General features: G+C 40.7%; 2 protein-coding genes, 1 long non-coding RNA gene and 2 pseudogenes across 3 annotated transcripts; 2 read left to right on the forward strand and 3 right to left on the reverse strand.

Annotated features, from left to right (window-relative positions):
• Positions 1-16,157: 16,157 nt before the first annotated feature.
• DIP-lambda (Dpr-interacting protein lambda) lies at positions 16,158-121,606 on the reverse strand. Its single transcript, XM_086837985.1, has 7 exons — positions 121,491-121,606; positions 73,104-73,289; positions 72,699-72,894; positions 68,066-68,197; positions 38,208-38,327; positions 37,977-38,150; positions 16,158-17,247 (listed from the first exon to the last, which is right to left on the reverse strand). Exons 2-7 carry the CDS (start codon positions 73,236-73,238, stop codon positions 16,760-16,762), a joined length of 1,245 nt encoding a protein of 414 aa, XP_086694111.1. The 5' UTR covers positions 73,239-73,289; positions 121,491-121,606; the 3' UTR covers positions 16,158-16,759.
• LOC110180594 (dnaJ-like protein 60 pseudogene) lies at positions 30,414-31,085 on the forward strand (annotated as a pseudogene).
• On the reverse strand, positions 42,885-44,515 carry LOC147642876 (uncharacterized). Its single transcript, XM_086837987.1, has 2 exons — positions 43,744-44,515; positions 42,885-43,665 (listed from the first exon to the last, which is right to left on the reverse strand). Exons 1-2 carry the CDS (start codon positions 43,987-43,989, stop codon positions 42,901-42,903), a joined length of 1,011 nt encoding a protein of 336 aa, XP_086694113.1. The 5' UTR covers positions 43,990-44,515; the 3' UTR covers positions 42,885-42,900.
• On the forward strand, positions 65,269-65,698 carry LOC110180595 (uncharacterized). The gene is made up of 2 exons (XR_015272833.1): positions 65,269-65,510; positions 65,563-65,698. It is a non-coding gene; the product is annotated as an uncharacterized LOC110180595 (long non-coding RNA).
• On the reverse strand, positions 99,881-100,854 carry LOC147642877 (uncharacterized; annotated as a pseudogene).
• Positions 121,607-127,438: the final 5,832 nt, after the last annotated feature.

A 127,438-nucleotide genomic window follows, 5' to 3' on the forward strand; every position in this document is an offset into this window, starting at 1 on the left:
TGTCACGCCCTCCCACTCTCTCGCTTTCGCTGTGACTCTTCACTTCTTATCTTTAATGCTCTGTTTATTTTCTCATATACAAGTACAGTGGTAAGTCTTAATAATGTTCGCTTCGACAACATCATGCTCGCCAGGTGTATCGGTGTTGCAGCTTGGACGATCGGCGATGTGAAAAAAAACATCGGCCTGAGTTACTACTGCGGGGCGATGTGGAAAGGGAGATGATGTCTTTCATGCGGAATACCAAAAACGGTTTTAAGGGCATTTTAACGAGTTTTCGTAAAACTCTTGATATGTTCTTGGCGCTGGACACCCAATTTAATAGCCTTACGCTATTAAATGAGTCTCCCTCGGCACAGCCCTCGACCACAGCATTAATTCCAGGAGTGCTAAGATCGAGCGCTAGGAGAGTGCGGGAGTGCCCATACCGCCGGTGATATCTGTTTTGCCCCCTGGGGGATCCCAAATATTGACCCCTCAAAGTCCCCTTACTAGAGATATATCTGCCCAGGGTGTTCGGCCCGGTATACCGGTCGACAATGGCACTGCAGATAACCAATCTGCCGTGCCAAAAGCCCTTTAGCTGTTCCCCCGACGAGACATACTTTTGTCTCGCGGCTCTCCCCTGATCAAACATCGGAAGATGTTCTCGCCTCGGCAACACCAGAGCCGATAAAATAAAGATTAAGGTGGAAAAGTTTAAATTTTCTTACGCTAGGGATATTTCATCTTTCAAAATAAGTGTTCCTCACGAGCTCTTTAACACTATTTGTTCTCCCAACTTCTGGCCAGAGAACATTTTTGTTAAGGAGCTCGAAGCGAAGAAAAAGAAAAAGAGGCCGATAGGAATAACTCTTCCCAGGCCTGATCATACCACTGCGCCTTCTACGTCTTCCAATCCCGACCCAAAAAACTAACCCACTCTCTAGATATTGCCTTTCAGAATACAAGAGGCTTACGTAGTAAGCTTTCTAACTTGTATTCTGATAGCCTTTCGTTTGCTTCTCAGGTTATTGTGCTCACAGAAACATGGTAAAAGCCGGAGATTCTGAGCTCCGAAGTTTTTCCAGCCGTGTTCACACTATATCTGCTAGATCGCCCTATCAGACGCGGGGGTGGAGTTCTTATAGCGGTGGACTCCTCACTCACGTCAGAACTATTAACCTTCAAGGAATGCAATGATATTGTATTCCTTTGAGTGAAGCTATCTATCAGAGGTAGCTCCATTTTAATTACCTGTTCCTACATACTTCCACTGTCGGAACTTCCTATTTATTGGAATCACCTTTCCGCTATTCAGATGGTTTCCAGTAGACTTTTGGATAGAGACCAGTTGGTAGTCCTAGTTTATTTTAATATCCTTGATGCTATTTGGTGCTCAAATAATTCCACCAATACTCCCCATACACCTACACAACATGACTTTAGCGCTGGCTTGTTCGACATTTCGCTGTCTGCAGTCTTGCTTGCTCTTTTTTTCGTCTCTGATGCTGCGAATGTCAGTTTAGCAAAGGTGGCTCCTCTGACCTATCCCGAAGATCCTACTTTCGATGTTACTCTTGATATTGGGTCTGACTTACAGAATATGTCTGACCGTCAAAAAGTCCTCTGTTTTCTCAAGACGGACTTTGAACGGCTGAATAATTTTATATATGAGTTTACCGTTATACTATCCGCCAATCTCGAACAAACATCCGTGGTTTACTTAAGAGTGGAGCCGACTTAAAAATTAAAAGATCTTGGCTGTATGTCAAAATTAAAATTCACCGGTTATCAACCTGCTCTTTGAGCTTATTTAGCTCGTTGTAGGGCCCAGTTCTCATAGGACCCCAAACAGTTTAATTATTTTGTTAACATTAAACGTAACCCTAAAACACATCCGTCCTCGCTTTCATTTGAAAATACTAACGCAAAAAATGATCTGGCAATAGTCGATCTATTTTCACAGTTTTTTTCAAACAACTTATTCAACAACATAGAAAGCTTTGCCTAGGAGTCGGGCGTGTTTTCCATCGCTCTACCATCGCTTAAAGTTTGCACCATGAATATTTATTCGAAAAAAACCTAATTTTTATCAAATGAGCAGTGTTTTGGCGATCTTTATTTACCCAAAACATCTGGATCATCTCATATAAAAACAGTGATTTTAATTTCCGCAGACATTAATTTAACATAATGTCAACCGCTTGTGCCACGGATTGTCCACATGGCCGCAAAATTACTTCGCAGAAAGCCACAGTTTATTGTTGGCTGTGCAGTATTACCACACACCCTGGCTGTGCCGATCTTGGGCATATTAGCCGGCGAATCGCTGACCGCTTACGTGATCACGCTTGCTTGGACTGGACGTGCCCGAGCTGCCTACATACTAAATCTGAAATGCAGTTTTTTATGAGACAAACCCATTTGGAGTTTCGATCTTTGGCGGCTGGGTTTAAGGATTTAACAAGCAGTTTCCAGAAAATGGAATCTTTCTTCAAATCGATGAAACTGATAAGCGTCACACCAAACAGCAATACGGGAACTATTTTTAATAATCTCTTGCATGTTGCAGACCCTGCAAGCCCCCTTTTGCTGTTCAGCCCACGCAATCCACCCAATGGTGATACCACGGGTGTTGCCGATGACTCAGCTGCCGATGACTCAGCTGCCGATGTCGCTGCGTCTGCTCAAGTATTGAATGCTGCCTCTTGCCGTGGACTAGCCGATATCGTCGCATCTCCGACCTTGCATCCAGTCAACGTGAATCTGGCATCTACGTCTCATGCGGCTGCCTTGCAGGCCTCGAACCAAATGGAGGATGCTCACTCAGCGATCGGCCCGGCGGTCACCATCGCATCTCCTCCGATTTAAAGCCTCAGACCACACCATTCAACTATCTCTGGAGTTGCCCTAAAGAGTCCGGCGCCTCTTGCTGGCTTTGACCCAAAAAGGCTAGTTTTTGTCTCTCGCCTTAATCCTGATGCATCCGTGAATTAATTTTAAGGAGAAACGAGATATTTCTTCATTTAAAATTGCACTTTCAGACGCGTTATATACTAAGGTTCTTGATGCTTCTGTATGGCCTGGACATTATATTGTTTATGAATTTCTTTACAGTAACCCTCGGGCTGGAGTGCCTTTGACTCCCTCAACCAGGCCTTCAAAAAACTCAACTCGTTTTCTTTGCACTATCAGAATTCTCGTATTCTGTTGGGGAAACTTAGCAAGCTGCACGCTAATAATCCTTCGAGGCCAACGTTATTTTTTTTACTGAAACGTGGCTTAACTCCTCTGTTTCTGATTGCGAATTATTCTCTTGCAACTATATTGTCTACAGCCGTGACCGTCAAATGCGTACTGGCGGCGGCCATAACTTACTTTGGAGTTTGTTGCAGTTCGTGTTGAAGTTCGCGATTATTTTCCCTATATATCATGCTCTTGCTTCCCACCCCGGTCTAATGTTACTATTAATCTTCAGCACCTGTCCATAATCCAGGGAATTCAGGTAACTCTAAGTGTTTATAAAAAAAAAGAAAAAACTCTTCGAATTTACACCAGACATACTCTTACTCTTACTTACAACATACCCAAATCCATCTTCATTTTCTGTCCTAGCCTAAACGAAAGCTCTCTCCTTTAAGATCTACTTCTTGTCAAGCCAGTTTATTCGCCAGGTTCCGACGGAATTCCTGATTGTGTGCTCAGGTATTGTGCCGACGCCCCCGCTTCTCAATTTGTTTATCTTATCCCTAGAAACCTGCCACTTTCCTATTATTTGGAAGGAATCGTTTATTATTCCTCTTCACAAAAAGGCAGCAAATTGGATGCCAGCAATTATAGAGGAATCTCTAAGTAGTCGGCTATCCGTAAACTATTCGAAAACATTATAATTTTCAGACAGATGTAATCTATACTGATTTCATTGGAGGAGGTCGATGACACCAAGAAACAGTTGGACGACATGATCATCGACGACAAATCTCCGGACGCCACCCCCACTAACATCGATGTCGAGAATCGTGCAGATTAACCTGAAGCGCAGCTCGAACGCTTTAGCTAATCTCACGATCCTTCTAAGGGAGAGGGATATCGTCATCGGTCTGATACAGGAGCCTTGGACCAGGGACGGGCAAGTCGCTGGACTGAGAATCCAAGGATACACATTACTGTGCACAAACTCGGATGGTAGGTCGAGGGCTTGCATTGTAATCAAGAATCATTTTAATGCTTTTCTCTGTCCCAATCTCAGCACACCTGACCTAGCAGTGGCCAGATTCGTAGCAGCGGATGGGAGCGGAGTCACCCTATCATCAGCGTACATGGCCCATGACAAGCCGGCCCCGCCTGAGCCGGTAGTCAAGCTGCTGCATTGGGCGGAAGCGACGAAGACGACCCTGGTGCTCGGGTGTGATGCGAACGCGAGGCACACGCTCTGGGGTAGTTTGGAGACTAACGAAAGAGGTGAGTCACTCTTTGACAATATTATATGTAGAAATGTAACGATATGCAATAAGGGTAATACCCCGACCTTTATCTTTCCGAGCACGGAAAATTTCACATTACATGTAGAACATAATAATTACAGGGTCGAGAATTGGAGGGTATCGACAGAACACTCCTTCTCAGACCATAGGTACATTTTCTTTGAAATAACGACACCAGTTAAGAAACAGGTGCCAAAAAGAAACCCCCGTAAGACGGATTGGAACAATTTCAGCGAAATTGTCCGATCTAAAGTAAACGGCAGGAGGATCAAGACAATATCCACTGCAAAGGCACTCGACAAGGAGGTTGAGGACCTAACGAATATTCTGAACAACGCCTTCAAAGAGACTTGTAAGCTAACATTCTCGAAGAAGCAATACCCACCGTGGTGGACAAAGGAATTAAGCGAGCTCAGGAAGAGCGCGAGAAAGTCCTTTAACCACAGCTATTCAACCCGCGATTGGGGAACATACAAAGAGGCACTAAAAATTTACAAGAATGCAGTATACAAGGCCAAGAAAGAGTCCTGGCAAAACTACTACGAAACATCAGAAGGCATAAAGGACACGGCGAGAGTAAGCAAAATTCTCGCTAAGGGGCACATAAGCCCTACCCTGATCAACAGAGCACACGGCTCTGCTACGACGACAATTGAGGAGTCACTAGAGCTACTAGTTGACACCCACTTCCCAGGAAGCCTAAGAGTGAGCTCGGAACCCGAGGAGGGAACGAGCTCTCAAATGGATACACCTACGAAAGACATCATTACCACTGAGCGAATTCAGTGGGCAATAGATTCTTTCGATAAGTACAAAAGCCCGGGCCCAGACGGCTTAATACCGGCAATGCTACAATCAGCTAAGGAGAGTATTTGCAAATGGCTAAAAGCCATTTACGAAGCTTGTTTAAGACTGACGCACGTCCCACTGCTATGGAGAGAGGCTAAAGTCATTTTTATACCGAAACCGGGCAGAAGGGGGCACATCCTAGCAAAGGATTATAGACCGATAAGTCTCACCTCCTTCACCCTGAAGACACTAGAGAGACTCCTGGACGTCCACATCCGAGAGTCTCTAGAAGGACATCAACTCTCGGATGCACAGCATGCGTATCGCAGAGGGAAATCTACGGAAACAGCGCTACACGTAGTTGTACATCATGTCGAGAAGACATTACAACACAAACAATACACGATGGCAGCCTTCCTAGACATCGAAGGCGCGTTCAATAACGTGAACCCCGACTCTATCCTGGGCTCCCTCAACTTGTTAGGTATTGAGAGAGGCATCAGAGAGTGGATCGGGGTCATGCTAAAGAGCAGGACGATCACGGCCGAACTAAGTGGCACATCTCAGGGCGGGGTTTTATCGCACCTACTCTGGCTCACAAATATGAACGCCATATTGACAGATCTCAATACGGGTGGAGTCAAAGCAGTTGCATACGCGGACGACGTAGTACTGCTAGTATCAGGACCATACCCTGACGTTATTAGCGAAATAATGACGGGTGCGCTAGGTCGTTTAAACAAATGGGCAGAAACCTGCGGACTAGGTATCAACCCCACTAAAACGGAACTTCACGCGAAGAACTAAGATACCTCCTTTCAACATGCCCAGTATTAGCGGCATGGAGCTAAAACTATCGGAGCGAGCGAAGTATCTAGGAGTTATTCTGGATAAGAAGCTCTCATGGAAAGATAACATTGCAGAAAGAGTAAGGAAAGCAAGCATTGCATTCTACTCCTGCAGGAAAATGTTTGGGAACAAATGGGGACTGCACCCAAAGATAATTCTATGGCTCTACACTGCAGTGGTACGGCCAATTCTAACATACGGAGCCCTAGTATGGTGGCCGGCACTAACTAGGGCTTACAACAGAACGAAGCTGACACGGATGCAACGGGCAGCGAGTGCGGGGGCAGTAGGTGCAATGCGCTCATGCCCCGCGGCTGCCCTCAACGTTATCCTAAATAGAATGCCGATATTACTGTTCGTGAAGGACATTGCAGCACAGAGCGCAGTGAGACTGATTGCAAGCAATTGCTTGAGGGAATACGGCACCAGGCACGGCAAGATTCTTGGTAGCAGCGGCATAAATACAAACGTTAAGACCGACTACATGATCGCGGAGATGAACTTCGGGAACGCATTCTCGACCTCATACTCATGAAGGTAAAACTGGAGCAGGGGCAAAGTAGTAGTAGAGAACGTGGTGTCCCTCTAAACCGATGGCTCAAAAATGAGCTGCGGCATAGGGGCGGAAAAGGCTTTCAATCTCTCTAACTCAGCAACGGTCTTTCAGGCTGAGTTACTTACCATAAGGGAAGCAGTCGAACTTTCTTTAAGGCAGGATCTCAGGGGCAACAGAGTTCGAATCTACTCGGATAGCCAAGCGGCTATAAAATCCCTAGCTGCCATGAAAACGAACTCACGACTAGTGGCAGAATGCAGAATGCCTTGCTGACAAAAATAAGGTACAAGTAACATGGGTAACGGGACAGTTCGCACGTAACGAAGATGCGATTGCCATACAATACAATCTGTAGAAGCTGTAAGCAAGCTACAGAGCAAGAGACACCGGAATATCTCCTCTGCTTTTGCCCAGCACTAAATTACATCAGACTTCGCCAATTTGGTGCCTACCAGATGGAGTCACTGAGAAGTATAGGAAAGCTGATAGTTTCGGCAATCCTAGGTTTCCTTACTGACTCTGGTTGGTACTGATATTGATCAGGATCACCAATAACAAACAGAGGGAGTGAATCAAAAAGGAGCTTAGCCCTAATTGGAGGCCCTTGTATCGGGTCTTACCACTGTAACCTACCATACTGATTTCAGTAAAGCATTTGACTCTGTTCACCATTCTCTCCTCGTAAGTAAATTCGATTTAATGGGTTTTCCAAGTTATCTTTATACCCTTGGAGGGTATTATAATTTCAGTCCGAATTTTGCAACGCAGTGAAGGTGGCACCTCCGACCACTTAAAGAATATATATTCTTGATCAGGGTCGACAGCCGAATCAATCTAGCTATGTGCGTCTATCCGTCTCGTCTATATGTCGGAACGGGCCGGATCGGACGACTATTTCATATAGCTGTCTTAGCAATGATCGAAAAATTTTTACAAAAAAAATTATAACATTTTCAGTTTTCAGCAGAATTAATCAAATTTTATATATAGGAATTTTATATTATTCTAAAATTTTTTGTAAAATTTTATGAAAATCGGTCTACGATATCATATAATTCCCATTGGAACGATCAAGAAATTAATACAATTAAAAACTATAGCTTTTTCAGTGTTCAACCGAATTTGATTAGTTCCCAGTTTGGTTGCATTTTTCGATGACAATCAATAAATCGTAAGACAAGCGTGGGAAATATCATGCTCCCGTGTTCGAAACAGGTCTTCCTTGTTTATTTTTGCTACGGAAAATAAAGAAAAACATATAGTTTATCGTATCGCCCTCAACTTATGAGATTCAAATACATTTTATAGAAATTTGAATTAGCTGCATTTTGTTATCACTCCGGAGTTAAATAAAACATTAGTTAGAGGCAGAACAAAATGGGCCGGGTTCACTACTACATCTACATTTTAATTTCTTTTGAATTATATGATTATCTTATTTTTGCAACGTAAAATGATAAAATGAGCTACTGTGCGACAGCCGTATTTCAAACACCGATCGATTTATACAACCAAGCGCGGGAAGCATTTAGCAAACTAAATCGGACTCTTACCTCCGAAGCGGTTCTGCTTTTATGTCCAGATTATAAACAAAATTTAGATGGCCTCCTGCATCTGTCCTTTTGCTTTTCTTAATGCATAATTTTGAGTGCTGCGACAAAAATTATGGGGTGAAGGTAAATCCTTACAACACTCAGGCGAAAAAAGCTACCAGAAATTCCTTAGCTTTGTTGAGGAGCTTTTGATGCTGTTCATACTTTGCTTATTTGTGATTAAATTTCACTTGAATTATATTTTGCATTAGCTTGTCTTGGCCTAGAAAATAAAATTGTAATTTGGATCATATGCTATTGCATTGCCACCATAGTGGGACAGTGAGGCAAGCGACAAAGTACGCAGATATGATATTTATTCCCTCCTAAATTTGAGGGTCAATCTTAAATTACAGAAATTTGGTCAACATGATTAGACTGTCAGCCTGTGGAGGTAACATTTTTCACATAAAAGAGCTCGCCGTCTGAGTGTGTCGAACTTGTGCTTGCATTGCAACAAAGTGTCACAATGAATTTGAATTTTTTTCAAGCACTTATTGTGCAGCTTGTATATTTTGAAGAATAGATTTGCGCACAATTACTGTTATAATAATTAGAATGGTATTAGTCAGTCCAAGTTCAATACTTGAAGACTCTACCTTGTTAATAATCTACGGTCTTAGTATCAATTAAACTCATTGCGGGTAGAAAAATTGTGTAATTATATGGTGCATACCCATTACTTATATTATATATTTTATCTATTCTATTGTTATTCATGAGATTGCAAGACTTCTCTACCTAGTGGGTCGCATGGCTTTATGGGCTACACTTTAGTTGAGTATAGTACAATAATATTAAATAAATTATTTTTAAAACATTATTTTTTAATTTTTCTTTACATGTCAACCTGCCAAATTTAGTTTGGCTTCATGGGCCTCACTTCTGATTGGGCAGAAAATATTCTGCTCAATTTTACATAAATTGTTTTAGTAAGTTAATTATGTTTAAAACATTATTAATTAAATTATTTATATTAATATTATTACTGGTGCCCCCGTCAGCTCCGCGTCAGCTGGTCGTCACCAGTATGGTTGCACTGAGTCTCCTTTCAATGGCGCAAGGGGCGGTGGTGCTTCTCGCGCTTGTTGATTTCTCAGCTGCTGCCGCTTCACGGTCTGGACAAGGGTGTTCAGATTGAACTCGATCTTCTGACCGCGCTCACCGACAATGTAACCCTTGACCTGGCTGGGCTCTGGGGTATAATCAGGCTTGAAGAGGCAGTTGAACTGGGACAGATGGTATAGTTGGTCCATCAGAGTGTCGCCCTCTTCAAGGCTTATCTACTGGAGCTTCTTCAGGTTGACCTGCTTCAACGATGGCAGCTGCTCGATCTCCCGGGGACTGACCCAGTTGCAGGGCTGGTCCACATTGTTCAGCGAGTTGGAGTGACGACGGTTTATTTGATCGCCGGCATCGCATTCGCTAAAATTTTGGCTCATATAAAAAAACTTACAGTAAATAACAACAATTTTTTGTTTCTTGGCATCTCCTAGTTCAAGCCCGATGTACGGCGCAATTGGCTAGTTCTCGATATCGACATCGATCTATTCGTTTTGATTACATAAGAAGACTAAGGCCCACTGAGGGAAGAGAAAAGAATTCAGCACCAATGTAAGACGAGGATTGATCTTTTGATTTTTGGAGAGCGAACATTAGGGCCCAAGAGCATTTTCACACTAAGATAAATTAATTTGTTTGTTTATCTACATCGATCCATATTTTGGCGGAGAGAGATTTGCCGAGCTATGACGATCGAGCAGCTCCTAGCGTCTGCCCCATCTGGAGTGACGCAAAAAAAAATTTCGCCCAAAACCCTAATTAGACGGCGGCAACCAACCTTAAATTAATTCTGCCCATCCTGATAACGGCTTCTTTTGAGGACAGTGAAATTAAGAAACCCGTTGAACCCTTCTCGGTTTTCTGTCGAACGCTTATCAGGAGAAAATATACATAGCCTCGTTGCCTCTGTCACTCCGAAAAATTAGGTAGCTAAAAGTCGCTTCTAGATGGCGCCAGCCGAGTGAAAGTAAGGCCTCAAACTGCAACTTAAAGGTAACAGAACCGAACTGAGTGACACTCCCCAGACGGATTTTTTAGCCAAATTCTTGCCGACTTTCATGCGAACCTATTTGGTGGGTAGGACCCACCGTTTATGTAAAGTTACCATTCTCTTTTATTCATGCGTGAGCGGGGTAATTCATGATGCCGACGTCGACTCATGGTCAAATTCCCCCTGAGAGCTCAATGTTGCTCATGATCAAATTCATCTTAAGCGGTATGCATAAAATTCAGATAAAAATATCGGTTGCAAAAAATAATATGTATGAAGCTTCCACATTTTTACAAACTGATTTTTTTTATGTGTTACATTAAAATTGTAGTAAATCAGTTTGAACCATACTCACAAACTTTTTCAGAATATTCTACTACCGACTAGGGATTGAACCAACGTCTTAATGTTTAACAGTCCGGCCGCTTACACATCGTGCCACACAGACAACTAAAATTGCATCGGCGATATACACACATGTGCATATCGCATGTGAGAGGAAAAAAACTTGCAATCCCTTCAGGACATTTAGTTTCTTGCTTGCTTGATATTTGTCTTAGTCGTCGTTAGGCGATGGTGGCGCGTGAGTCAGGGGTTAGAGCATCCGCCTTCCAGAAAGGGTAGCGCGTGTTCAAATCCTTAATTTATTTTTTAATTTGTTAATTTAATGAAATTTCTTTTAAAAATTTTTGTTTCATTTAAGGGTTGATTATTAGGTTTTCTCCATACTTTTTAAAAGCCATCCGAACCAATAATTTTAAATTTTGACTCATCACTCTAAGATTGCATATCCCATGATACAATTATAAAAGGTAAATTCGTCGGAAAATATTTGTACCTCTTCAATCATAGCAAAGAGTGCGAGTGAGAGGGGCTCAACCTAGTAAGTGCGAGCGGGACAACAATAGAATGTGTTGATTAACCCGACTGCTTTGACTGCCGAAATGACTACCTTCGCAATTGTATCGTGGCATATCCCAAAAAGATTCCGATCCAGGCTATTTTCTATTTACACTAGAAATTAAAGGTATTCTACGACATGTTCTTGCATTGTACTTTTCTTTGTAAAGCACATTTGAAACAATTTAAGGGTGAACCTTTTCCTTGGTCTCCAGAGGAACTATTTTCTGTATTTAAGGTGCCTCATTCTTAGGATTAGCTTTTATTGATCTTAGACCAATAGAAATATTTTTCTAGATTTAAGAACAATCATTCTAAAACGTATTCGCCCTTAAACTAAAAAAACTTTCTAGACTTAGGAAAAAGTTATTATAAATTTAGGGAGACACCATAAAATCAAGACAAGCCACCATAAACACAATTTTTATACCCTTGCAGGGTATTATAATTTCAGTCAGAAGTTTGCAACGCAATGAAGGAGGCACCTCCGACTATATTAAGTATATATATTCTTGATCAGGATTAACAGCCGAGTCGATCTAGCCATGTCCGTCTGTCCGTCTCTTTGTCTGTCCGTCTGTTCGTTTCTACGCAAACTAGTCTCTCAGTTTTGAAGCTTTCTCAATGAAACTTTGCATTTAGTCTTCTATATACTCTCACTCGTATATATGTCGGAACGGGATCGGACGATAATATCATATAGCTACAAGAAAAAGTATAACATTTTTAGTTTTCAACAGAATTTGATTAAGTTTGAGATATAGCCATTTCATATTATTCTACAATTTTGTGTAAAATTTTATGAAAATCGGACTAATATATCATATAGCTCCCATAGGAACGATCGAGAAATTTGAGAGGAATGAGAATGGCGGTGGCTGTTGTCGGAAGACTGACAATCGCGGTGGCGATAACATTTTTAGTTTTCAAGATAACTTAATCAAATTTAAGATATAGCCATTTCATATTATTCTACAATTTTGTGTAAAATTGTATGAAAATTGAACGACTATATCATATAGGTCCCATAGGAACGGTCGAGAACTTAATTCAATTAAAAAGTATAACATTTTCAGTTTTCAACAGATTTTCATTAAATTTGAGATATAGCCATTTTATATCAATCTTAAATTTTGTGTCAAATTTTATGAAAATCGGACGACTATATCACATACATAGGTGCCATACAAACGATCGTTATATGTGGAGCAAAAATGCAAATCTGTGAATGTAAAACTGAAAATATAATATGTATAGGTGAATAAAATGAAAGCAGGTATTACTTCATTGTTTTTTAATATAAATATATATATTTTATATTCCTCTATTTTAATGATTACTTGCCCTAATGTAAATCCATTGTTTCTTAAAACAAGAAAAATTAACCTTGAATTTAGAAAAATTTTCCTATCATTATTGTTTATGGGGAAGACAACGAATTTGCCACCCTTAAGCAATAATTACAACGCACGAATAGGTTAATTAAATGCTGTGTATATTTTCGTTCACTTCTCTGGTCGGAGCTGCAACTACCGACCGAATTATTGACTTCAACATATATAATCTTAAAATGTAGCTTAGCATAGATAAGGCGACAGAAAAAGAAGAGAGAGAGAAATAGATAAGCAAAGAGAAGTTAAGAGCGCAGCAGGTGCAGCCATACACCCATGCGCGCACAATTAGGCGCTAGCGGTCTGCTCCGAACATACTCCCCCCGTTGGAAGAGGTACTGTTTCAACTTCATCGGCATCGTGGGGCAGAACGGCTAGCTTGGCGATTTTGTGGCCTCCAATTGGCCAACAACTTTTCCAGAAGGCAGCTGGCTTTCCTACGACAGCAAGTGTGTCACCATCAAAATGATTCGTAGGATCCTTGACGACGGCAGCTGAGACAGACTGAGGAGTTGACGCACTCGGCAGCCCTTCAGACACGATCCAACCAAGTTTGGTGTTCTGAAGGGTTGGCAACGCGCTACCCAAATGAATTTGTCCCGTAGCCATTATTTTAAAGAAGAGTCCAGCACCAATTATAAGATCTGTTCGATCTGATTGATTGAAGTGAGCGAGCGATATATTTTCCGGAATTTTCCATGATGTGGCATTTATGTTGAAATGTGGCTGATAATCAGCGATACTGTCAGTCACAACCGCGGAGAATGAGGCACGATAGCTTGCATTCTGGGATTGCGCTACAATGTCGACTGCCGTATCGGAATTCAGAGAGGATTCCCCAATCCCAGCGACTAGGGTATGCGACTTTCGACAATTCAAATTAAGTTGATTCGCTAGACGAGACGTTATGAAATTTATCTGAGACGCCGAGTCCAAGATTGCTCGGCAAGGCATAAATTCTCCAGCCTTATTCCTCACATAGATAATAGCGTTTGGAAGCAACACGTAATCAACAGGCACAATATCTGTGGGGCTTGGTGGAGGGTTCGGTGATCGGTGATTAGGTTGGGATGATGAATGCGATGATGAATGTGATGATGCCAATGCTGATGAAAATGATGTTGATGGCTGAGAGTTGGGAAATGGATCGGATGATAGAGATGAGGCGGTGGATGGTACATATGGGTCCTGATTAAAATGCAACAATGAGTGGTGCTTCATATGACAGTATCTGCAGTGCGTTGACTTGCAGTGCTGCAACCTATGCCCCTTGCGCAAACAGTTGAGGCACAGGTGCAACTTCTTTGCTTCTCTAAATCGAAGATTCGGGCTCAAAATTAGAAATCGAGAGCATTTTGGCAAATAATGATCGCTCGCATCCCAAAACGTACATAGGGGAAGATTTGAGCTACCAACTGAAGCAATGAAGCTATACCCATGCAGAGCTTTTCCCACCTGCCGGCTTGGTATTTGCGTTACCAAGGCTTGATCCGAATTTTCCATAATCCTACACCTCCTTTGCAAGAACGACTCCATAGAATCCCACGTAGCTAGGTTGTTGATGGACAAATCCTCTTCCCATTTTTCCCGCGTCCTCTGATCGAGCTTCCGTACGACAATGTGAATCAGCAATCCGTCCAAGATTTGTTGCGTAGTGGCCAGGGTACGGATTGCTCGCAGATGCGAATTCATGCAATCGCTTAACTCCCGAAGACCCTTGGCTGATCCCTTCTCGACACCTTTTAACCCAAATATTGCCTGTACGTGTGCCTGAAAATGTAGAACTTTATTATCAAATCGATTTTTGAGTAAGTCCAAAGCCTTTGTATAATTGGCATTCGAGGGCTCAAGCGAACGTATGGTCTCTAGAGCCACGCCACCTAAACTTGACCTTAGATATTGTAATTTTTTAATATCACTTAGCTCTTCGTCGTTTCCGATGACCGTGCTGAACGTTGCAATAAAATCCGGCCAATCAGAGTAGGATCCATGGAACCGAGCTATCTCCAAAATTGGCAACCGAGGCTTCCTAGATCGGAAAGAAAGATCCGGATGATTAAAATTGTCTATGGAAGTTGAATTTGCAGCGGTTGCAGCCGGCAATTGAGATTTACGAAGCGCCGCTAAACCTCGACTTATCTTCGCCTTCACATCCATGAACGCCGTGGAGAACTCAATCCGATGGTCGCTTGCTATCTCCGAAAAGTCCAATTTTTCCAGCGAAGTCTGTGCGGAATCAAAGGCCAAATTTAATGAATTTATCCACTCCAGTCGCGCCAGTAAATCAGCTTCATCAAACTGATCTACAGTCTCTGGATTTATGTAATAATTCAAAAGGGATTGGGCCTTGGCTCGGTAGAAGTCCACGTCACTTGGCGGCTCATTTTGATGCTGAACCGAATTTTCCGTATTAGACATCTTTATTTTCTCACGCGAAAAGAATTAATAAAGGGAAAATGTCTGACCGCTTCGGTATATAGGAACCCGTTTAGTTTCCACCGCGCAAATTAGAGGTTAATCAGCGTCACTGAGATGCAACGGAACCTCGACAATGTTGTTATTGTAATTGTCGGCCTCGAAACAGCGGAGTTTTGGCACACGCACGTCTATGCTGTATATGCATAGGTATATATGTATATGTTCAATAGGCGCTATTAACGACGCTTAAGCGCGAGCCACCTTTCTCTACAATATTTGGCACAACACAGCTTTTGTTTATTAGCGCGATTTAAACGAAAATCAGCGGCCGGCTATATGCACTCAGCTTGTTATGTACAAGGTATGTGTGTATGTTAGTTTGCTTGTGTGCTTATGACCGAATGCCAGTAAGCGACAGCGAAGCAAAGCGATTTGTTTAATCGATATGAAACAACGAACACCGGGTTGCAGGCTCCGAACCAAAGAATCACGTAGGGGTCACCAAAATGTTTATGGGGAAGACAACGAATTTGCCACCCTTAAGCAATAATTACAACGCACGAATAGGTTAATTAAATGCTGTGTATATTTTCGTTCACTTCTCTGGTCGGAGCTGCAACTACCGACCGAATTATTGACTTCAACATATATAATCTTAAAATGTAGCTTAGCATAGATAAGGCGACAGAAGAAGAAGAGAGAGAGAAATAGATAAGCAAAGTGAAGTTAAGAGCGCAGCAGGTGCAGCCATACACCCATGCGCGCACAATTAGGCGCTAGCGGTCTGCTCCGAACAATTATGTCAAAAAACCCACGTACATGTTAAGGAAAAATTTAATTCGATTTTAAAAAAGTTTTTTCCCGGAATTACGGCAAATCGTCCCAATTTTAAGAAATTTTTGCGCAAAAATCAGGAAAGAAACTTCCTCAATTCTAAGTCGATTTTTCTTAAATGTAGAAATATTTTTCTTAGTTTAAGGGTTATTTGAAATTAAAATGAGAATTCTTATTTCTAAATTCAAGAGCAGTTTTTCTTGATTTAAGAAAAAATGGAATTACCTAAACGAAAGTAGCCATTACAATACGGCACATTTTGTCATACTTTTAATGGCATTTTACCAAGGCATAATTTTAAAAATCATATTTTAGTTTGAAAAATTATTTAATATATTGTTTTTTTTTTTTAATTTAAGGGAATTTTTCTTAATGAAAATCAGACATTTGCTACTTCTGTAATAGTACATACATACATATGTACTCATCTAAGAGTTGGCCGTCAACCTTGACCTCATGCAGGGATGTTAGAATCAGTTGGGAGTCATATGCGTGAGATTTAAATTTAAAAAAAAAAATTGACCTGCAAAACTAAGGCAAGTTTAGAAAGAAGCTAAACTAATGAAATTAGAAAAAAATTCCTTAAATTTAAAAAAAATTTATACATTAACCCCTAATTGTATTTATGGGAAATCGGTCAACAACAACATGAATAACAACTAAAAGAAATTTGGCTGTGAAAATGGTTGTTGTGTCAATACTTTGGACTACCTTTGTATATAGAAGACTAACTGCAAAGTTTCTTTCAGATAAACTCAAAACTGAGCACCTTGTGTCCGTAGAAACGGCTGTTGATGCTCATCAAAAATTAATATACTTTATATGGTCGGAGATAACGCCTTCACTGGGTTGCAAACTTCTGACTGAAAGTATTCTATCCAGAGAAGGCATAATAAATGTGTCTTCTTTCTTTATTTCAACTTGTGGTGGCATGGGAGCATCAAGGTACTTATGTATGTATGTGTGACACATGTGTGTAATAACGAATAATTATTTTGTGTGCTACCCTCGGTGGTTCGGAATATGCATATGTATATATATGTTTCTAAATGCCGATTATGTCTGACTTCATTTCCGATTGTTTCTGGTCCTGTTGTTGCGTATGTAGTTGTGGAATTTCCAAATCGTAACTTACCTTCCGCTCCGTTTATCATGCCGTTGACGTTTCCACTTTCAAGAATGCCACCAGTATTACCGCTGCTGCCTCTCTGGAGCAGACCAATCCCACCGCTGAATATATCGTTCTCTTGCTGCATTTGATTTGAGAAATGGGTTTCCTTAGCACGCACCACTTCGTTTAGTCCTTTGTTGTAGCCGGGAGTCTGCTTCCGACGGGACTTAGACGTTGTGTGCACGTGAGGTGCTACCGTCGTTGTCGTCTTGGGCGGCAATCGTAATTCTGCAAGGAATTAGTCCAATTATAAAATGCAGAATTCGGCTTCAGGGGAATTATGGGTAAATAAATGTAAACGGAGCAGAAGAGCTTGTGTTCAGTTTACAGGCCTCGTCCTTAGTTTGTATTGTTTGGCCATAGTACTAATAGGAAACGCAAAGGAAAAATGGGACGTCGATAGAAAATCGTAAGAAATAATATTTCTAATTCTATACCTTTGAAAAGGGTAATACAATTTTAGTCAGCAGAATGCAACGCAGTGAAGGGAAACTATCCGACCGTATAGTATTTTTGAATTAAACTACATCAATATGCAATTCGAACTAGTCATGACCGTCTATCCGTTTATACGCCAACTAGTTTCTTAGTTTCAAAACTATCAAAATAAAACTTGTCAGGTGGAACAATTTTGGAAAAAAAGGCTAAATTTTGTATACCCTTACAGTTTGCAATTGGACCATTAAGAATCAATTCAAGTTTCTCAAATGACAGGAGATATATAAATAAATAAAAGTTTAAAAAAACTTAAAAACACGTTTTTGTAAATAACCGAACTAAAAAGAAGAAAATGATTTATAATTACAAACAAAATTATTAAATTCAGAGCAATAGTATATAATTATAAACAAGATCACTAAATTCAGAGTTAAAAGCGTAAGGTGCATCCGGAGACACGGTAGTATCTCGCGCCAAGTACCTGTTTTTTTTTTCTGTAATTAATAATGTATATCAATCATTGTTTTAACATGTATTCAGTTCGACAATTGCTATGAATTTGTAATTTGACTGATATACATAATGCTGTCACTAAGCACAACGTTTAAATACATACGTGACGAGATATTCAACAGCTGCACTGGTTTTGTTAATCAATATACATATATATATATATATATATATATATATAATATCAGACATTTTCTTTTATATTTTATGTTCACAGAAATACATTTATCATTGTTTGTAACAAAAGTTAAAAATGTACTTGGCAAAGCATTGCACAGTGAAACTGTTATTTGTAGGATTTTTATACAATTTCATAATTCTCCCCTTACAGGTAGTTGCCCTTAGAATAATTGTAACATTGATTATAGATGCACCCCACGCTTTTAACTCTAAATTTAGTGATCTTGTTTATAATTATATACTATTACTCTGAATTTAATGATTTTGTTTGTAATTGTCAATTATTTTCTTCTTTTTAGTTTGGTTATATATAAAAACGTGTTTTTTAGTTTTTTTAAACTATTATTTATTTTATATTTTTAAGTGTGGGTACCTATAAACGAGTGTTTTTTTAAGCTATCAGTTATTTTTCGTATTTTAGTTCGATTTATCAATGATTAATTTTTGCGGACATGTAATTATGAAATATCTTACGAACTATTTCGTAATCTCATTATTTCATTAAAGGCTTTTTGTTGCATGGGGTTTTTCCTGTTAACTTTGAACAATCAAGTTCTTCAATGCGAATACCGTCTAAGGTTCTTACACGACTAAGTGCTACATAAGCTTGTCCAGCAGGCATGCAAAGATCTCGTGCTAGCTCAGTCTCTCATACTCCTTTACGGAGGATCTATAGAAAAGTTTATGAATCCTGACGATCTTAATCAGGATAATGAAAAGTTTTTATAAAATTATTGCATTGTCATCGTAATCAATAATCATCGTCATCAATTATCTTAATAATGTATGTTGTTTGATTTTAAAATATTAAGTAGTTATTTTTTAAATTCAATTTTAGTCCCGGTGGCACGCGACATTTAGGAAAGCGATTTTGGTGGTCGCATTTATCCTTTTGCACTTTATATTGACTCTTTGCATTCTCTGTGTGATATAAGAAAGCAAAAGTAAAACCAAAATGTTTTTTTTTAAGAGATTGGCATCAAAACAAAACATGCCATTTTTTATAGCTCTAAGAACGTTCCTTTAAGCTTAAACCTAGTCCCTTCTGGGTTCTCCTAATTGCTATCAGTCCTTGCCATTATAAATTCTATGCACTCTCTTTCAATTGTGAAGTTTATGCCCAAAACAAAAACGCGCCACTTGACTAGAGCACCAATGATAGCTAACACCTCTAGCTCGTAAAAATCGTATTTCTCCTCAAATGGTGAAGTCTTGTTGGATCTTTCTGCAATAATCCGAAACCATACTTCAACGCATCTGTGTGGATCACAGTTAGTAATTTTGGATTGTAAATCTCAAGGACTGGTTCACTGTTGAGAGCAGTCTTCAACCTTTCGAACCCAAATCGTAGTTTCCCTCGAGTTTATACTTAGAATCACCTCTCAGCAAATCTGACAAAGTCCTGGCAATGGAAGCGTATTCGCGTGGTTCGGGAATTTTTTTTTAAAGCTTGTAGTTTTTAGGACCTGGCGTGATGGTCCCACTTTTGATTATGTAGCTTAAAACTGTATTCTGCTATACTTTGCTAGTTGTGAATAATCGGATAATTGTCTCAAATTATATTTCCATTCAGCTTTCAAAAGTCACAACTCTGACGTTTCTTTTCGCTGTTCTTGGCGATGCATATTCAAAAATACTCGGTTTGATAATCTTCTTAGCAAGCCGCACTGTAACTTGGTCATCTGGTCATAGACTGTTAAACGACGTGGATGAAATTGATAACTGAACAAGAGAACGCTCTACAACTCTTAGTGCAATGCCGGAAGCTTTACAACTCGCTCTCGAAGTGAACAGCATTAGTATTTTACCTCAATTACCTCAACTTTGCACTGTGCAGCACGAAGATCATCCTAGTCGCATCGATAGCAATTTAATTGTCGTAACTTGTTAAAATTTTTTTAATACGTATCTTAATGTAATTCTCCTAGCTTTGCGTGCAAATTGTCACATGTCGATAACATTATTTCTTCGAACTGCATTTTGAAAATATTTTTTAAAAATGTTGACATTACCTTAATGATAATTATATGTTATGTTTATATAACATTTTTAAGAATTTGTACATTTCAGTCGCTTACTTTTAAATTTTGGAATGACAATTATCGGCCATTATTCAGATGGCTATCTGATTACGGGTTGCCTTATAGCTAAAGCCGCTTTGAGTACGCGGCAAAGGAAACCAGCCTGTTTCGCATCCCTCTTTAAATTTTCAATTGGGTTTTCTGTTTGCTGTGTTTCGGGATTAAGTGATAAATTTATTCCGACTAATGGGTTAAATGGCTTTCGTTTAGTGGTTAAATATTTTATATAATTATAATTGACAACTGATCTGCCATTAGATCATTTGATGAAGTGTGTTAACTATCTATCCGTTCGATTTGGCCATTTGCTGGTACTGTATAAGCTTCGACACTAAAATAGTCTTGCAGCATCCGTATTATAGGATCTAAATCGAATTATTTCTCACAGCGATTTCTGGAATACCAATGTTTGTTAAAATTTCTTAAAGGTTGTTTTTTGGCTTGCGATTTAACTATTTTTATTTTTTTGTTTAGTTTTGACTTTTAAATCCGTAACTAGTTACTGGTCCTGTATTTATTAAACATTAAGTACATTTTATAATGCTATCCTAAAGTTTTCACAAGAGTGTATCTTTAATTATTTTCATGATTAAATTCTAAATTAAAAATTCTTCCCAAGTAGTATAATTTACTAATTCTTCTGTCATTGGTTCGAATTTTGACCTAGTTTCTAGTTTGGCTCGTAGGTCGTAGTCACCGCCTCCCCTTCTTTACCAGCCCTCGTCATTCAGCCGTCGTCATGGGAGCTACTTACTGTCTTCCGACTTCCCCTGGTGACCCGAGCTGGTGACGTGTCCTGATTTGGTTGAGTGCTTGCCCACCCAACTCCTTGGAACTTCTTCAGTGTGGGTCACTACGGTTAATAGAAAAGTCGTATCAACTCTTAGAGAAGCTGTAAGTTCTAGTTGTCCCTTTCGCATCTTAGTCGTCGCTCTATAGCCTAGAAGTTCAGCGAACACGCGATCATTCTAATTTTCTACTCCAAAGACGACAGACAGAAAAAAACGTCCCCATAAGAGTAAAATAAAAAACCACGCGCAGTCGTAGACATTATTCCGCCAACTTAAGTGTATTAAGAATGTTAAAACTTACACATATACTTGGAGATTGTGGAGGTATACTATACTATCAAGTGCGTTAATAGCCCTGAAATCGCAGCTTTTTGGTTGCGAAACAATAAGGAAGGCAGGTAAAGGAGAACTCGGAAAAGTTTTATTTTGTTTTCAGAAACTGATCACGAGTTTCCTTACAGAATAAGCCAATGTCGGCCGGCACTTTTGCACGTCTAGGTACAGCTAAGCCACGAGGTGTATACACACGCGCAGGTAGAGGCGCAGCCGCAATAAATATGAGAATACATAAATATATTTATGCATGGGCGCTGCAGACAAGGACCGCAAGCGCGGCGCGATGGCCTTGTCTGCGAATAACTATGGAACGGGAGACAAGGAAAATGAAGCTAGAACACGTGAAGTAAGCTGATAGAGACGACGGAAATGAAAAGAAAAATAGCCGTGAGTACGAATATGTCGCTGATATAGGGTGCCTTATACACTTCGACCGAGAAACCAAGAGAGAGAGAGAGAGAGGAATTAATAAAACGAACCAACCCAATTGATGTTGTTGCTGCTTACATCCGGAGCTGTATAAGAAAACAATACAATTTTAATGGATCTATTTTGGCTGGACATTAGTATAAACTTAATTTAAAACTTGCTTTGGAAACTACAATAAAATATATATTTAATTGTGGACGTTGATGCACTACGGTCACAAAATTGTAAAAAAATATGAAAGGGCTAAATCTCAAATTTGATGAAATTCTGTTGAAAACTGAAAAAGTTACAATTTTTAATTGAATTAATTTATCGATCGTCCCTATGGGACCTATATGATATAGTAGTCCGATTTTCATAAAATTTTTTATATATATGATATATAGAAGATTAACTACAAACTTTTACTCAGATAGCTTTAAAACTGAGAGACTAGTTTGGGTAGAAACGGACGGATGGACATGGCTTGATCGACTCGGCTGATCATTAATATATATACTCTTTATGGTCGAAGTTGACTAATTCACTGCGCTGCAAACTTCTGACTTAAATTATATTACCCCTCAAGGGTAAAACAAGGGTAAAATGAGTTCAGAGTATTGTAATATTAATAATATTATATTTCAGAATTTCATAGTCCGTCATGCGAAAACAGAGGACTTTTTTGGCTGGACGGTCAGATATATTTTGTACGTCAGCCCAATGTCAAAAGTCACATCGAAAGTTGGATGAAATGGATCTTCGGGCTGCGTCAGAGGTGCCACCCTGGCTAAATTGACTCTCGCAGGATCAGAGACGAAACAAAGATCGAGCAAGCGCTGTAAAGAAATTCGCACATGGTTGACTTCAGACAGCAAAATGTCGAACAAGCCAGCGATAAAGTCATGTTGTGTAGAAGTTAGGAGAGTATTGGTGGAATAATTTAAGAGCCAAATAACACCAGGGATATTAAAATCACCTAGGACTACCAATTGGTCTCTAACCAAAAGTCTACTGGAAACCATCTGAATAGCGGAAAGGTGATTCCAATAAATAGGATGTTCCGACAGTCGAGGTATGTAGAAAAAGGTAAAATGGAGCTACCTCTGATAGATAGCTTCACACAAAGGAATACAACATCGTTACATTCCTTAAAATCTAATAATTCTGACATGAGTGAATAATCCACCCGATCTAGCCGTTATACTGTGAACACAGCTGGAAAAACTTTGGAGCTCAGAATCTCCGGCTTTAACCAGGTTTCTGTGAGCACAATAACCTGAGAACCAAACGAAATGCTATCCCTAGCGTAAGAAAATTTAAACTTTTCCACCTTAATCCATATTTTACCGGTTCTGGTTTTGCCTTGTATAAAGGCGAGAACATCTTTCGATGTTTGATCAGGATAGAGCCGCAAAACAAAAATATGTCTCGTAAGTGGCTTTTGGCGAGGCAGATTGGGTATCAGCCATGCCATTGTCGGCCGATATTCCGGGCCTAATTAAAGGGACTTTGAGAGGTCAATATTTGCGACCCCCCAGTGGACAAAACAGAAATCACTGACGGTACGGGCACTACCGCACTCTTGGAATTAGTGCCGAGGGAGGCTGCTGCTGAGAGCCAGTTGCGGGTAGTTGCTGCCCACAAAAGCCGTTTTTTTGCGCCTCGGAGACTCATTTAATAGAGTAAGGCTATTAAATTCGGTGTCCAGAGCCAAGAACTTTTTATGAGTTTTACGAAAGCTCGATAAAATGCCCTTAAAACCGACCTTGATTTGCCGCATGAAAGTCAACATTTCCCTTGCCACCTCGCGTCAAGCCTCGCAGCAGTAGCGCAAGCCGAAGTTTTTGCCAACATCGCCCACCGTCCGAGCTGCAACACCAATGAACTTGCCGTGCACGATGTTGTCGCACTTCCAGCAGCCGATGGTAGCCTTGTTGCAGGTTTTGCGAAACAGACAATCTTGTAGGACATAATTATGACTTACTACTTTACTTTAACGCTTGTACATTAAAGAAAGAGCGTTGGATAAGTGGAGAAAGATAAGAGGTCCAGCGAGAGCGAGACAGCGGGAGAGCGTGGGAGATAGATAACTGAAACGTTTAGCTGTCGCGATGGCGCGAACAAGAGCAAAACGAAGAAGGCACAAAAAGGAATGCAAAATATGCAAAAGGTAGCACTAGCAGCACAACTAAATTGGGAAATAAAACCAATTATAAACACAAATCAGAAAAGCTGAATGCACACGCGAAGTGAACGGGAAGTTTTTGACACAAAGTAGAAGATTTAATTTAACCCCGGTGGTTATATGCGAACTTTAACACAAATCGCAAGCGCAAGAAAAAAACACGACCGTTTACTTGTAGTATATTAAAATTAGTTTAAGGGGTTATACCACCCTGCACGCCTAAAAATAGGAGGGTTTTAAAAAAAATTAATTGTGACAAAGTTATTAAAAATACAACTTTTTGTTTACTAGTATATCAAAGAACATTTCAACATATGTACTTATTAACAAAAAAAATATTGGATGAAGAAAAAATATTTGCGAATGGCGGAGATATAGGCAGTCAAAATAAGATACATTTTTTAGACGAAATTTTGGTTTTAAAAATGTATAACTTAAAAAAATATATATATTATCAAAAAAAAAATGCGTCATGTCATAGAGAACGTTATAGAGAAGCTGTGTACAAAATTTTCAGAGAATCGATTGAGCAGTTTTTGAGAAATCATGTACACCGTTTCAAAAAATGTAGTTTTGAGAAAAACTAAAAGAAGATAAAAAAAAGTACTCTAAGGTATACCGGCAGCGCTCACTTTTAATAACTGTTATATCCACAAATAATGAAATATTTTAAAGCCTGATGTCCTAAAATGACCGTAAGCATATCGTCATCAATATTAAGTTAAACAAGAAAGGAAGCTAACTTCGGCACGCCGAAGTTTATATACCCTTGCAGATAGAACTTCGATGACTAGGAATCCATACAATATAAAATATAGATATTAATATTAAACAAGAAAGGAAGCTAACTTCGGCACGCCGAAGTTTATATACCTTTGCAGATAGAACTTCTATGACTTGGAATCCCAACAATATAAATTATATTTATTTGTGTTAAAAAACAATGAAGTAATACCTGCTTTCATTTCATTCCCCTTTACATATTATATTTGCAGTTTTACAGTCACAGATGTGCATTTTTCTCCACATCTAACGATCGTTTGTATGGCACCTATATAATATAGTAGTCCGATTTTCATAAAATTTTACACAAAATTTAAGACTGATATAAAATGTTTATACCTCAAATTTGATGAAAATCTGTTGAAAACTGAAAATGTTATAATTTTTAATTGTCTTAATTTCTCGATTGTTCCTATGGGAGCTATATGATATAGTTGTCCGATATTCATTAAATTTTATACAAAATTGTAGAGTATAGTAAAATGGCTATATCTTAAATTTGATCAAATTCTGTTGAAAACTGAAATTGTTATAATTTTTTTTTGTAAAAATTATCCGATCATTCCTATGGCAGCTATATGATATAGTCGTCCGATCCAGCCCGTTCCGACATATATACGAGTGAGAGTATATAGAAGGCTAACTACAAAGTTTCATTCAGATAGCTTCAAAACTGAGAGACTAGTTTGCGTAGAAACGGACAGACGGACAGACGGACAGAAGGACAGGCGGACAGACGGACAGACGGACATGGCTAGATCGACTCGGCTGTTGATCCTGATCAAGAATATATATACTTTATATGGTCGGAGGTGCCTCCTTCACTGCGTTGCAAACTTCTGACTGAAATTATAATACCCTGCAAGGGTATAAAAACAATGTAGTAATACCTGCATTCATTTCATTCACCTATACATATTATATTTTCAGTTTTGCATTCACAGATTTGCATTTTTGCTCCACATCTAACGATCGTTTGTATGGCACCTAAGTGATATAGTCGTCTGATTTTCATAAAATTTGACACAAAATTTAAGACTGATATAAAATGGCTATATCCCAAATTTAATGAAAATCTGCTGAAAACTGAAGAAGTTAAAATCTTTAATTTTATTAATTTCTTTTATTTCTTATAAAATGGCTATGTATCAAATTTGATCAAATTCTGTTGAAAACTGCAAATGTTATAATTTTTTTTGTAAATTTTTTTTGATTATTCCTATGGCAGCTATATGATATAGTCGTCCCATCCGGCCCGTTCCGACATATATACGAGTGAGAGTATATAGAAGACTAACTGCAAAGTTTCATTCATATATCTTCAAAACTGAGAGACTAGTTTGCGTAGAAACGGACAGACGGACAGAAGGACAGACGGACATGGCTAGATCGACTCGGCTGTTGATCCTGATCAGGAATATATATACTTTATATAGTCGGAGGTGCCTCCTTCACTGCGTTGCAAACTCCTGACTGAAATTATAATACCCTGCAAGGGTATAAAAATAAAACTATTTTTCAAAAATGTCTGGGTGGTCTAACTCCTTAAGACGAATATAATCAGATTTACGAATCGAAATTAAAACAGGTATGTCGGAAAGATATTGAAATTGAAATAAAAATGGATTATAGCAATTGAAAGTATTGCAGAAGAATAATTGATTAAGAACTTAAGGAGAAATATTGAAATTAAGGTTGACTTTAATTGATGATTAACTTATAGTTAGGATTATTTGCAATTGAATATAAATATTATTCTTACTCTACTTTACATACATATACCTATACACGTAAATATGTTACATATCAATACTTGATTAACCTTTAATTTTCAGCCATGTCGCAGTCCAACAAGCTTCTCGGCGACAACAATGTGTTAATAAATATATATATTTAGGTGATGATTTAGAGAAACAGTATGCATTTCTACGAAGAACTTAATGATCGATATCCATTTAGCGCAGAGCAGCATAGTGCACAAAACCGCGATTCCCTCTCCCGCCGAGGCTGTAACCGAACAACAAGCAACAGCCGTACTATATAACCCAAATTTCATTATAATGCCCCAGTTATTCCATTATCCTACAAGAGTAGAATGCAATGCTTGCTTACTTGACTCTTTCGCTTTGCTTGTAGCGATTGTTTTAATTCTATAACTTCTATCTTAGGTTTTAATTAAGTTTACGGAGGTTAGAGCCCAATCCTATCAATCCCAATCACAGTCTTGTCATTAGTTCGCTAATAAATTCAGGGGATGGTCCAGAATTCAGTAGGACTACGTCGTCTATGTATGCTAAATCCATCATCTTTCCAAGTGAACGGACGTGTTTTTTTTTTTGCGCTCTCGTTTTTGTGTTAAAGTTTGCATATAACCACCGGGATTAAATTAAATCTTCTACTTTGTGTCAACAACTTCCCGTTCACTTCGCATGTGCATGCAGCTATTCTTATTTGTGTTATATATGGTTTTAATTTCCAATTTAGTTGTGCTGCCAGTACTAGCTTTTGCATATTTTGCATTTCTTTTGGCGCCTTCTTCGTTTAGCTTTTGTTTGCGCCGTCGCAACAGCTAAATGTTTTTGCTATTTATCTCCCACGCTCTCCCACTCTCTCGCTTTCGCTGTGCCGCTGCACTTCTTATCTTTTCTGATCTCCCGCGCTCTCCCGCTTTCTCGCTCTCGAGTAGACTTTTTATCTTCATAGCTCTGTTGTTTCTTTCTTTTCAAGTACAAGTATAGTGGTAAGTCATTAAAATGTCTGTAAATATTGTCTGTTTCGCCAAAACCAGCAAACAGGCTATTTCTGCATGTCACCTTACAATCGGCTGCTGGCTGTGCGACAACGTGATGCACGCCAAGTGTATTGGTGTTGCAGCTCGGACGGCAGACGATGTAAAAAAACATCGGCCTGCGTTACTGTTGTGAGGCCTGTCTCGATGTACAAAGGGAAATGATGTCTTTCATGCGGCAAACCAAAAACGTTTTTAAGGGCATTTTAACGAGTTTTCGTAAAACTCTTGATATGTTTTTGGCGCTGGACACCCAATTTACGTTATTAAATGAGTCTCCTAGGCGCAAAAAGTCTTGGCTAACTCCAGAGTACTTATGTACGCGGATGACGTCAAGCTTTGCGTGCAATACAATGACGTTGCCTGCCAGTCGGATTTACAAACAGATCTTAATAATTTTCAAACTTAGTGCCGTGTAAACTTATTAAACTTAAATGACTCGAAATGCAAGCTAATGACATTCTCACGTGTCGTTCCTAAGCTTGCTACTTACACGCTGAACTGCTGCTATTTGGAAAGAATTAATTCTGTTGACGATTTGGGCGTCCGCTTGGACCCAAAACTTGACTTTCAAATCGTCAAATTTCGTGTGTGGTGAATAGAGCCAGGGGTGTGCTTTGATTTATTAAACGGTGGTTGAAGGAATTCAATGACCCCTATGTCACTAAATCCTTATATACTTATTTAGTTCGTCTTATCTTAGAATATGGATGCTGCGTTTGGAGCCCTCAGTACGGCGTCCAGAGCAAACGCATCGAGTCGATTGAAAAGAACTTTTTACTTTTCGCTCTACGCGGTTTAAAGTGGCATGCAAATCAAAGATTATCTTCCTACTCAAATAGACTCGTATTAATATACTTACCGTCCTTAGCCAATCGTAGAACGATGCTAGGAATAACCTTTATTTATAACCTTATCCATGGTGATGTGGAAAGTGCTGACTTGTTCAGTCAGCTCAATTTTCACGTATCATGTAGAATTACTAGATGCTATATTCCAATAGTGTTGCGCCACTGTAGAACCTCCTTCGAACTGCATTAACCTTTTAGAGTGTTTTGTGCAAATTATAATGATTTGTATGCACTAATCTCTAACGTAGATACCCTTCCCAAATTAAAATCTTTACTACTAACACACTTAGTTAACATGCAAGCAAACAACCTGGAAGCATGCCGGTAGTCAATTTCCTCGTATACTGTCCTATATTTTCCATCGCGCCCACTAACACCTAACCAAAACAAGCACGTGCCTGGTGTCATACGGGCCACTTGAATGTACTGACCGTAGTGCATCAACGGCCACTGCTTTACATTGGAGTGATTTTAATTTTTTTTCCATGTTTATCAGCCAGAGCAATTTGTTTTCTTTTGATTAATCTCTCGAAACAATTTTTTCTCCAACAAAATAATAATTTAATTTATAAGAATATAAGATGCTCCGACTCGTACTCTCGCCCAGGACTAGTGGCATCTGTGCGCTTTCTTCCACGAAAAGTAAAAAAAAGACGGAATTCCACTATGAGGTGCTGAACATAAGTAACGACTGCAGCAGCAGGGATATCCGCAACGCTTCTGTTAAGCTCTCCAAGCTGTACCATCGCGACGTGCTGAGCAATGCAACAAGTCCCGAACGCACAGACCGAATATTATTGTACTATACTCAACTAAAGTGTGGCCCATAAAGCCATGCGACCCACTAGGTAGAGAAGTCTTGCAATCGCATGAATAACAATAGAATAGATAAAATATATAATATAAGTAATGGGTATGCACTTTATAATTACACAATTTTTCTACCCGCAATGAGTTTAATTGATACTAAGACCGTAGATTCTGCGGCAAACCTTATTAACAAGGTAGAGTCTTCAAGTATTGAACTTGGACTGACTAATACCCTTCTAATTATTATACCAGTATTTTCCCTATATACCTATATTTTCCATCGCGCCCACTAACACCTAACCAAAACAAGCACGTGCCTGGTGTCATACGGGCCACTTGAATGTACTGACCGTAGTGCATCAACGGCCACTGCTTTACATTGGAGTGATTTTAATTTTTTTTCCATGTTTATCAGCCAGAGCAATTTGTTTTCTTTTGATTAATCTCTCGAAACAATTTTTTCTCCAACAAAATAATAATTTAATTTATAAGAATATAAGATGCTCCGACTCGTACTCTCGCCCAGGACTAGTGGCATCTGTGCGCTTTCTTCCACGAAAAGTAAAAAAAAGACGGAATTCCACTATGAGGTGCTGAACATAAGTAACGACTGCAGCAGCAGGGATATCCGCAACGCTTCTGTTAAGCTCTCCAAGCTGTACCTTCGCGACGTGCTGAGCAATGCAACAAGTCCCGAACGCACAGACCGAATATTATTGTACTATACTCAACTAAAGTGTGGCCCATAAAGCCATGCGACCCACTAGGTAGAGAAGTCTTGCAATCGCATGAATAACAATAGAATAGATAAAATATATAATATAAGTAATGGGTATGCACTTTATAATTACACAATTTTTCTACCCGCAATGAGTTTAATTGATACTAAGACCGTAGATTCTGCGGCAAACCTTATTAACAAGGTAGAGTCTTCAAGTATTGAACTTGGACTGACTAATACCCTTCTAATTATTATACCAGTATTTTCCCTATATACCTATATTTTCCATCGCGCCCACTAACACCTAACCAAAACAAGCACGTGCCTGGTGTCATACGGGCCACTTGAATGTACTGACCGTAGTGCATCAACGGCCACTGCTTTACATTGGAGTGATTTTAATTTTTTTTTCCATGTTTATCAGCCAGAGCAATTTGTTTTCTTTTGATTAATCTCTCGAAACAATTTTTTCTCCAACAAAATAATAATTTAATTTATAAGAATATAAGATGCTCCGACTCGTACTCTCGCCCAGGACTAGTGGCATCTGTGCGCTTTCTTCCACGAAAAGTAAAAAAAAGACGGAATTCCACTATGAGGTGCTGAACATAAGTAACGACTGCAGCAGCAGGGATATCCGCAACGCTTCTGTTAAGCTCTCCAAGCTGTACCATCGCGACGTCCTGAGCAATGCAACAAGTCCCGAACGCACAGACCGATTCGTTCAGATATCCGAGGCCTATAGGACCCTTATTACGTCGCAGAGAAGGCGCGACTATGATGCCAGCCTTCTGTGGCAACCACAGCGCTCTGATCGTAGTCCCGTGGGCGAGGATGGCAGCAGTTCCCTATGGGAAGTGAAGCCCAACTACGATCCAAACCCGGGAGCCTACTATGGCATTAAGGAAGTGAACAGGGTTTCCAACTGGCGGGTGGCCTTGGTATTAATGGCTCTCGGATTGTTTGGCGCCCTCTTTGGCTTTGCGTCCGTCAAGCACTCTTTCGAGCTAAATCGCCAGATGCAGGACGAAATCTCGGCAGAGCCGTTTCCCACCATGCCGCCGTTGTGACCGATGCTCAGAAGTATGGCAACGAGGAGCAAGTGCGTCGTATGATGGAAAGCATGTCACGGAACCCCTTCAGCCAGGCCACAAGCACCAAGTAAATAACAATTCTTTTTTGTTTTTATGGACAAAAGACCAAATTAAACGTAAACGTATTTACCTTTCGAGATATTTAACTCAAAGTCCGACAAAAAAAAAAAAAAAAAAATTCCAGCAATTATTTTACGTTTTGCTTTTCAAACTAAGTAGAATTTCTCTAAATGAAAATCGGAAAATATCTAGAGAATAGAATCCTATTAGTATCAACTTAATATTATATTTTCGAGAGTTTGTGTACTTTTTATGTAGTACAATTTTGTTATCCTATTTAACCACAGTTATTGATTAATTTTAATTTTGCTGGCCAAGCTTTAACAGAAACAAATTTTTTTTAAGAAAATTCATTATATTAAAAAATTATAAAATAAAGTAAAAAATCGCAACGCGACGGTAAAGTAAACTATCAAGCGAGCAAAAATCTAAATGTCTCAAAGAGGTTGCAAGTTTTTATACCTCTCACATGCGATATACATATGTGTGTATATCGTAGACGCAAATTTAGTTGTCTGCGCGGCGGGATGTGTAAGCGGCCGGACTGGTAAACATTAAGACGTAGGTTCAATCCCCAGTCGGTCGTAAAATTTTCTAGAAAAGTGTGTGAGTATGGTTCAACCTGATTTACCAGAATTTAAATGTAACAAATAAAAAAAATCAGCTTGTATAAATGTCGAAGCTTCATACAGCGAAGCTTTATATTCTTCCAGGGTATTATAATTTCAGTCAGAAGTTTGCAACGCAGTGAAGGATGCACCTCCGACCATATAAAGTATATATATTCTTGATCAGAATCAACAGCCGAGTCGATCTAGCCATGTCCTTCTGTCCTTCTGTCCGTCTCTCCGTCTGTCCGTTTCTACGCAAACTAGTCTCTCAGTTTTGAAGCTATCTGAATGAAACTTTGCAGTTGGCCTTCGATATACTTTCTCTCGTATATATGTCTGAACGGGCCGAATCGGACGACTTTATCATATAGCTGCCATAAGAATGATCGGAACATTTTTACAAAAAAAAAATTATAACATTTTCAGTTTTCAACAAAATTTCATCAAATTAGAGATATAGCCATTTTATTAAACTCTACAATTTTGTGTAAAATTTTATTTATATTGGACTACTATAGCTCCCATAGGAACGATCGAGAAATTAATACAATTAAAAATTATAATTTAGCCATTTTATTTTATTCTACAATTTTGTGTACAATTTTATGAAATATATATCGAGAAATTAATACAATTAGAAATTATAACTTTTTCAGTTTTCAATAGATTTTCATCAAATTTGAGGTAAAGCCATTTTATATTAGTCTTAAAAGTCTGAATTAGTCTTAATTAGTCTTGTGTGACAAATTTCATGAAAATCGGACGACTATATCATATAGGTGTCATACAAGCGATCGTTTGACGTAGAGGAAAAATGCAAATCTGTGAATGTAAAACTGAAAACATAATATGTATAGGTGAATGAAATGAAAGCAGGTATTACTTCATTGTTTTTTAACACAAATATATATAATTTATATTGTAAGGATTCCTAGTCATAGAAGTTATATTTGCAAGGGCATATAAATTTGGCAGGTTGACATGTAAAGAAAAATTAAAAAATAATGTTTTAAAAATAATTAATTTAATATTATTGTACTATACTCAACTAAAGTGTGGCCCATAAAGCCATGCGACCCACTAGGTAGAGAAGTCTTGCAATCGCATGAATAACAATAGAATAGATAAAATATATAATATAAGTAATGGGTATGCACTTTATAATTACACAATTTTTCTACCCGCAATGAGTTTAATTGATACTAAGACCGTAGATTCTGCGGCAAACCTTATTAACAAGGTAGAGTCTTCAAGTATTGAACTTGGACTGACTAATACCCTTCTAATTATTATACCAGTAATTGTGCGCAAATCTATTCTTCAAAATATACAAGCTGCACAATAAGTGCTTGAAAAAAATTCAAATTCATTGTGACACTTTGTTGCAATGCAAGCACAAGTTCGACACACTCAGACGGCTAGCTCTTTTATGTGAAAAATGTTACCTCCACAGGCTGACAGTCTAATCATGTTGACCAAATTTCTGTAATTTAAGATTGACCCTCAAATTTAGGAGGGAATAAATATCATATCTGCGTACTTTGTCGCTTGCCTCACTGTCCCACTATAGTGGCAATGCAATAGCATATGATCCAAATTACAATTTTATTTTCTAGGCCAAGACAAGCTAATGCATAATATAATTCAAATGAAATTTAATCACAAATAAGCAAAGTATGAACAGCATCAAAAGATCCTCAACAAAGCTAAGGAATTTCTGGTAGCTTTCTTTTCGCCTGAGTGTTGTAAGGATTTACCTTCACCCCATAATTTTTGTCGCAGCACTCAAAATTATGCATTAAAAAAAGCAAAAGGACAGATGCAGGAGGTGTTCGACCGGTGTTTGAAATACGGCCGTCGCACAGTAGCTCATTTTATCATTTTACGTTGCAAAAATCATCTTTTAAACTAAATAAGATAATCATATAATTCAAAAGAAATTAAAATGTAGATGTAGTAGTGAACCCGGCCCATTTTGTTTTGCCTCTAACTAATGTTTTATTTAACTCCGGAGTGATAACAAAATGCAGCTAATTCAAATTTCTATAAAATGTATTTGAATCTCATAAGTTGAGGGCGATACGATAAACTATATTTTTTTCTTTATGTTCCGTAGCAAAAATAAACAAGGAAGACCTGTTTCGAACACGAGCCCATGCTATTTCCAACGCTGGTCTTATGATTTATTGATTGTCATCGCAAAATCCATACGAACTGGGAACTGAATTCGCTTAAATTGAAATGAAAAATCATTTGGAATTATTAGAATTCGTGTGATTAGGACTTCCTTTCCTTTGAATTTTCCCTTGATGATCATTGCTTGAGTTTCATTGTTCATTAGTTTCTTGGCGGAAAACCTCGTAACATTGCACAATTTCGGATTAGACAGATTCCGCAACGTGAATGTGATTTAGCCAACCTTGAGCTGTAAATTATGCGGCGGAGCTCCTGGGACATAAAGCAAGTACACAAACTCCGTTGGATAGTCAGTCTCTTAATCCTCGTTGGTCACTCCGTCAACGGATTTGTATGCATGAAGCTTTCTAACGATCTGACTTTGAATGGAGTTCCAACTATTTATTCTTCGTTGCTCGTTCTCTAATCAAATCGAGATTTTTATAATTTTGGGTAACGTCGGAAAAAAACTTTGTTGGTGACTTCCTCTTTAATGACGTGAATTCTCAAACATTTGTCTGCAACGATGTCATTCCAGTAGAAGCATCTTTAGGAATATTGTCATTGCCAAGCGCCAACAGTTGTAAGTTGACTCAATTTCATAATTAATTTAAATTTCTTGACTTGACAACAAAAGAGGACGATTTCAGGTAAGCATTAATTTTATTCACAGCCTGAGAAAAATATTAAAGTCCCACCAAAAAATCTTGAATCACCTGTAAAATCCTTTAGCAATAATTTTAGATTCTCGCATCAATTTTGCTGTCTCCGAGCTTTTGGTCATGGTGCACGTTGGATTTTCAACCGAAAGAAGATTGAAATGCAGCTTCAATGCGGAATGTGCAGTTCGACAGCTTTGAACAACGTGGCTGCCATGCCAGATGATACAGCCAACGCTGCATAAGCGCGATTCAAGCCTAAATTTACAGGTTGTCTTCTTTTATTAAAATTTCGTCTATTCTGCGGTAATGTGAATCGGGTCCGTCTTGTTGCATTTTGTTCGGCACATTTTTTTTTTATTTTTGTTTTATATTTGAAAAGTGATGGAGCCACTTTAACTTTTTCACTTGCGCAGCACAATCTCGCCGTTTCTCTTTTGAACTTTAACGCATTGCAATATCGGCATATAGTCGTCATTAGTCCAATATCTAAATCACTGTAGTTCTCAGTGCTATCATATTGGAATGCCAAAGAATTTTATGATGCTTATGATCTTCGTGTGCTCACGCGTTGTCTCAATAGGATATTTTCTCTTATTATATTTTGTCTTCTTTCGCTTAAGTTCTGTGAACACACTTGTTGCTGGCTTGCATGTCTTGTGCGGCGGATGATGTTCGCGTCACCCTTTAGGCATTTGGGACTATGAAAAGAGTGATGAATTTGAGCTCATATACACGATCCACATAATTAACACATTTCAACTGAGAAATGCATGCTGTTGAAGTTGAACAAAAAGTTTCACAATACACTATATTTATTTTATTGTTTCCAATTGAAATGTTAGGAAACGACTACTTGATATTTTGGTTTGTAGAGAATGCTATACATATATCAGTGATGGATTTCCCGCTTTTCTGTTGAAATTTTTTCTGAATGATCTTTGTTCCTTGCGTCACGGACTCCGAGACATTTCCAACAAATGCAAAACCAGCGAATCCGGTTCGTGCGTTCTGGAGTTAAATCATCAGGAAGGAAAACCCGCTCTATTTTTATATACTAGATTTACAGTTTTACATTATCTTACGATCGTTTTTATGGCAGCTATATCATTAAGTTCTTCAATTTTCATAAAATTAATATAAAATTCTGGAATAATAAATCTCTTTGATAAAAAACTGAAAGAGTTATTATTTTAAATTCTATTAATTTCTTGATCGTTTCTATGGCAGCTATATGAAATAGTCGTCCGATCTGGATCGGTCCGACACACATACGAGTTATAGTATATATAAGACTTACTGCACAGTTTCATTCAGATAGTGCAGTATGCACATATTGTATACCCACTTTACCAAGAGTACTTAAAGGGTACACACTGTAACACTTTGTTGCATTGTATACATATTTAAAATGTCCCGGACATAAACCCAAGTGGCCGAAATATGAACCGATCGCTGGTGCTATCATCGGCATAATTGTAACACGAACGGACGACATGTGCATATACCTCGCGTTCCTGTTTAAGAAAGCATAGCCTATATACTTAAGCATGTATGTACATAGCCGTCTCTCTGCCGCCGTCTGCGTGCAGCGCAGCAACGAGACTTAACCTTACTTAGAATGAAAAAGAATAATGCAAATCAGGAAAGGTATAAACGTTGGAGAGGCACCATTGCTGCTTCCACAAAATAAAGAAACCTACACCAAAAACTAACTTGAACTTACTTTATGGCGACCCTTTGGACTTACTTTATGGCGACCGTGACAAAGATACCTGTCGATAATTTGAAAAATTCAACCGAAAAGGAGGGAGAAGATTGGAAAAATGGAACAAATAAATCTGAGTGAGTGAGTGAGTGGCAAAAAGGGGGGCGTGAAGAATAAAATAAATAAAAGAATACCGCATATTAAGTGGCTATTATTTACAAATCATCCCCCGCTGCAAGAACTTAATTTCCTTAAATCAAGTCTTGTAATAATAATGCCCAAGGTTCCAGCTCACTCAGTTATTAAGCAAATTAACGAGAAAACAATAATAACACCTCCAATTCCAAAACAGCTGTTAAAAAAAGAAAAGGAATGTTCCAAGGATTGCCATTGGAGAGTCCATTCTACATATCAACCTGTTTGAAACCTGTGCGATGACCGGCACCGGTTCCGCTTGATCTTATAGGCCCAGGAGATCTGCAGCTGAATCAACAAGTGTGAGGGACAGGTCGCCCCTTATGCCAGCGAAGGAGCATCAGCGAGCCAACCAGCTGATGCAACCGGACTATGAAGACATCCCCGATTGGAGCCAAAGGAGAAATATAACTAGATATTATTTAAAATATAAACATTTATAATACATAAGAAAAAATTTTTTTGTAAAATTGAGCGGAACTTTTTCTGCCCAATTAGATGTGTAGCCCGTAAAGCTATACAAAACTATAGATAGAAAACCTGTAAAAGTAAATGCAAAGAAATGCAATAAGAAAATTTTTTGAAGAAACAGATATTAATAATTATAATCCAAAAATGGCAATAGTCAGTGGACTCCTCTGCTAACGTTATTAATAAAGTAGAGTCTAACAATAATAAAACAAACACAAAAATAAAGAGCACAAACAACATAAAGAGAAAAAAAATTTTCTTTTCTGTTATCAACTCTTAAAATTTAAGAAAATTGAATAAAATAAAAATAAATAACTACAAATAAAAAAATAAAAATTAACTAAAGTATGGCTACACTAAAGACGATTAAAAAAAGAGTTCTGCAATTAGTTTAAGCGATTTTAGTAATCATGTCCATAATATAATGGAATGGAATGAATTATATAAGCAAATAAATAACAATAAAAATTTTACTTTGACAAATCATATAAGTCACTTACTTAAAGCAGGCCAATTAAAAAAAAAACACTATTAAAAACATGTAGAAAAACTAGTAAAACTAGAAACGGACAGACGGCCATGGCTAGATCTACTCGGGTGTTGATCCTGATCAAGAATATATATACTTTATATGGTCGGAGGTGACTCCTTCGCTTCGTTGCAAACTGCTGACTGAAATTACAATACCCTGAAATGGTAGAATATGTAAAAATTGATTGAAACTACGAAATTTTAATATTTTGTTTATTTCCCAATCGTTCTTATGACAACAACGTATAATCGTTCGATCGCGCCATTTTTAACTAATACTATACCTGCAGTATAAGTACGGATATGCATTATTTTATTTATCGTCAGAACTATAGTGGAAATATGGGCATTGAGGTCTACTAAACATACTCGGCTATGAATGGTGATCATAACACACTCGGAAGATGCTTTACTTATTTGCACCATTTTCATTTTCAATTTACCAAGTAGTCATTATTTATTATTTTTTTTTTTATTTTAAGAATTTTTGGAATTGTTTCCGTCTAAGAGGAAGATAATTTGAATATTTAGAATTATCAAATTTAATAATGTCACGGCTATTCAGTACCTTGTAAACGAATGCGCGTTTCACTTTTTCCAAGGGCATTAACGCTTGAGCAGCTGTAAGCTCCAAAGTCGGATTTTGTCAGATGCCTTATAGTCAGATTAAGGTGCCATGAGTACTGGCTAATCATTGTTTCTGTTATATTATATTTACTTCCATTATGGAGTTTGATGTTGCCTAAAATGTATTAAATAGTTTATTAGGCAATCATTATTACTACTACTGCTGGGTTACCTTCATTGCGAAACCAGCCATTTAGAGGCTTGGGATATACCTCCACAATGCATTCTAAAGTCACTTCTCTATCCAAAGGCGCACCTACCAATTGATTAAATGCCTTTATTGCTGGGGGAACTGAAAGTAATTAAAATAAAGTAAAGTGAAGTTAAATGAACATGGAAGCAAGGGAGAATTGTTTCTTTTATTCTTTGTTTTTTTATATGTATATATAAACATTAAATATATATATAGATATTTTTTATTCTCGTCAGTGACATTTTACTATCGTAACTTAGTCGAATCTGCTCATTTTCCATCAGAATTCCCTTTAATATCCCACCAACGGTGAAGTCCCTATTTACTACAGTCTTCTTCCAGAAACATACATTCGTATTCCCATGTTACACCGAGACTGGACAGAACATTACTTTGTTGGACTGTATGTGCAGAGTACCAATTAAGGATAATAAAATTAAGTAAAGAACAAAAGGCAACTAAAGGCATTTGCTCGACGTATGCTTTTATATCAAACTAAATTTATATTTGAAAGTTATATATGTATCAGCTCAAAGGGTTGAGACGACAAACACTGGAACCCGTAGCACTGCCGGTCCGGGTTCGAGTCCCGGTAGTAAGTAGCATGGTCACCCCCGGATCTTCCTTCCATTTTCCATTGAACTTCTCCCCTCACTATTGTAAAAAAGTTGCTATACTACAGTAATTGTACAATAATAAAATTCAGCTCACTAAAAAAAAAAAAAAAAAAAAAAAAAAAAAAATCAGCTCATCTTAATTAATAAAATTCCATATCTAACCAACAACTTAATTCGAGTTAGACTTTAGCTTCTAGATACAGTCATACATATATACACATGTATATATATATTTATAATGTTTATAAATATATATTATATATATAAAGATATATGTCCAGGTTTTACATAATTATTAATAAACCGCAAAATGTTTCATCATTTAACTCCAAATGCAAAGGAAATTAGTAGAAGCGGGACACAACTGAAGATCCCAAATTCGAGCGCGTGCCAGGGTATAGCAGAACAATGCAAATCATTTTAATTATAACCATATAAGACAGCTAACATACCAAGAACATTTTGGCCTTACCGATAGCAAACTTTTAATATCTGTCAATATGGTTACATATATTCACAATATTGCATCCGGTCATAGAGTTACATTTACAAAGCTCAGATCGTCTAACTTCATTGTATGATTCTTGTCGAAATCTATGACCAATTGTTCCAACACTGCGGCAGTTTCCAAATCCAAATCCAACGCAATCCTGCAATTAATACCTACCTAAATTATCCGTGTTCCGAAATTGTATGTCTAAAAACCAAAAGCCCAAGTAAAACTTAAAATTCTAAATAGTTTCTAATTGATATTTCGTTAACTGAGTTCCGCTCTTGAGATCACCGATCCGACCAGCGAGCAAAGCTACAGAAGTGTTCGGTTACGGTATGATGCGAGATGCTGCCAGCCCGACAAGCTCTCATCGCAACACTCCGCCGATAAGTGTAAGGTAAAATCTCGGAGATGGGCAGACTCTTGGACGAAGTCCTCAACAAGATAAACGAGAAACAGGTCAGACACATAACTCTGGCGATGTAGACCAAGCTAGAACGCTTGAAGGACCTGCAAGTGGATATTTAATACTGGCTGAACTCTGCTCGGGAAATAGAGGAAGCGGAATGCCAAGAGAGGGTTGCAGTGAGCTCAAAATGCACACGCAATGGTGACAGCCCAGTAGAAAGTATCCGGAGGCAAGACAAGGAGCAGCAGACTCCCAAAGTTTGGAAAAAAGGCTGTGGAACGCAGACTGATTTAACTTTAGCAAAGCGAGAGCAGGGTCAATTATTGACCTAACTCACGTTGACAACTCATTAGCTCGACAAGTCACATGGTGGATCTGTCACTGTCAACGACCATGAGGCCATCCAGGTCACACTCGTAGGGAGGACGTTGGAAAGAACGGTCCCGCCTAGCTCTCAAATTCCATACCGGCAGGCCACTGTCGTAGTTCAAGCCTCCACGAGTTCCCGAGAAGGATTGGAAGTGGGAGATGCGGGCGGAGCCAACGATGCAGGGAATAAGATATCAATATTCGTGGAGTAAACGTGCGACACTAGCAGATACGGATACTCTTTCCGGAGGGACAACCGCGCACCTCCCCTGGGAGCATCGACCCCGGGGAGATTGAAGCAGGAGGTGGCAAGGAGCCTAGTTAACAAAAAGGCACCTGGTCTCGATTCAATCTCGCTGCACCCGAGGGCATTCGCCGACTTGTTGAACAAATGCGTGTTGAAAAGAACCTTCCGCAAAAGGTGGGAGAACCCTCCTTGTACCGACCTATGGTGGAGGAACGGCCCTGGTGATTACACTGGACATCCGAAACGCCTTCAATTCGGCCGACAGGAGAAGGACGCTGGAGGCTTGGCAGCCTTTTTACCATCCCTGGCTACTAGCAGAAATCATCCGCAGAAAGAGGATTCTCATCCTGTACATCACCCACGGTTCAAGAACGCCCGTCGAGTCCCGAAGGCCTCCGGTTTGGGTCCACTGCTTCGGAACATCATGAAAGAAAGAGTGCTTAACCTTCCACTCCCGTCGAACATCACCATCGTCGGCTTTGTGGATGACATACCGCAGAGTCGCCGGAATAGAACTAGCTTCGCAAACGACCAAAGCAGTCCTGATTTCGTGCAGGAATCGCGTCGAGACAGCGGAGATCCGGGTTGTCTGGCTACCCATCACCCAATCAGGCACCTGGGGGTCATCCTGGGGGATCATCCTGGACACTCGTCTCTCGTACAGAGAACATCTGGAGTACCCGCACTACCAGGCCAGCCTAACAGGCCCTTAACAGGGGAAGAGGAAGCTTGTGACGCCTGTTCCAAGAGACGCATAAATAGCGCTTCACAGGAGGGCCCCGATACGGCGTCGGCCCCTTCATCGTTTCATTTTTTCATTATTACTAGTGTTAGTTAGCTTTAAGAGTATACTTACCCATATGTTAGAACATATTTTATAGGTTTAACATTAGGCTAAGCAGAACCTGTGACCTTATCGTTACGTTCGGTTGACGCTAATGTAAGCCGAGTCTGGTACCCGCGATAGGGGTACATAGCTAAATCCGCGATCAAACTGATTCGCAGAGCCAGATCGATCGCGCAAAAGCTACGATATTTTAGAAGATCAAGTTTTCCGGACTCTTTTCGCCGCCAATCTAACACGACACGGTTAAAAAGCAACACAGTGAACATCCTAAAATGCCGTGCCACGACATTCCTGACATCATCAACAGAGACTGTAAGTTATACCCTTTCCAAACTCACTGACATCATAGCGGTTACCTCTCCAAGATCTTGGCGAATCCCACTCGGCGACAGCGCTTTGCAAGCAGTGCGCGTGCCATAGTTACCAGCTTTCGAGAGGCTGGTCGGCAAAACAGATAGTCAAGCCAAATTCACGGCAGGCATTTTAAAATGTTTGCTGAACCTAGAGACGACGATGAGAGCGCGTGCGGAGCAGAAGGCCCATCTGACGCGTCAAGCAATGCTTGGCTGCAGTACCTCGCGACGAAGCAATAATATTCATACACAACAGTCGCGGCAATATGTATTACTAAGTGGATAGAATTAAAGTTTTAAGTTTGGGAAGACTTTCTACGTTAGAGATTAATGTGTACAAATCATTATAATTTGCACATTATACTTTGAAAGGCTCATACAATTAAAAAAAAGCTCTACAGTGGTACAAAACTAAGGCTATATAGGAACTAGTATTTCTACTTGGTGTATGGAAATTTAACTGACTCAAAGAGGCAGCACTTTCCACATCACCATGAATGAGGTTATAGATAAAGGTTATGCCAAGTACAGTTATACGGTTGGTTATAAGGATGGTAAGTTAATTAGGAGTAGTCTATTAGAGTAAGAAGGTAATCTTTGGGTTTAAAAAGTTCTTTCGAACCCATTCGTTGCATTTACTATAGACGCATCATCCTAATTTTAAGACAGGACGAACTAAAGAAACAAATACAGATTTTCTTCGATCACCGTTGCCAAACACACCCCTGGCTCTATTCACCATCGACGAAATATGATCGATAAAGTTATGCTTATGGTCCAAGCGGACGCCCAAATCATCAACTGAACTCATTCTTTCTAAAGAGCAGAAGTTCAGAGTGTAAGTAGCAAGCTTAGGAACGACACGAGAGAATGTCATTAGCTTGTATTTAGAGCCTTTAAGATTAATAAGTTTACGCGGAAACAAGTTTGAAAATGATTAAGATCTGTTTGTAAATCCGACTGGAAGGCAACGTCTTTGTATAGCAGGCAATGTTTAAACTCGCTGGAGTACCTAAGTACTCCCGAGTTAGTTAAGACTTTGGGGAGGTCATTTATAAATAACTAGCTGTGCCCTGCCACGTTTCTCTGTGGCATATTATGGTTAAGAGGGCACTTCTGAATACATCAAGGTTCTGGCAAAATCATCTTCCTGGCATAAGGTGAAGAAGGCAGTCAGAGTTGTCGCTGGCCGATTCAGGACTCTTTCTTGCACATTTTTTTCTGTGAAATAGACACGTTGACCATTCTCCAAATGGACTGCCACGTTTCTCTGTGGCATATTGCGGTTGAACGCATAAGAAATAAGTCAAACAAAAAATAATCATTTTCAAATTAATTTAATTCTGTAATACTTGTTGGTATACAATATTCTTTGTTTCTCCATTCTCCGCGTAAATATAAAGACTTTTTGGTTTTCCGACTCGTGAACACGCAACATATAATTGTCCGTGTGAAAAACAATCTTCATCCAAATCCAGACCACACAACTCCAGAGATTGACCTTGAGCTTTATTTATGGTCATTGCAAACGCCAAACGAATGGGAAACTGCAATCTCTTGAACTGGAACGGTGTATCTGTCGGGATCATAGGAATCCTAGGAATGAGGACATCTTCACCTTTGAAAGGACCAGTTATGATCGTTGCTTCTACTATGTTGTTCATCAATTTCTTGACTGCGAGTCGCGTACCGTTGCAGAGTTTCGGCTGTTTTATATTCCGGAGCATGATAATCGGCACACCTATTTTTAATTTCAATATGTGTGGTGGCATTCCAGGCAGATCAAGTGAGTTTAGAAATTCGGTAGGGTAATTAACTGCTTCATCTGCCTCCACAACGGTATCTATCGACTTATATGTAATTTCGTCAGTTTCTATGCTTTTTTGGATTACATGATTGAGCTGGTAGACATCTTTGTTCTTGGCAGCGAGAATCGCTCGTCCACTGAGCCAATCGTGATTCCTATAATTTATTCGGATATTGGGGAACACTTTTTGGATAAGTTCTTCCTTCGATGTAACTAAATTACAGAAATTCCCGGGCAATACTATTTTTCTCGACGTCTCATTGACTGGCAGCTTTCCGTTCCCAATGTCCAGTAGCTGTCGTGAGAATACGTCGGCTGAGTCATCGTTCTGTTACTGGACACGCATATTCGTCTTCAACTGTAATGTACGTACATGTTTCCACAATATAGAATATTTCAGGCAAGTATTTATCTCGTCAGCTGGTGTCGATCGGGAAATCACAGGCAACGTTTGTCTGAAATCCCCTGCGAGCAATATTAACGCGTTCCCATGCATTGCTCTCAGCCGCTCAGTCTCTCGGAAGGAGGCCCGTTCTTCGTCAGTCATATTCGTAATCTTACGTCTTTTTGCTTCTGTATTGCGAATACAACGACCCAATCTCGACTTTTTTGGTGGCATGACTTCGTTTCTTACTGAACCTGAACAAAAAATAAAATTTGTATCTCCAATTTCTTCTTTCAATAGGTTTTTAATGTTTGACAGGAAATGCTTTGATTTGCCTGTAGAGGGCGCAGTAGTAGGGGCACGGGGAAACGCTAAAAAAATAGATATATTCGCAACCGCAGATAAGCTATCAACATTAAAAGTAGTCAATAACCTAGCTGGAACCTCAACGCATGTTCTCTAAAAATTTGGGCTTAAACGGTTCAGAACTTTTCAAGTTTCTTCTTTTAATATGTTTTGAATGTTTGACAGGAAATGCTTTGATTCAGCTGGCTTCCTGTAGATGGCGCAGCAGTAGGGGCACTTGGAAACGCTAAAAAAATAGATATATTCGCAACCGCAGATAAGCTATCAACATCAAAAGTAGTCAATAACCGAGCTGGAACCTCAACGCATGTTGTGTAAAAATTTGGGCTTAAACGGTTCAGAACTTTTCGAGTCTATGAAGGATGTAGACACGAACAGAGCATTTTTATATATATAGATGTAAAACATAAGGGGCCCAAATGGCTCTCATGCAGGACGCCAAAAGTAACCTCTATAAGATTCGATGAATTATTCTTAAAAAAGATCTTCAGGAAAACCCATTTAATCGAGTTTCCTTACGACGCGAGAATGGTTAACAGATTTAAATGTTTTACTAAAATCTGAATAGATTAAATCTGCTTGAAAATTATTATGAAAGCCCTTTAAAATATAGGAAAAAAGATTTGTTGTTGTTTGTGTAGAGTTACAAATGGAGTACAGTACAGGCTAAGGAAGGCCGGGGAGAGGCAAAGGATTCTAGGGGAGACGTCGACGTCCGTAGCGGATGAAGTTCGGGGCCAGACTCGGCATTGGTTGGATTGGAACTTTGATAGGATAGCACGGAATCATCCGTTGCTGCGATCGAGGTGCGGGAACTGGACTTCCAAGCATAGTGTGTTTGGTGTTTGGTGATACTGATTGCACATCTTGAATCGGTCATCACTACGGCACTTGCCTTGGGAATGTTCGTGGGAGAAACAATTGAAACAGTAGCGGTTCGTGGACACCGCGCTGAGCCTCTGCTCAGCCTGAGGAGCTTTTGTCATTTTCGAAGAGGATGGATTCCACTGCAGACTCTTCAGCTGTATAATATATGCCTGTTCTACGCTTGCTTTTGATGCCGTCGTATGCGACCTAGTAATTGACGAAATCGGGAGAAGTTACAACTCGAGCGGAGAACGACGAAATCCCTTGGATAGGTGCGGATACTGAGCTCGAAGTTTCAGGAGCAATCTGAACACTGGAGGAACAGTTTCTGGGGTCCAGCAAGAGGAAGCACTTGGGCAATCCTGCTGCTGGTGGCCTCGTGTCAAACAATTCAAGCAGAGTCGCTTTCTTCGGACGGTATTTGATATTTATTTTGAGGAAACGGGGGCATAAACACAGGGGGTTGTTTTTCATTGAACACAGGTCACACCTTCTGGGTGCAGGAGTCACCCTGAAATCGGAAGAATGAAGGCGGGGCTCTGGGGCACCCGTAGTCGCCGACCTTGCCTGAAAATGCCCTAAGCCCGAAGGCGTGACGTCGTCGATGTCCTCCAGCGTACGATGGCGTCCGGTCAGAAACGCGTCTAGCTCGTTACAAGTTGGAATGTTGTCCTTATTATTGCTCCCACATGGAAGGCGTGAGCTTTGGAAGCTTGGAGGAAATCATATACACGAGGAGAGAGTCACAAGCCTCAACATCTCTAAGGCGTTCAGACAGCTTTGGATGGTGCCTTGCAGTTCTTTCAAAGCGACTCCGGACTTTAGGGGGATAGCTTGGATGTTGAAAAGGATTATCAACTAGCTGTTGACCAAGAGCCGCCGAGGCTTCGTGAAGCTGAGACGAACTCCTCATTGGTGAGCGGGAGCTCGGAAACAATGGCGTGAGGAGCGCCACTAGTTTTGGATAGTAGGTGGAACATTTTCTCCATCGGGGTGAGATACGAGTTGTAAATATATATCGCAGTGAAAAGGTCTCTGAACGTGGGCCACCAAAGATAGTTACCAGCGAAAACTTCGGTGTCCACCATTGGCAGACGACAACCCGCAGAAGAGGATGGTTGAAAATTGTCGGAAGTCGGAGTGGACTGGAAGGCGCCCTTCTCAGTTACTACTTCAAGTTGGGAAACACATCTCTAATACACGGAGTAACAATCGTTGTAATTGGATTCAAGCACTGTCGCGTACTATCAGCAGACACGGAAAGAAGGTCGGAGCGGCTTTCCTTGCGATTTTCCACGGGACTAAATTTTTAGTAAAAAATTTAAAAATTAGTTTTTTATTTTAAAATATATAAATATGGATTTGCATAGCTCGGACGTGGAGGTTTGCTTATATATATTTCTTTTGTGCAATTTATTTACAAAGGAGCCGAAATAGTGGAATAAACCTATGTCTTCTGTCCGGGAGAAAAAACCTCAGTGGGTTATGAGATCAGCAAACCAGTGCGGATGCCACTGCGGCGGCTAAGTTGAAAAAATTGGGAAAAATAATCGTGGTCGCTTCCGTTCGGTCTTAAATTCAAATTTTGGATCCAGTGGCGAATGTTAAACTATTTGTTATCTTAAAAAGTTAACAGCCGAAGATGTTTAACTATTTCAGCGCCGAAAAGGTGGAATTAAAAAACTTCCGTTTTTGGCCGCGGAGAAAAAGCTCACTGGGTTATGCAAGCGGTGCCTATGTCAGGGACCCAAAGAACGAAACGGCAAAAACAACAACAACACGGCCGCTGCGGAGGCTAGGTTGAAGCGGTGGAGTACAGCGTCAATTTTACTGTACGCGGAGAATTTTTCTGTATTGAAACATGTGCACAATTTAAGAATGCCTGTGTGTATGTGGCTGCACATATATAGGCCTCGACCGTTGTCAAATAGATGAACAATGGAAAACCGAAAGAAACGGCGAGAAGTCACACACAAAACGGACACGGATGGAAATTTTTGACAATCGGAACGCAGAGAAATATACAATTCTCAACTGCCGTTGTGTCAAGAAAACTTTGACTTTGTGTTGACACGAAGAAAAACAATAAGTCTTGAAGCAATGCGACCGAAGTTTAATGTTCGGCTCAGTGTTGAAGACCTTCAGCAAAAACGAGAAAAATAGTGACAAATAGCTCCCGCACGTAGAGTAGCCCGATGAGCAGTGCGCGAAGGGCCAACCTGCGGGAGTGCCAGAGCGGCCAAGCACTTGGAAGCTCGGTGGACAGAGGCGGCGCAGCCGCCACCCCGAAGCAGCTTCTGACGTGAACTATCTTGATCTTAGTTAAATAAAACCATGTTGACAGGGGAAAAAGCTGATCTACATTCGAGCTGCAAATGAGGAGTAATTATGCTTTTGAATAGTTTTGGGATAGCCGACAAATAAGAAATTCCTTTACAATTGCTACCATACGTTGAGAGGAATAATAAACCATTCCTTCCAAATAAGGGGAAAGTAGAATTTGTCTAATGATAAGGTAAACAATTTTATAAGGTAATATCACGGGGCGTCGGCTAATAAACTGGCTTAACTCGATGAAGATCCAAAAGAAGAAAGCTTTCGTTCAAACTAGGACTGAAAAGTTAAAAAAAATGTAAGTTGGGTTTGGCAATGACGTAGAAATAAGTCTGATTTGCATCCGAAGAATTTGAATCCGCTGATCGATCGACTTCCAATCCCGATCCAAAAAACTAACCCACTCCCTAGGTATTTCCTATCAGAATGCAAGAGGCTTACGTAGTAAGCTTCCTAACTTGTATTCTGATAGCCTTTCGTTTGTATCTCAGGTTATTGTGCTCACAGAAACCTGGTTAAAGCCGGAGATTCTGAGCTCCGAAGTTTTTCCAGCTGTGTTCACGGTATATCGGCTAGATCGCCCTATCAGACGCTGGGGTGGAGTTCTTATAGCGGTGGACTCCTCACTCACGTCAGAAATATTAACCTTCGAGGAATGCAACGATGTTGAATTCCTCTGTGTGAAGCTATCTATCAAAGGTAGCTCCATTTTTATTACCTGTTCCTACATACCTCCACTGTCGGAACTTCCTATTTATTGGAATCACCTTTCCGCTATTCAGATGGTTTCCAGTAGACTTTTGGATAGAGACCAGTTGGTAGTTCTAGGAGATTTTAATATCCCTGGTGCTATTTGGTGCTCAAATAATTCCACCAATACTCTCCATACACCTACACAACATGACTTTATCGCTGGCTTGTTTGACATTTCGCTGTCTCAAGTCAACCATGTTCGAAATTCCTTACAACGCTTGCTCGATCTTTGCTTCGTCTCTGATCCTGCGAGAGTCAGTTTAGCAAGGGTGGCGCCTCTGACGCAGCCCGAAGATCCTTATCATCCAACTTTCGATGTGACTCTTGATATTGGGTGTGACGTACAGAATATTTCTGACCGTCCAGCCAATAAAGTCCTATGTTTTCGCAAAACGGACTTTGAACGGCTGAATAATTTTATAAACGAGTTCAATTGGTCTGATCTATACATGTGCACTGACATGGCTGTTGCCGTGGATATTTTTTACAGTGCCATGAATTCATTTTTTACTGAATGTGTTCCGTTATATTATCCGCCAAGCTCGAATAAGCCGCAGTGGTTTACTAAAGAGTTGAGCCGACTTAAAAATAAAAAATCTAGACTGTATGCTAAATTTAAAATCACCGGTTCTCAATCTGCCCTTTCATCTTATTTATCAGCTCGGTCAAACTTTACCGTGCTGAACGCGCAGTGTTTTAAAAATTATTTAACTCGTTGTAGGGCCCAGTTCTCACAGGACCCAAAACAGTTTTATAATTTCGTTAACACTAAACGTAAGCCTAAAACAAATCCTTCCTCGCTTTCATTTGAAAATACTATCTAATGCAAATAATGATCAGGCAATAGCCGATCTATTTTCGCAGTTTTTTCAAACAACCTATTCTAGCTCTTCGTATCTACACCAGACCTATTCCTACGACATACCCAAATCAAACTTAGCCTAAACGAAAGCTCTCTCCTTTTAGATCTTCATCGTGTCAAGCCAGTTTATTCGCCAGGTCCCGACGGAATTCCTGGCTGTGTGCTCAGGTATTGTGCCGATGCCCTGTGCTATCCCCTTCTGAAATTGTTTACCTTGTCCTTGGAAACCTCCCACTTTCCCATTATTTGGAAGGAATCGTTTATTATTCCTCTCCACAAAAAAGGTAGCTAATTGGATGCCAGCAATTATAGAGGAATCTCTAAGTTGTCGGCCATCCCTAAATTATTTGAAAATATTATCACCCCTCATTTACAGCACCTTTGTAGATTGGTTATTTCTCCATGTCAACATGGTTTTATGAAGCGAAGATCAACAACAACAAATCTTTTGGAGCTCTCTTCCTATATTATAAAGGGCTTCCATAATAATTGTCAGACAGATGTAATCTATACTGATTTCAGTAAAGCATTTGACTCTGTTAACCATTCTCTCCTCGTTAGAAAACTCGATGTAATGGGTTTTTCAAGTGATCTTCTTAATTGGCTCTCAAGTTATTTGAATGGCAGGACGCAAAAGGTCCTCTTTAAGAATAATTTATTCAATGTTCTAAGGGTTACATCTGCCGTCACGCAACGAAGCCATTTGGGACCCTTATTGTTTACATTATTTATAAATGACCTGCCCAAAGTCTTGACTAACTCCAGAGTACTTATGTACGCGGATGACGTCAAGCTTTGCGTGCAATACAATGACGTTGCCTGCCAGTCGGATTTACAAACAGATCTTAATAATTTTCAAACTTGGTGCCGTGTAAACTTATTAAACTTAAATGACTCGAAATGCAAGCTAATGACATTCTCACGTGTCGTTCCTAAGCTTGCTACTTACACGCTGAACTGCTGCTATTTGGAAAGAATTAATTTTGTTGACGATTTGGGCGTCCGCTTGGACCCAAAACTTGACTTTATTGATCATATTTCGTCTATGGTGAATAGAGCCAGGGGTGTGCTTGGATTTATTAAACGGTGGTCGAAGGAATTCAATGACCCCTATGTTACTAAATCCTTATATACTTCCGTAGTTCGTCCTATCCTAGAATATGGATGCTGCATTTGGAGCCCTCAGTACGGCGTCCATAGTAAACGCATTGAGTCGGTTCAAAAGAACTTTTTACTTTTCGCTATACGCGGTTTAAATTGGGATGCAAACCAAAGATTACCTTCCTACTCTAGTAGACTCCTATTAATAAAGTTGCCGTCCTTAGCCAATCGTAGAACGATGCTAGGGATAACCTTTATTTTTAACTTTATACATGGTGATGTGGAAAGTGCTGACTTGTTGAGTCAGCTTAATTTCCATGTACCATGTAGAACTACTAGATCCTATATCCAATTAGTGTTGCGCCACTGTAGAACCTCCTTTGAACTGCATGAACCTTTTAGAGTGCTATGTGCAAATTATAATGATTTGTACACACTAATCTCTAACGTAGATACCCTTCCCAAATTAAAATCTTTAATACTAACACACTTAGTAAGCATGCAAGCTAACAATCTGGCAGCACGCCGGTAGTCAATTTTCCTCGTATTCTGTCCTATATTCTTCATCGCGCCTACTAACACCTAACCCAAACAGGCCCGTGCCTGGTGTCATACGGGCCACTTGAATGTACTGACCTTAGTGCATCAACGTCCAAGAAAGAAAAAACTGTGAAAATATATTGGCAACTGACTGATCATTATTTGTTGTAGTATTTTTAAATGAAAACATAGTTTTTACAATACTACGCGTTCAGCTCGTTAAGTTTGACCGAGTTGACAAATAAGAGGAAATGACAGCTTGAGAATCGGTCATTTTAAATTTAGAATACAGCCTTGATTTTTATACTCTTGCAGGGTATAATAATTTTAGTCATAAGTTTGCAACGCAGTGAAGGAGTCACCTCCGATCAGATAAAGTATATATATTCTTCATCAGCATCAACAGACGAGTCGATCTAGCCATGTCTATCTGCCCGTCTGTCCATCTGTTCGTCTGTCCGTTTCTACTAACGCAAACTAGTTTCTCATATGTCGGAACGGCCCGGATCGGATGACTATATCATATAGCTGTCAACGGAACGATCGAGAAATTAATACAATTAAAAATTATAACTTTTTCAGCTTTTTACAGATCAAACTTGTGTGGCAGGTATAACCGAGCGTTTTAATTCATACTTCTTTATTTCACTCCACGCAACCGAATGTTCTACTTCTCTTGTTTCACATGATCTTAACATCTCTTAACATAGGCTTAACATATATTGGCTTGACATACATTGACTTAACATAGATGGGCTTAACATACATTGGCTTAACATAGATGGGCTTAACATAGATTGGGCACTCTGCTAGCCTACTACAATTCGGCCATCCTGACTATCTGGATCCCCTGATTCAGGTTTCTTTTGAGATAAACATTTTTTCTTTAAGTAAGTTTAAAGTAAGTTTATCGAATAATGGTTTCTTTATGACTTCGTTCGTTTTCCAATCCAAGGTTTTATGTTTTGAGCACTCCAAACACCCCTGTATGGATTCCGAGAAACTTGAAAACCTTCAACATCCTTTAACAAAAACCTGTCATTACGAAGCACTTTAGCTATTACATACGGTCCCTTATTCTTTGGGATTAACTTCCTAGCAACTCCCGTAGTACTGTCAAAATTTTTAACCATTACATAATCTCCTATAGCATAATCCTTTGGCTTTTTCCTTGTTTTATCATAATATGTTTCGTTATACGCCTGTGCCCGATTTTGATTATCTACAGCTAGTTTTCTGATTTCCTCTAAACTTTCTACCTGTGTTGTATCGTTGATTTCTTCCAATCTCTCCCTGAGCTCATCAATAATTTGACTTTTTTGCTCTACGCCGAAGAGCATCTCGCTAGGAACTTGTTTAATACTTCGGTGTATAGTGTTATTGAGTGTAAATTCAACTTGCTCTATTACATTATCCCATTGTATTCCATTTTCAGGTTCAGTTAACTTTGCTATCATTGGTCCTATGGTCCTGTTTATGCGTTCCACTTGTCCATTTGCTTGTGGGGAACCTGTGGCTATCTTCAAATGTTTAATATTGTTTCCGTTGCAAATTGTGCGAATTCAATAGATGTGAAACAACTGCCTCTATCAGAGACTATACATTTCGGTTTGCTATACGACCTGAAATAATCGGCTAAAGCTTTTAGAACTTCTTTTGTGTTTGTCGTCTTTGTCGTATATAATCTAACAAATTTCGTGAATCCATCTACTATTAAAAATATGTGTTTATTTGCTCTTCCTGCTGCAACTGGTCCATAATGGTCGATGTGTAACAAATCAAAAGGCTTATCCCCTTTTGGAATGCTATGTAAGAAACCTTCTGATTTTCCAGAGTTTGGAGAAAATGCTACACATTTTAGGCAGTTTTCTATGTGACTTTGGCATTTTTCTTTGATGTTCTTAAACCAATAACCCCTCGTAATCACTTCTATCATTTTATCCCTGCCAATGTGTCCAAGCTCATTGTGGTATTTATGCAAAACGTGACTTTCCATTTCTTCAGGTACGAAGAATAATAAACGGTCGTCATTAGTTTTCCTGTAAACAACGCCATTTCTCATTTCGAACAGTTTGTGCTGACTTCTTTCTAGTTCTTCTTTAATTTTTTGTATTTTTAAATCTTTTGATTGACAGATTAAGAGATTGTCTTCAAAACTAGTGGTTTCTACTACTAAAATGTTACATCCGCTCAAAGCATCTACGTGTTGCATCTTTGTCCCGGATCTATGGATGAGTTCTTAATCATAATTTTGAAGTTCAAGTGCCCATCGTGCGATTCTAGGATTTAGTTCGACTCTGTTCAAAGTAAGCGTTAGAGAATTGCAATCGGTTATTATTTTGAAATGTCTGCCTTGTAAATAGATTCGGAATCTACGCAAGGCGTAGATAATGGCCAGAGTTTCCAGCTCAAAGCTGTGATACTTTGCTTCAGTCTCAGTGCTTCGCTTAGAAAAATAGAACACGGGATGGAGTTTTCCATCTCCCTTTCTTTGCATCAATACCGCACCAAAGCCCATAGAACTTGCATCGCAATGCAATTCAACATCGTCTTTGTGATTATAAATGGCTAAAACCGGTGCCTCTATAAGTTTTTTCTTAAGGTTTAAAAAACAATTTAGCTCTCTTTCTTCAAAAAAAAAATCCTTGTCTTTTTTTTAAATATCGTAAAGTGGCTTAGCTAACGTAGAGAAATCTTTTATAAATCTTCTAAAGTAGGAACATAAACCTAAAAAACTTTGGACGTTGTGTACTTTTTCAGGAATTGGAAAATTTTTAATAGCATCAATACCCCTGTCATCAGCTCTGATTCCGTTTTTATCAATGAAAAATCCCAGGTACTTTATACTGGATTGCATAAACTCACATTTGCCATACAAAGTTCTAACTTGTTCTTAACCAGTCTTATGAACACTTCTTTTAATACGATTAAATGATCTTCCATGTTTGCGCTGGCTATCAATATGCCATCCATATATACGATGACTTTATTTTCGCGTATTAAATCCGAAAAAAATCTTATTTACAAAGCGCTGGAATACTGCTGATGCGTTCTTGATGCCCATGGGCATCCTTAAAAATTCGAATTGTCCAAGGGGAGTGACAAATGATGTATATTTCATAGAATCTGCGCCAACGAATACGTGGAAATATCCATTTTTTAAATCTAGTTTTGAAAATACACTTTTATTCACTAATTTGTCTAAAAGGTCGGTCGTCTATTAAAGTCAACGGATAATTGTCCTTTATTAAAACTTTGTTCAATTTTCGATAGTCGATGCATAAACGTAAATCTCCTGTTTTTTTTCTTTACCAGCACAATAGGAGAAGCGTATTCCGAATCACTGTTTCTTATTATGCCCATGTCTAAATATTCGTCCAGCAGCTTCTGAAGCTGCTCCTTCTCACTAAAAGAAAGCAGTCTGGGTGAGCAACTGAAAGGTTTAGAATTGTCTAAACTAATTTTCATTTCGCATTTGGTAAAAGGGGCATCTGGTCTCTTTGCTTTGACATAAAATTCTTCGAACATTTGGACAAATCTACATTTTGTTTCATAGTTTACATCACACCCACAGTTGTAGTCTAAAAACTGATCATCGACTACGTTTATGTTCAACATTTCGTTTTCAAAGTTGTCTGTTCTTTCAATCTGCGCCATCTCATCAAAGTCTTGAATGTTTCTTACATGTGGTTCACTTTCTATGTTCTTTCCGCTACTAGTTTCCTTTTTCGAAAATTTTCCCATAACAGTTGAGTTTATCAACGCTTTTTCCTTGACAGTTTCATTTTCTAATATCTTCTCTTCATCTCCTAACAGTTGCTCTTTAATAGTTTTAATTTTTGACAGTTGCTCTTTAACAGTTTTAATTCTTGACAGTTGCTCTTTAACAGTTTCAATTCCTAACAGTTGCTCTTTAACAGTTTCATCTCCTAACAGTTGCTCTTTAACAGATTCATCTCCTAACAGTTGCTCTTTAACAGTTTCATCTCCTAACAGTTGCTCTTTAACAGATTCATCTCCTAACAGTTGCTCTTTAACAGTTTCATCTCCTAACAGTTGCTCTTTAACAGTTTCAATTCCTAACAGTTGCTCTTTAACAGTTTCATTTCCCAATAGTTTCTCTCTAACAGTTTCATTTCTCAATAGTTTCTCTCGAACAGTTTCATTTCCATTAATATTTTCGCTGGAATCGCAATTGGGTACTACGGCAGTTGCTATTTGTTGATGATTTTCCTCTGAACGCGAGTTCAAATCATAGGTGCCTTCATTGCTAATATTAAAATCTCCGTCAATACCAAGGGTGCCTAGATTTATGCTCAAACCATAATGATCCATGAAATCCCTTCCTAGGATTGCATCGTGTATCATTGACTCATTAGCGACGACAATAATTTCAAATTTAATTTTTATTTTTCCTTTTAAAACGTAACAGAAAGTTTTTCCAAAAATTTCAAGTCCGCTCTTGTTTAAACCATGATAAATTTCGTTCACGTTTTCCAATGATACTTTAGATGGAATTTTGGATTGCTTAATGAAAGATATCGCGCTTCCTGAGTCTATGAGGCATTTTGCAATAATGGGTTCAGTAAAATCAATAAAAAAAATTCTTAATCTTCTTACGTAGTTGTTAACGTTGCTGCCGTTGTTACTTTTCCGTTGGCGGCATTCTCGTACGAAATGGCCCATCTCACCGCAAGCATAGCAGGATCCTGGTTGCCTTGATGGTTTGCGACAGTCCTTCGCAAAATGGCCCTTGGAGTTGCAGTTTCTACAGCGCAAGTTGTTGGCCTCCGACGTCTCCGGTGTCGACTTCTTCGTAGCATAGTTGCCGGCTTGTGGAAGGCCCACGTTGGCAAATGCCAGCAGCATTTGCTCAGGATCAGCGAATCTCTGGATGCGGGCTTGATCACGCAAGCTCGCCGTTGGGATTCCGTCGATAAGATGCTCGAGTAGCTCCTCTGTGTCAATGTTGATGGTTTGGGACATCATTAATTTCTCTTCAAAATACATGGTGAAACGCTCATCCCTGTTCCATTTGCGTTGCTCAAATTTCCGACGACGCTCTGCTTTAGACGCCGTTTCACCAAAAGCCACGATCAGTTGCTCGCACAACCGTTCAAACGAATCCAGCATTCGTGTAGGGTTGGCATGCAGCCAGCGTTGTGCGTTGCCTCTCAGTTTGTTGACGAGCAACATCCGCAGACTGTCGCCGTCAAGATTGTAAATCTGACCGAGGTTCCTGAGGTGATCCACCCAGTTTCGAGCGCAAATGTCGCCTTCGAAATCGATGGCCGCTTCCTTGGCAAAAGAGAGTGATCTAGCCCCGGCATGGCGTCTGTCTTCCTGGGCGCCGTCAGTACCGCAGCTTGGCTGTTGTTGCTGGCTTTCGGCGCCTTGTTGTCGCGCCTGTATTGCGACGCGCGTCTCTCGTTGTTCCATTTGAATTCGTTGAATGGTGCTGAGTTCTTCGAATTGTTGTTGCTGAGCGGCGCCACGAGCTTCTGCTTGTTGCAACGCATTTTCCTGCGAAACGAGTGTGGCCCGCAGTTGTGCGATGATTCCTAGAAGTTCACGGTGGTCTGGAAAACTTTCGGCATCACTTTCCTGCAACGATTGGGTTGCATTTCCCGTCTCTGTGTTGACCTGTTGGGGTCCGGTGCTGGAGGTGCTGGTCTGATCCTCTAAAATTATCTGGCAGGCTTCCTCCTCTGGCATTTGACCTCGTTGCTCAGGTGGTATTTGCCCTATACGCGCCATCAGTTCAGCTTTAACACCTTGGGTTGGCAGCCCCAACACTGATAGCCACTGTTTAAATTAATTTCGTACATTTCGTAGATTTATCCCACTTCTGAATTTGTGGCAGGTATAACCTAGCGTTTTAATTCATACTTCTTTATTTCACTCCACGCAACCGAATGTTCTACTTCTCCTGTTTCACATGATCTTAACATCTCTTAACATAGGCTTAACATAGATTGGCTTAACATAGATGGGCTTAACATACATTGGCTTAACATAGATGGGCTTAACATAGATTGGGCTCTCTGCTAGCCTACTACACTTGGGATATATGTAGCTATTTTATAATATTCTAAAATGTTGTGTAAAATTTTATAAAAATCGGACTACTATATCATATAGGTGCAATATAAACAATCGATAGATATAGATGAAAACGAAAACTGTGAATGTAAAAATGTAAATATATGTATATACGTGAATGAAATGAGAGCAGGCATTACTATCATTGTAAACATAAATATAGTTAATTTATTTGCTATTAATTCCCAGTCATTCAAGTTCTATCTGCAAGGGTATAAATACTTCAGCGTGAGGAAGTTAGCGTGAAGAACATAGCAATAGTTTTGCCAAAACTCGATATGTCCTTAAAACCGCTCTTGGATTACCGCATGAAGGACATCTCCTTCTCCACCTCGCAATAGGCCTCGCAGCAGTAAAGTAGGCCGATGTTTTTTTTGTAACATCGTCCACCGTCCGAGCTGCAACGCCAATGCACTTGGCATGCAAGATGTTGTCGCACAGCCTGTAGCCGATGTTCACCGGAAGTAATGGGTGTTTTGTAGGTTGTGGCAAAGCAGACAATTTTAAAATTCATAATTGGGGCTTACCACTGTACTTAAACTTTTGGAAAGAAGCGAAAGAGAGCGACAGATAAGATAAGACAAGCAGCACAAAAAGAGCGTGCGAATGTGGGTATAAGCTTTCTGGAACGTTTAGCTATCGCGACGGCGCGGACAACGGCTCACCGGAGAAGGCACAAAAAGGCATGCAATAAAAAATACAAAAGCAAGCACCAGCAGCCCAATAAAAATTGAAAAATAAACTCAATTGAATACAGACGCAATTGCATTCATACGCAAAACACAGGATAGAAGATTTAAATTGAAACCCCGGTGGTTTATGCAAGGCCGCAAAAAAAACACTTCCGTTCTTTTGGAAAAGATGAGATGACATCGTAACCCATATTACTTTGTACACACTATTTTAACGTAAGCATTTATTGTCAAACCATTTTAGCTATAAATAACAGAAGTTTAACCCATACACCAGAGGGTGTCGCTATGTCTTCAAATCCTCAACCCATACAATCAGTTTACCAAGTTCACGTATTAGTTCCGACAACAAAAGGCAATAGTTAAAGCACTATCTGACAGGCTTCAAAGCCTCCTCTCAATACTGCATAAAACGATTATTTATATTTCAAGAGAAAGGTAGAATTACGTTGCTTTACGTCTGGGTGACATTTATTTAAATAATGATAGTTATTTATATAATTATAAATGTAACAAACATTTAAAATCAAATACCCACGCTATATGTTATTGCGCACACGAAAAAACGGTCTCTGGCTGTGGCTCGTCGGCAAGGGGGGTGGTCTTGTTCCTTTTCTTAGGGTCTTGCCATATATAAATGGTGAGAAAAACAAGATATTTTATGCAAAATTAGAAGCGGACGAATGAAGAAAGATGATAGTACCGCTAGGACTTTATTGCATGCCCTTGAACCGATCGCGAGTCCCGTATGCTAATGGATTTCGTTTCGCCCTTTTTAAATATAATTCCTTTGAAGGTTCTCTTTGCCGACACCTATTTGGTTATTTTGGCTTACACTTAGGTTCTGTCAGAAAAAACTTTTTCAACTAAGGACTCACCTCGAGCTGGTTAGCGGAAAAGAGGGTATTCCTTTTCTCCCTCACACGGGGCTCACAGGTATTTGGAAGCACACCTTTCAGATGTTCGCCGTCATGCACTCAATATTATTTCTTTGCGGTCTTTGCACACACTGCAGTGTAATGATGCCGCGCACCTCTGGATCTAGTGAAAGCCGAAATGGGAAAGACCAAAACCGACACAAATTTTCTGGTCCAATGCCCCGCAGCAGTTTGACATTTTCCTTTGTTACTCTCCTTTTCCATTTCTCGCTCACCTAGCTTCGCTCTAGCTGGCGCTGGAGTGCCTGCTTGCCAAGTCCCAACTACAAGCGGTACAACCTGTTCTTATTTGTTTATTTAATTGAATTTATTTCCTTTTCCGTTTTTCATATTTTCGTTTTATGCCTTCCTTGCCGTCGTGGCAGCTTAACATTCCTAAGCATGCTTACTTAATCGCTCTCGCTGTGCCGCTGCACTTCTTATTTTTAGTTGGGTCTCTATCTCTTTCTTTATCTTGCAAAAAGTACAGTGGTAATTCGGACTACCGGCCTATAATTTAACCGCAGATAACCAATTTGCCATGCCAAAAGCCCTCATAGCAGTTCCACCTACGAGACATTATTTGTTTTGCGTCTCTCCCCTGCTCAAAAAACTTAAGATGTTATTGCTTTTAGCCAAGGCAACACCAGAGCCGAAAAATGAAACAAAAGGTGCACAATTTAAGGTTCTCTTCTGCTATATTTCCTCTTGGCGAGATTATTTCATCTCTATCATCCTACTTTCTATGTGACTCTCGACATTGGAACTCACTTACAGAATATAACAGTCCAGCCAAAAAATCTTCTGTTTTCGCAAGACAGGATGTGCACTCACATGGCTCATGCTGTGAATATGTTTTAGAAGTCATGAATCCATTCTCGAATAAGACACCTTGGTTTACTAAAGACTTGAGTCGCCTCAAAAATATAAAGTCTAGGCTGTATGCTCAATTTAAACGAACTGGTTCTTAAACTACCCTTTCCACATATTTAACGGCTCGATCAAACTTCGCCGTGCTGAAGAGACTCGGTATGGGTAGGATAAGGAACCCAATATTTAAGACGTAAACCTAAAACATATCCTTCCTCTCTTTCATTTAAATATACTCCTAATAATGATCAGGCAATTGCCGATAAATTTTTGCAGTTTTTTCAATCAACTTACTAAAAAACTATTCAAGCCGTGCGTCATACCCAAATTGAACTAAATGTTCAGTCTAAGCTTAAGCGAAAGCTCTCTACTTAAAGATCTTCATCGCGTCATAGTATTGTAGTTTATTCGCCAGGTCCCGTCGGAATTTCTGACGCCCTGTGCAACCGCCTTCTAAAATTGTTTACCTTATCCCTAGAAACCTTTTCCCTTATTTGAAAGGAATTATTATTTTTTTTTTTCTAACTCTCCTTAAAAATGGTAGCAATTCGGATCCAAACAAATTTAGAGGAATTCTCTAAAATGGGCATCCCAAAATTTTCAAAAACGTAATTAGTCTTCATTTGCAGAACCTTTGTAGATCAGTTATTTCTCCATGTCAACACGGATTTATTAACCGAAGATCAACCAAAACTAACCTTTTGGAGCACTTTTACGATATATTGAAGGGCATAATAACTTTCAGACAGATGTAATCTATACTTATTTTATTAACCCTTTTTGTTTCTGTCAACCATTCGCTCTTTCTTCGAAAACCCGATTTAATTGGATTTCCAGTTAATCTTTTTATTTGGATCTCAAAGTATCCGAATGGCAGGACGCAAGTGGTCCCCTTTTATCTTATATTTTCAGGGTTACTTTTGGCGTTCCGCAAGGGAGCCATTTGGGTCCCTCATTGTTAACATTATTTATAAACTACCTGTCCAAAGTTTTTTGCTTGCAATATAAAGACGTCGGACTTACAAACAGCGTAAACTTATTAAACTTGACTGGCTCTAAATGCAAGCTAATGACATTCACTCGTGTCGTTCCCGACACATACGTATTTTCACGTACTGAGTAGAAATATTAGATCCTATACAGATCCTTTTAGATCCTTGAACATTTACAAATAGAGTTGGGGGAGATACAGTTAGTAAGAGTTGAGAAACTAACGCGGCACGGCCGCAAAGCAATGCAATTTAGAGATTCCTCTATAATTGTTGGCATTCGAATTGCTACCTTTTTTGTGGAGAGGAATAATAAATGATTCTCTCCAAATAAGGGGAAAGTGGGATGTTTCTAAGGATAAGGTAAACAATTTCAGAAGAGGGATAGCACAGGGCGTCGGCACAATATTTGAGCACATAGCCATTCAATCTTGACCAGGAGAAAAAATTGGCTTAACACGATGAAGATCTAAAAGAAGAGAGCTTTAATTTAATCTGGTATTGAAAATTAAGTTCGATTTGGGCATGATATTAAATAAGTCTGATTTGAGTCAAAAGAGTTCGAAATAAAATTATTCAGCATTTTAAAGTCCGCCATGCGAAAACAGAGGACTTTTTTGTCTGCACGGTCAGATATATTTTATAAGTCAGATAATATCAAGAGTCTCATTGAAAGTAGGATGATAGGGCTCTTCAGTCTGCGTCAGAGGCGCCACCCTGGCCAAAGGTGGTTCCAATAAATAGGACGTTCCGACAATGGAGTTATGTAGGATCACGTAATACAAATTAATTGCATTAATAGAAAGCTGCACAACGAGGAATTTAACACGTTGCATACCTCGAAAGTTCATAATTCTGACGTGAGTGAGGAGTCCACCGCTATGAGAACTCCACCCCCGCGTCTGATAGGGCGATCTAGCCGATATACTGTGAACACAGCTGGAAAAACTTCGGAGCTCAGAATCTCTGGCTTTGACCAAGCTTCTGTGAACATAATGACCAGAGAAGGAAACGAAGGACTATCAGAATACAAATTAAGAAGCGTACTTAGTAAGCCGCTTGCATTCTGATAGGAAATGGTTAGATGATTGGTAAGTTTTTTGAGGCGAAGTTAGAAGTAGAAGGCGCAGTGGTCTGATCGTGCCTGAAAGAGATATTTCTACAGGCCCCTTTTTCTTTTTTTTAGTTTCGAACTTCTCGACAGCAACATACTCTTGCCAGAATTTGGCAGAGCAAACTGTTTCAAAGAGTTCGTTAGGGACATTTATTTTAAAAAGACGATTTATCCCTAGCCTAAGAAAATTATAATGTATCTCCCTTTATTTTTATTTGGTTGGCACTGGTTTTGCCTTGGATAAAGGCGATTCACGGGACTCTGAGAGGTCAAAATTTGAGACCCTCCAGGGAACGAAACGAAAATCACTGGAAACGCGGGCACACCCGCTGCACATTCGGGCACCGAATCTCTTTAAGCCCTCGATCTCAACACTCTCGGATTGAATGCGGAGGTCTAGGACTGTGCTGAGGGAAGCTGCTGCTGAGTGCCCGTTGCGGTTTGTTGGTATCAACCTACATGCAATTTTATTACGTTTCGCAGACTCATTTAATAGCGTAAGGCTATAAAATTGGGTTTCCAGCGTCAAGAACATTTCATGTATTTTACGAGAATTCGATAAAATGCTCTTAAAATCGCCCTTGGTCTACCGTATAAAAGACTTAATCTCCCTTTCCTTATCCCGAAAATACTTGCAGCAGTCCGAACTGCAACACCAATAAACTTGGCGTGTATGATGTCGCACAGCCAGCAGCCAATGGCAAGATCACCTGCAATAATAGCCTATTTGCTGGTTTTGGCGAAACAGACAATATTAGCGGACATTATAATGGCTTACAAGTGTACTTGTACTTGACAGAAAAACAGAGTTATAAAGATAAGAAGTGCAGCGACTCAGCGAGCGTGAGAGACCTGTCGCGACGGCGCGAACAAGATCAAAACAAAAAAGTAAGCACTAGCTGGGAAATAAGACCAATTAAATACACAAATCAGAATAGCTGCATGCACCCGTTCAGTGAAGGGGAAGCTGTTGACACTAAATAGAAGATTTAAGTTAACCCCGGTGGTTATTTCCAAGCTTTAAAACAAATCGCTCTAGAAAAAAAACAGGCCGTTCACTTGGAGACGCCTTTAGTGGCCGTGCCTGGGTCCCATTGGTTCTCGGTATGGTGAGTTATGTTTTTTTTTGGTGGTGTCAGCACTGTGACCTGACGAGCTGTCGGCTTGCCGGCCGCGCATAGCTTAAGTACAGTTAGATAAGCATCAGTTTGTATTTGATTGTAATAAACTGGGCAAAGCGCACAGATCCGACTCCAGCGAAAGCTATCTTTAATTAAATGGTTACCTAGCATTAAGGGCAAGAAGCATCGGAGAGAAGTTCTCCCAACATATAACACTGCTGTACTCGCGAAGAGCATTCCATTAGCAAGCGAAGAAAAAGATCTCCAACCCTCCTCCTCACGGACTGCGGCGAGGGATAATTTGGGCACACAATTAAAACATAATTTACATAAGACAAAATTTTTATGATTGAATATGAACCTTATAATGAAAACGTTAATGTATTTCACATATGTTATGTCAAAGCAGTTCGACCAAAGATACCAGATACAAAGTGAGAAAAAAATAAAACGCTGAAGTTAAACTTTTAAGCTACAGGCCCAGACGCCTCTTCTATGCTAAAAAAAATTGCTCTTGCATAATGGCTAATAGAAGGATATTCAAAACCCAACGATACCTTTTGAATAGTTACATATTGATCCAGGACCAGTTTATACGAAAGCGAAAAAATCGAGACATATTTTAGTAATTGTTGTTATATGGACCATGATACACTAGGATCAGTATACTCAAGCACGTACCTGTATTGGTTAGGAGTTAGTAGGTGCGAAAAAAAATATAAAAAAAGAGTATGAGAAAATTAACTGCCGGCGGGCTTCCAGATTTTATGCTTGCAAGTTCAGTAAGTGGATTAGTATTAAAGTTTTTAGTTGGGTAGGTTTTCTTCGGTGTAGATTATGGAGTAAATATTATTATAATAAGAGACTAAAAGGTTCATTCAATTCAAATGAGGTTCTACACACTAAGGGTATAAAGGATCCAGTATTTCTACTCTGTACATAGAAATTGAGCTGGCCCAACAAGCACTTGCCACGCCGCCATGGATGAGGTGGCGAATGTGGTGAATATGAAGGTAATCTTTGGATTATTTCCCAATTTCAGCAGCATAGAGCGAAAACTAAAAAGTTCTTTTGAACCGATTCGATACATTTACTATGGACGCAGTACTGAGGGCTACAGCATCCATTTACTACGATAGGACGAACTAAAGAAGTATATAAGGATTTAGTAATATAGGGTTCATTAAATTCTTCCGATCACTGTTTAGTAAATCAAAGTACACCCCTGGCTTTATTTACCATAGACGAAAGAGGATATACAAAGTCAAGATTAGGATCCAAGTGGACACCCAAATTATCAAATAAATTAATTCTTTCCAAAAACCATCAGTTAAGCGTATAAGTCGTAAGCTTGAAACGACACGAGAGAATGTCATTAGCTTGCATTTAGAGGCGTTTCTTTGGAAATTATTACGATCTGTTTGTAAATCCGACTGCCAAGCGGCGTCCTTATATTGCACCCATCGACATACATAAGTACTCTGGAGTAAGTCAGAACTTTGATCAGGTTGTTTATAAATAATGTAAGCATTAAATAATAATAAAGGGACCCAAATGGCTTCCTTGCGGGACGCCAGAAGTAATTATTATTTAAGAGGACCATTTGCGTCCTACCATTCAGATAACTTGAGATCCAACTAAGAAGATGAACTGGAAATCCCATTAAATCGAGCTTCTCTACTTGGAGAGAATGGTTAACAGATTCATTTTCTTTACTAAAATTGGTATAGATTACAACTGTCTGAATGTTATTATGAAAGGCCTTCATACTATCGAAAAAGAGCTCAAAAAGGTTAGTTAATGTTGATCTTCGCTTAATAATACTATGTTGACATATTTCGCCAACTGATCTACAAAGGTGCTGCAATTGGAAAGTTAACTTACAGATTCCTCTATAATTGTAGGCATCTGACTTGGAACCCTTTTTGTGAAGAAGACTAAAAACCGATTTCTCCAAAATAAGAAAAAATTTAAGGTTTCGAAGGATAAGGTAAACAATTTCAAAAGGGAATTGCGCAGGGCGTCGGCAAAATACCAGAGCATACAGCCAAGAATACGTTCGAGACCTGACGAATAAACACGATGATACGATGAAGATGTACAAAAATAGAGCTTTCGTTTAAACATGGACTGAAAATTAAGTTCGATTTGGGTATGACGTAGGAATAAGTCTGATTTAAATTCGAAGAGTTTAAATCAAGCAACATATGCTTGATAAGTTTCAGCTCGATAAGTTTGACCGACCTGAGAAATATGAGGAAAGGTCAGATTGAGAACCGAAGTCTTTAAATTTAAAATACAGCCTGAATATTTGATTTTAAAGGCTTGCAGATAGAACTGCGATCACTAGGAATTAATAGAACATAAATTATATATATTTAAATACAGTAGTATACTAGAAGTAATACCTGTTACCATTTCATTCACCTATACAAGTAATATAGATATAGAAGAAAATGTAAAACTGTGAATTTAAAACTGTAAATATAATGTATACAAATAAGATCGTTTGTATGGCAGCTATGTGATATTGTCATCCGATTTTCATAAAATTAAAAAAAAATCTAGAATAATAAAAAAAAGGCTATATCTTAAACTTTACGAAAATCTGTTGAAAACTGAAAAAGTAATAATTTTGAATTGTATTAATTTCAGGATGGTCCCTATGTCAGCTATATGATACAGAAGTCCGATATTAATAAAATTTTCGGATCGTTCCTATGGCAGCTATATGATATAATCGTCCGATCCGGCCCGTTTCGAAATGTATACGAGTGAGAGTATATAGAAGACTAACTACAAAGTTTTATTCAGATAGCTTTAAAACTGAGAGACTTGTTTGCGTAGAAACGGACAGACGGACATGGCTTGATCGACTTGGCTGTTCAATAAGAATCAATAATTCACTACACTGCAAACTTCTGACTTAAATTATATTACCCTGCAATAGTAAAACAAGGGTAAAACGAGTTCAGAGCATTGTGAAAAAAATCCACGCCAACAGCCATGTCAGTGTGCATGTGTAGATCGGGAAAATTAAATTTATATTTAATATTATTATTCAGGAGTTCAAAGTCCGTCTTGACAAAACAGAGGACTTTTTTGGCAGGACGGTCATATGTATTCTGTAAGTCAAACCTAATGACTAGTATCAAAAGTAGGATGATAAGTATTTTCAGGTTGTGTAGAAGGCGCCACCCTGGTTAAACTAACCCTCGCCGGATCTGAAACAAAACCAAGATCAATCACGTGCTCTAATGAATTTCGAAATATCAAACGAGTCAGAAATAAAATCATGTTTTGTAGAAGTTAGGAGAGTATTGGTGGAATTATTTGAGAACCAAATAGCCCCTGGAATGTTAAAATCTTAACATCAAATGGTGCCTATCTGAAAGTCTTTTGAAAACCATATGAATAGCGAACAGGTGGTTTCAATAAATACGAAGTTCCGATAATGGAAGTATGTAGGAAAAAATGAAAATACGCTATCATTGAAAGATAGCTTCACACAGAGGAATTCGGTGGACACTGTATTACCCCGGACCACGGATAATCGAGTGCCACCTCCTCCGTCCTCATTAATGCAGTGTCCAGCGAAGTCTTCGGTACAGTTCTTCTTGCCTAAAGCCGGAGAAAATTAATCATTAGCCATGGTTGGAGGTTCCTGGCGGAAGCCATAAAAAGCAAGTGAGTGGTTCCCCGAAAAATAAACCTGTTTCTATCTAAAAAGATGAAACAAAAAAGTCAATCGTGCTGGGATGTCAGTACTAACGCCGCTGAAAAAAGTGACTGCCAATGTTTGGCAAGGAGAGGAGGAATCGTCTCTGCGTTACGCCAGCGGTCACACCACTAGCATGACGGGAGCAGGTCTTACTAGTTGACTTGGAGCCGGAAAATAGTCTTCTCTCCTCGTCGAAACCTGGCTCCAGTCCCCGCACAGGGATGCGCCGATACGGTCAAACGAGGGAATACGCCCCCCCTCCAAGGTAAAAAACCCAATAGAGCAGGAGGTGAAGTTCAATCAGGCGACTAAACTAAACTTTACACGGATGGAGGATGTTTCCAACCCATATGCCCTCATTTGATGATGCGGGTAGCTGAACGGGGTCAAAATCCTGCATATTGGTAGCCCACTACCTAAAGAGTGGGGTCCAAGCGCAGTCCTCCAGATTAACAAGGAGGCGGAAGATGTTCTTTATCCCAGATACGGGAAGATGGCGTAGAGCATGGGTAGCAAAAAGCGTTACCCCGGGGACAAAGATGAGCACTTCCTGAAGGCAAGCGGGTAGAGGAGGATCAAGGTGTGTACACCATCATAGACGCCGCCCAAAAAAGGTCGGTGACCTGAAAGTCATAGTCAATACCCATGACTCTCAGTGTCTTGCAGCTCAATCTACATAAAAGCAAAGTAGGGTCGGCAGAACTCCTCATAACGCAAGGATCAGTCGACTTAGCTTTGGTCCAGGAGCCATGGATTGCCTTGGGACTACAATGTGTTCAACCTGCCATCGGTAACCAGAAAAAGAAAAGCCGGAAAAGCCTTATGCCTCATTACATCTCGGATGTCCTAACTGCTGTGATGCTGGAGAGCGGGAAGAAGCGCCTTCTCGCATATTCGAGTTACAGCCCCACCGGAGGCACTCAGGAGCCTGGTAGCAGCCAGCCCGAAAGACCAGTAACTGACCGTGGGTGCTGATGCCAACGCACACCACTGCGTGTGGGTTAGAGAGGTGAGTCAATCTTAGAATAAAATTTTCCACTGTCGTCAAATCTGCTAGATTTAACGCTCGTAGCGGGACGGGGTACTATGATTTCAGAATGGAGAGTCCTAGAGAGACCATCCTTATATCCTACAAGTACATTCAGTTTCACTACGACTTCAAATACACTACACTAACACATTGTCTTCAGAAACAACGAGTTTATATACTTGCAAAGGAAGGCGTCGGACTGTCGAGCGACAGAACGGAAAACGTCCCCATGTCCTTAAGAACGCTCCAGAGCGAGCTGAAGAGACGGGCTGACATACTAGCAAAAAGCAGATCCTTGGAACATCTCATCTGCAGGTGTCCGGCTTGAATGCAAGCAAGAAGAAGGTACCAAGGTGTCCCAGTACTGAAATATTTAGAAGATGCCTACAAGAGGACACAAGGATCTTGATCATCAAGGACTTTGAAACCGCGTAATATCTCTACGTCCATACAATTGACATCCAGACAACTAACGGCTTTCGGTTTAACCTTACTTATGTATATAAATTGCAGTATAGGGCCACTGCTTGTAAAACTGATAAGTTCAGAACCGAGTTGAGGCTTTAAATAAAATATGAAGAAAATGCGATAATTAATACAGTTCATTACTTTTGGCCATATTTAAAAAATTATTATTCTATTTTCAAGTTTTTTTTATATTAAGTTTTTTATAAATCAAGATTTTCGCTTTTTTAATCAGTGTAGCAGCCCAAATTTTGTTCTTGCTGTTTTGAGTGAGAGAGCCAAATTTCAAGAAAATTTCCGGGTGGATAAGAGATAAAAGATTGTAGAGAGAAGGGAATCCAAATCTTTGTCTAATTTCCAAGATCGAAATTATTAAATGAGGCTAGGCTTTTTTGTAATTAAAACTACTAAGGGTTACTAACATCATCTTTAGTTAAAGCTAGGTACTCTGACTATCGCTACTTACAATTCACATGCACGTCAAAACGTTTGCTCACAGATGGTGGTACTCCATTAGATGCAATGCAGTTATAGCCACCGATATCGCTTCGATGAACATTAGTCAGTGTAAGGCGTTCTCCTTCTATGTACTTAAAAGCTGCAATGATACACAATGTAAGTCAAATAATCGATAGGTATGTATAATTTACTATGCTAATTTACATTGATTAAAATTGCATTAAATCCCAAATTTCTTTCATTATATTTGATACACAGTATTTTATGTAAATAGAGAGAAACTATAGTCAACAAGAATGCTAACATAGCCATGCCAGTTTATACTTCCTAGGTGATTGGTCTTTAAACATTATTAATTAAGACAATATAAATTATATATTTTTAATTTTTTTTAAACAGCGAAGTAATGCCTAAGGCCATGTTTTAAAAAGGGCTTAGGATAAGCAAACTTTATTGACGATCTGCTGTTGTTCAGGTGACTAAAAAATGACCTGGATTCGTCTCAAAAAATTTATTTGGTTCAAGGATTGTTTCTAAAAGAGATTTCTACGCGGTGCAGATTGAAACGCTAGGGAATTTTTCCGTAAAACCTATCTTATGGTTTATTTATTTAAAAGTTATAATTTAATAATAATGTGACTCTCATACGTCATTTCATTGCCTCCTCGTTCGAGTGGTTGGTGTCTGTGACAGCTGTTTTGGAGACTCTGAAGTCTTCCACAGTGCACTATGGGCCAGGAAGTTCATATTTTGGCCAAAACTCTCTAACTTCTAAAATAAATTTTTTAGAGACGTGAAATTTGGCATGCACATTCTCAAAACATTGAATTTTATGTGTTTAAAAATTAGTAATAGAAAATATTTTTTTTTATGAAGATAATCCCTACCAAAGTTGAAAAATATTTTCTTTTTTTTTGTTTTTCATAAAAAATAAAAAACCAGCAACTCGATTTGGATCTCACTTTACAGAAATGAGTATTTAGATAATATTTATTAGAAAAAAATATATTTGTTGCATTAAATGCAGTAGTTTTTTAGTTTTAAGCCCCTTAAGTTCAAATTTCTAGTCTCAATTTCATGAACGTCTTTGAAGCAATCTACCGCAATTTTTGTTTTTTACTTCCAATATGGTCTCTATTACAAAAAAAAAAAACAAAAAAAAGTTGTTTTTAAACCAATAATTTTTTTAAGTTTTCACAAAAAAAAATTTTATAGATGCTTGTAAAATGTGGCACTAAAAGTATGCCACAAATTTTTTAAATTGTACTTTTGCTTGTCAATGCTTGCAATATATTATTTCTTGCCTGCCTTTAGGCAGTATTATAAAGACTTTTTTTTAATAATATAAGTTTAAAAATTTAATTTTGGTATAAAAAACCTCAGAGTGCGAATTTTGGACAGCTTATACGTAAAAGCGAAATATTCAAAGTTATTTTTAAAATTTTTTTCAATTTGATCGGAGGTGGTACGTCAAGGTACCCTAAGTTTGAAATCACAACTTGTGAAAAATGGGTTAAAAACTGTGTTCTTTTTAAATTTGTTTGTAAAATAATAAGTGTAATATATAAAAAACATTTTTTTTTTTAATTTTGGGTTCTATTAGTTACATTAAAAGCATTTCGATGTGACTATAGCTGCCCGATAAAATGAAAAAATTAAACGCAAATATCCACTTTGATTAGCTGCCATCTCGTACCCATTGAATAGAAAGTAATAAAATTTTGAAGAAGATAGCTTAATCTATCCTCTTTATAATGCAATTGTTTTTTTTCTCATTTTCTTAAAACCATTTTTGACCCTTTTGGCCAAAATCCGGGCCGCCTGGCCCATAGTGCAGTGGTTGAACAGTTTTGAAAGCCCTGAGGTTTTCTAATGAAAGAAGGGACTTAGAGGTCTTAAGATTTTCTAATATGGGAAATAAACCAATAATGTATGTAGTTTTACTACCACCGATCACAGTCTGTAGAAAATACCAAAGTACCAACCAACAAAGTACGTACCAATAACTCGAGGATAACTGCGTTTATACTTTGAATCTATTTATGTTCATTGTATTGAATAGCAAAACGTACTTTAAAATTGTTTCATTTTTAATACAATTTTAAAGAATGGAATGTATAAATTACTCGGTTACATGTTAAAAATACTTTTGTAACTGCCAAAATAGATTCGGGTTGTAACATGTAGGCAATAGTTGCGTTTATCAGAACAATATGATCATTGATAGTTTTTGTCGGATAGGTATGATTTCTTCCCCCATAATTAGCGAAATAGGAGCGTTAAAAATAGTAAGCAATCTTTCGTGATACTAATGCATTTTATTAATGGTTGAAATATCGACAAGAATAAGAAACAAAAAAGGAAGCAAACTTTAGCACTCCGAGTACCCTTCCTATCTGAATAAAACTGTAAAGTTAGTCTTATATATAGTCTCGCTCGTATATATGTATGTAGGAACGGGCCGGATCGGACGACAATTCCATATAGCTGCTAAAGAAACGATCAGAAAATTTTTAAAAAAAAAATTATAAATTTTTCAGTTTTCACCAGATTTTCATCCAATTTAAGAAACAGCCATTTATAACGAATTTTCTTAGTTTTAGGGTTATTTTAATTCCATTTTTATACCCTTGCAGGGTATTATAATTTCAGTCAGAAGTTTGCAACGCAGTGAAGGAGGCACCTCCGACTATATAAAGTATATATATTCTTGATCAGGATCAACAGCCGAGTCGATCTAGCCATGTCCGTCTGTCCGTTTCTACGCAAACTAGTCTCAGTTTTGAAGCTATCTCAATGAAATTTTGTAGTTAGTCTTCTATATACTCTCACTCGTATATATGTCGGAACGGGCCGGATCGGACGACTATATCATATAGCTGCCATAGGAATGGTCGGAAATTTTATACAAAAAAAATTACATTTTCAGTCTTTAAATTTATTTATAGCCATGTTATATTATTCTACAATTTTGTGTAAACTTTTATGAGAATCGGACTACTATATCATAAAGCTCCCATAGGAGCGACCAATACAAATAAAAATAATAACTTTTCAGTTTTCAAAAGATTTTCATAAAATTTAAGATATAGCCTTATTTATAATTCTACAATTTAGGGATGACTTTTAATTTGAATGAAAAAAACAAGAAAGAAAGCTAACTTCGGCACACCGAACTATACACTTGCAGATAGAACTTCGAGGACTAGGAATTAATACAATATAAACTATAATATTTATGTTAAAAAACAATTAAGTAATGCCTGCTTCTATTTCATTCACCTATATATGTATTATATTTACAGTTTTACCTTATTTACCGATCGTTTGTGTTGCAACTATTTGATATAGTCGTCCGATTACCATAAAATAAAAATAAAAATTCTATAATAATAATAATAATAAAAAGGGCTATATCTCAAATTTGATGAAAATCTGTTATCAACTGGAAAATCATAATTTTTAATTGTATTAAATTCTCGATCGATCCTATAGCAGCTAAATCCGATTTTTATACAATTTTCACAAAATTTTAGTATAATATAAAATGGATTTATCTCTAGTTTGATTAAATACTGCTAAAAACTAAAAGAGTGTTTTTTGTAATAATTTTCCGATCGTTCCTATGGCAGCTACATGATATAGTCGTCCTATCTGTGTCTGGTCCGACACATATGTATACGAGTGAGAGTATATAGAAGACTAACCGCAAAGTTTTATTGAGATTGATTCAAGACTAATAGGCTAGTTTGCGTAGATATAGACAGACGTATAGACCGACATGGCTAAATTGAGATCGAGATTAAGAATATATATATTTTATATGGTCGGAGGTGACTCCTTCACTGCGTTGCAAGCTTCTGACTGAAATTATATTATCCTGCAAGGGTATATAAATAAATATTGTAATACAAAGTTTTATTCATTATCACGGGATTTTAAAAATAAAACTTTTAATGATTACGGTCCCTTCTTCTTGTATGAAATTTTTCATCAAAATAAAGAAAATTGTGTTTATGCAAGTTTTCAATCGAATATTTCCTAATTTATTTTAGAAAATGTAAAATTAGTTCAACTTGATCAATCTAACCAGTATTTTGTTTAATTTTTTGGCAGCGATGCACATTTCTGTAGAAATTTGTAACCATTTGTAATCGTAATTTTAATCTCACCACAATTAGGTGTTTTTATTGATATTTGTGAATACAGCCGAAAAAGAAGAATTTGAATTTTTTTGTACATCAATTGCAAGTATAAATCTATGGCTTTATTGGATTATTTGAAATGCGGAAGTAAGTGCAAAAACATTTTTTGAATTGAGATATTAATAAACATGATTTCAATATTTCCAAATTCGAACTTTTTCTTGTGTGTCCTTTAAGTTTGTGAACGGTCTAGCTTAGCTGGAAAATTAATTAATTAATTAATTCTGTCAGAGACTATAGAGCTAACATAGATCTATCAAATTTTGGTGACGGATGAATGGGCGCTATAACCAGTTTAAAAATTATATGCCTTATTAATTTTATTGTTAATATAGCCCTAAATAAAATTTATTAATTTTAATAATGAGTTTTGAATGCTAAGAATGTAAAAAATGAATTTATACAAAAAAAAAAAAAAATGTTCAAGTTATTTACCTTGTTTATCTCTATTTTCCGCTCGAAGTATAATGTCCTTTCCATCTTCCCTTCGCCACTGTACTTTTGGTTCTGGAACACCGGTCGCACTGCATATTAGTGATATGCTGCCGCCTTCTGTGCTTACTCCTTCCTCTTGGTTATTTTCTCGGTGGTTCATAATATCTGGTGGTACAACAACGTCTAAATGTCCAGACTGAAAAAAAATATATATTAGATTCCCATTGCGCAGCTGTTATTGTGTGCGCGAATAAATGGGAAGGTGTTCAGTAGGTTGTACACACTCGTGAAAGCCCATGTCCAGACAAAATCGTTCTCCCTGTCGTTACATACGCACAGGGATAAGGACACCCTTGGACTTAAGCTAAGCCTCTTGGAAAAGAGGTGGGATAGACATGTACTTACAAGGCTTTTCATGGGATCTGTATTAACTTGGCACATGTAGCTGCCGGAGTCGTTTATTTGTACACGAGATATGTGAAGTTTCCAGGTGTTGTGGCCGTTGTGTGTCACAGATAATCTTGGATTTAGTGAGACCATATGTGTGTGTATGCCAAGTATTGCTTTCGAATCAGATTTAATCCATGCCACCTAGAATTGTAACAGCAAAGAAATAAATGTACATTTATAATAAACCGTTGTTCTATGAATAAAAGGTCTGACATTTTGGCCAAATGAAACACTTTTTAAACACTTGTATTATAATTTCAGTCCGATAATATAATGTGTATATATTTTTGATCAAGATCAACAGCCGAGTCGTTCTAGCCATGTCCGTCCGTCCGCAAACTAGTCTCTCAGTTTTAAAGCTATCTACATATATGAAACTTGTCAGTTAGTCTTATAACTTAAATTTGAGGAAAATCTGTTGAAAAATGAAAAGCTAAAATTTTTAATTGTATTATTTTTTTTTATCGTTTCTATGGGAGCCATATGATATAGTCGTCCGGTTCTCATAAGATGTTACATTTTTGTAGAAAAAAAATGATTTGTAGAATAGTGTCAAATGGCTATAACTAAAATTTGATGAAAATCTGTTGAAAACTGGAAAACCTATAATTTTTAATTGTATTAATTGATCGTTCCTATGGGAGCTATACCTCAAATCAATTATTAAATTCTGTTGAAAACTGAAAATGTTATAATGTTGTTTTTTTATAAAAATGTTCCGATCATTCCTATGGCAGATATATGATATAGTCGTCCGATCCGGCCCGTTCCGACATATATACGAGTGAAGGTATATACAAAGAAGACTAACTACAAAGATTCCTTCAGATAGCTTCAAAACAGAGACTTTTTTGCGTAAAAACGGATGTAGACGCACAGATGGACATGGCTAGATCGACTCGGCTGCTGATCCTGATCAAGAATATATATACTTTATATAGTCGCTGGTGCCTCCTTCACTGCGTTGGAAATTTCTGACTGAAATTATAATACCCTGCATAGGTATAAAAACATATTTTCTTGGAATGTGCACACAAAAACAAATCCGGGGTATTGTTGCCAAATTTAGGCCCAAGTAGGCATGATTTCGGGCCAAGTCCGGATTTGCTAGTTTTTAGTATAAAAACAATCCAAAATATTTTTGATTCAATCCCACTAATCTTAAAAATTTAAACTAAAAAATTCTTTGTCCCGACCATTCTTAGATTTTTTAATCCCAAAAATTCTTGATGTAATTATGACTGTTCTTAAATGTTTCAATACCACGAATTCTTTTTTTAATCCCCAAAATTTTTCTAAATTTTTTTTGTAGTTCTTCTACAATATTAATCTCAAATGCGATAAATTTTAGAATTGTTGTGCTGAATTTTCTTAAATAAGTATTTGTTACTTAGTTTTGCGATTTACTATATTTCTGTTTAGTCTATTGTCTACATTAATATTTAACATATGTATGAGTTTTTTGTTGTTGCTTGCAAACGTCGTTGCGAACATACAATGTTGTGTACTTATCTAAGAAATGGCCGGCAACCGTAACCTCATCCCAAGGATGTTAGAATCTATTGGGAATCATATGAACACACGTGCGAGATTTAATTTCACTTAAATCCCGATACTTGCTTATTTTGACCATTTAACCCGAATCGTAATTGAAAATTTTAAGGGACCACATCGATAAAATCAAGCCAAGTATTTTTGATTTAAAAACTTTTTTTTTTTGTGTGTACATTCACGAAAAATCTCCCTAGATTTGAGGAAGTTCCTTTACTGCTTTTAAGGCGGCTTTTTTATTTTGATTTTAGGTTACTTTATGTAGTTTTTATGAGTGTACTAGACAAAAGTGCTATAAGAATTTTACAGCTCCAGAAAGCTGTAATTAATAATTGTCTTGATGGCACGGAGAACGCAGTACTCTGCACAGTGGGTACAAGTAAAGATTTGAAACTGTAATGATACTGATAAATGTCTATTTTCAACACCGTACATCCCATTTCAGCTTATAGCTGAAAGTAACTCTAAAATCATATGAAAAAATCTGCATGAAATCACGAACTTAATTACTACCGAATATTAATAATTAAAAATAAATTAAACATAAATCATAGCCTCCTACTTTGGAAGATGTAAAAAGTATGCAACGCGTTAAGCAACACGTCGTATATGAAATGGTCTATATGCGGTGCTAAACCCACCGAAATTAATGATTTTGAGAACCACTTTTTTGAATTCGTCTTTTAATTTCATTTCTACATACGTTTTTTTTTTCCAGTATTTCTTTCATATTTCATACAAGTTGGAAACAAAAATTTGCCACATTGCAAGATCATCAGAAGTAAACACCTAATGTTCTGCCAAGAAAAGAACAAATCCAAGCGGAATTTTGCGACGTAATGGGAATAATTGCAAGATAAATGCGTATACAGAAAATAATTCAAATATAGCAAAGCTTGGATGCTAACAATAAAATTTTAGAAAGGCATCTCTAGTGGTGTAGCTAAAGTTTTCACTATGTATTCAAAATATTTTTTTTTATTTTAAGGGAAAATTACATAATGATATCCCAATACGAAATATTTATGACCTTGGCTCGGTACAAGTCCCACCACTGTTCATTGGTAAAAAAAATGTGCCTAAAAAACTGTTTGACAAAGTTTGTTTTACCAAATTCTGGCCAGAGAATGTTGATGTCATGGAGTTTAAAGCCAAAAAAAAAGAAAAAAAAATAGAGGAATTCTACTGTGTTGAATTTCTCTGTATGAAGCTATTTGTCAACGGTAGCATCATTTTATTACCTGTTCCTACATTCCTCCCTTTTTGGAACTTCTTATTTATTTCACCATTCCGCTATTGAGTTGGTTTCCAATAGAGGTTTATCCGGATGTTATAAAATGGGCCTGAAGATTTTTACGCGGTATTGAAGATCTTTTATTTTGAAGGCAAGAAGTTCGCCTGGCGTCATTTGGAGGCATCTACTAATGATGCCATTTTCATCGCTCCTATCAATGAGTGCCACGATCAAGTTTTCGATTTCCTTTCCTTGTTTCTGGGTTTCTTCGCCTTCACGGCGGGAGTTTCCTTTATGGCACTCTCGGCAGATGTTGCCGTTTGGTGGCAACCAATTCCTCCACCTTCTTGGCGAAACCGCCCGTTTGGTGAAGGGCAGTCTGGTCTCTTCGATCCTTTTCTCGGCCCAGGAAAGCTTTACCCTTTCCTCTTCGGATAGGGCAGCTTTTGTCTAGAACCGGCTCTGGATGCGAAGGCAGCCCTATACTGCACCTTTGCCTTCTTTCCCTCATTTTAATACTTCGTCGCTAATAAAAAAAATCCCAGATCCGATGTGTGCGACAAAAAACGTACATCTGCACACCTTTTGCAGCAGAAAAAGGCATTCCACTTCGCGTGTTTAGTGGTCCGATTTCGCTCAAATATGGATCTTGCCGAAATCTTTAACTCCTTGGCAGTACCAATCCACTTGGCAGAGAACCAATTGCAAAAACAATGACAGCTGCTAAGGCTGAGTAGGCAATCAGAGACGCACGCTTTTTTTTTAAGAAAAGTGTGATTGAAAAGGCACAATTTGGATTCATCACTATGTGCGTTTATTACACTTAGACTTTAGTAGTAGTTAAACTGCACTCGATCACGCGTTTCAGAAAAAGAGATCTGATATTCGCAAATCTAGTGTGACTATGGATTGCCAAAATCTATTTCGGCAGATTTTTTTTTTGTATTTTACGGAAGGAGGTACTATTTGCAATAAAAATTTTTGGGAACGAAACTTTTGCTTAACTCGTTTATTGCCAAAAGAGTCAGGTTAACAAATGGGCTTGACTCCCACAGGATCTTTTTGTAAATCCTATTGGTCGGCAACGTCCCTATATTCGACAGACGACTTGACGTCGACCGCGTAAATAAGTTCTCTAGAGTTAGCCAGAACTATGGGCAGGAACTTTGCTGAACTCCAAAATTGACCCGGAGAACATTAGACAAGCTATTTTTAAAGATAACTATTTGCGTTTAGCCATTCAGGTAACTTGAGAACCAATTAAGAAGATCAACTTGAAAACCCATTAAATCAAGTTTCCTAACGAGCAGAAAATGGTTAACAGAGTCAAATGCTTTACTGAATTGAACCTGCGCAAATAGTTCGGATACTATCTTATCATTAATAGCGTTTGTATATTCTGGACGTTAGTGTACTACGGTCAGTACATACAAGTGTCCCGTATGAAACCAGGCACGTGCTAGTTGGGTTAGGTCTAAGTAGGCGCGAAAGGAAAAATAGAAAAGAGGAAGAGGTAATTAACTACTGGCGTGCTGCCAAATTGCTTTCCTGCATGACTACTAAGTGGGTTAGAATTAAATACTGAGGGCTCCATACGCTGCATCCATATTCTAAGATACGACGAACTAAAGAAGAATTTAGTGACTTAGGGGTCATTGAATTTCTTCGACCACCGTTTTATAAATCCAAGCACACCTTTGGTTTTATTCACCATAGACGAAATATGATAAATAAAGTCTAGTTTTGGGTCTAAGCGGACGCCCAAACCATCAACAGAATTAATTCCTTCGAAAGAGCAGCAGCGTGTAAGTAGCAAGCTTAGGACCGACACGAGAGAATGTCATTAGCTTGCATTTCGAGCCGTTTAAGTTTAATAAGTTTACTCGGCACAAAGATTAAAAATTATTGAGATCTGTTTGTAAATCCGACTGGCAGGCAACGTCATTGTAATTGCACGCAAAGCTTGACGTCATCCGCGTACATAAGCACTCTGGAGTTAGTCAAGACTTTGGGCAGGTCATTTATAAATAATGTAAAACAACAAGGGTCCCAAATGGCTGCCTTGCGGGACGCCAGATGTAACCCTTAGAACGTTAGATAAATTATTCTTAAAGGGGACCTTTTGCATCCTGCCATTCATATAACTTAAGATCCAAATAAGAAGTGTAACGAATCGCTACACACAAAATGAATGTTACAAGCAAGTTATTAGCTCGAGATCGGAGCGAACGCAAGATATTTTTCCGGCTTCGGCTCATCGGCTACGGGAGTGATGAACTTGCTCGGATCTCGGGTTGCCTTTGCATAATTTTAAACAGAAATGAATGCGTGCTACAACAAGCTTATACCAGGACAGAGAAGCAGACAACACATAAATAAAAGTTGAGGAAAAATTGGCTTACCTGCCCCTTCTTAGCACTCCTGGTGTTCTGGAGGCTCTAGTTTGCCCACCCTTTCTATGGTCGCTTCCATCCTCAGCTCTATGTAGCTTGGGCGACCCCTTCGACAAGTGCTATCCTACATTACAAGGCATGCCATCTGCGGCCAATTCTCCACAATTAAAAACATTAAAAAAAATTTATTTAAAACTAGAAAATTATAAATTCATTTCTAAAAATAGAAAACGTAGAAAGGCACTTACACATTGTTTACGTCAGGAGGCCCTTCGCGGCGCCGCCTCTGTCCACCGAGTTTCCAAAGATTTGCCGCTCTTGCACTCCCTCAAGTCGGCTCTTCGCGCACTCCTCATCGGGCTAGTCTAAGCGCTCCCGCGCCCACTCTTCGATTTTCGCGAACGCACGCTCTCGAGTTCCCGAGCTTCGCTCGCTACTAGGCGAGCTGAGGGACGGTTAGTTCGCGCTCCACTTCTCGGGCCCGCTCTCGCACTGTTAAGCTTAGCTTATCGGTCAGGAGCGCAGCCCTTATGTTTAAGCTAGTTAGTTCTATGTATGATGCGTAATAAAGCGGAAGCACTCATTCGAGCTCCACGACGCCCCGACTTATGATTTTAACCACTACGGGTTATATACTTTCTGACTGCGTTGCGGGAGCTATTTTCCAGTACAGGATCTTAAGCGGCAGGATCGCCCCCCCTACAAACATTTGGTCCTTCGAGCCGGGTGCGGATATCCTTCCGTCCTTTCACCAGCAGTTCCCGGTGATATTTCCGCTACAGATAATTATATGCTTGCTGGCCGTCAGCCGATAGGGTGCACAGGGGGATCAACTAACTGTGTCATCTGCCGTAGTTGTGCACACCATCGGTAGGGCGACTATACTCTCCAAGCGAGGGCGGCTGGAAGCAGGTCCCTAGTCGAGGCTCGACCAGGGATGCTGGCCAATTGTAGTCGGGCGGACTTAGGCAAGTCATTAATCAGCCTCCCCTCAAGTCAGGTGTGTGACGCGACCCGTGCACACTGACTTCCATGTTCGCAGCTGAGGGGTTAATCCAGCTGTGTCTGCACGGAGCCTTCCCAGGGCCAGGCAATCCTGGATAGTAAGTGGCCGCACTTTTGGGGCGAAGCTGCGGTCGACCTGTCTTCAAAGCCCCAAACCCCCACTGGCGCGCTGCGAGTAGCACTCCCCAATCTAAACACACAGGTGGGGCTCAGCTCAGACAAGATAGCCAAGAACGAAGCTGAGGGCAAAACCGACCTTCGGGATGCCGTGGACAAGGCCAAATTCCTTGCGGAGATCACGGAATTCGAGCAATATAAAGCGGCAAACGCAACGGCGTTGCAGCCCTCGAAGGCGAAGCGAATTCGCTCACAGGAAGTGAGCGAAAGCGCGCCTAAGAGAGCGAAGGACCCACAGGGTAAGCCGCGAGCGACTAACTTCGTCAGCAAGGCAAAGAAATTTAGCGAGGTGGCCAGAGAATGTCTAGCTATGGCACTGGTGGACGAGCTACATGATGACGGTTGCCTGCTGTCGGAGAAGTGGGAGGTGATCGAGGCCAAGTTGGCCGACATGGTAACCGTCCGGTTGGTTGGCATGCCGACAGGCCCCATCCCCTCCTTCGACTTCTCAGACGTGGTCAGAGGTCACCGGGTCATCAGGTGCGACGACGGGTTCTCCCGAAGCTTCCTGGCAGAGTGTGTGGCTAAGATTAGCGACTCATGGGCTGGCCTTAAGATTAGGCTAGTCCACTCCAAGGAGACCCAGAGCTCGCATCTGGTTACCAAATGGCCAAACTGACCATGCAAGGGTGATCGCCTGTCTGAAGGCCCAGAACCCAGACATCCATACAGAGGACTGGACCATCCTCAAAGCTCAGCAGGAAATAAAGGCGAACCAGCCTTTCCTCCTGCTGATTAACCAGCGCTGAAGGCAAATGACCACAAGGTCCGGTACGACATCAGGAAGGCCAAGATACAGGTCTTCTTGGCCGAGCCGTACGACATATTGGAGGAGGTCGATGACACCAACAAATTGTTGTACGACATGGTCATCGACGACCAATCTCCTGAAGACACGCCCACCAACATCGATGTCGAGAATCGTACAGATTAAGCTCAGCTCGCACGCTTCAGCTAATCTCACGATCCTTCTAAGGGAGAGGGATATCGTCATCGGTCTGATACAGGAGCCTTGGACCAGGGACGGGCAAGTCGCTGGACTGAGAATCCAAGGATACACACTACTGTGCACAAACTCGGATGGTAGGTCGAGGGCTTGCATTGTAATCAAGAATCATTTTAATGCTTTTCTCTGTCCCAATCTCAGCACACCTGACCTAGCAGTGGCCAGATTCGTAGCAGCGGATGGGAGCGGAGTCACCCTATCATCAGCGTACATGGCCCATGACAAGCCGGCCCCGCCTGAGCCGGTAGTCAAGCTGCTGCATTGGGCGGAAGCGACGAAGACGACCCTGGTGCTCGGGTGTGATGCGAACGCGAGGCACACGCTCTGGGGTAGTTCGGAGACTAACGAAAGAGGTGAGTCACTCTTTGGCAATATTATATGTAGAAATGGAACGATATGCAATAAGGGTAATACCCCGACCTTTATCTTTCCGAGCACGGAAAATTTCACATTACATGTAGAACATAATAATTACAGGGTCGAGAATTAGAGGGTATCGACAGAACACTCCTTCTCAGACCATAGGTACATTTTCTTTGAAATAACGACACCAGTTAAGAAACAGGTGCCAAAAAGAAACCCCCGTAAGACGGATTGGAACAATTTCAGCGAAATTGTCCGATCTAAAGTAAACGGCAGGAGGATCAAGACAATATCCACTGCAAAGGCACTCGACAAGGAGGTTGAGGACCTAACGAATATTCTGAACAACGCCTTCAAAGAGACTTGTAAGCTAACATTCTCGAAGAAGCAATACCCACCGTGGTGGACAAAGGAATTAAGCGAGCTCAGGAAGAGCGCGAGAAAGTCCTTTAACCACAGCTATGCAACCCGCGATTGGGGAACATACAAAGAGGCACAAAAAATTTACAAGAAGGCAGTATACAAGGCCAAGAAAGAATCGTGGCAAAACTACTGCGAGTTACTGGAAGGCATAAAGGACACGGCGAGAGTAAGCAAAATCCTCGCCAAAGGGCACATAAGCCCTACCCTGATCAACAGAGCAGACGGCTCTGCTACGACGACAATTGAGGAGTCACTAGAGCTACTAGTTGACACCCACTTCCCAGGAAGCCTTAGAGTGAGCTCGGAACCCGAGGAGGGAACGAGCTCTCAAATGGATACATTTACGAAAGACATCATTACCACTGAGCGAATTCAGTGGGCAATAGATTCTTTCGATAAGTACAAAAGCCCGGGCCCAGACGGCTTAATACCGGCAATGCTACAATCAGCTAAGGAGAGTATTTGCAAATGGCTAAAAGCCATTTACGAAGCTTGTTTAAGACTGACGCACGTCCCACTGCTATGGAGAGAAGCTAAAGTCATTTTTATACCGAAACCGGGCAGAAGGGGGCACATCCTAGCAAAGGATTATAGACCGATAAGTCTCACCTCCTTCACCCTGAAGACACTAGAGAGACTCCTGGACGTCCACATCCGAGAGTCTCTAGAAGGACATCAACTCTCGGATGCACAGCATGCGTATCGCAGAGGGAAATCTACGGAAACAGCGCTACACGTAGTTGTACATCATGTCGAGAAGACATTACAACACAAACAATACACGATGGCAGCCTTCCTAGACATCGAAGGCGCGTTCAATAACGTGAACCCCGACTCTATCCTGGGCTCCCTCAACTTGCTAGGCATTGAGAGAGGCATCAGAGAGTGGATCGGAGTCATGCTAAAGAGCAGGACGATCACAGCCGATCTGAGTGGCACTCACCTCACGCGGACTGTGAAGAGAGGCACACCTCAGGGCGGGGTACTATCGCCCCTACTCTGGCTCACAAATATGAACGCCATATTGACAGATCTCAATACGGGTGGAGTTAAAGCAGTTGCGTACGGAGACGACGTAGTACTGCTAGTATCAGGACCATACCCTGACGTTATTAGCGAAATAATGACGGGTGCGCTAGGTCGTTTAAACAAATGGGCAGAAACCTGCGGACTAGGTATCAACCCCACTAAAACGGAACTTCACGCGAAGAACTAAGATACCTCCTTTCAACATGCCCAGTATTAGCGGCATGGAGTTAAAACTATCGGAGCGAGCGAAGTAACTAGGAGTAATTCTGGATAAAAAGCTCTCATGGAAAGAAAACATTGCAGAAAGAGTAAGGAAAGTAAGCATTGCCTTTTACTCCTGCAGAAAAATGTTTGGGAACAATTGGGGACTGCACCCAAAGACAATTTTATGGCTCTACTCAGCAGTGGTACGGCCAATACTAAGATACGGAGCCCTAGTATGGTGGCCGGCACTAACTAGGGCTTACACCGGAATGAAGCTGACACGGATACAACGGGCAGGGAGTGCGGGGGCCGTGGGTGCAATGCGCTTATGCCCCGCGGCTCCTCTCAACGCTATCCTGGATATAATGCCGATAGAGCTGATCGGGAAGGACATTGCAGCAAAGAGCGTAGTAAGACTGAAGGCAAGCAATTGCTGGATGGAATACGGCGCCGGGCTTAGCAAGATCCTAGGGAGCAGCGGCATTAACACAGACTGTTTGGTTTGGTCGCTTGTCCCATTGTGCGGGAGAGCGGCGATCAGCTGGTCGCTCGCTCGGTGTTGGATAGTGCATACGAGGGAGAAGGGATGAGAGGATAAGAACAGTCTGCATTTGCGAACGTCGAGGAACGCACGCCGCCGATCTAACGCCGTACTATTACCACACACACGCCTGTATATAGAAGGTTAAATTAAATATTGAATTTATTCGTTGAGTGTTTGATCTTGCCTGGGGAACCCCTCTTACAATGACCTCTTGCTATTGATACAAGGGGACACAACTATTCATGGTGGCCCATGAGGGGACATGCAAGTTAAAACGTTAAATTTGGCAATTTAGTGTGTAAATAGATTCCGTTAGATCGCGGCCGCGTTAAGTTTGCAAGTCGGCTCGGCAAATTGCCTGAAAAGAGGAAAGCGATACATAGGCGCAACAATGATTTTTTGGTTAAGTTTGTTTTACGTTCGGCAGCATGAAATCTGATTCGGAGGCTCCGACTTTGGAGCAGTTAGCAAATTTGCAGGCAAATCGTTACCAATCTCTCAAATCGGTCTTGCATAATTTTAAGAAGGATTCGCTATCGAGGAAACCAAGAATTTATCTAAAGAAGCGTCTGGAACAAGTGGAAGAAATTAGGAACGCGTTTCGGGAGACGGATTCCGTGATCGTGAATCTAGAAGGGTTTGCGGGCTCAAGCTATGCCGGGAAAAGTTTCCTGTCGGAATTCGAGGAGCGCTATATGGACGCCTATTGCGCCATCGCGGAGGACTTGGACAAACTTGGATCCGAGATTCCGGCACCGCCGCCCCCAACAGGTGGGGGCGCCGACCCGGAAGTGCGACTGAACATGCCACAGATGGCAGCTCCCAAGTTCTCCGGTGAGTTTGTGAGCTGGCCAGGATATTATGACGCCTTTATGAGCCTCATACACAACAATAACCATTTGAGTAATGTTCAAAGGTTACACTTTCTCAAAGAGTCGTTGCCACTAGGGCGCGATAATGACATCCGACAAATGCAGCTCATGGAGTCAAACTACGCCGTGGCGTGGGGAATGATGATTAAAAGGTATAATAATCCTCGTCTCGTCTTTTCTCACCACATGAACGCTATCTACGCTTTGCCGAGATTGCAAAGAGATAGTACAGAATTAATAAGATCGATGTTAAGCACGGTCAATGTTTGCCTGGCTGCATTCCGCCGCGTTCAAGCCTTGGACGGGGAATCGCAGCACTGGTTGGCGCATTACGTAGCATCGAAGCTGCCCAAGGAGACCCATAACGCTTGGGAGTATCATCAAGGAAGCGGCGCCGCCGTTCCGACCTACAATGAATTGGAATCATTTTTGAATGATCGGCTGATCATAATGGATGCGATTGAGAACCGAAGCTCGTCGTACGACTCCAATATTGGCCCAGGATCCACCGACGCGAGCAAAGGAGTGCGAGTGCATAATGCACAGGAGCGCTTAGGACGGGCGAATAGCGCCTGTTACCACTGTGGGGGCGACCATATTCTGCGTCGTTGCACAGCCTTTCTGGCCTTGGACTGCTATCAGAGAAAGGATATAGTGAGCAGAGCGAAATTATGTATTAATTGTTTGAGCAAGTCACATGCGCTGCCGCGCTGCACCAGCAACAAGAGCTGCCAAGTATGTGGGCAGCGCCATCACACCCTGTTGCACTTCCCAGTAATGGCTCAGCCGGGCCGGCCCTCAACGCCGCATCTTAGTGCACCCACAGCCACGGAGAACATATCTCAGCAGAGCCGGCGGTCAATTTCGAGTCAAAACCCAAGCGCATCTTACAGATGCCATTCGGCAACGTCACCGAATGTTTCTTCGAGGAGCGTACTTCTCGCCACTGCTCGTATCACCGTGCGAAATCCGGTCAACGGGCTGCAAGCCATCATTAATGCTCTCATTGATCAAGGATCTGAGGCGACTATAGTATCTGAGCACGTCGTACAGTCCCTGCATCTGACGCGGGCCAGTACCCGAGCGTCCATTTTTGGGGTCGGCCCCGGGGTTGGTCGTCGTTGCAAGTATACAGTCAATTTTGAAATCGGCAGTATTATTAACCCAACTTTTTCTTTAGCGGTCGATTCAGCATACGTTCTCCCTTCGGTTACTTCCTGCCTGCCGAGTCTTAGCTTCACGCCACAGCGTTGGGATCATATTCGAGGGCTCTCGTTGGCAGATCCGCACTACTCCCGGTCGAAGCGAGTCGACCTTATTCTAGGAGTGGACATGTTGGCGCAAATAATGTTGCCAGACACCAGGATCGGACTGCCCGGCGAGCCCTTAGCTCAGAATACGCACTTCGGATGGATTCTCTCTGGACGTGCAGAAGGCGTGAGGGAATCAACCCAGTTGCGCTGTCATCGAGTACTTTTGGACACCGAGGCATGGCTGAAGCGCTTCTGTGAGGTAGAGCCAGTCCCAGAACGCCCTTCGTTATCGGAGGGGGACCTCTGGTGCGAGGCCTTCTTTCAGAAGACTTACGTACGTCGAGGGGATGGCCGCTATATAATGCGGTTGCCCTTTAAAACCTATCGGGACCCAGCCATGGTCCTAGAAAGATCTCAGCAAATGGCGCTTAATCGGTTCCTACAATTGGAAAGACGCCTGTCCAGCAGTCCAGACCGGTGGAGCAAATATGTGGATGAGATCGAGGAATACTTCGCGCTCGAGCAAATAGCGCCGGCTGTGGGCAGTGAAAGTAGTTCAGTAAAGAATACTTCCACTAATATGCATGTAACCTCTTGTGTACTCCCACATCACGCTGTCTTCAAGAAGGAGCCTCAGTCGGCAAAACAGCGAATCGTCTTCGACGCCTCCTCAAGGACAAGCAATGGAAGGTCGTTAAACGATATTCTGTGGACCGGGCCTACACTGCAAAACGACATGTCGGCAGTCATACTCAATTGGCGGAAATATCGTTTCGTTTTTACGGCGGATATACAAAAAATGTATCGCTGCATTGATGTGCACCCGGAAGACGCCCAATATCAGCGGATTTTATGGAGGGCGGCGGATGGATCGATCCACGTTTATGCATTGTCGACGCTAACGTTCGGAACGGCTTCTGCGCCCTTCACGGCCATCAGGGTCATTCAACAGCTAGCAAAGGATGAACGGCATTCATTTCCTAAAGCGGAAGAGGTGTTGATGCATGAGATATACGTGGACGACATTCTTTCCGGAGGACATTTGATAGAAGAGACGGAAGACAAGAGGACCCAGGTAGCGGGGGCGATAAAATCCACGCGCATGGAGTTGCGGAAATGGTCCAGCAATGAAGCGAGTATCCTGCTGTCTATTCCGTTGGAGCATCAGTGCAGTCAGACACCTTTAAACTGGGACACCACGGATCCTATCAAGGCGCTAGAAATGTATTGGCTTCCAAATAAAGACTGTTTCAAATTTCGGATCAATTTTGAGATACCGGATAGCTTAACCAAAAGGATGATTCTATGGAGCATAGCAAGGCTGTTTGACCCGCTGGGTCTCATCGCGCCGGTCATCATCTCGGGAAAGTTAATACTGAAGGACGTAACTATGGCGAAGAAAACGCATGCAGACGGAACTCTGGCAACTCTGGATTGGGACGACGAGGTTCCGTTTCGGGACGGCTTGCTAAGGATCGGCGATATTAGTATACAGCGGTGGAATCATTATTCTCCTGGAGCCATAGTTTCGGCTCAGCTTCACGCGACGGGTCGTCGACATCCTATGCAGCTGCGACTTCTTTAAGGCTTCAGCACCAAGATGGAACGTGCTACGCCTCTTTGTTGGCCGCAAAGTCAAAGGTTACTCCTACCAAACCCTTGACCATACCTAGGACGGATCTGAGTGGTGCCGTACTGGCCGTCAAGTTGGTGAAATGGTTAACCGCGGCCAGGTGGATAAATGACCTCCCAATCCAGACCTTTTACTGGACGGATGCTACAATTCTTCTGCATTGGCTACACGGGGACGTCAATAGATGGAAGACTTTCGTCGCTGACAGGGTCGCCTTTATTCTGGATCATTCTGCGCCATCGCAATGGGGGCATGTAGAGACTAGCGAGAACCCAGCAGACTGTGCGACAAGAGGGCTATCTCCGGGTGAGCTAGCGGGCTACGGCTTGTGGTGGCGAGGCCCGGAGTGGCTTACACGCTGTCAAGGTGACTGGCCCTCGACGGAGGTCGGTCAGGCCGACATGATCGATGCCGCCCTAGAGGCGAAGACGGATAAAGTACGCGTTCAGCACACAGTCCCGCTGCCATCGTTGATTGAGAGATTTTCGAGTTTCACCCAGGCCGTGAGAGTCGTAGCGTACGTAATTCGGTTCAAGTCCAATACTGCCGGAAAAGGAGAGAGGCGCACCGGTCCCCTAGGCATCGAAGAGCTCGACCATGCTCTATTCGCTATCGTGCGCATCGTCCAAGGGGAGTCTTTCGCATACGGAGCAGTAAAAAATTCTAAACGGCTGCCCTCCCGAAGTAAGCTCTCGAGCTTGTCACCGATCTTAGTAGAGGACATACTGCGAGTAAGGGGGCGATTGCACCATTCTGGTCTGTCGCACGAGCGTCGCCATCCAATAATCATTCCAAGCTCTCATCATTTTACACAACTAGTAATACGCTCTTCGCATATCTTGACTCTGCACGGAGGTGCGCAGCTTACTCTGGCGCACACTCGCCAACGGTTCTGGATACTGACAGGAACCTCCACGACCTTGTCATCATCAAGGATGACCGATTTCCGCCGTCGCAATGGCTACTGGTGCGTGTTGTGGAGTTGCACCCAGGGACTGACGCGTTGGTCCGGGTTGTAACGCTTAAAACCAAGCAAGGCCATTTAAAACGGTCAGTGTCAAAACTTTGTCCGCTGCCGATACGTTCTTAAGAGCTCTCACTTTGCGCCTCAACCATAATGAATTGTTTCTTGCGCACGTTTCTTGTCTCATTTCTCCATACTAGATTCTACCCCGCCTACCACCATGCAGGATCTGGACAAGCGGAGATGTTTCATGCTCAGTCTAGCATTGGCGGGCGGCATGTTTGGTTTGGTCGCTTGTCCCATTGTGCGGGAGAGCGGCGATCAGCTGGTCGCTCGCTCGGTGTTGGATAGTGCATACGAGGGAGAAGGGATGAGAGGATAAGAACAGTCTGCATTTGCGAACGTCGAGGAACGCCCGCCGCCGATCTAACGCCGTACTATTACCACACACACGCCTGTATATAGAAGGTTAAATTAAATATTGAATTTATTCGTTGAGTGTTTGATCTTGCCTGGGGAACCCCTCTTACAATGACCTCTTGCTAATGATACAAGAAGACACAACTATTCACAGACGTTAAGACCGACTATATGATCGCGCAGATGAAATTCGGGAACGCATTCTCGACCTCATACCCATCAAGGGAAGACTGGAGTAGGGGCAAAGTAGTAGTGGAGAACGTGGTGTCCCTCTACACCGATGGCTCAAAAATGAGCTGCGGAGTAGGGGCTGGGATCTACGCTAAAAATTGTGGAATTGAAAAGTCTTTCAATCTCTTTAAATCAGCAACGATCTTTCAGGCTGACTTACTAGCCATAAGGGAAGCAGTCGAACTTTCCTTAAGGCAGGACCTCCGGGGCAACAGAGTTCGAATCTACTCGGATAGTCAAGCGGCTATAAAGTCCTAAGCTGCTGTACGAAAACGAACTCACGATTAGTGGCAGAATGCAAGAAGGCCCTTAATAGACTTGCTGACAAAAATAAGGTACAAGTAAAATTTGTACCGGGACACAACGAGATCCCAGGAAACGAGAAGGCAGACGAACTAGCCCGTGCAGGCTCGGCAGGGCTAAGTTCTGACTTCGAATTACCGATCTCCCTAAACGCGATCCAGACAAGGATCCTTGACCACTTTAAGCAGATAGCTAATAAAGAATGGCAAAGCAAGAGCGATCACAGAAGGTCAAGGGAATGTTGGCCGAGGTACGACAAGAAACGAACCAGTGAACTGCTATCCAACAGCAAGCGGGATATTAGCAGGTTCACGGCAGTCACCACGGGACATTGGGCGATCGGTTTGCACGCAATGAAGTTGGGACTGCCATACAATGCAATCTGTAGAAGCTGTAAGCAACCTACAGAGCAATAGACACCGGAACATCTGCTCTGCTTCTGCCCAGCGCTAAACCACATCAGACTTCGCCACTTTGGTGCCTACCAGATGGAGTCACTGGGAAGCATTGGAAAGCTGAAAGTTTCAGCAATCCTAGGTTTCCTTACTGACTCTGGGCGGTACTGATAGTGAACAACAACAACAAACAGAGGGAGTGGACCAAAAAGGAGCTTAGCTTTAATTGGAGGCCCCAGCAATGGGCCTCACCACTGTAACCTACCTACCTATGCTTGCTTCCGTCTTGTTCACGCTGCCGGCCTTCAACAGTGGGCCGAACATTAAATTCCTCTAACCTTTCTGCATGGCTTATTGTTTTTTCTTCGTGTTAACTCCAAGACGAGTTTTCCTGATATAACGGCAGTCGAGAATTTCATATTTCTCTGCGTCTCCGATCGTGAAAAGTTTCCATCCGTGTCCGTTTTGTGTGCGCCGCATGACTTCTCGCCGTTTCTTTCGGTTATCCCTTTGTTTATCCACTTGCCAACGGTCGAGGCCTATGTGCATCCACGCATTCTAAACTTGTGCTAATATTTCCGTACTGAAAAAACGGTTCTCCGTGAACAGTGAAATTGTGTTACAAAAAGAAAGGCATAATTAATATCGGCCAGCCGGTGTGCGCTTGTTGCGGGAATGCACACTGCTCGCCAAACAGTCCGCCGCTATCACGATATTTTCTCTAATTTTTGTGCTGTATCCATACACATTTTTCTGTTCGCACAATTGAATACAGTCCACGTCTCGACGATCCACTGTGCAAATACAAACCCTACATATTTACATACGAACATATATATTGGGCAACCATACATATATAATGGGCAAGCTTCGCCCTATTCTGCGCTGAGCATCGATCTCCACAATTATCTACATACATACATATATATTGGGCAAGCTGCGCGCTATTCTGCGCTGAGCATCGATCTCCAAGCTATTACATACATATATACAGACGCCCGCATAAGGGCATTTCAAGTAATTATTTGTCATTTTTTTCGTCTCCTCTTTGTGCCTAGAGCGAGTACACGCACCTGCACTTATACGTTCCACAGCCGAGTGTTTTTATTATCTCAAATTTAGCCGCCGACACGGCCGTGTTGTTGTTGCCCTGTAGTTCTTTGGGTCCCTCACTCACCACTGCTTTGCCTTCGGCTTATCCCAGTGAGCTCTTCTCAGCGACCAAAAGCGGATGTTTGTTTTTTAAATTCTACCTTCCTAGCGTTTAAATAATTAAACATCTGCGCTCATAGTTGAACATTCATTAATAGATCCAGAATTTGAATTTAATTAATTAATTTAAGTTAATTAATTTTAAATTCAATCTTTTCAACTGAGCCGCCGCAACGGTCGTGTTGTTCTTTCCTCTTGGTTCTTTTGAGTTCCGCACTGCTTTGCCGACGGCATGACCCACTGAGTTTTCTCTCAAACAAATGCCAAGGGTTTATTTCGACCATTTTGGATCCGTGATGAATAAATTTGGCAACAATTACTTTCGGCCAATATGTCCATACATCCGCATTTAATTTATTACGGGATCCATCCACATTTCGTGACCAATTTTCTGAGCTAAATAAAAGCAAGCCTCTACGTCCGAACTACTGAACACACACCAAAGGTAAAGTGAAAAATACAAGGATTTTAATTTGCAAATCCACTACTATTCAACACTAGCCCGAACTACCACCCAAATATATATATATATATATATACATATATATTCCGTTTGGGAATATCCGCTTAAATTAAAGTCCATTGCTGTCCGCTCAAGAGCAAACAACTTTAAATACTAGCCCAGCTTCATCGTCAAGGCTCACTCGGTCGACCACAAAAATGGCTCAAACCGCCATCGACATTGCGTTGAGGAAGTTTATTGCCACGACAGACCGTGTGAGTCAATTTGAGGAAAAGATCCAACCTCTAGGCGCCCCAGAAACCACCCATCCCTCTCCTTCCACGTGTCATGTGCGTCGCGACCAAATCCGGGCTTTGTGGGAAAAGGTGGAGAAGAGTTACGAGAGCTGCTCCGAACTGCTCTCCGTGTCCGATGACGGCGCGAACACTTCAACGGTGTTAGAAGCAAAGTATGGCTACTGCGCGGCCCAGTCAACTCTGGCTCCCAGCAGCGTCCACACACCCGCTTCCACCGGTTGTCGTTTACCACCGGTAGACACCGAGGTGTTTGCGGGCGACTATCTTCGCTGGCCCACCTTCAGGGACTTGATCACGGCGATTCATATCAACAACTCTCGTGTCACACCACTCGAAAAATTGTTCCACCTATTGTCGAAAACAAGTAACGACGCGAACGCCATAGTTTCCAAGGCCCCGCCCACCAATGAAGGTTTCGTCTCGGCGTGGCGAAGCCTCACCGACCGCTTCGAAAATCGAAGATTATTGGTTAACAGCCAGTTCAAAATCCTCTTCAACATCCAGGCTGTCCCTGGGATTGTCTTTTGGTGTATATGATTTTCTCAAAGCTTCCCAAAGTAACCCTTTCTCTGTGGGAACAATCCATCCTCAACAAAGCCGAAATCCTAACCTGTAAGCAGTTGGATGCTTTTTTGATCGAGGGTCATCGCACTCTGGAGGCCATCGACGATGTCAGATCGGCACCCACGAGCGCTCCAGTTCGAAGGCTCAACTCGTACAAGACCCGAGTGGCTCCAGCCTCCAAGGGGTGCGATCTCTGTTCCCGAGGGAACCACCCCGTGCGCTTATGTCCATGGTTCCTTGAAATGGACGTGAGTGGGTGCTCCGAATACATTAAGAGAAAGCAGCTCTGCCTGAACTGTTTTGCACGAGGGCACCAACAGCGGGACTGCCTCAGTGCTAACAGCTGCTCCACCTGCCACAGCCGGCATCACACGCTCCTGCACCGCGGTAATCCGTTTGCAACCGGTCCAAATCCGTTGGCGTCGACCAGGCCCCGGCCCGGGCCTACTACCAGAGGGACGGGAGATACAGATGAGCACTCAGATGTACAGGTGTGTTTTACTTCCGGCTCAGGAGCTGTTCTGTTGGGCACCGCCCTCATCACTGTGTGCCATCTGGGGTGCAGTTTCCAAGCGCGAGCCTTAATAGACTCGGGGTCCGAGGCGACCTTCAACCTGGTTAAACTTCCCTTCAACACGATCCAAGCCCAAGTTTCCGGCCTTAATCAGTCTGTGTCCGCACAGTCCACCAAAATGTGCCACTTTTCTATTCGGTCGCCAGTCAGACCCGGGTTACAACCAGAAGCCGCAGCTTACGTTCTCCCGCAGCTGTCCGGCAATCTGTCCTCGTACCCGATTCCGCTGGCTTTTCTCAAGGGGCTTCCCGACGTCCCCCTGACAGATTCCAAGTTCTTCGAGAGCTCCCAAATCGACGTCTTAATAGGAGCTGATATTCTCCCGTCAGTCCTCCTCGGCAAATTCAAGGATAACATCTGCGGGTCGCTTCTCGGCCAGGAGACCATTTTTGGATGGCTGTTGATAGGGCCCTTGTCTCCGGCCACTCCCCGCAGGTTGTCTGCCTTTTCCACACTAGTGTCCTGCGCCCCCGGCGACTCGCTGGATAAGCTCCTGACCAAATTCTGGGAGGTGGAAGAAGTGTCAACACGAATCGGCCCAGAATCGGATGAAGTCTGTGAACTCAATTTTGTCCGGACGGTTGTGGCAGGTATGTCGTGTCGCTTCCCTTGCGTGACCCTGAGCACCATGGTTCTGAATTAGAGAAGCACATCTTCGAAGCGGCCTTCGACGAAGTTGCCGAATGGCATCTGCAAGATGCATTTGGGTTTTGATCCGACGTTGACCGCCAGCTCTGCTGAGGTATGTTTTCCATGGCGGCGGGTGCAGTAAAATGCGGCATTGAATGCTGGGCCAGCTGCGTCGGTGCGTGACTCAACGATTGGTTATGAGCTATTACTGCGAAGTGCAACAGCGTGTGATGACTCTTCCCACTGTCTTGACAGCTCTTATAACTGGTGCAGCGTGACAGCGCATGCGACTTGCATAAACAATTAATACATAGTTTCGCTCCGCTTACTATATCCATCCTCCGATAGCAGTCCAAGGCCAGAAAGGTTGCGCAACGACGCAGAATATGGTCGCCACCACGAGGGCTATTCTCCCGTTTTAAGCGCTCCTGTGCACTAATCACTCGAACTCGTTTGCTTGGGTCGGTGGATCCTGGGACATTGTTGGAGTCGTACGACGAGCTTCGGTCCTCAATCGCATCCATTATAACCAGCCGATCATTCAAAAATGATTCCAATTTCTTGTAGGTTGGAACGGCGGCGCCGCTTCCTTTATGACCGTTTGCAAATTACTCAAATTATTGTATAGTATAGTATCCTGGCCATCTGTGGCATGTTTAGTCGCACTTCCGGCTCGGCGCCCCCACCTGTTGGTGGCGGCGGTGCAGGAATCTCGGATCCAAGTTTCTCCAAGTCCTCCGTGATGGTTCAATAGGCGTCCATATAGCGCTCCTCGAATTCCGACAAGAAATTCTTCCCGACATAGCTTGAGCACGCAAACTCTTCAAAATTCACGATCCCCGGGAAACTCTAAAATTCTTCCCGACATAGCTTGAGCACGCAAACTCTTCAAAATTCACGATCCCGGAATCCGTCTCCCGAAACGCGTTTCTTTAAATAAATTCAGGCTTTTGCAAAACCGATTTAAGAGATTGATAACGATTTGCCTGCAAATTCATTAGCAGCTGCAAAGTCGGAGCCTCAGAATCAGATTTCATGCTGCCGAACGTAAAACGTGCAACTCACCAACCAAAATCATCATGTATTGAGAAAAGTCGTTAAATTCTTTTATCGCACACAACTTGTCCACGTTTGCACACAAGATTCTACCCCCATAAAGCAGTGAAACAGAAGAACAATCTTTTTCGAAAGTTTCGTGACCTTTAGCTTCGCCAAATATGTATCGTCGTTTCCTTTCCCGTGCTTCGAGAGGCCGGGAATAAGCACAGCATAAAAGCGTCTCGAAAATTCCGCCGTTACTGTGCCTGTGTATCGCAGTCCTCTCTTCAGGCAATTCGCCGAGCCTACTTGCAAACCTAACACAGCCGCGATCTAACGGAATCTATTTATACACCAAATTTTCGAATTTAAAGTTTTCGCTTGCAAGTTCCCCTTATGGGCCTCAATGAATAGTTGGGTCCCCTTGTATAGCTTAAAAGAAGTCATTGTAAGAGGCTTAGCTTAATAAATAAGGCGAAAGAAGAGAAAGAGAGAGAGAAATATATAACAAAAGAGAAGATCTAAGAGCGCAGCAGGTGAAGCCATACACATATGCGCGCATAATATGGAGCGAGCGGTCTGCTCCAAACATACTCCCCCCGTTGGAAGAGGTAATGTTCCAAGTCCACCGGCATCGTGGGGCAGAACGGCTTGGTACGAATTTGCGCCCTCCAATTGGCCAATAACTTTTCCGCAATGTGGTGAGCAATATGTGTATATTTCCTATTTTCGTAAGACAGCTGTTGCATTGCTCTTGTAGCCAAGAAGGCAGCTGGCGCTCCTACGGCAGCAAGTGTGTCATCATAAGAATGATTAGTAGGATCCTTGACGACGGCAGCTAAGATAGACTGAGGAGTTGACGCACTCGGCAGCCCTCCAGACACGATCCAACCAAGTTTGGTGTTCTGAAGGGTTGGCAACGAGCTATCCAAATGAATTTGTCCCGTAGCCATTATTTCAAAAAAGAGGCCAGCACCAATTATAAGATCTATTCGATCTGATCGATAGAAGTGAGGATCAGCGAGCGATATATTTTATCGGAATTTTCCATGATGTTGCTTTTATATTGAAATGGGGCTGATAATCAGTGATACTATAAGTCACAACCGCGAATAATGAGGAACGATAGCTTGCAATCCCAGAGACTAGGGTATACGACTTTCGATGATTTAAACTTAGTTGGTTCGCTAGGCCAGAAGTCATGAAGTTTAACTGAGACGCCGAGATTAAGATTGCTCGACAAGGTATTATATTATTATCCTCCAGTCCTATTTCTCATATATATAATAGCGATTGGAAGGAATACGTATTCAATGGACAGAATATTTGTGGGTTTTGGTGGAGGGTTTGATGAAAGGTGATCAGGTTGGGGTAAAGAATGTGAACATGATGATAATAGTGCTGATAAAGATGATGTTGATGGCTGAGAGTTTAGAAGTGGATCGGATGATAGTGATGAGACATCACATTTCATCTTTCCAAGTGAACGGACGTGTTTTTTTTCTTGCGCTCTCGTTTTGTATTAAAGATTGATTCTAACCACCGGGGTTAACTTAAATTTTCTAATTTGTGTTTATAACTTCCCGTTCACTTCGCTGTTCTAATTTGTCTACATAATTGGCTTTATTTTCCAATTTAGTTGTGCTGCTAGTGTTAGCTTTTGCTTATTTTGCATTCCTTTTTGTGCCTTCTTCGTCTAGCTTTTGTTTGCGCCTTCGCAACAGCTAAACGTTTTATCTATCTATCTCCCACGCTCTCTCACTCTCTCGCTTTAGCTGTGCCGCTGCACTTCTTATCTCATCTGATCTCATTCGCTCTCCCGCTCTCTCGCTCTCGCTGAGACTCTTCACTTCTTTTTGCATAGCTCTGTTGTTATTTTTTCAAAGTACAAGTACAGTGGTAAGTCCATATAATGTCCGGAAATATTGTCTGTTTCGTCAAAACCTGCAAAAAGGCAATTGCTGCAGGTGACCTTACAATCGGCTGTTGGCTGTGCGACAACGTCATGCACGCCAAGTGTATTGGAGTTGCAGCTCGGACGGTGGACGATGTAAAAAAAAACATCGTCGTGCGTTTCTGTTGTGAGGCCTGTCGCGATGTAGAAAGGGAGATGATGTCTTTCATGCGGCAAACCAAAAACGGTTTTAAGGGCATTTTAACGAGTTTTCGTAAAACTCTTGATATGTTCTTGGCGCTGGACACCCAATTTAATAGCCTTACGCTATTAAATCAGTCTCCTAGGCGCAAAAAAACTGATACTGGTGGGCAGCATGTAGACGGACCCCAACTACCTGCAACGGGCTCTCAGCAGCAGCCTCCCTCGGCACAGCCCTCAACCTCAGCATTAATTGCAAGAGTGCTGAGATCGAGCGCTAGAAAAGATTCGGTACCCGAATGTGCAGCGGGAGTGGCCGTACCGCCGGTGATTTCTGTTTTGTCCCCTGGGGGGTCGCAAATATTGACCCCTCAAAGTCCCGAGTTTAAAGATATATCTGCCCAGGGTCTCAGGCCCGGAATACCGGCCGACAATGGCACGGCAGATAACCAATCTGCCTTGCCAAAAGCCTTTATGGCGGTTCCACCAACGAGACATATTTTTGTCTCTCGGCTCTCCCCTGACAAAACATCGGAAGATGTTCTCGACTTTATACAAGGCAAAACCAGAGCCGATAAAATTAAGATAAAGGCGGAAAAGTTCAAATTTTCTTACGCAAGAGACATTTCATCTTTCAAAATAAATGACCCTAATGAGCTCTTTAACACTATTTGCTCTCCCAACTTCTGGCCAAAGTACATCGTTGTTAATGAGTTCGAGGCGAAGAAAAAGAAAAAGCGGCCTGTAGGAATAACTCTTCCTAGACCTGATCACACTGCGCCTTCTACGTCTTCCAATCCCGACCCAAAAAACTAACCTACTCCCTAGGTATTTCCTATCAGAATGCAAGAGGCTTACGTAGTAAGCTTCCTAACTTGTATTCTGATAGCCTTTCGTTTGCATCTCAGGTTATTGTGCTAACAGAAACCTGGTTAAAGGCGGTGATTCTGAGCTCCGAAGTTTTTCCAGCTGTGTTCACAGTATATCGGCTAGATCGCCCTATCAGACGCGGGGGTGGAGTTCTTATAGCGGTGGACTCCTCACTCACGTCAGAATTATTAACCTTCGAGGAATGCAACGATGTTGAATTCCTCTGTGTGAAGCTATCTTTCAAAAGTAGCTCCATTTTTATTACCTGTTCCTACATACCTCCACTGTCGGAACTTCCTATTTATTGCAATCACATTTCCGCTATTCAGATGGTTTCCAGTAGACTTTTAGATAGAGACCAGTTGGTAGTTCTAGGGGATTTTAATATCCCTGGTGCTATTTGGTGCTCAAAAAATTCCACCAATACTCTCCATACACCCACACAACATGACTTTATCGCTGGCTTGTTTGACATTTCGCTGTCTCAAGTCAACCATGTTCGGAATTCCTTACAGCGCTTGCTCGATCTTTGCTTCGTCTCTGATCCTGCGAGAGTCAGTTTAGCAAGGGTGGCGCCTCTGACGCAGCCCGAAGATCCTTATCATCCAACTTTCGATGTGACTCTTGATATTGGGTGTGACGTACAGAATATTTCTGACCGTCCAGCCAATAAAGTCCTATGTTTTCGCAAAACGGACTTTGAACGGCTGAATAATTTTATAAATGAGTTCAATTGGTCTGATCTATACATGTGCACTGACATGGCTGTTGCCGTGGATATTTTTTACAGTGCCATGAATTCATTTTTTACTGCATGTGTTCCGTTATATTATCCGCCAAGATCGAATAAACCGCCGTGGTTTACTAAAGAGTTGAGCCGACTTAAAAATAAAAAATCTAGACTGTATGCTAAATTTAAAGTCACCGGTTCTCAATCTGCCCTTCCATCTTATTTATCAGCTCGGTCAAACTTTACAGTGCTCAACGCGCAGTGTTATAAAAACTTTTTAACTCGTTGTAGGGCCCAGTTCTCACAGGACCCAAAACAGTTTTATAATTTCGTTAACACTAAACGTAAACCTAAAACAAATCCTTCCTCGCTTTCATTTGAAAAAAATACTGCAAATAATGATCTTGCAAAAGCCGATCTACTTTCGCAGTTTTTCTCAAACAACCTTTTCTAGATCTTCGCATCTACACCAGACCTATTCCTACGACAACCCAAATCAAACTTAATTTTCTATCCTAGCCTAAACGAAAGCTCTCTCCTTTTAGATCTTCATCGTGTCAAGCCAGTTTATTCGCCATGTCCCGACGGAATTCCTGGCTGTGTGCTTAAGTATTGTGCCGACGCCCTGTGCTATCCGCTTCTGAAATTGTTTACCTTGTCCTTGGAAACCTCCCACTTTCCCATTATTTGGAAGGAATCGTTTATTATTCCTCTCTACAAAAAAGGTAGCAAATTGGATGCCAGAAATTATAGAGGAATCTCTAAGTTGTCGGCCATCCCTAAATTATCACCCCTCACTTACAGCACCTTTGTAGATCGGTTATTTCTCCATGTCAACATGGTTTTATGAAGCGAAGATCAACAACAACAAATCTTTTGGAGCTCTCTTCCTATATTATAAAGGGCTTCCATAATAATTGTCAGACAGATGTAATCTATACTGATTTCAGTAAAGCATTTGACTCTGTTAACCATTCTCTCCTCGTTAGAAAACTCGATTCAATGGGTTTTCCAAGTGATCTTCTTAATTGGATCTCAAGATATTTGAATGGCAGGACGCAAAAGGTCCTCTTTAAGAATAATTTATCCAATGTTCTAAGAGTTACATCTGGCGTCCCGCAAGGAAGCCATTTGGGACCCTTATTGTTTACATTATTTATAAATGACCTGCCCAAAGTCTTGACTAACTCCAGAGTACTTATGTACGCGGATGACGTCAAGCTCTGCGTGCAATACAATGATGTTGCCTGCCAGTCGGATTTACAAACAGATCTTAATAATTTTCAAACTTGGTGCCGTGTAAACTTATTAAACTTAAATGGCTCGAAATGCAAGCTAATGACATTCTCTCGTGTCGTTCCTAAGCTTGCTACTTACACGCTGAACTGTTGCTGTTTGGAAAGAATTAATTCTGTTGACGATTTGGGCGATTTGGGACCCAAAACTTGACTTTATTGATCATATTTCGTCTATGGTGAATAGAGCCAGGGGTGTGCTTGGATTTATTAAACGGTGGTCGCAGGAATTCAATGACCCCTATGTTACTAAATCCTTATATACTTCCTTAGTTCGTCCTATCCTAGAATATGGATGCTGCGTTTGGAGCCCTCAGTACGGCGTCCATAGTAAACGCATTGAGTCGGTTCAAAAGAACTTTTTACTTTTCGCTCTACGCGGTTTAAATTGGGATGCAAACCAAAGATTACCTTCCTACTCTAGTAGACTCCTATTAATAAACTTGCCGTCCTTAGCCAATCGTAGAACGATGCTAGGGATAACATTTATTTTTAACCTTATACATGGTGATGTTGAAAGTGCTGACTTCTTGAGTCAGCTTAATTTCCATGTACCATGTAGAACTACTAGATCCTATATCCCATTAGTGTTGCGCCACTGTAGGACCTCATTTGAACTGCATGGACCTTTTAGAGTGCTATGTGCAAATTATAATGATTTGTACACACTAATCTCTAACGTAGATACCGTTCCCAAATTAAAATCTTTAATACTAACACACTTAGTAAACATGCTAGTTAACAACCTGGCAGCACGCGAATTCTGTCCTATGTCTTGCATCACGCCTACTAACACCTGACCCAAACAGACACGTGCCTGGTGTCATACGGGCCACTTGAATGTACTGACCTTAGTGCATCAACGCCCAAGAAAATATAGAAAAAAGGTGGATGGTACGGATAGGTCTTAATTAATATGCAACAATGTGTGGTGTTTCATGAGACAATATCTGCAGAGCCTCGACTTAGCGGAATATTACTGAAGAAATGAATGTATTTGAGCTACATTTATGCAGGTTTTTTTCCACCTGCTGGCAAATTTCCAGCATCCTACACCTAATCTGCAAGAACGACTCTATAAACTCCCAAGTAGATAGCTCATTGATGGACAAATCCTCTTCTCACTTTTCGCTCGTCCTTTAATCCAGTTTCGGTGTGACGATGTGAATTAGCAACCCATCCAAGATTTGTGCATAGTGGCAAGGGTACGGATTGCTCGCATATGCGAATTCGTGCAATCGCTTAGCTTCCAAAGACCCTTTGGCTGATCCCTTCTCGATACCTTTTAACTCAAATATAGCCTGTATGTGTGCCTGAAAATGTAAAATTTTTTATCAAATCGATTGGCGAGTAAATTCGAAGCCTTTTTGTTATTGGCAGGAGAGGGTCCAAGCGAACGTATGGTCTCTAGAGCCACGCCGCCTGAACTTGATCTTAGATATTGTAATTTTTCAATATCGCTTAGCTCCTCATCATTTCCGATGATCATGGTGAACGTCGCAATAAAAACCAGCCAATTAGAATAGAATCCCTGGAAGCGTGCTATCTCCAGAATTGGCAAACGAGGCTGCCTAGATCGGAAAGACAGATCCGGATGGTTAATAATGTCGATGGATGTTGAATTTGCAGGGGTTGCAGCCGGCAATTGCTTTACATCCATGAACGCTGTGGAAAATTCGATCCGATGGTCGCTCGCTATCCTCGCAAAATCCAATTTTTCCAACGAAGTCTGTGCGGAATCAAAGGCCAGGTTAAAGGAATTAATCCACTCCATTCGCGCCAGTAAATCAGCTTCATCAAACTGATCTACCGTTTCTGGGTTTATATAATAATTCATCGAGATCAATTGCCGCAAAAGGGATTGGGCTTTGTCTCGGTAGAAGTCAACGTCACTTGGCGGTTCATTTTGAGACCGAACGGAGTTTTCCTTATTAGACATTTTTTATTTTCTCACGCGACTTAATAAATGGAAAATGTCTTACCGCTTCAGTAGGTATAAACCCGTTTAGTTTCACCGCGCAAATTTAAAGGTTAATCAGCGTCACCGAGATGCAATGGAACCTCATCAATGTTGTTGTTGTAAATTGCCTGCCTCGCAACAGCGAAGTTTTTGCAAACACGTGTCTATGCTATATATACATATGTATATATATATATATGCAATAGGCGCTATATACAAAGCTTAAACGCGAGCCACCTTTGGTTTTACTGTTTGCTCAACACAGCTTTGTTTTAACAGCGCGATGTAACCGAAAACCAGCGGCCGGCTATGTGTCCTCAGGTAGCCATGTATGTATATATGTGCGTCTGCTTATGTGCTTATGACGGAATGCCACTTGGCGGCAGCAAAGTACAGCGATTTGTTTAACCAATATTAAACACCGAACACCGGGTTCCAAACTCCGAGCCAAAGAACCGCGTCGGAGTCACCAAAATGATTATGGGTAAGACAACGAATTTGACACCCTTGAGCAATAATAACTAACGCACGAATAGGTTGATTATATGCCGTATTTATTTTCTGGTGTGTTCTCTTGTCGAAGCATGATTTTATTAAGTTAAGTCCAAGGTAAGCTATGTTAACAGGTTTTCTTTTTTGTAGGGGGCGATCCTGCGGCTAAAAATCCTGGGCTTCAGAAATATAGTCCCACGACGCAGGCGAAAAAACGCCTTAGAGGTTCTAAATGAAATGCGGGAGCGTCGTGGGATACTAAATCAGCTTTATATGACTGCATGAGCGTGAGCTTTAAAGGCTTGGAGGAAATTCGTTACAAGAGGTGACAGGAGCACATTTTTAAGGCGGTTAAGCACTTTATATGTAGACTTGCAGCTCCTTTAAAGTGACTGCGGACCCTTGGGGGACAGCCTGAAAGTTGAAGAGGATATTTAACTGGGTGTTGATCAATAACCGCCGATTCTCAAAACGGTTGACAAGGCTTTCCCACGCTGAGCTGGACTTGTCTTTGCCGAGGATAAAACGAATAGTGGTACGTAATCAAGGAGCTTGTGTTGAAAGGATTGTACAAGAATTTTATAATTCTAGGCCACTCTTTTGTCAATCCGAAATCAAGGCTTCCTCCTCGAGTTAACTCCGATGGAATTACTATTACCCACCAACCAGAATGTATGGTTTCAAAACCTAGTTCCTGCTTTACAACAAGGACGTTTTGAAGGTCTCAAGAGTTCGACGAATGAGAGTGTCAATTGAATTACCCTGGAAAAACAGGTGTGTAAGGCAGTTTCAAGTCAAAAATTTTCAACGCAGTGAAGGAGTCACCTCCGACCATATAAAGTATATATATTCTTGATAAGCATCAACAGCCGAGTCGATCTAGCCATGTGCGTCTGTTCGTCTGTCCGTTTCTACGCAAACAAGTCTCTCAGTTTTGAAGCTGAATGAAACTGTAGATAGTCTTCTATATACTCTCTGTTGGAATAATCTAGTTCTAATCTAATCTAATCTAGTTGGAATAATCTGAGTTCGATGCCCAAGCATGTTTTTACTGCTTTGTGCAACCCATCAGGTTGATTCGAAGCCAACAGTAAATCATCTACATATATAGTGACCAGTAGATATTTGCCCTCTCTTTGTTTAACGAATAGGCATGGATCTTGCTCAGTTGGGCTAAGTCCGATTTATTTAAGTTTCTCGGTAAGTTTGCAATACCTGCGAAAACCTGATTGATGGAGTCCGTAAAGAGCCTTTCGTAGTAAGCATACGGGATCCTTCAATTGCTTTAAGGATTTTCTCCAAAAACATGCTGCCTCTCTGAACTCTGCCGATGCTACCTCCTGTTTCGATCCGATTTTCGTGCCTGATTCCAGTTTTGCCATGAACTCGCTAAAACTCTCAGGTACGTTCATAAATACCTGCTCCTGCAGCTGCAGCGACGTTCATTTCATGAATTTTCATTTGAAATTCTGCCGATAATGTACCCAACAACACTGACGTGAATCGCACTACAGGTGAATTTGATTAGAAGAAATTCCCTCCAGGTCGCTGTGCATATCCCTTGGCAACCAAACGTATTTTCTTTTTTCCTAAAGAGCTACCGATTTTTTTTTTTTTTTTTTTTTTTGTAACACCAGCTTGTTTCCAATAATTTTTCGTTTTTTCGGGCATTCTGTTACCTCCCAAACATTATTATTTGAATTGCATGAACCTTTTAGAGTGTTGTGTTCAAATTATAATGATTTGCACAAAATAATCTCTAACGTAGAAAGCCTTCCAAATCTAAAAACGTTAATTCCAACCCACTTAGTAGTCATGCAGGCAAGCAATTTGGCAGCACGCCAGTAGTTAATTTCCTCATCCTCTTTTCTATTTTTCCTTTCGCGCCTACTAACACTTAACCCAATAGGCACGTGCCTGGTTTCATACGGGCCACTTGTATGTACTGACCGTTGTGCATAAACTTTCAAGAAAAAAAAAATTCATCCTCAATTGAAGTGTCATTTTCTGCAGGCTCACTATTGCGAATTTCTTCCACCTTTTTCTGTTGATAAACTTTAAGTGGCCTGCCACGCTGTCTGCTGTCCTATGCCCCGCTCTTCCACAATAGAACATCGCTGCTGCTTGCGAATTTAGTTTGTTATCTCAATGCCAAATTCTCCTTCAAGTTCTTATTTATTTATTTATTTATTTACTCTTAAATCCCGATAGATCTTCTCAGCACGTCACTGTGCACAATTTCTAGAGTTTTCTCCGATCTCTCTTCCAAAAAACGTTTGTATGTATTTGCTGTTTGTTTTCCACTGATGCAAATTTCATACTGCAAAAGTTTACTGTCTCCTTTTATTTTAATTTCATGAACTATTCCGCACAATGCCATTTCTTGAACTCTTTTTCATTTAGATGGCCCAATCGACGATGCCATGTTTCTATTTCACTACGTTTACCGTTTACTTTGTTTGCTTCATTTATTTCGGTATTCAAATAATACAAATACCCGTATTTCTTTGCTCGAAGCCAAACTTCATTTTCATATTACATAATTAGAGCTTCCTCTTTACGAAATCGCACTTTATAACTTTTTCGGTTATTTTTGAAGCAGACAATAAGTTCTGGTGAAGATCAGACAACACCATGTTGTTTTACTTTCGCGGTATTACTGTCGGCCAAATGCAATGTTTTTTCATTATTAATTATTTCGATAAACAAATTCTTATTGGAACTTATATGTGCCGAACAAATGTTGTCCGGCACCTCTTACCACCTTACCCTTCGCCTATGTATGCGTGTTCATTTACGTTCCTTGTCATTTTCTTTTTGTACCGGTTTGCTTTTTTGCGTTCCTCACTTTTCAAACTAGCATTCTCTTTTGGTTTCATTTGGAAATTTCGCGCACACTTTATTACACACTAATGCAATAATGCAACACGTTTTAATAATCTGGCCTTTTTCACCGGCCCTTTTGATAAAAAAATAGTTTGAAATTTCAACCAATAATCTCTCGATGTGGTACAATCCTCGATTAGAACTAACTCAGATGTACTTATAGATAAAAGTATATCTGCTCGAGCATTCTCGTCCATTCTGCCAGATTTTCTTCATTACTGGGACACTTTATCTAACCATTTACGTATGGCCACAAATCGTTTTACACGAGAATAGCACACATTTGCAACTTCCATATATCGTAGTTCTCCGCGTTTAGCGTTTCAATGAGAATATATGTACCCGCAATTTCTTCTTGACTGCATTTATATTTCACCACTACACTTATTCAATTTTGTCTGCTGGAATAATCTCTCAACGCAGGTGCACTAGTATCCGAAGTAATAAGTAGTTACATCCTTCTTTAGGTTTAATGTATAAATATATGTAAAGTTGTTGGTAACACTTCCGATCGACCACTCTGCTCGAATCCATAGACGCGAATAATAGAACTAGAGTGACCGAGTTCAATGTTTTTCGATGTCCAAATAGGAGCTGCCAGATTGGTATTTTGTATAAGGTGTCTAATTCGAAAACTCTGACTCGTATATATATATGGGCTGGATCGGACGACTATATCATATAGCTGAAAAAAATTATAACCTCTTCAGTTTTCAACAGATTTTTATCAAATTTGGGATATACCCATTTTATATTATTCTACATTTTTGTGTAAATTTTTTTTAAAAGTCGGAACAGGGACGATCGATAAATTAATTTAATTAAAAACTATACCATTTTCAGTTTTCAACAAACTTTTATTAAATTTGAGAATAAATAATTTTTTCTATTATCCTAGAATTTAGATTTGAATTTTATTAAAATCGGACGACTATATCTTATACAAATGATCGTTAGATATAGAGGAAAAGTCAACACTATAAATGTTAAACTGTAATAATTGTAAGGTGAAAATAATGAATGTAATGAATGTTGTAATCGAATTGCAATATGTGCCAGGAACATATTATGAGTTTTGCGAAAACTCGATAATATGTCCTTAAAACCGCCCTTGGTTTGCCGCATGACAGGCCTCGCAGCAGTACCGTAGTCCGATCCACCGCCCGTGCCACCAATACACTTGGCATGTTATTGTTCAGCCAGCAGCCGATGGTAAGGTCACCTGCCTTAATGGGTTTTTTTTTTACCAAGAAATGTTTAGCTGTCGCGATGGCGCAGATAACGGCTAAACGGGAAAGGCAAAAATAAAATTCATAAGCAAGCACTAGCAGCACAATTAAAATTGAGAAATAAACTCAATTAACTACACAAATAAGAATAGCTGCATGCACACGCGAAATTAACGGGGCGTTATTAAACACAAGAACGATGATTTAAATTGAAACTCCGGTGTTTTACTCAACATTTAAACAAAAATCGAGAGCGCAAAAAAAAAAAACAATTCCGTTCACTTGGAAAAAGATTTGCCTTGTAATCTATACGATTTCAATAAAGCATTTGACTCTGTTAACCACTCGCGCCTTGCTAAAATTGAGTTTTCCAGCTGATCTTCTGAGTTGTATTTCAATGGCAGGCAACAGGTCCTCTTTAAGAATAATTTATATAATGTTCTCAGGGTTACTTCTGGCATTCCGCAAGGGAGCTATATGGGTCCCTTATTATATACATTATTTATAACTGATCTGCCCAAAGTTCTGACTAACCCAGAGTTCTTATGTACGCTGACGTTGGACGTTGATGCACTACGGTCAGTACATTCAAGTGGCCCGTATGACACCAGACACGTGCCTGTTTGGGTTAGCTGTTAGTAGGCGTGATGCAAGACATAGGACAGAATTCGAGGAAATTGACTACCGGCGTGCTGCCAGGTTGTTAGCTTGCATGTTTACTAAGTGTGTTAGTATTAAAGATTTTAATTTGGGAACGGTATCTACGTTAGAAACTAGTGTGAACAAATCATTATAATTTGCACATAACACTCTAAAAGGTTCATGCAGTTCGAAGAAGGTTCTACAGTGGCGCAACACTAATGGGATATAGGATCTAGTAGTTCTACATGGTACGTAGAAATTGAGCTGACTCAACAAGTCAGCACTTTCCCAATCTCAATGGATTAGGTTAAAAATAAAGGTTCTTCCTAGCATGGTTCTACGATTGACTAAGGACGGTAAGTTTATTAATAGGAGTCTACTAGAGTAGGAAGGTAATCTTTGGTTTGCATCCCAATTTAAACCGCGTAGAGCGAAAAGTATAAAGTTCTTTTGAACCGACTCGATGCGTTTACTATGGACGACGTACTGAGGACTCCATACGCAGCATCCATATTCTATGACAGGTAATAAGTTAATAAGTTTACACTGCACCAAGTTAGAAAATTATTGAGATGTCTTTGTAAATTCGACTGGAAAGCAACATCATTGTATTGCACACAAAGCTTGACGTCATCCGCGTACTTAAGCACTCTGGAGTTAGTCAAGACTTCGGGGGACTTTGTAAACAATAAGGGTCTCAAGCGGCTTCCTTGCGGGACGCCAGGTGTAACCCTTAGAACGTTAGATAAATAATTCTTCAAGGGGACCTTTTGCATCCTGCCATTCAAATAACTGAAGATCCAAATAAGAAGATCACTTGGAAAACCCATTAAATCGAGTTTTCTTACGAGGAGAGAATGGTTAAAAGAGTCAAATGCTTTACTGAAATCAGTATAGATTACATATGTCTGACAATTATTATGGAAGTCCTTTATAATATAGGAAGAGAGCTCCAAAAGATTTGCTGTTGTTGATCTTCGCTTAATAAAACTATAATGGCATGAAGAAATAACTGATCTACAAAGGTACTGCAAGTGGGGGGTAATAATGTTTTCAAATAGTTTAAGAATGGCCGACAACTTAGAGATTCCGCTATAATTGCTAGCATCCAATTTGCTACCTTTTTTGTGGAGAGCAATAATAAACGATTCCTTCATAATAATGGGAAAGTGGGAGGTTTCTAAGGATAAGGTAAACAAATTCAGAAGGGGGGCCGTCGGCACAATACCTGAGCACACAGCCAGAAATTCCGTCGGGACCTGGCGAATAAACTGGCTTGACAAGATGCAGATCTAAAAGGAGAGAGCTTTCGTTTAGGCTAGGACAGAAAATTAAGTTTGATTTGGGTATGTCGTAGGAATAAGTCTGGAGTAAATACGAAGAGTTTGAATAAGTTGTTAGAAAAAACTGCGAAAATAGATCGGCTTTTGCCTGATCATTATTTGCGGTAGTGTTTTCAAATAAAAGCGAGGAAGGATTTGTTTTAGGCTTACGTTTAGTGTTAACAAAATTATTAAACTGTTTTGGGTCCTGTGAGAAATAGGCCCTACGAGTTGATAAATAAGATGAAAGGGCATATCATATAGGTGCCATACAAGCGATCGTTTGATGTAGAAGAAATATGCAAATCTGTGAATGTAAAACTTTAAATATAATATGTATAGGTGATTGAAATGAAAGCAGGTATTACTTCATTCTTAGTCATAGAAGTTCTATCTGCAAGGGTTTTGTACTATGCGCACTTATCGAATCCCTACTGTACTTATATAGAGCACCAAGGCATACATAAATTATATGTATGAATACACTGTGACACTTTGTTGCAGTGTTATTGTAAACATCCCACACATATGCGCTATGAGCTTAAAGTGCTGACCACGCGTTTCCTCGCTGCCCGTCGCACTTTTATATACATAACAAAGAGCGCGCATAACACATTCCTTCAGCCAATATATATATATTATACATAATGCAGCCGCTCCGCTGCTGGCTTTACCGGCAGCGCAGCTACGCGGTTTAGCCTAAGTATAGCCTTAAAGATTTTGTAAAAGACAGATTTGTCCAACAATTGGAGCATCACGTACATGTGGCTCCAAAATAAATAATAACCGAAAATAAACCATTGAAAAGGACTTTATTAAATATTACAGTAAAAGTTCCCCACATGGCGACCGTGACAGTGGTCTTGGAAGACCAAGGACAGGAGTAACATCAAGAACAACAGCGAAATCGGCAAAGGAAGATGGTACAAACGTGACTATAAGTAAGCACGCAACGATATTAGTTTCCTGTTTCAATCAAGCACGATCATTGATACACGACAACAGAGAAAAACTAAATACTCACCATTGGTCGTATGTATCAAGATTTTTACATAGATTAAAAAATAATCTAAATAATATTAAAACAAAGTACTCACTGGATATAACAATACCCTCAATATTAAACACTCCAGCAGTAGTCGAAGAAGATGCAAATACAGATATAGACTCTGTTAGCGATACCGAAGTAGCAAGCGATTCAGAAAATATAATAATACCAGCGGTAATAATTTTACCAGAGCCATCCGAATCTGAATCAGAGTCCGTAATCGAAAAAACAGTAAACATGGCTATGACACAATTAGAATATCTAAAGTTAGCCTCATCGATAATACCTGAGTTCGATGGAAAGGCAGAAAACCTAACGAGTTTCATAGACGGTTTGATTCTAATTGATTCAATGAAAGGTTCTCATGAAACAGTTGCTATTAGTCTAATAAAGACAAAATTAAAAGGCCATGCAAGAAAGTTAATAACAAATGAAGCGACAATTACAGCCATAATTGACAAACTAAAGTTTAAAGTAAAAGGAGAATCAGTAGAAGTAATTTTAGCAAAATTACTGATTCTACAACAAAAACAGAAAACGGCTAACCAATATGTACAAGAAGTAGAGAAGTTGACAAAGGCCCTAGAAGGAGCCTATATCGACGATGGACTAACTTCAGAAATAGCTGCCAAATACAGCACAGCACATGCTGTTAAGGCAATGGTCAAAAATTGCTCAATAAACAGCGTAAAATACATCATGGAAGCTGGCACGTTCAGCACCATGGACTAGGCCACATCGAAATTTGTTAATAGTTGCACAGAAGCAACAGGGCACGCTAATAGCGTCCTGTACTTCAGTGGGCAACAAAACAATAATAGAGGTAGCCGTGGAAGCTACCGAGGGAGGGCCAACTACAACAACAACTGCAATCTCCGATACAATAACAATAAAAGAGGCAGAGGACAATAAAATTCAGCTCCGGTAATAATTTAATACTTTTACCAGCAAGATCTGAAGTTGTCCGAAAGTTAGACATTAACTCAATAGAAGATAATGTCTTAATTCCTAACCAAGAAATTACACCTGGTATTTATGCTGCAAATACAGTGCCAACATCTAATAACGCATTTGTCCGTTTACTGAATACAACCAATAATGACCAATTAGTCGACATAAATAATATCAATTATGAACCTCTTTCGAATTATGAAATATTTCAAACAAACCAAAGTTCGAGAACAGAAGAAGTCATAGCTCAATTACAGAAACATTTTCCAATTTAAGTCACAACTTACGGAAATATGTTCAAAATATAATGATATATTCGGACTTGAAACCGAATCAATCACAACAAATAATTTTTACAAACAAGAATTAAGACTAAAGGATAAAGAACCAGTGTACATAAAAAATTATAGAACACCGCATAGTCATCAAGAAGAGATAAAGAAACAAGTAAATAAGCTAAGAAAAGACAATATAGTTGAAGAATCTGTATCCGAGTATAATAGCCCTCTTTTATTAGTACCAAAAAAAATCATTTCCAAGTTCAGACGTTAAGAAATGGAGATTAGTAATAGACTATCGCCAAATAAATAAAAAATTACTGTCCGATAAATTTCCCCTACCCAGGATCGACGACATTCTAGATCAACTACGTAGAGCCAAATACTTTTCATGCCTTGACCTTATGTCAGGATTTCATCAAATAGAGCTAGAAGAAAGCTCAAGAAATATACGTCATTTTCAACAAACAATGGATCATATCGCTTCACGCGATTGCCATTTGGTTTAAAAATAGCACCAAATTCATTTCAAAGAATGATGACAATAGCATTCTCGGGTCTAGAACCATCACAAGCATTCCTTTATATGGACGATCTAATCGTCATTGGATGTTCAGAGCAACATATGATCAAAAACCTAATCAATGTATTTGAACTCTGTAGAAAAAATAACCTCAAATTACATCCACAAAAATGTTCATTCTTTATGCACGAAGTGACATTTCTTGGTCACAAGTGCACACATAATACTTCCAGATGACAAAAAGTTTGATGTCATCATGAATTATCCCGTACCACATGATGCGGACAGTGCTAGACGATTCGTTGCATTCTGCAACTATTATCGACGTTTTATAAAAAACTTCGCCGACTATTCACGGCACATAACAAGATTATGTAAAAAGAATGTCCCATTTTTATGGACAGACGAATGCCAAAAAGCATTCCTGTATTTAAAAAAGAAACTTATGGAACCAACCCTGCTGCAATACCCCGATTTTAGCAAAGAATTTTGCATAATCACTGATGCAAGTAAGCAAGCATGTGGAGCAGTTTTAACCCAAAACTATAAAGGACTCCAACTTCCAATTGCATAAGCATCGAGAGCGTTCACAAAAGGTGAAAGCAATAAAAGTACTACAGAACAGGAATTATCAGCAATTCACTGGGCGATATTACATTTTCGACCATATATATATGGAAAACAATTTATAATTAAAACGGATCACAGACCTTTAACATATTTATTTTCCATGGTCAACCCAAGTTCAAAGTTGACACGCATGCGGTTAGAATTAGAAGAATATGACTTTACAGTCGAGTATCTAAAGGGTAAATACAATTTTGTAGCAGACGCTCTATCCAGGAAAACAATATCCGAATTAAAAGACATACAAAATAAAATCCTGAAAGTCACTACCAGGTACCAAAGTAGACAGAATTTCTGCGCAGAAAATAAAAAAGTAGAATTGCCAAGGCAATCTACAGAAAAAGCTTCTCAGCCCAACGTATACAACGTCATTAATAATGACGAAGTACGTAAAGTAGTGACCTTGCATATAAAAGATATGCTATGTCTCTTTAGACATGGTAGGAAAATTATAGCAAGAATAGATATTGGCGATATATACATATACAAATGGAAATATTGATTTAGGTCAACTATTCCCAAGGCTTGAAAAAGAAGCCGGTATATTAAAAATAAGGCAATTAAAAATAGCACCGTGGGAAAATATCTTTGAAAAATTTCAATAGATAATTTCAAAAATATGGGCAATGAAATATTGAAAACATTAAGAGTAGCGCTACTCAACCCTGTGACTATAATAAATAAAAATAAAGAGAAAGAAGCTATACTGTCTACACTACATGATGATCCAATATAAGGAGGTCACACAGGCATTACAAAAATCTTGGCCAAGGTCAAAAGACATTATTACTGGAAAGGTATGACTCGTGATATAACACAGCATATCCAGATATGTCAAAAATGCCAGAAATCAAAAATAATAAAACATAATAAGACCCCATTAACCATAACTGAAACACCAGCAAAAGCTTTTGACAGAGTTATAATGGATACAATTGGTACATTACCAAAGTCAGAGCAAGGAAATGAATATGCAGTCACACTTATATGTGACTTGACTAAATATTTATTAGCTATACCAGTCGCAAAAAAAAGTGCAACAACAATAGCAAAAGCAATATTTGAAACTTTTATTCTCAAGTACGGTCCAATGAAGACGTTAATTTCGGACATGGGAACGAAATATAAGAATTCAATTATAAATGATTTGTGCAAATATTTAAAAATACAAAATATATTATTAACTGCACTTCATCACCAAACTGTCGGAACAATAGAAAGAAGTCATCGAACATTTAATGAATATATACGATCCTACATATCAGTTAATAAAACTGACTGGGACGTCTGGCTTCAATATTTTGTTTATTGTTTCAACACAACCCCTTCTATGGCACATAGCTATTGTCCATATGAATTAGTATTTGGAAAGACAAGCAGCAGTCTACCAGAATACCTTAATACCATAAGTAGTATAAGTAGAACCTATATACAACATATATGATTATGCTAGAGAAAGTAAATATAGATTAGAAGTAGCTTATAAAAGAGCAAGAAATAAGCTTGACTTAAATAAAAATAAAAATAAGAAATTATATGATTCAAAAGCGAAGGAGATACTTTTATCCGTAGGACATAAAGTTTTACTAAGAAATTAAGTAGGACATAAGCTAGATTTCCAATACACAGGGCCCTATAGAATAGAAAAACTCGAAGATAGAGATAATATAATTATATCCGGAACACAATAACAAAAAACAAACAGTTCATAAGGATAGAATTTTTAAAAATTTTTAATTCTTAACTGTAAAACATTAACTGTTTTAAGCTTGAATAAAAACCTAATACAATGCAAAAATATATATATATAAATTTACATAATAATATATAAAAAAAAAAACAAACACCTTTTTAAGTAACAACACAAAATCCGTATAAAAAAAATATTATTATATAATATTCAAATTTTTACATTTCATAATAATCAAATATATAATCGCCTATCGCCTATATAACATAAAAAAACCTCACTTAGTTACGTTATTTTTCAAAGGAAGGGAGATGTACTATGCGCACTTATCGAATCCCTACTGTACTTATATTGAGCACCAAGGCATACATAAATTATATGTATGAATACACTGTGACACTTTGTTGCAGTGTTATTGCAAACATCCCAATTAAAGTGCATGTGTAACATGATCACACATATGCGCTATGAGCTTAAAGTGCTGACAACGCGTTTCCTCGCTGGCCGTCGCACTTTTATATACATAACAAAGAGCGCGCATAACACATTCCTTCAGCCAATATATATATACATATGTATACATAATGCAGCCGCTCCTCTGCTGGCTTTACCGGCAGCGCAGCTACGCGGTTTAGCCTAAGTAAAGCCTTAAATATTTTGTAAAAGACAGATTTGTCCAACAAATGGAGCGACACGTAGATGTTGCTCCAAAATAAATAATAACCAAAACTAAACCATTGAAAAGGACTTTATTAAATATGACAGTAAAAGTTCATTACAGCTTAAAAACTTCGGCGTGCCGAAGTTAGCTTCATTTCTTGTTTATTCTTTAGTCGGCTCAACTCTTTAGTTAATCACGGCGGTTTATTCGAGCTTGGCGCAAAAAGCTTTGCCTACGAGTCGGACATGTTTTCCTTCGCTCTACCTTCGCTTAAAGTTTATTCTAAAAAGCCCTCATTTTTGGCAAGTGATTAGTGTTTTAGCTATCTTTATTTACCAAAAACATCTGGATCATCTCATATAAAGACAGTGACTTTAATTTCCGAAAACAAATTCGGCGAAAAATATTCTTTTGCTCTTGTTTTCTTGTGCTGTGCGTTTACCTCTTTCTGTTTCACGCGATGTGCAAACCGCGAATAATCCCACAATCTCATATTTTTGTGAGCTGAGATAAAAGCTTATATTTTTATCTTACTCTGTTTCTGTTTTGGTTCCTTCGCCACATAATTTAATCGCCATTCTATTACTTCCGAGTGCTTATTGCAATTTATTATTGCCGCAAAATTACTTCGCGGCAAACCACTGTTTATTGTTGGCAGTGCACTAATGCCGCACTCACTAGTTGTACCGATCTTGGGCATGTTGGCCGGCGCATCGCAGACCGCTACCTGTCTGCTGTTGCAGACCTTGCGAGCCGCCTTTTGCTGGTTAGCCCACGCAACCCACCCAATGGTCATACCACGGGTGCTGCCAATGTCGCTGCGCAAGTAGTGAATGCTTCCCCTTTCCCTGGACTAGCCGAAATCGTCGCATCTCCGACCTTGCAGCCAGTCAATGTGGGTTTGGCATCTACGTCGCATGCTGCTGCCGCACGCAAAGCCTTGCTGGCCTCGAACCAACCGAAGGATGCTCACTCTGCACTCTCACCATCGCATCTCCTCCGATTTCTAGCCTCAGACGACACCTTTCAACTATCTCTGGAGTTGCTCCAAGGAGTCTCTCGCCTTAATCCTGATGCATCCGTGAAAGACGTCGCTATTCACTTGAGCAACAAGTTGACTTTTTCTTTGACTGCATTCTCCGTTTCAAAATTCAATTTTACACAGAAACGAGATATTTCTTCATTTAAAATTACACTTTTAGACGCGTTTTCGCGTATACTAAGCTTCCGTACGGCCCGAACATGCTATTGCTCATGAATTTCTTTAAAAGAGCAATCCTCGGGCTGGAGTGCCTCTGACTTCCTCAACTAGGCCTCCAAAAAACTAATCAACTCGTTTTCTTTGCACTTTCAGAATGCTCGTAGTCTCTTAGGGAAACTTAGAAAGCTGCACGCTAATAGTGCCTCCTGCGATGTCAACGTTATTTCTTTCACTGAAATGTGGCTTAACGGGCGTGCTAGCGGCGGTAGTATTATTGCCGTGAAATCTGACCTAATTTCTGAACTGGTTCCCATAACCCAATCAGATAAGACTTTGGAGCTTTTTGCGGTTCGTCTTCAAGTTTACGACTATTTTTTTTCCATGTATCATGCTCTTACATCCCACCCGGTCTAATGCTACTATTTATCTTCAAAACCTGTCCTTAATCCGGGGAAATCACTCAACTCTGTGTGTTAATGACCATTTGATATCAATGGGCGATTTTAACCTTCCTTCCATATCTTGGATGCCATTACCTGACACAAATTTTCTGGTTCCCACTGCAACTCATGAATAAGTCCAAGGTCTTACTGACCTTCTTTGGGACATTTGAACTACGTCAAGAACTGTGGTGATAAAGTCTTGGACCTTACCTTTGCGTCCGAGGTCGCCAACGCCCTTGTCTCAAGATTTGACCCTAACTGTAACTGTGTTCACCATCGGTAGTGCGACTATACTCTCCAAGCGACGGCGGCTGGAAGCAGGTCCCCAGTCGAGGTTCGACCAGGGATGCTGACCAATTGTAGTCGGGCGGACTAAGGCAAGTCATTAATCAGCCTCCCCTCTAGTCAGGTGTGTGATGCGACCCGTGCACACTGACACCAAGTTCGCAGCTGAGGGGTTAATACAGCTGTGTCTGCGCGGAGCCTTCCCAGGGCCAGGCAACCCTGGGTCGTAAGTGGCCTTGCCGCAGCTTTGGGGCGAAGCTGCATTCGACCTGTTGTCAAAGCCCCAAACCCCCTCTGGCACGCTGCGCTTGCCAGGTCGAGCAAAACGGGCGTTCATGAAATAAAATGACTTCTAAAAACCGAGCTTCGGAACTCCCGAGAGAGGATAAAGCCCAAAAACTGTCAACGAAGGACGAGAAGGAGATGCTGAGGCAGAGATTGGTCTCTGCATCTCACGTTATATCGGAGGCCGACGAAGAGGAGTCACAAGCCGAGGGGAGGGCAAGTAGCACATCCCAATCTTAATACACAGGTGGGGCTCAGGAATATGCTGAACAACGCCTTCAAAGAGACATGCTAGCAAACATTCTCAAAGAAGTAATACCCACCGTGGTGGACAAAGGAACTAAGCGAGCTCAGAAAGACCGCGAAAAAGTCCTTCAAAAACAGCTATATAACCCGGGATTGGGAAACATACAAAGAAGCACAAAATATTTACAAAAAGGCAGTATAGAAGTCCAAGAAAGACTCCTGGCAAAACTAATTCTAATCACTAGAAGGCATAAAGGACACGGAGAGAGTTAGCAAAATTCTCGCCAAGGGGCACATAAGCCCTACCCTGATCAACAGAGCAGATGGCTCTGCAACGACGACAATTGAGGAGTCACGAGAGCTACTAGTTGACGCCTAAGAGTGAGCTCGGAACCCGAGGAGGGTACGAACTCTTAAATGGACACACCTACGAAAGACATCATTACCACTGAGCGAATTCAGTGGGCAATAGATTCTTTCGATAAGTATAAAAGCCCGGGCCCAGACGTCTTAATACCGGCAATGCTACAATCAGCCAAGGAGAGCATTTTCAAATGGCTAAAAGCCATTTACGAAGCTTGTTTAAGACTGACGCACATCCCACTGCTGTGGAGAGAGGCTAAAGTCATTTTTATACCTAAACCGGGCAGAAGGGGGCATATCCTAGCAAGGGATTATAGACCGATAAGTCTCACCTCCTTCGCCCTGAAGACACTAGAGAGACTCATGGACGTCCATATCCGAGAGTCTCTAGAGGGACATCAACTCTCGGATGCGCAGCATGCGTATCGCAGAGAAAAATCAACGGAAACAGCGCTACACGTAGTTGTACATCATGTCGAGAAGACATTACAACACAAACAATACACGATGGCAGCCTTCCTAGACATCAAAGGCGCGTTCAATAACGTGAACCCCGACTCTATCCTGGGCTCTCTCAACTTGTTAGGTATTGAGAGAGGCATCAGAGAGTGGATCGGGGTCATGCTAAAGAGCAGGACGATCACAGCCGAACTGAGTGGAACTCACTTCAAGCGGACTGTGAAGAGAGGCACACCTCAGGTATGTCGCCCCTACTCCGGCTCACAAATCTCAATATGGGTGGAGTTACAGCAGTTGCATACGTAGACGACGAAGTACTGCTATATCAGGACCATACCCTGACGTTATTAGCGAAATATTGACGGGTGAGCTAGGCCGATTAAATAAATGGGAAAAAAACTGCGGACTAGATATCAATCACACTAACACAGAACTTACGCTTTTCACACGTAGAAGGAAGATACCCTTCAACATTGCTTGAGGGAATACGGCACCAGGCACGGCAAGATTCTTGGTAGCAGCGGCATAAATACAAACGTTAAGACCGACTACATGATCGCGGACATGAACTTCGGGAACGCATTCTCGACCTCATACTCATCAAGAGAAGACTGGAGTAGGAGCAAAGTAGTAGTGGAGAACGTGGTGTCCCTCTACACCGATAGCTAAAAATTGGGGAATTGATAAGGCTTTCAATCTCTCTAATTCAGCAACGGTCTTTCAGGCTGACTGACTTGCCATAAGGGAAGCAGTCGAACTTTCCTTAAGGCAGGACCTCCGGGGCAACAGAGTTCGAATCTACTCTGATAGCCAAGCGGATATAAAGTCCTCATCTGCTGTATTAAAAAGAAAATACGATTAGTGGCAGACTGCAAGAAGGCCTCTAATAGACTTGCCGACATAAATAAGGTACAAGTAACATGGGTACCGGGACACAACGAGATCCCGGGAAACGAGAAGGCAGGCGAACTAGCCCGTGCAGGCTCGGCAAGGCTAAGTTCAGACTTCAAGTTACCGAACCAGGGAACTGCTATCCAACAGCAAGAGGAATATTAGCAGGACCACGGCAGTCACCACGGGACATTGGGCGATCGGTTCGCACGCAAAGTTGGGACCGCCATACAATGCAATCTGTAGAAGCTGTAAGCAACGTACAGAGCAAGAGACACCGAAACATCTGCTCTACTTCTGCCCAGCGCTGAATCACATCAGACTTCGCCACTTTGGTGCCTACCAGATGGAGTCACTGGGAAGCATAGGAAAGCTGAAAGTTTCGGCAATCCAAGGTTTCCTTACTGATGGTACTGGTGGTACTGATAGTGAACAACAACAACAAACAGAGGAAGTGGATCGAAAAGGAGCTTAGCCCTAATTCGAGGCCCCAGTATTGGGCCTGACCACTGAAACCTACTTAACTAAATAAATAAATAAATATATAAATAAATAAATAAACAAATAAATAAATAAATAAATAAATAAATAAATAAATAAATAAATAAATAAATAAATAAATAAATAAATAAATAAATAAATAAATAAATAAATAAATAAATAAATAAATAAATAAATAAATAAATAAATAAATAAATAAATAAATAAATAAATAAATAAATAAATAAATAAATAAATAAATAAATAAATAAATAAATAAATAAATAAATAAATAAATAAATAAATAAATAAATAAATCTATATATATAAAAATGCTCTGTTCGTGTCTACATCCTTCTGAACCGTTTAAGCCCAAATTTTTACACAACATGCGTTGAGGTTCCAGCTCGGTTATTGACTACTTTTGATGTTGATAGCTTATCTGCGGTGGTGAATATATCTATTTTTTTAGCGTTTCCAAGTGCCCCTACTGCTGCGCCCTCTACAAGCAAATCAAAGCATTTCCTGTCAAACATTAAAAACATATTGAAAGAAGAAATTGGAGATACAAATTTTATTTTTTGTTCAGGTTCAGTAAGAAACGAAGTCATGCCACCAAAGAAGTCGAGATTGGGCCGTCGTATTCGCAATACAGAAACAAAAAGACGTAAGATTGCGAATATGACTGACGAAGAACGGGCCTCCATCCGAGAGACGCGGCTGCGCGATGAACTTTTACTCATACAGGTTAATGGTTCGGAGGACCGATTGCAATCATATATTGAAATGTCGTCAGTTGTTTCATCAGTACATTGTCGATATGTATGCAAAAATTGAAACAACGTTAGCTGTTCCTCCGATTGAATCGGAAGAAACTTCGGTCCGAGGAATATATACATTTGCGGGATGCTGTGATGAATGACCGTAATACAACCAACGTTGGAAAGCTCACGATTTTGCCATCCTCATACATAGGTAGTCCACGCCACATGCATGAATATGCTCAAGATGCCCAGGCATATGTTCGTTGCTACGACCGTCCAGACTTATTTATCACCTTCACATGCAATCCAGCTTGGGACGAGATAGTTCAGCTGTTATTTCCTGGACAATCATATAGGGATAGGCATGACATCACAGCCCGTGTTTTTAGACAAAAGCTCAAGTCACTGATGGATTTCATTGTGAAACATGGAGTTTTGGGATCTGAGCGGTGCTGGATGTATTCAGTAGAATGTCAGAAGAGAGGATTGCCGCATGCGCACATACTGATTTGGCTGTATGATAAAATTACTCCAGACGAAATTGACAATGTGATATGCGCTGAGATTCCACGGGCAGAGGTTGATACAGATTTGCATGCAGTTGTCATCAAGAACATGATCCATGGCCCATGTGGTACCCTCAACCGAAGTTCACCATGCATGGTAGACGGGAAGTGTTCCAAGCGATATCCTCGAGCATTTACAGCCAACACCGTAACAGGGGACGATGGATATCCTCTGTATAGGAGACGGTCAACTGAAGATGGAGGGACTTCGGCAACTTTAAACATGAGAATTGGTGATATTGAGGTAGACAATCGTTGGGTGGTTCCATACTCAACACTATTGTCAAAATCATACAAAGCGCACATCAACGTAGAATATTGCAATTCCGTGAAATCGATTAAATATATCTGCAAGTACGTGAATAAAGGCAGCGATATGGCAGTTTTTGGTGTTCAGGCAGAAAATGGGGACAGCAATGCAGTACGAGTTGTCGATGAAATATCTCAATACCAGGCTGGAAGATACAAAAGCAGCAACGAGGTTGCATGGAGAATTTGTTCGTTCCCCATTCATGAACGCTATCCAGCTTTAGTTCACTTGGCAGTCCATTTGGAGAATGGTCAACGTATCTATTTCACAGAAAGAAATGTGCAAGAAAGAGTCCTGAATCCGCCAGCGACAACTCTGACTGCCTTCTTCACCTTATGCCAATATGCCACAGAGAAACGTGGCAGGGTACAGCTAGTAAATAAATAAATAAATAAATAAATAAATAAATAAATCAATAAATACATAAATAAGTAAATAAATAAATAATTAATTAAATAAATAAATATATAAATATAACGAAACGCATTCAGTAAAAAATGAATTCATGGCACTGTCAAAAATATCCACGGCAACTGCCATGTCAGTGCACATGTATAGATCAGACCAATTGAACTCATTCATAAAATTATTCAGCCGTTCAAAGTCCGTTTTGCGAAAACATAGGACTTTATTGGCTGGACGGTCAGAAATATTCTGTACGTCATACCCAATATCAAGAGTCACATCGAAAGTTGGATGATAAGGATCTTCGGGCTGCGTCAGAGGCGCCACCCTTGCTAAACTGACTCTCGCAGGATCAAAGACGAAGCAAAGATCGAGCAAGCGCTGTAAGGAATTTTGCACATGGTTGACTTGAGACAGCGAAATGTCAAAAAAAGCCAGCGATAAAGTCATGTTGTGTAGGTGTATGAAGAGTATTGGTGGAATTATTTGAGCACCAAATAGCACCAGGGATATTAAAATCTCCTAGGACTACCAACTGGTCTCTATCCAAAAGTCTACTGGAAACCATCTGAATAGCGGAAAGGTGATTCCAATAAATAGGAAGTTCCGACAATGGAGGTATGTAGGAAAAAAAAAAATGGAGCTACCTTTGATAGATAGTTTCACACAGAGGAATTCAACATCGTTGCATTCCTTGAAAGTTAATAATTCTGACGTGAGTGAGCAGTCCACCGCTATAAGTACTCCACCCCCGCGTCTGATAGGGCGATCTAGCCGATATACCGTGAACACAGCTGGAAAAACTTCGGAGCTCAGAATCTCCGGCTTTAACCAGGTTCTTGTGAGCACAATCACCTGAGATGCAAACGAAAGGCTATCAGAATACAAGTTAGGAAGCTTACTACGTAAGCCTCTTGCATTCTGATAGGAAATACCTAGGGAGTAGGTTAGTTTTTTGGGTCGGGATTGGAAGACGTAGAAGGCGCAGTGGTATGATGTCGTCAAGCTTTGCGTGCGAAGGCAAACTAATGACATTCTCCCGTGTTGTTCCTAAGCTTGTGACTTACAAAAACTTGAAATTCTCATATCCTACCATAGTGGCATATAGTATGTAATTTGAATAATTTATTTATTATCTAAGATCATAAATCTAACACCTGAACATGTTTTGATTTTAAATTTAAAAAAAAATATGACAATTAAGTTGAGCTTGAGTTAAATGGCGTCTAACCATGTCCAAAAGCATCTACTAAGTCTAAATCTTATTACAAAATTAATTAAATGATACATAAATATTCAATGCTTTATGGCCAAAAGCATCTACTAAGTCTAAATCTTATTACAAAATTAATTAAATGATACATAAATATTCAATGCTTTGTGTATCATGATGGATAGTGCAGAAGTAATCATATATCCACTAATATCGGAGCACTGAAATGATATTATCTGTAATATCGCCCTCTTATTGGTTATTGTTTTAATACAGAACAGTGTAATATAATTGTCTTAATAACCTTTGTTGCTTGACGATTATGTATTAATCATTAAATATCTGTATTACTTACCCGATATTGGCCTAAGTTGTCAACCACACAAGTAAATGATATGTCCCTTCCTTGGGGTACTGTTATGTTTGTTAAGTGTGCTAAAAATTCTGGACCGATATCATCCGGATCACCGTGACCTTAAATGAAATAAATTGACCCAAATTATATTGTAGAGTAATAGAATAAAATTAGAGGGTAAAAAGGCAACACTGTATATGGAAAAGTTTCGCAAAATCGGAAAATATCTGAATCTTTTGAGTTGTTGAAAAGCAAAGGTTAATTTTTATATTCTTGCAGGGTTATATAATATCGGTCACAAGTTTGCAACTTAGTGAAGGAGTCATATATATATTCTTGATTGCATCAACGACCGAGCCGATATAGATATATCCGCATGTCCGTCCGTCTGTCTGTCTCTCCGTTTCTATCAAAATTAGTCCCTGAGTTTTAAAGCTATCTGAATGAAACTTTTTAGTTAGTCCTTTCTATAAGTCGGAACGTATATAAGTTGGAACGGGCCGGATAGGATAACTAGATTGAAGTCTAGTGAATGTTAATTTAAGGCGAAGGCAGGAGCGCAATAAACCATCGTGTAAGCAAATGATAATTGAATTTGAACACACGTCATTGTTTTTGCTTTGCCAAATAAAACAAAAATAATGTGTTTCCTTTCCACCAAGAATTAGATTTTTTAATTAAAAAAAAATATTAGCAAACAATCGTGTCGTGAAATACTCTGTTTTGGGCTTAATTGCTGCCATCACCGAGGGATTTCCACTAATGAGGAAAGGGGCTCCTGAAGTATATATATATTTATATATAACATATATCAGGAATCTGAGGCATTTGTCCAAAAATTGAAAGCTGGAGTTGGAGATATACAATTATTAATTGTGCTAAAATATTGCATCTCGCTTTCAATTCTTGACACTTAGCCATTTACTAGAGTTAGATTTTATATATACCATTTTATATATACCATGCATGCCTGTCATCAGTAATTCATCAACGTTTCATCAACAGTCAAGAGGGAGCTGTTGATGATTCATCGATGACAGGCCATACAAACTGTCATCATCAATAAAAATGTATTAATAATTAATCGATGATTCATCAACAATTCATCGATGATTCATCAACAATTCATCATAAATTCATCGATGTTTCATCAACAATTCATTGATGTTTGATCAACAAATTTCTCAACGGCCGGGCCATGGTACTGCCGACGACTGCCGTCTAGACTACCGCCGTAGCTGTATCGTGGGCAGAGCGTCGACTCGGTAGAAGTCGCAGTCGGCGCGTTGATGACAGTCGATGACAGTATTGTTTTAAAATTACATACTTACTTATCTTAAAAATGGACCGCTCTTTTACACAACATTTATTTTTTTTTTTTTATGTATTAATTAATGCCACAAAAGGAGGTCGGCCGCCCCATACTCCAACGGTGCAAACGTTATTGTTGTTGGGCCCCTTTGTTTGGCGCTCTTAGATTAGCGGACCACCCACGCGCTACCCTGTTTTCGTCGGGTATTCTCATGTTTGGCCATTTGATTGGCCGACCGCCAAGTGACGCGCTATCCTTTATTGTTCGAGTATGCACATTTCGGCGTCACTCACTATTAATATTGACACTGCGAGACCCGATTTTCAATTTAAATAATTTTTTTCGTTGCTGTTCTCATCAGAAAAAATATTTTAAGAAACTTTTCGAATTAAAAAATATATATATATATTGTAACGAAAACCGCTAGATTAGAATAATCCGCGATATTTGTAACCGTTGGCAACGCGAGAAACCGCGAAATCCCTTATAGGCGCAATTATGAGAGCTTTTGACAGCCAGGATGCCTGGTCTCTCTAAGCGCTCTCGATTTCCTTCTCTTTTTCTTACGGACGTGTCCGGAAAAGCACGCGTCTCTGATCACCAATAAAGAAAAGCTAAGTAATAACCACCTTTCCACATGGGGCCAAGTGTAGATTTGGACGAGTGAGTGGGTCAGACCGGGTTCTAGGCAGCCACACCTAATAAAAATTTCCGCTCGGCTTTCCGTAATGAACTCTGCCTGAACAGGGAGAGCTGCGAGAAGGAGTCGCAGCGATGGACGCCGTGGACCGAGCCGTTGACCGCTCGTTCCGGCGAATGGAGCAGAAAGTGGACGCGTTGGATCAGTCGCTCCACCTTAAACTGGAGCAGAAGTTTGAGCAAATGTGGGCGACTTTTGAGAGGACTATGCTGGGTGACCGTTCTGGAAGCAACGGCAGCCAGCAGGCCCTCCGTTGTGGTAGCATGCCGTCAGCCGGGGACGATCGACATTCTGCGAGCACCCCGCGCGTAGTCGAGGCATCGAACGTGGACTCCGGACAGGCGCGGCAGGTGTTTCATCGAGGGATGGGTACCGGGCCAGGTGCAGCACCAATCTCTGCGCCGCCTACAGCGTGCGACCTAACCTCACATTGGGGAATTTTGGAAGTGTCGGACGCAGAACTACCGCCCACCTTAGACGGCACCCGTCCCTGGCCGGAATTTCAGCGCCTATTAGATGACATGGCCGAGGAATACCACTGGTCAGAGAGAAAGAGGTGCCGGAAGCTGTATACAAGCCTTCGAGGGCGTGCCCAGCGTTTTCACGCCACCCTCCCAGAGGCCACACTCCGCTCGTGTGACGCCGTAACCGCCGCCATGCGCGAATATTTCACCGTCGGCAAGCATGCCGGCTATCACGCCTTTCATAATCGGATGCAAGGACCACGAGAGTCCTTCGAGGACTTCGCAATGGAGCTGGAGCGTTTAGGCAGATGCGTCCTGGGCGAGTTACCGCCCGCGACTTACAACAGCATCATAGTACAACGCTTCATCGATGGGATCCGGGAGACCGGATACCAGGTCCCTATCATCAGCAGCAATCCGCGCTCGCTGACCGAGGCTCTGGACATGGCCTGCCGCATCGAAGCACAATGTCGACGACGCCCAGCGGCCACCGTGATGACTGTCGCCGCCGTGCCTACAGCCGATCACTTCGGCGCATCCCGAGGAGGAAATCGAGGCCCGCACAGAAACGAAATGGCCGGCCCAAGCTCCTCCCGGAATCCCGTGTCGTCCTCGGGAAACTAACTGCCGTCAACTTCTCGGGGCGGAGGTTGACATCCCACACCAAAAGCCCCAGCGAATATCCGCTCCCCACGTCTCCTACCCCTCTTTGTGCACGGAATCCTGGACCGGAATCCTACCTCTGCGACCCTACGCAGCACCTCATTGCGCCGCCGCCGCCGCCCAATGAGCAACCTGTCGCCCGCCACAGTCTTCCTCCTAAGGGAATCGAAGCCGGCCTGGCCCCCTTGCTCTCGCCGCCGCGGCCCAAGAATGCCGCCCCGTCCCCGAGTGTAGAGCTTTCCGCCATCCGGAACACCGCCACGCGACGCCGACCAAGAGTGTCGTCGAGCACCCCCCAAATAACCGATGTCCCAACGGGCCCCCCTTCAAAGAAAGCGCCCGGACACGGTATTTCTCTTCATTCACGGAACCGAATTCCTACCTCTGCGACCCTTCGCCGCACCTCAGGCGAGACCGCCTTCCGCCCGCCGTTCTGCCCAAGGACTTCGATCCGAACTTCAACCTCCGCCGAGTACTATGGAACAGTATCTCCGCCGCCAGCCGAGGAAGAGGATGCGGACCCGACCCATGTGGACTCCATCTTGAGCCGTTTGTTCGCCGAACGCCCACCTGAAGAACCACCCCCCATCCCATTAACTGCGGGGAACTGGAGGAAACCTGGAAATCCTGACCCTGAGCTTCGCGGGATCCAGCCTCCACCCAGTCAAGCTACGTATACGTGTAGTGCCGCTAGTGGCCCACATTTTCATTGTTTGATGTTTTTACAGAAGCATCCGGTTCGCCTCATCGTCGACACCGGAGCCGCTGTCTCTTTACTAAATCGTAGCGTTCTGCCAGAACGACTGCCGAGCACACCATGCCGAGTGACTCTACAAGGACCCTCGGCAGAACAATTCGTGTCCACCACTCGAGTCAACGCCAGACTGCCGGAAGGCCGGTCACCCACGAATTCCTACTGATGGAGGGCAGCACTCCTAGCCTCTTGGGTATGGACTTTCTGCTGCGCCATGAGGCCACCGTGGATCTAAAGGATCTTCAGTTACGACTCCCGTGGGGATCTCTGCCTCTATATGCCCCGGATACCCAGCATCGAAATTTGCTTTATTCGACTGCACCCACCAGTATCCCGCCACATAGCGACACCCACGTAGCAGTGCGATGCAGGTCGGAAAAACTGCTTCCTCTGGCTTTGCTGGAACGTGGGAAAAGTTCTCAACTGCCACCCCATGTTCTACTAGGCAGCACTTTGGTGGACACCTCCAACGACACCAACACCCTGCACCTAGTGAACCTTAGCGCACAGGAATACCTGCTACCCGCGCAGATGATAGTGGGACAGGTGGAGCACGTGGAACCCATGCCCACCTCGATCCCAGAAGTAGACGGGGCCGGAGCATCCTCCCACGCAGAGGTGCCCCCGGATTTGCCGGCCCACCTTCACCCAAAATGGACGGCATTGATCGGCCGTTTCCACCGGGTGTTTGCCAGAAACGACGATGACTCGGGACATACCGATTTAACACGGCATGTCATAGACACGGGTCAATCTCGACCAATTAAACAACCAGTGCGTCGCATAGCGATGGCAAGAAAGGACGAGGTAGAGCAGCTCGTCGCCGACATGAAGACTAGAGGCATAATTCGGCCGTCCACCAGCCCATGGGCCTCGCCGATTGTCCTAGTAAAGAAAAAGGACGGTTCCACACGGTTCTGTGTTGATTATCGACGTCTGAACGACATCGCCGTCAAAGATTCATACCCCCTACCGAGAATGGACGACATCCTCGCCACTATGCACGGAGCCTGCTGGTTCCATGGACCTCCAGAGCGGCTACTGGCAAGTGGAGATGGACGAGGACTCTAGACCTAAGACCGCGTTTACGTGTGACGCTGGTCTGTTCGAATTCAACGTAATGCCGTTTGGCTTGACCAACGCGCCAGCCACCTTTGAGAGATTGAGGGACGGATTGTTCTCCGGTTCTACAAGGAAATTCACCCTGGTGTACCTCGACGACATCATTGTACATTCTCGTACCGCCGAGCAACACCTGGACCACTTGCAGCAAGTCTTCGATAGATTGCAGAACGTAGGGCTGAAGCTGAGCCCCAACAAGTGTCATTTCTTTCGGACCGAGGTTAACTATCTGGGCCACAATGTTAGCCGCAAGGGCTTACCAGCATTCCCAGAGAAGGTTCGAAAAGTCGGATTGGATTGGACCCGCCATCGTCATCCGGCGTCACTCTGACCTAGTGTACGAGATCCGCTTACCGAGGAAGCGTACCACTAGGACCGTTCATGTCAACCGCCTGTCACCCTATCGGGATCCGAATCCCGAATTACTCGGCCAGGAGGCTCGAGTCTGAGAGGGGGGTAATGTAACGAAAACCGCTAGATTAGAATAATCCGCGATATTTGTAACCGTTGGCAACGCGAGAAACCGCGAAATCCCTTATAGGCGCAATTATGAGAGCTTTTGACAGCCAGGATGCCTGGTCTCTCTAAGCGCTCTCGATTTCCTTCTCTTTTTCTTACGGACGTGTCCGGAAAAGCACGCGTCTCTGATCACCAATAAAGAAAAGCTAAGTAATAACCACCTTTCCACATGGGGCCAAGTGTAGATTTGGACGAGTGAGTGGGTCAGACCGGGTTCTAGGCAGCCACACCTAATAAAAAGTTCCGCTCGGCTTTCCGTAATGAACTCTGCCTGTGGCCCAACAACAACCACGACAGAGAAAATTCGTTACAATATATATGTATTAAATGTTTATTAAATTACAAGTATATATAAACTTTTTTAAATAAATGTATACTTTATTATACTATATACTTATTATTAATAATTATTAT

Source organism: Drosophila serrata, unplaced genomic scaffold, assembly GCF_035046125.1.
Source record: "Drosophila serrata isolate PLE 108 unplaced genomic scaffold, ASM3504612v1 contig_339, whole genome shotgun sequence".
NCBI lineage: Eukaryota > Metazoa > Arthropoda > Insecta > Diptera > Drosophilidae > Drosophila > Drosophila serrata.

Coding starts and splice junctions, on each gene's coding strand:
- LOC147642876 (XM_086837987.1), bottom strand. CDS start 43,989: ATGCCACCAAAAAAGTCGAGATTGGGTCGTTGTATTCGCAATACAGAA. Junction 43,666..43,743: donor ATTCTATATTGTGGAAACAT/GTACGTACATTA, acceptor TTCTCACGACAG/CTACTGGACATTGGGAACGG.
- DIP-lambda (XM_086837985.1), bottom strand. CDS start 73,238: ATGGTCTCACTAAATCCAAGATTATCTGTGACACACAACGGCCACAAC. Junction 38,151..38,207: donor TGGCTGGTTTCGCAATGAAG/GTAACCCAGCAG, acceptor AATACATTTTAG/GCAACATCAAACTCCATAAT. Junction 17,248..37,976: donor AACGCGCATTCGTTTACAAG/GTACTGAATAGC, acceptor AATTCCTTGCAG/AATTACGATTGCCGCCCAAG.